The following is a 112,638-nucleotide window of genomic DNA, read 5'->3' as shown; positions in this document are numbered from 1 at the left end:
TTAGTCATGGACAACGCCTCCCACCCCTGCACGAGATTGTAAGAAGCCCTGGAAAGCTGTTTTGCACTGTCTACATCCCTCCCAAAGGGTTTCCATATCCATATATATTGTGTGCTTGCCTTCTTTTAGTAAATGATCACAAGGGCTTATTTAGGGTGGCACAATGTGGTGGATAGCACTTTGTGCTATGCAGTTTGCATGTTCTCGATGTGTCTGCATGACTTCTCTCCAGGTACCCCAGTTTCCTCCCACCATCTCAAGACATGCTCATTAGGTTAACTGGTGATTCTAAATTGGTGAGTGTGAATGGCTGTCTGTCTCTGTGTTAGTCTTGTGAGAGAATGCCAACCTGTCCATCTCTCACCTGATCTCACCCTCTAGAGGACAAGTTGTTATAGAAGATGAGAAAATGGGAATTGATGCATACAGCATCTTTTGGCCTCCAAAATGCACAAGGGCACAAAGAGTAAATATATTTTGGAGAAAGAATGTACTGTTGTTTTTTTCTCCCTGAGGCTTGGAAACTGGGGTGGTGTCCTGATGTGGACAAACAGATTACATGTGATCAAGCCATAACACTGGTGAGTTATTTTCCTCCCTCAGCACTCTGACAGGCATTTGTGGTTATCATGCCATCATCACTTAACAGGACCCTCAATGTGGCACAGCTGGAGAGGCCCAGTGCATGGATGATGTGAATTTGTGAATGAATATTTAATATTCATATATCTCACCAAGTCTATGTGACTTAAAATTGCAGTGTTCCCTGCAGTAAGAACAGGGTGTGCAAGTAACATATGAGTAAGCTGCGGCATGTGTTCTTGAGGCCATAAGAACTTATTACATCTGAAGGGACTAAAAAATACTTCAGCTTCCATCAGATCACATTAAGCTATATTACTATAAGTTATTTACAATTATGTGCAGTACTATGCAAAGGTTTTAGGCAGGTATTGGGGAAAATTCTGTAAACTAATATTGCTTTGAAACATGGGAGTGTTTTTAAAAGAGACATCTTAAAACAATATCTGGTGTGACCACTCTTCATTGCCTTCAAGGCAGCATTAATTTTTTTAGGCACACTTGCACACAGTTTTTGAAGGAACTCGGCTGTGGGTGTAGAATTCCTCAAATCCTTCTGTCTCTTTATGTAATCCCAGACGCACTCGATGATGACGAGATCAAGGCTTGGTGGGGGCCATACATCACTTCCGGGACTTTTTGTTTTTCTTTAGACTGAAGATAGCTCTTTATGTCCTTGGCTGTATGTTTGGGGTCTTGATCTTTGCCTCCCTGATGGTATTGCATGATGGATAAGCATCTGCCTCTATTTCTCAGCATTGACGACACCATTAATCCTGACCAAACAACCAAATCCTTTTGCAGAAATGTGGCCCCAAACTTACAAGGACCCTCCACCATGCTTCATTGTTGCCTGCACACACTCATTATTGTAGCGTTCTCCTGCCCTTCAGTGAGAAAAACTGCCTTCTGCTTCAGCCAAATATTTCATCAGTCCAGAATTATGTTTTCATGCATAGTCAAGTGTCCTGGCCTTGTATCCATGTCAGAGGTATGGATTTTTGGCTGCCACTCTTCCGTGAGGACCACTTCTGGCCAGACTTCTCCTGACAGTAGATGGGTGTACCTAGGTTCCACTGGTTTCTGCCAGTTCTGAGCTGATGGCACTGCTGGATGTCTTCCGGGAAATAAACTTGATGTGATTTTCATCTGCTGCGCTAAGTTTCCTTGGCCGTCCACTCCATCTATGATCCTACAAAAGCCCTGACTTTGCAAGTGTACCTATAAGAATTGATTCCACCCACTTTGTATCATTATTTATATTTTTGTAAGCATTTTTAGTTTACAACATTTTTTCCATACCTGCCTAATACCACACTGTTCTCACAAAATGAGTACTGTTGCTAATGGTGCCTTGTCATATAGCTCTGTCAGTCTGTCTTGTTTTCCTCATTCTTTATTTCTATATTTCACTAGTTAGGGTGTGTCTCTTTGGAAACAGTTACAGAACACTATTGAACACATTTGAGGCTGGGCATAGCATTTAGCTATGCCCAGCCCAATGCACTATGATCACAGTGCATTGTTATTAATTATTTCCATTTTTTATTGGCAAATAAATTATCATGCCGTTCCACCCACACTGAATGAGCAAGCATGGACACTGCTAGTCTCACAATAGTAATTATATGAAAGCCAAGATTTTCTGAACAAACTCACCAGTGTGCATACCACAAGACAAATGCACACGTTGCTCAGTCTTAATACATTACATTGCAGTTGCTATACCTCACAATGAAAAATAAAGGTTGGAAATTTTAAATTACTCTCCAAGATGGCACAATGACAGTAGCAGGCTAATATTAAAGAGTACAGTATTTGTAAATAAATAAATAAACAACCTCTAAATGAGCCTTAAAATGCTTCAGCTGGTCATGTGTCTGTGAAGTAAGGCCTAATGTGACACTTTCAGGTTTCATTTTATTTGTATTTATTTGTAATCGTGTAAGTTAATTGGAAAACATAAAATTGATTTCAACTTGTTCCTGTATGAATTGCTTCAAAATATCTTTATTTAGATATTTAAGCCATTCACAAGCCCAATTTGAAACTTGTTTTTTAACTTAATTTTAGTATTTAAATTGAATCATATTGAAAATCACCAAGCCAATATTATTACACAACAGCAACGCAGAACTGCAAATATATGTCACATAAGTTTTGTCCTAACCTACGGGAAGTGTCACCTTACTGATACGGAAGAACCATGCAAAATCATCACCTTACTGATACGGAAGAGGTATTGACCCATGCAAAATCATTTTCCTCATGTTTCAAGCATGGCATTATGCTTAAGTAAATTAGCATAGCTGCACAGCGTTTACTCTGTTTCAGAGGAGATAGGAGAGAGGAAAAGGACAGGATTCAGTTGTTTGGCGTCATCAGGTTGTTTAGCGCTCATTAGCTGTATTTGAGAGGTTGTGTTATCGTCTCTGTCAAGCAGAGCAAAGTCCCAGGGGTACATGCACTGTGGGTCGTAGCAACCCAATTCACCCAAGCTGCTACTATATCTCCATGTAACATGAAGAAAGCTTACACACACGCACACACACACACACACACACACACACCTGAGAGATCCCCATCACCATGGCCTAATAGTCTGACAACACCCTTACACAGTCTGGTTACAAGCATGCCAAATTAAATCAACTAAATGTGCAATCAGATTATACAGCCATCAAACACAGAAAAAGCTGAATAAATCCAATATCTCAGACAGTGTGGTGGTTTATAGCGGAAGCACTGGTGCAGAGTGACTGACATGGCTCTGGATTCACTGCCCTGAATGGGTCTGATAGCGTTTCTCTCAGACTAAGAAAAAGAAAAATCTAAGTCATACCAATATTTGGTGTTACTACCCTTTGCCTTCAAACCAGCATCAATTCTTATAGGTACACTACACTTGCACAAAGTCAGTGATCATAGATGCAGTGGTTGGCCAAGGAAACTTAGTGCAGCAGATGAAGAACACATCAAACTTATTTCCCTTCGAAATCAGATTTGGCTGTAACAGAAGGAAGCTTGTTCACCAAAGGGCTGTACAATAATGAATATCTGCAGGCAACAGTGAAGCATGGTGGAGGTTCCTTGCAAGTCTGCAAGCTTTATCTTTAGCATAAAGAAGAACAAGAAGTCCTGGGAGTGATGGTATGACTCCCACAGAGCCCTGATCTCAACGTCATGGAGTGTGTCTGGGATTACATGAAGAGACAGAAGGATTTGAGGAAACCTACCTTCACAGAAGATCTGTGGTTAGTTCTCCAAGATGTTTGGAACAATCTACAAGCCGAGTTCCTTCATAAACAGTGTCCAAGCGTACCTAGAGGAATTGATGCTGTCTTGAAGATAAAGGGTGTTCACACCAAATATTGATTTCATTTAGATTTCTCTTCTGTTCATTCACTGCATTTTGTTAATTGATGAAAAATAAACTATTTTTGAAAGCATTTTGAAAGCATTTTTAGTTTACAGCATTTTTTTCCGCACCTTATATCTGTGTTATCTTAGCAGTACAAGAAAACCAAATTGAAGATTTTGGAGTGACCTAGTCAAAGTCCTGACTTGAATCCTATTGAGATGCTGTGGCAGGACCTGAAAATGGTGGTTGATGCTTGAAAACCCTCCCATGTGGCTGAATTACAACAATTCTGCAAAGATGAGTGGTAAAATTCTTCCACAGCTCTGTAAAAGACTCATTGCAAGTTAACGCAAATGCTTGATTGCAGTTGTTGCTGCTAAGGGTGGCCCAACCAGTTATTGTTTAAAAACTGCAGTTTATGTTAGTGTTTAAATTTGTTTGTGTTTGATGATCTGAAACATTTAAGTATGACAAACATTCAAAAAATAAAAAATCAATCATCTCACCTTTGAGATTGGTATCCACAACACTGTATCCACAGCACTGTGTACATTGGACACAATCTCAAAGGTTCACCAGCATGATTGCATGATAACATGTGTGATTTGGTATGGTCCCCTGGGATCTCTGCCATTCATAGTTCGAAACGTTAATTGCAGCTGATAGTCACGCAGGCACTAACAAAAGCTGCCCATCCAGAGCTCATGACAGCAGATTATCAGGATACTCAGTACTACTACTTTGTACACTGCTTGTGTCACAAACATTTCAGTAGTTTTACCTGCCTGATAGATTGTAATTCTCCACCCAGTTGTTTTTCACTGCTACCTCCAAAAGGGGGTGAGTCAGTCCACCATTAGAGCTGAGGGGCACACTGACACCACCCTAGGACAGAGGTCTTAAAGCTGTGACAAAGATAACCACTTCACCAGGATTAATTTCTTCACCCCTTCATTTCACTTGCTCAAATCGACAACCATCCCAGCCATTCAATGGTATGGTGGTGTGTTCTGTTGCAACTTCTGACCCTTTCTCTTGTGGAAGCTCAGTGTAAAGGATTAACAAGGCTGCGGTATCTTCAAAATTGGTGTGATGGGCCTGATTGCCTCCACTGTTTGCTGTTGGACTTACATCATTCACCATTCAAATATCCTGTTGCAGAGCCAAACCTAAGGTTGTGGGAATGTTGTTTGACTTAAAACTATTGCCGTCATAGAACTATCATGGCAACAGTGCAGGCCTTTTCTATTTTGTTCTCGGGGCAGTCTCACTAGCGCAGCCCCCTCAACAAGGCTGAGTTACACACTAAGCAGTTCTCCAAGCTGCTTACAGGTGATAACATTAGACCCTGGGGTGATCTTCTTGTGTGGTGTCATTCTCACACTGAATGGGGTCAGGAGTACCCTCAAATCCACCCAACATCAATTTAATTGTTTTCCATATAACTACTAGCCTAGGCAACTAGCCTCACTCTAACGTTGAGGCTGTACAACACCAGCCTAAAAGCAACTGTTCAACCCATGCTTATTTCCTGGTTCTGGTAGTACACCTCAAACACAATTCAACTTCATGAACTGTGTAAGCACAGCCACAACACACAGCTAGACACAAAGTGGAGCACACTGATTTACCAGCGGAACATATACCCTGAACTGAGTTTGGGTCCTTAAAAATGACCTTAAAGACTGATGTCAAAACAATCTTAATTTAATTTAATTGCGAAAGACACTTTGTTCATAAACTCCGATTGCAATTCATGTACAGGAGATTAAAAATAAGAAAAAAAAAAAAAATACACAGCCAGACTCCTCACAATAATATACTAGGGTAGGATATAACAACTATAGTGCAAGACTCAGAAAGTGCTGCCACTGCTTTCCAGAATGGCAATTTTGCTATAAATGGTCCCTTCAATTGCTATTCTCTCACTATAATTTTACAGACACTAAAAGACCTCTGCTTATAGAGTCCACGTACTGTTTGGCCAATTTGTTAATCAACAACCGATAAAGCCCTACAAACTTGGCATAATAAGCTTGGGGCCACCACACAAAAAGACATACATCTTTTTTCACTGTTTGAGACATACAAGAAAATGAATATTAGTGATTAAAAGACACTGACACAACAGGTTGTTGTGGATAAGGATGAAGTTTGGTAATGTGATGCATTAACGTGCGTTACAGCAACATGAATACTTGTGTTTCGATAAGGGGAAATCAATTCTGACAACATTCAACAAACATCCCAAACACATTTTGACCTGTGAAAATACAACATGTGTGCTGCCAGATATAAAAACTCCTTGATTTGCCAAGAACTGAAACAGAAGCTTCAGCTGAATAGTGAAGCTGGAGTGAAGCTGAAATGTTCCTGATTTTGGAAGGGTAGTACTGGCTGTGATACTCCGTGACTCCATATGCTGCTGCATCTCTGCCCCAAATGAACTGTTCTTGTTTCTTTGACAGTAAATTTGGTTTCATCAGAGTCAAACAGAAACCCACACAGTAACAAGGTAACAAGGAGGTATCCAGTATTTGTCTGAAGTAAAATATAATATATATAAGAATATAAGTCAAGGATTTGCTTTAGGTTATGTTTTTAGCATTGTGCAACATTTAATTTTGGATGTCCATACTGTGGATGACTGGGCTCATTTCCTCCTGTTCTTCTGTTATTTTCATATAATATGGGATTGTCATACTTGGATCATTGGGAACAAACAATGAACCTATCTCAACAGAGCATGAACCAGATGAGATTTACATTCAGTTATTTTATTTTATTCAATTCAGAGAAAGAAAGCATGTACGCATTTTCTGTGTTCATTTGGGCAAAACACTGGTAAAGAAAAAACAAATATGGCCTATGCTTTCATCACATTTTAATAAAACAGATTACTGAGCTGTTCGCGCTACGTGCTTTATTTTGAATTACAAAACCTTGCTGCAAGGAAATTTGTAATTATGGTTGCTGGCAAACCTCTCGAAGAATTTGGGGAGCCAAACTAAGGCTGTTGTTTTTTATTATTCCACCAGGGAATGACGTTGACCATAATCGCCTGGGCAACTGAACACAGTTTCCTAGAGAAACTTATGCTGCCTAGTCTGGCATTGCAGCAAGTGGAGCAGCTATATCTCAAATACTGCCTCATTTCACTTCAAGCTCTTCATGCAAGCTTTCTGACTTGTACAGTTCTCACACTCCATCTGGTTACAAACATCTGGTTACATCTGGTCCTGACAAATCTGTCAACACAATGACGCTCAGTAAAAAGTTTGAAAGTGTTCCCAATTTGTCATAACTCCACAGCACCCTCGCATTTGCTTTATTTTCTCAAACTACAAGTCTCTGGGTGATTAATGTCAAAAATACTGATTTCCACCCACAATATCTCCAGATATAGACAAACAGAATTATGATTTTATTCTTTCTACTTTGGATAGTGAATCATGGCCTGACTATATGCTGTACATCTGAAAATAAGGGTGCTTTTAGGTTGTTGTATGTAAACCGAGAGCGGCTGTTGTTTCAGAACAAATGAACCAAACTGAGCCTGGTTTAAAATGGTGATCTCGGACTGCTTGCAATTACACTTCACACTTCATTTGCAGTGTGAACACATGTTAGGCATGCACCTGTATGACTAGCATCATAATGATATAACCAAGCAGGTTACATGGTGCGTCTTTGGAAAACAATCTCCCAGGAGCACAGCTACTGTTTGGTTAGAATGATATAGCCAAGCAGTTTATGTGTCTTTGGAAGAGTGCTCACCCAACAGAGGTGCCTGGAAGCAGACATCATAAATGTTGTTTTTGATGCCTAGGCAATGAATGCCACTGCCTACATCCACTGTTAATGCTCCTCTTTCAATGCCATTATTTCCTGATTTCCTACAATAATTTTTTTTCCTGCAAAGCCATAACCAAACATAAATCTGTTTAGAAGTGAAGATATGTTAGAAATTTGTCTTGACTGCATTATCTCAATTGCCCTTTCACCAGAGACCGAACCATGGTTAAATACAATATCCTAACATATTGTACCAATTACCCTCTGAATCTGAACTAAACATAAGAGTAAAAGCAACTTTTGCAGCAACATTTGCTGCCTTAGTGCAGATGCAGTGAAAATGTATTGTACCTTCTGGATGACAAATTTATGCTTCATATATATACACATATACCCTGCTTAGACCCTGCATAAATTCAAAGGAAATGGACTGTCAAAGAAAATAAAAAAGGAAGCAGAAAGTTCTTCCAGGTGATAGAGCAGTTAATCTAATAATGATTATGTGTCTTTCTTCAGGGACTTAACTACAAACAATTGGAAAATCTTTGGCGACCTAATAATGAAAAGCTCTATACCGGATGTGGAACTAGATAAAACCCCAAAACTGTGCAACAGCATCACGACTTAACATCTGTGTGACCTTTTTAGTGGAACTCTCTGACCAGACTGTGACCTCATTCCACCCTTTGCCTCAAGGACCAAATCTAACTTCCTTCTCAAGGTTTCGTGACCACCTTGATGGCCTAACTAAAGAGTTACCAAGACCATGACATTTTTATCCAGCCTGTTTTACTTATTAGGACATGTAGAGCATTGATTGAGACGCTACATCACACTGCTCTGCTTCCTCCAACACTGAAGAAACAGGTCCAGTGAACAGAAGCTGCCAGGAGATTAAAGCTGCTTCTCTAGCTCTCTGCACATCCATTTACTCAGCAGCCCAGTGAGTGAATGTAATACTGAATCCCCTTGGCAGGAGATGTAAACAAACAAACAAATTAGTAAACTGTGGGGTTTTGTTGGTTTGTTTACTCTCCCACAAAGCAGGTGTTTTTGATTAAACCACAGTCTGCTTTGAATTAATGTCTGCCTGTTAATCTTCACCACATGTTGCAGAGTCGAAGCGTATAATAAACCCCCACAATCAGCAGCTCAGAATTGTGTTCTGATTGTGAGGTTAGGATTGAAGTCATATCTTGCATTTAAGACATTTTCACATGTCTGGTCAAACAGACTGTCCTCCTGAGGGTCAGTCACAGTGATTAAGAAAAAGTATATGACACAAGCTTAAAAGTTTTATCCAGCGAGATCAGTCAAGAGGTCTGTGAAGACAGAAAAACTACTAAGCCTTTGTCGTCTTCCTCTGCTTATCTGGGTTGCGGGGACAACAGCCTCGGCAGGGCGGTCTACAGACGAGAGATGTAATCCCTTCATTGTATCCTAGGTCTGCCTCGACGCTTCCTTCTGGTTGGACATACATGGATCATCTCCAACAGCTGCCTCTTCTCCTCCAATCACAGGACTTAACACTCCACAGAAATTCAGTCCATAAAAGTTATGAACAGAACCGTGTTTTGTGTATCTGAAGAAGGCTTACGACCATGTCCCCAGAGACATCCTGTGGTGGGTGCACTGAGAGTATGGGGTGGATGGCCCCTTGCTAAGAGCCATCTAGTCCCTGTACCAAAGGACCGCAAGTTTGGTCCTTGTAGCTGGCTGTAAATTGGACCCGACCATTAAATTGGTCTCCGCCATTGCTACCCTTTGTTCTGTTCAGTTTAAGCCCAAAGCCATTTAATTCAATTCAATTAATTTCTATTTTATTTATATAGTGTCAATAACAACACAAATTGTCTCATGATGCTGAACCCAGCTCATATGGAGGGACCCATCTGCCGAAGGCCAGCTCGGTAGAAACAGAGAAAATAGAGAGAGAAGAAGAACAGGAGAAACAAGATGAAAAACTTACATATAACAAGCTGAAGGAAACATGTAGGATCTAATAATATAACACATAGCTCATGATCTCATTTGACAGTTTGAAAGTATAACAGGAATCATGGGCAGGTTGGAGAATTGTTCATCCAGGTAGGAGTGGATAACTGCAGGCCATGAAGAAAATTATTACATCTAGTTTAAAACCCATAATTACCAAACAGGCTATAGCTTTACTGTTACCACAAAGCCACATTCCCTGACCAGAGACTTCTCTGTCAGTATACTGACTGGGTTTCCTCTATTTGCCTCATCTGCAGTTTAAGAAGTAAAGATTAGTCAGCTCACCTGAGACATATGCTGTTTTATCTCAGATTCCACCTGTAGCTGGATGCAGAGGCACGTCCCTCTGCCCGGCTTGTTTTTATCTCCCAGCATGAGTCCTCGTGTGCTGAGGACTGCTCCACAGCAGTGATCGATGTCATTACTGTGGTAATAACATGCTCGCTATCTGCCTGGCTGGAAATAATAAATGAGGTGTGAACATACAGCTTAGTATTTTCTAAACCACAAAACCGTGAGAAAGATGGAGTAGAACCTGGTGTGGTGCTTACTCAAGGCACTGTGTGTGAAGATAAGTGTGAAGATGTCAAGCTACATTTTTTTCATTTTCTTACTTACAGTCACATTTAATCAAGGCATGTTTAGCTATTGGGCTAAAAATATATATAGCAGCTGGTCCAACTGCTTGCGTAGAGATAGCAGTCCTTCTCTCTTTGGAATACGCTAATTCTGTTTTTCCTCTTCCTCCATGAAGACCCCATCTATCCAGCAAATGATCCTAATAATATGCAAGTCTAAGCACATATAAATAACTCTCAGAAGACCAGACAATTGCTTGGTAGAACAGTAGAATGTGATTAAACGTGCACTGAGCTGAGTCGCGATAGACTCTAAAGATGTCCCTGTTGTGTCACAGACTTTCATCTCTGAGCTGTCTAAAGGGCCATGGGAACCAGGACCACCATAATGGAACTGCTCTGATATGATGCAGACGGACCACTTGATTTCAGACAGAATTAGGCCACTATTTATGCCTTCCACGCGGTTATCTCTGGGTAACCCCTGTTGGGATACAGCATTAATGTGGTCTACCGCAGTTAAGTGTTTTCAATCTTCACTGTTCCATGATGATGGAGCCTCCCAGGACATTTAGAAATGATACTGCAATTCGCACACATAAAAGCACTACAACTTGGAATCTCAGCTAGTTTGGAACAATTTTGTACCAAACTTTGTAATTATGATTAAAAGCAATTGATAGATGATACAGATAATACTGCTTTCCATTGATGGTCATTTATTGTGTCTACCATTAGTGAGAAATGTGTCACTCCTAGTTGTTGCAGCTCTACACTGAAATGTACATATGTTCAGTCAAGACTGAGAAATGTCTGTCAAATAAATAAATGAAAATGAGTAGGAAATGTAAGATGGGGAATGGAAATGACTGTGCAGCCTAACCCACCTCATCTAAATGATATTTTTACTGGTTTCCGCCAAGTTTCTTTAGTTTTAAATCTTGGCTGCCATTATAAGCCAGAGAGTTTAGAAGTAAGTTGCACTGCATTTCATTAAATAGGAGTAGAGAGGTTGAACATAATTAACGAGGGACATCCAGAGAAGAGAAAATACAGTGCACATTTTCATAAGTTTAAGATTTTTTTTCTGAATTTTAAGGTTTAAAAAGTTTTGAAAATGCACAAATGCATGAAACTATTTTTAAATTATATGGGAATGTTGTATGTTGCAGTTTGTGTGCTGTTTTTGTCTATTCATCATGATTGTGTCTATTTTTACAGTTTGCTGGCAGCTGTGTGTGTGTGTGCGTGTGTTGAAATTATTATTATCATTTATGGCACACTAAAATATAGAAAGAGGAGACAGCACTAGCTGCGTTTGAATATGTCCTTTTCATTTTTCAAAATTTGATATGTCTTAATATATCCAGAGAGATGGTGGTAAAATTATATTTTTTTAATTAAGAGTGGAACGGCAAACCATCATTGCAATAAATTATTTTCTGAACTGGCTCTTTGTGATGCTCACGTCAGAGGACCCTGCTGAGGACAATGCAATTTTCTGTATAGGATGGATTGAGGCATTAACAATATCACCCAGTACGCTGTTTTACTCCCGCGTCTCTGACATTAATCTTCAGCTTTATAATCTCATTCGTCCTTGCTGTTCTTGCAGTTTTATTCACAACAGAGTATCTGCCTCTGGTTCTGCTACAATGCTCTTAGTAATTTTAGTTCTTCAAAAACACCATCTGCTCCGATCAACAAAATAACTGAAGTAGAGACTCAAATAGTACACAGACAGTTTGGCTATCACCTTTTGAATGAGAAAAGATTTTTGAGTCATTTGTTTTCACAGGTGGGAAACCCCCCGAGATGGACTACAGGAAGGAGAGAATACCACTGACGGAAACTTTTGTTTTGCCACTGAATACCGCATTTGTTAGATGATGCTTTAATAAGAAATAGTAAAAATAGTTTAATAAGAAATAGTAAAGAATATGCAAATATGTAATATGCAAATAATAATAAAAAAGAAATCAACACTATGAAAAATGTAGAGCCTATTTCTGTCTGAGTGCCTGGATCTGTGCATCTGTTCTCGACAGCGTCAGTTCCCTGCATCCTCATCCTGACAAAGCAGCCGTTTCTCCAGACCTGGGTTTCCGTGATCCACATAGAACAGACGTCAAATTAGTTCACAGCTGTGACAGTTTGACTCTTCAGCTTACATCCTGCTAGATGGTCGGTGATCTACATGTGAGGAGAGAGAGCACACAGGGAGTTTTCATTGGAAGGCAAGTTGTAACAGTTTAGCGCTGGCAAAGGAAACAGTCACACCTCACTGCAGATTGAGTGGAATTAGGTGAGCAATCCAAGAAGTGTGTAGCGGAAAAGGGAGAGCGGGATAATGTCCAGCAGCTTATCAAACATGTCCTGAGAAGTGCAAAAAGTTTCTACCGTGGAGCCATGGAGTTCTACCAGAGTGAGACCAAAGTCTGACAATCTATTGCTTCAGCAACTGCTGTCTTCTCGCCCTCTGGGCCTCTATCTGTATGTGTGTGGCGTATTAAGGTGTATTAAGTATATACAACTAAAGTTACCTGTAAATAAACATCGCGTTTATTTGCAGAGCACAAATTTATTACAGAAAGTGACAAAACTCTAAAACTTGGTTTGGATACAGACGGGCACAATCGTACATACACAAATGTATGTACACAGACAATGAAACGATCTTAAGTTAAAAGGGAAAATCTTAAGTAAACGGCTGTCCTAGGATAAGAGGGAATTTTCTGGTCTGTGAAATGAAAGCAAGCTGAATCAAATGAAGCAGCCCACAAGTGCAACTTAATAAGAATGGCAACAGCAGACAATTTTAATTAAAATCGTTTTGTACAATGGCAGGTTATTTTATTGGAGGAAGTATATCTACCTTTTTCGTTAATTACTCACTCCTGATTACTTTAATTACTGAATACACACACTACATACAATGTCTGAATACATAATATGGCCTAAGCAAGTTTCACAATTTGCCTTAAAAAAAGTAATATAATATATTCCGAAAATTCGGCATAGAAACATTAGAAATGACCGTTTGCCTTTTAAAAACTGCCTACACCAGAACAGCCCTGTGAAGTGACCCTTTCTTTCTGGTAAATTGTCTAGGCTTCCTCCCCTGCATTTCATCGAGCAAAGGTTAACAGCAGTGCTCTCTGAAATACTTAGCCTAAATCCACTAAAGACCCTCACAGGCCCTTTATGGCTTAAAGGAGTGCTCAAGCACAATTTTCTCAGGGCTGTTTTGTTTTCCTTTAGGAATCCAAGAATGAACAGTGCTGGTCGTGCCATGGCACGGACGTTATCCCTGACAAGATGATTGCCCTGTCAGCTAAAGTCTGATTATGGATATTTTCACTTTGTTTTCATTCAACACCATGCATGCTAACTGGCTCAGTTGGCAGTGTGGAGGTAAGAAAGGGGCTGCTTTAATGTAATTAATCTTTTTGCTTTGGCACAGCTGTCAGGATGAGGTGCTGTGCCCATTAAAAACAACACCAGAGACAGTAATGAAAACAGTATGGAAGAGAGAAAGCAGAATGATTAGTAGAGAGCTGGTGGGCTTCTTCCTCTTGCTCCAAATACAAATTATGTGACCCACTAACGTTTAAAGAATATGCATGATTTGCATGAGGATGTGCATTTGCTGAAAATAATGGTGCCATTCCACACCGCATTTGTGTAGCTGGCATTCATTCAGATCAATCAACTCACTTACAGTATATGAGTGAATTGAAAATGCTTACAGCAAGAGGCCACACTTAAAGGAATACCGTCACACTTAGAGATACTGTATTGTTCGTCCAAAATCAACACCACTCTAAAAGGTGCGTAGTAAATTATTAAGCAGGTGCCAGCAGCAGGTTTGTTAGAGGTGCTTTCAGATGGATTTTGTGACCTTCAGCCTTAGCCACGTTGCCTGACATTATGCTATGCTAAGCTAACCAGCTGTTGGTGGTAGCTCCCTAATTACACACACAGATGTACCTATATTCTAATCTAGACTGCCCCATATACAAAGATAGAACAGATATTTCCCCTAATGTTGAGTTATATCTTTAAACAGATCATTCTGTTTCAAATATAATCCTGATTAAGATTCTCACATTTATTCCATCATGTTGTTGATGAAAAACAATATGCCGAGAAATTACTTGGATTACAAAAAAGATTTAAAGCATATAGCCCATAGTTTATGTTGAATAAGCATGATCCATCTGTGAGTTTGTGGACGTGTTTGTGCCATCCTGCCCACACATGCAGTGTTCATGTAGTGAAAAGGGAGAGATCCTGCCTGTGCCTCTGCTTAACATAACCACACAAACTTTAGAAAGCGCCTGGTGGATGCCGGGAACCATTACTTGAAACTTAGAAAGAAGTTAGACAGAGCTCACAAATAAACAAACGTCCTGCCACCGCTATACACATTCTCATAAATAGATTGTTCTTGTTTTGGCAAAACAAAGTTTCACATTCACACACATAAAAAGATAACTCACTCACAAACACACACACTTATTTACAAATACGAACACACTGGGATTTATGTTTTTGGCATTTCCCTCATCACTGTTTAAAGATCCTTGTGAACATTAATCACAGTGTGAATGATTAATCAATTAGAGAACTAAGAGGCTTGTTGTTCTCTGGTGGCTGGGATTAATGGGCTCATTTATGTGATAAGAAGGCTGTGTTTAGGGGCTTTGAAACTGTGTTGGACACTGCATGCGGACAGAATCATGGTGAAATTGCATACAGCCCACAGTACGTGAATCATCTTGTCAGAATTCAAGTAGGTAGCAATCATGATCCACTGGCTGTACCTAATAAGTAGCAGCAGGATTTTCATTCAGGTCCTCTCTGATTTCATAAGTGTAATTTAGATTTTTTTTATCCATGCCCATCCGAGCCAGCAAAGGCAATCATACGTATTCTCCACTCCTGCATCTCAGTGTTTGCTTTCAAGTGCCAGTGGTGAGAAACATGCATGGTGAAAACATTACATTGCATTGCCATTTGGCCACAACGCAACACTCCATTATTTATACTTTAAAAATCAAACATGAGGAACCAGTGCAGATATTTAAAGCACATACAGCAATAATTCCCTTCACTAGATGGGGAGTAGTTTTGTCCAGTTTTAGACTTAAACCCTAAATTTAGGGACGTTGACTGTCCTCTACCAGACAGATTTTATTGATCCACAAGGGAAATTGCTTGGTCACAGCTACTCAGTCGCACAAAAAAACACTCTTGAAAACCACTAGTAAAAATCATCAGATATAAAATATGAAATGTTTTATCTCAAATGTCAAGTAGGTGACATGATTACTTTAACATGATTTTAATATTCTAAGTATAAATGTGCATAAAACACTTGAGTAAATTAATTCAAGGTTGTTTTTTTTGTTTGTTTGTTTAGCACGTTCTGTATTCTATGATTCTAGCAGTTCTAGCAAGTGATTCAGAATATTACATCTATATTGTATGATAAAATTACTTTACCAATGTTCTAACATACAGTATGTGTCACCAGTGGATAAGGCCCATTTTAAATGAAATGTTGATATGTGGTTTGAGCAAATGTGTTACCAGAGCAACAATGCCTCACTGCTGTGGGAAAACAACTCAAAATTACTATGCAGAATGAGGCTACACTTGAATTAGCTGTGCCCTGCACGTGGCCTTTTGAGTCGCAGTGTGTCACTCACCTATTGACCTGTCACAGTTTTTGGCAGAAAACATTCACGGCCCCTATCAAAGACACAAGCTCTGCTAATGACTGACATCCGCCTCCATCAGGATAGATTCTTTTTCAGAGGCTAAGGTGTGAACAAAACAAAATTCCACTAACTCTGTTCTTCCGCTGTTTAATAGAGTAGGTATATTAGGTTTGTAATAACAACCTTAAAGACATCAGCAACAAGTCGCTCCAGTGTGTGCCCAAAAGGACGCTTTAGCTATAGATGAGGTGTTATTTCCATCATCTGAAATATGTATTTATAGGGGAATCTACTGTTTATTGTTAATCAAGTCCATTTGACTGCAGAGCCAAATATAGAAAGAAAGGAAATGAAAGCAATTGTTTTATAATGTGGCTACAAAACAATATTTGACCATTCTTGTTATCCGTTAATGGATAAAGAACGGGCCCCAGGCACATTCATGCAAAACATAAACCTTAGTTAGAGGCAGGCAGAGAGGTTGGGAAATGTGACTTTATTTTAGTAATCTATTTGGACTAAATGTCAAGCCATTTTGCCACAAATAAGGCTTAAGTGAGGAGGAACACTGCTTTGTTTATTTTCATTTAACTCATAGCATGTCTCACAAAGTTAGCCTTTTCAGAGAGCTGGAGACAGGTTACCATAAAAATAAAAGCTATATATATTAAATTGTGAATTAGATCTGTAGAAATGTTGCATATATTTGTTTTAACAGTGTGTGTTTTCAAGTTCCAGCAAAAGTGGCTTAATGTTGCAGCAAATGAAAGATAAACAGGAGAATGATCTCATCTGAATTTCTTAAAATATCTGATATGATTTGACTAATAACATAAAAGAATGTATTTGTAGCTGTATCATATTGCTAGCTCAAATGTACATGAAATGTGTGAGCATGCTTGAGAAGCCCTTTTGTGTAAACGATAAACAGACTAATGATGGTGAATGTCTGCAACGCAGATGTTGGCAATGGTGCTAACAACCCATAGTTTCAAGTGGAATAATGAGCAAGGACAACACTAAAAAAATAAATTAATAAATAAAAAATATGACATTTACCACAATAGAATGACTTTCATCTTTCAAGTCTATGCAGGGATACTTTCACATACAGTCTTATAGCCCATATTAATACATTAGTCTAAAATATCTATACAGTATTATTTATATTCATTATCAAATTCTCGTCTATACCTTGTGTTTGTGTTATCATCATATTCTACATGTATGCTTTAGTCAGATGTGTGTATCTATGACAGATGTATGTTTATCTAATTCCTCCTGCTGTTCTCTTGTCTTTTTCTGTCTCTCTATCTGGCTGGCCTTTGGCAGATGGGTCCCTCCATATGAGCTGGGTTCTGCTCAGGGTTTCTTCCTGTTAAAAGGGAGGTTTCTTTTGTTTGTTTGTTTGTTTGTTTGTTTGTTTGTTTGTTTGTTTTTTGCCACTGTTGGTAAAGGTTTTGTCTTGAGACAATTTATGTCATTATCAACGCTATATAAATAAAATTAAACTGAACTGAATTATTGGGAAAATGGTTCAAAAGCAGTAAAATGTAGTTATTCCAGGATGAAGCTGAAGTTGGACAATATGTTAAGGCTATCCTGTAGAGTCTGGTAGAACATTCCACTGCAGATAAAGAGGTTCAAATCCAGATGCCCACATTTAAGAACTCCTTTACTTTACTTTGGGATTTAGAGGTCTTTAGAGATCTTAATTTGCACCGTTGATGGATTTACAACAAGGATTGTTGTTGCCAAATAAAATGTCTTCTAAAGCTCCAACTGGTCTAATATTCTGCAACCAGCATCATCACCCAACCCCTCGTCATAGATTACATCTCCGGTTCTTCAGCAGCTCCACTGGAAGGCCCTGTGTCGCTGATTGTATTATTTTTGATACATGAGTTTTTGAGACCTATACATCCTCAGTGTGAGTCTTTTTTTGTCCAGAAAAACCTGATGAATACAATCAGATACATGCAGTGCACAGATAATCCATCAGGATTCATTTACTCATGCACCAGAGGGCCTCCACTTGTGACATACAACATGGCAGCTTGATCCACATGTGTTTTCTCATGGATATTTCTACCAAATTTGAAAAAGTTAAGGTAAAACATTCAAATTGTTACTGAAACTTCAACAGGAATAGTTACTGCATTGATACTATGTAGAACTACTTAGTATTTCATAACTTGTTTTATAGTAAACCCGTGTTGAAAGTGAGTGTATCAAAATCGATACAGCTGGTAGTGGATGTAAGGTTATTTATTGGCAAATCCGTTGATTGTCATTTTATTGCATTTCATACATCATGCACTCCATAAAGCAACACACAGTCTTTTTATTATTTTAGTAAACTAATTAAAGGTTTAAATTACATAATTAGGTATATTTAGAGTCAAAATATTACAACCTATACTGTATTTTTATAAATGCAGCCTGCTGTATCATGATGATTGATGACTTGTTGAATGTTGGGTTAGCGTTATAGAAATATAAAGATGCAATATAAATGTACTGTTTTTGGTGTGTATTTTAGATGGCACACAGAGTGCCAGAGTGCAGATGTCAAGGACCCAACAACAATATAGGACACAACAATAAAGCAGTCACCAAGAGGCAAGGTGAAAAGGAAGGAGTACCAGTGGAAAAAGAAGAGCTTGGAACCTTGACTGGACACTGGACACTACACATGTATTTCAAAGGGTTTGTGACTGATGAAATGCTACAGGAAACTGCAGAACAAACAAACCAGTACAGTGTGCAGAAAGAAGGAAAGTCATTGAACAAAGTAGTCCACTCTGCAGTTTGTGATGTGATGTCTTGAGATTGATTCCTGAAACTGCTGACACTGATTCACTTTCAGGACAACCTCAATGTGTCTGAAGATGCCAAGAAAGATAAACTTAGGAAGCTTAGGCCGTGGTTACAAAAAATATGCGAGCAATCACTTCTCCCGTGTGTACTGTGAGAAATGTGATGTCCATCTGTGCCTGAACAAGCAAAGAAATAGTTTTCAGGCCTATCACGACATTAAATGGAGGTTGTGAACTAAAAAATGAAGGAAATAACTGAAAAGTTCCTCTTCAGCCATGTCTGTTCCATTGGTGGGGTTTTCATTGCTGCGTGATGAAAAGGTTATTTTCTATGTTTCACTTTTATGTTACTGTGTTTAATGGGCTTCAACATGTTGGTTGTATATGTTTGTTCAAAAAAGAAAAAAAAGAGCAATAAGTTGCACAAAAAGTCTGGATGTATCAAAAGTGATACAAATTATGTCATATATGCAAATATATATATATATATTACTTAATAGTTAAGGTCCTTCACAAGCTCCATCTAATTATACACACCTTCCAACACTCTCAGATTCTCTTCTGCCATTAAACTTATACACCACTTGCCCGACTGGCTAGCATGAGGTTCAGAACATTGCTCGGCACGCCCTTCTGGAACACTCTTCTGCCTGACATCTGTAACATGGACTCCCTGACAACCTTCAAATCTAAACCCAAAACAAACTGCTTATTCTGTTTCAAGCACCTTTTAACCATTTGCATTAAAATAAACAAAAAACATCTTACATAGTTTGTTTCAAACCTCCAAAAGGAGGCACACAGCAGGCATCCTCAGCAGATGCCCAAATCACCTCAGCTGAACCCCTTTGAAGTGCTCTTGATATCCAAGTTCCACATTTGTTTCATGACCATAGGTGAAGGTTGGAACAAAATCTGTCTCATAAATCGAAAGCTTTGCTTTACAGCTCAGCTCCATCTTCAGCACGGAATACAGCACCTGGCTTACTGCAGCTGCTGCACCAAATCGTCCGTCCATGTCTCACTCCATTGTAGCATTACTCGTGAACAGCACTACAAGATGTTCCAGCTGGAACAACCCACTGTGTTTTGGCAGAGCACCATGGCCTCAGATGTAGAAGTGTTGTAGCGACATCCCTATACTCCCTAAGTACACCATGCAAATTTCCCCCACGTTGTCATAGGCCTTCTCCAACTCCCATTATCCTCTAAGAAACTCTGTGAGGGTAAAGAGCTGTTCCATTGTTCCACGACCAGGATGTAATCCTAATCACTCCTCTTGAATCTAAAGCTTGACTGTCAGTCAGACTTTCCTTTCCAGTATCCAGGAGTAAACTTTTCTGGCAAGGCTGAACAGTGTGATATCCTGATAGTTGAACAGTTGGATCCCTCAGGTGCCACCTTTTGGTACTGTCCCAGACTAGTAGATGAGTTAGCCAGGACAGCCCAACAACATCCAGAGCAATGTCAAATTGTTCAAGTAGTGTTTAAGCAATAATATAGGTCTTTGGTCAAGTTCACAACACTTTGTCTTGCTTACTTTAAATTCATCCCAGAAAAGTTGGATTCACTGTGAGACATCTGTTAGTCATTTATGCGTAAAAACATGTGTGCAAATGTAAAATTCAATAGTGTGATGAGGGAGCAGCTGTTATTTTTCTTCCACAGAGTATAATTAAAGTGAGAATGTATCTCTACATTGAGCATCAGTGTAGCTTTTTTTCTGTTCTGTTTTTTAGGTACTTCTCATGTGTCTTTTGGACTGCTGAGGAACATATGTGAAATGTAATGTGAGTCTTCATATATAATGGTGTGTCCTGAGGCAATACAAAGAGAGAACAAAGAGCACAAGACAAATCTCCTTCAAACAAGTTGTAGAGCTGCATCAATCAACTGTGTATTTCACAAATACATAATCCCAAGTGAGACTCAGAGCATCTGAATTAAATGTATGTTAGTTATAAAATCCCAACAAGCTCTTTTAACGTAGTGTAGTTGTAGCTATGCTTTTTTATGCAAAGCCAGAGGTAACAAGGTTCATTGTCATTTATTTAGTGGTAGGCTATATCAGGCTTGATAAGTAATATGATTACTACGGTGCACTAATAGGTTCTGTACGTCCACTGATGTTATTAAGTATTGAGATAAATCCAACACACAGTTCGTTTGGTTTTGTAACTTCTTGTTGCACAGACCATGAGTGAAATTCAATCAAACACAAAATGGCACAGACAGGGAAAATCAGCCCTGATTTGGACACAGCACAACAAGCCATCTCCATTACTGCAGCTGTTATTTTGGATGTAGGAGTCATGTCTGACCTTTCTAAGGAGGGTGGATGACAAAATCATGGTGGGCTAATGTCCTTTGTAAGCACAAGCCCTCTGAAAACAAAAACAACTAATCGTATAAAACTATTTGTTTCTTCTGATGTCCCGGACTAATGGGATTCTTTTTTTTTTTTTTTTTTTTTTTCCATCTTCTATGCTCTCGTTAATACAGAGTTCTCACTGAGGACTCAAACCACTGGACCCTGTTTGTCATCTCCATCATTATTATTAGCAGGCATAACAGAGAGCAGCAGCCTCTTGTTTTGATCTCTTTTGCAACTGGCTACAGAGTCTGCACCTTAGATTTATTGAGAGATTGAAAGAGCTTAGTGTAACTTCACACTTAGAGAAATAATTCATAATTGTTTTGTAGCAGCATATAATTATGAGGCTGGGCGTGGCCAGGAGCCAATTATGATGGGGTCGTGGATAAAAGAGCGGCCCCTCCTACGCCTCCTCCCTCTGTCTCCCGCTGGCGTAATTTCCGGGACGTCCTGTGTGGCTGCAAGTTTTGCCAGTTTTGTATTTGCGGGAGCCTTAACTATTTCTTGTGCTGTGACAAAGGGGCTGTGGGTGGATTCTGGCTCCATGTGGTCTCCTTGTCTGGTGCGTATCCTCTCTCGTTGTGCTGGATCTCTCGTTATCAGTAGTTTAATGTAGTGTGGTCACAGGTAAATGCTGGTAGCGGCTCGCTGCTCTTGCCTCGTCTCACTGGTTGCATGAACAGGTGCTGTACCATAAGGTATGTAGTTCATTCTTTCTGAGTCTAACCTGTCCTGTGGGGGGAGCGATCGGGTATTTAATTTCCTTTTTTGTTTAAGTAGGATCAAGTCCATCACCTCCATTGGCTCCCTTCCGTCTGCATGACCTCTGCTGCTTTGTCCTGCTTCAAGTTCCTGTCCGTCCGTGCAGCTGTTTCCCGGCTCGGGTTTGGCTGGCTCCGGCGTGCTGCGGTGCTTTGCTGCCGTCCGTCCTATTGCGCTGGTCGCCCACCTGTGGTTGGGTCGTTCGCCTTCGCCGCGGCTCGTAGCAGCCCGTTCTCGGCTGCCAGCGTCCGCTCTTTTTTTAGTGAGGGTTTCGTGACCCCTTTTATCTGGTTCACACTTTCGGATTTCGTTTTTCATTCAATTCCGATTGTGTTCAATTGATGCTGGCGATTTGATTTGTATTACCAGTTTTATCATTTCATCTGGTGATATTTTAACTTTGTATCTTTGCTGATTATATTTGGTGCTTTTCTTTTTGTTTCAGGGGCTGACGGCCTGTAGTGGTGTGGGTGATCGTAGGAGATTCTCCTGTCTGCTGTGCCGTTTCCAGGGATGTGGGTCGTTCACGGGTGTGCTCTTTTCACGTGTGTCTGGGGGAACTTTTACTTTGGGGACCCCTCCTTTCGCTTGCCCTAGCTACTTTTAGGCCGAAGCCCTTGATTAACTTTTGTTTTTGCATTTTCTTTTGTTTGGATCCTTTGTATTAATAAAATATTATTGTGACTAATTTCATGGGCCACGTCTCTTGCTTGCCGAGCAACGGACCTGTATTGTGTAAAACCGAAGATCTGGTAATAGTAATGTCCTTAGGGTGAGTACCTGAGGTGGCGTTGTCTGGCAACAAGTATACTGATTTCAGTGTAAAATAACTAAGTACAATTTATTAGCCCTACCGCCCCGCCACAGTTTTTTGTAACTCCAATTTTAAGAAAAGCATTTTCCTATGGTTTATACAGTATACACAATATATACACAATAGTGATGCAACGTATCGTTAGCCTAATAGCATAATAGTTATATTTGAAGGTTTTGGGAAAACAAGAAAAATCTAATTTTTGGCAAGTACATTTGTATTTTTTATTGATAATTGTAACAATAAGTTAAATGACTTGGGCACTTATGCTATAGGCTAATGATATGCTATACTAGATGATGTACAGCAGAACAAGATAAGACACTGCCATGTTTTTTTTTTTAGCTTTGCTCCTTTCAAAAGATTCAGTGTTATCCTTTTCCTTTCGGTAAGTTGGTATGATGTCCTCCTCCTTGGCTTTAGTTCCTGTTTATGTAAAAATCACTGGCTAGCTCTAAAGGCCTGCAGGCCGGAGTAGAGAGGATAGGCATGCAGGCTTAGATCCATAGTCAGACCTCAAGAGAGAAGTCTGGCTCCCCCTTTTTATCCCACAAACTTTTCCATAATGTGAAACCATCGCTCACTCTCTCAACCCTGTCGTCATTCCAAACCAAGGAGATCAGCACTGTTACCACCCAGCAAGAAACTGGCAAAAGATTACCTCAAGAGAAAGGAAGAAATGCATATCAGTATTGTCAAATGAAAACACAGGATTTGCATTCTGTAAAATCAGATTTATAGCACATTCAATTGTCAGTACAACCTGTCAGACTGGTCTGCTGTGGTCCAGATAGTGCTATGAAGTCCTGTACAAGCTGGCAGAAATCTCACAGACTATAGGATAATCAACTTCAGTCCCATAGACACTTTGTTGTATGCAAGAAAGCTCATGCAACTCTGCCATCTGGAGGTGGCAACGTTAGTGGAACGCACCGGACTTGGCAAATTTGCTTTACTTTATGGTCTTGATGCTCAGTTTATGCCATTGCATCGCAATAGCGGTAATGACGCTTGATTTCAAACACAAGTAGACAAGAGCAGGTTTTCTCATCAGGCCTACGTCCTGTGGCCAATGATTCTGTGAAGTAAAACTCCAACTATTTAGGCCATTTGCTTGTTAAGCCGCCAGCTGTAGAGATCTGCTCTACCTAGTTACAGTTGCTAAGCTGTTTGGGTTATCAGTGTCAGACATTATTAGCAGGTTTACTGCCCTGCACATTACAAGAATCAGTCTTTTTAGTAGGTGGTGGCCAATTAGAATGGAAAGCTATCAACTACCCTTTGGCTCTGATGGAGTCCAGTGGCCTTTATATAAGTCATCAGTAATATATAACAGAATGCCAGAAAAGAAGAGATTGCCAAGGGGTGGTAAGCAGAGACACAGGCAGATGACCCTGCCCCTGGTCCAATGTGCAACAGGCACAGTAATCAATAATGCTCAGTCCACAAAGCTATTAACATTGTGTTTAGTTGTATTGCTCAAGTGCATTACTTCACGTAACTCTCCACCTACATTAAGGCAACATAGGGATGTTGTCCCACTGGTTGTGATCACACGTTTGAGAAAGTGTAAATATAATGCGATTAAATTGATCTTTATTGCATTAACTTGCTACAGCTGCCTGACAGTGGTGCTGAATAAAAGTAATTTATTGAGTCTGAGGCAAAAGACACAAAGGCACACCCACCTTGAACATGCTTGTTATTATTTGCACACATTCTGCAATGTCACAGAAGATTTTAAACGTGTAGACAAGCTGCTCTTAGCATGATGATAGGAAATAAACAGTTGGATGAAGTCAGGGTCAATGTTTTTGCCTTCAAGAGGTACAAAAGAAGTGTTTCTAGAGGACATCTTTCTTAGCAGCCTTTTTTAATACATCAATATATTATACAACACAGCTACACTAGAGTACTAGTACTAGACGTACATGTATTTGGAAATGTGAATTAGTCTCAGTTTCAGTTAGATTAATTTAGTTTTAGTTAATTTCAGTTATGATAAATATAGCTAAATTAAAGATGCTAAGGCTAAGAGCTTTACTGAAAAGTAAAGGTGACATGAACTGTTTTGGTGCCTGGATTCCAGTTGTTTCTTCTAATGCAATGATCCGTTTATTTTACTTGGCTTTCAGGGGCCTGGGAGGATTCCCTTCTACATGATTTTTCTAGTTAGGCCTCAGTAGTAAAACTGTAGTAAAAGCAAAACGATTTGCCTTGTCTCCTAGAAGCTTATTTAAATTAGACAAACTTAATTTTAATTGTGTTAAAATGATAATAAAAAGATAAACTGTGTCAGTACTAGTTACAACCGCAACTGAAATGTGGCTGCCAACCTGACCACGAGACACAACTGACAGACCAGGGATAGTGGGGAATTAAACCACCAACCTTTCAGTTACTGGATGAGCACTCTACTTCCTGAGCTACTGCATCATTCTACTCAAAAATATTCATGCAAATTGTTACCTTATTTTTTTACTACAATAACGTATTCATGTACATCAGAATAAATTTTAAGTAAACGCACAAATATCTGTTGAAAATTCATGTATCATTGAATTAAGACTACTTAACTACTTTCTTTTTTTTTACTTACTTTATCTAATGTGGCAGGTTAACTGCTGCTTTATTTGATTTTTCATTTCAGAAATGAATTACTAGACAAGGTAAAATACCAAAATAAACCCACCAGCACTTACAAGCTTGACTTTGTGGATTAGAATATTTTTGTCCTCTTTTAATAATGTCACTTTTTCAGTCGTATTTGCTGGAGACTCCAGCTGGAGTGAATTGTTGTTCATCAATCAGTTTTCAACACTCTTGTCTTATTCTGTGAGAGTGGCTTCAATTTCAAGTCATAAGAATTAAAAAAAATAAAAAAAAGTATGCTTACATGCTGTACTTACATGCACATAATATCAAATGGAAATCTAATGATTTCTCCTTGTGTTGTGATATGAACCCACAACTTCTGGAATAACAATTAACTTCAGTTTAAATTCTCAAATTCTGCTGTCAGGACTGTTCCAAGATATTGAGCCAGTCACTTCTCAGCATCAAACCAGAGTTTGTGGTTTCTTGATCCTCTTTTCTCGAAGCAAAAACACAGAGAGAGAGAAAGAAGTGTGCTTGTACATCATTAACATCATTATCGGTATCCCCAATGGAGGTTTTCAGGCTCAGTGGTCAGTCTGTAGTCTACCAGAGATAGAGTGCCTGATAAGGAGGAAACTACAAGCACAAACCTTTGTCTGTGGTTTATCACAAACTGAATCAGAATATGCACTAAAAAGGACAGAGTCAGCCCCAGACATACAGTTTTTATATAGTGAATTATCTGTTATTACGCACCTGCGTCATCATGCTGCTATTTTTGCAAACTCCATGGCAACCACAGATGATAACTGTCCCGATCAGATGACTTTTTGCACAGGCTTAACAGGGTTATACAACCTGTCCATTGACTGAAAGCAACTCGATAGTGGGACAGTTTAGATACAGTTGTGCCCATACATCAATCTTTTAATGAAGTCTGTCTTTTAACATATCACACTACACGAAGAATGTTAGTCAGTCCTTGTTCTTCACCTTTACATCGTACAAACAGCATCAAATGTGGAGCTGCCATGACTTTAACCTTGAACAGAACTGTATTTGCTCAAGTACTGACACCAATATAAGCATTAAGTAAACCTAAGACATGGAAAAGTCTTTTGAAGCTGAACATGATGGATTGTTCATCACTGTTAAAGATAATACTAAGGAAAATAATACTTAAATAACACAAACCCACAAACCCACATACAGCTCCTGAACCAAGATACATAATTCTTTTCTCAGAATTTCAGACACAAAAACTCTATCTTCATGAATCAAGTTTAAAAAGGTGCAGCCTGTTTTCATGTTGCGTTCAAGTGCTCCAAGTGGGAGCTTTCTTCATTCTAGTGCATGCAAGGTTAAACATTTCTGTTTAAAATAGAGGAGACCTGACAGAGTATCTGGTGTGTGCAACCATGGCTGAAATAAGTAAAGAGATGAATTATTTACATGGCTGTTTGATAGTTTTTTACTTGAAATTCAGCATCATTGCAAATACATATTGCATATAAGCAGAGGCACAGAACTGCCTGGTGAAAGACATTTGACATTATTTAATTGACCTCTTTTTCTGAACTTCTCATATCACCTTTAGAGAAGACATCTTCTTTAGTTCATGACAGTTAAAGTTACGACAATGATTATGAAAAAGTTCGGTTGAATGTTTATAATGCTGTGACAAACACAAAAATAAATTACAGATCACAGTCCATTGTTCATCTGGAGGATATCTGGAGCCTGACTTATTAATGCACGAATTCCTTTGTGTTATGGATACAGACAATGTATGAAAAGTGCATTTCTTCAGTTACATTTGCCATTTGATAGTGCCTGTTTATGATGAAGGACCACTTGTTTTCTGAAGACTAGAACGTGACCACTGACAATCTCAGGTGACCACGACCTTACCAAAATGCTGTTTTAGCTTTTCGAGGACCATGTACGTTAAGACTGTGTGAGGGATGAGGCGCACAGCTGCAGGAACAAGACCCTGGACACAAATCATATCATTACTTCAGGAAAAGTTCTAAACACAGCAACATTATAAAACAGAACATTATAAAAAGTTAGGTTTTTGACCAAAGGGAGACACATGATGTGAAGGTGAAGATGATATCCACCTTATAGAATGCCCTTGGGCCCAGCTTTGCTGTTTCTGTTAGACAGTGAAACACACTCTGCAAGGGGACAAACACACAAGAGTCACAGCAAGTTGTGTAATTCTCCCCACAGCTCTTGGAAAAAAACACATACATGCAAAGGTGATGAGAGATACTCAGTGATTCCTCTGTAATGCAGCCCTTCAAATATGAAGGCAAAAATCCAAAATCACTCACCTTATATTCCACCTTTGAGCTCATTAATCTTGTTTTAATAACATCAAGTGGTTGGCACAAGATTATGGCGCAGCCACCCTGTGCGGAAAAAATGAAAATGAGGCTTTTTGCAGGAAACTCTTCTATGTTTGTTTTTGTTTGGTTTTTACGTAGTGACAGATATGAGTCACTTACTGCAAACACACTGGACAAGAAATGAGTAAGGGTGTTGTCAGCCAGGTAACCAGTTGCCAAAACCAACTGTTTAGATTGGTCATAACAAGACAGCTGCAGGGGTAAAACACACACTGTTGTACTGCAAAGAAGTACAGTAACATTTTCGTGGCACAATTGCAGCACAATAGATAAACGCACATGGTAAAAATACAGAAACGACTGAGCTGGTCAGGACAGCATTACAGCAGTGTCTGACTGTTTGACCTTTTTACTTCATTACAACATATCAAGAATCGATCAAGAATCATTTATTGTCACTATGCGAGGACAAAGACACATTTTGGGCAGCAGCTTCAGGCTTAAGTAGTGCAAATGTAAAAACATTAGAATAAGCACAATAAAAAAATGAAATACAAATAGGCCTATATAGATACATACATACAAGTAAGTCAGCATGGCAGGGAGGTGGGAGGCTGTGTGTCTGAGCTTAAAGCAAGAGATAAATGGGGAATTACAGAACTACATAGACAATTACATAATATGTTATTCCATAATAATGTGTACCTTGTCTGTAAATATGTAATATATATATATATATGTATACATTAGCAAATTGGAAAGACCATCTACATCTTTTAATTTTGGTAAGTCTGTAGCTTTTCTGGTGGTGAATTCAGGGGGGTAAAATAGCCAGCCTATAAACAAATTAAATGCACTCAGTCAAACCTTACTCAATTTCACTGTTTCTTTAGTTATTGGCTGTTTGACTTTGGGCAGAACAAGTCCTTACCTGTCCAACAGAGACCAATGCACCCCTGGCAGAAGCCATTGTAGCACCGGAGAACAGTTTCTTCATCCCCTCTAGAACAATTGTATCACCTTTTAGATTTGTAATCAAATGACAGATTTCTTAAATGGAACACATAGGGAACAAACTTTGGCTTTAGCCCAAAGAAGGCTATTATAATTTTATTTTATTTTTTTACCTTCCCTCCAAACACGTAATAGTCCATCAAGCACATGAGCATAGCTGGGAGAAGAAAGAAAGAGAATCTCACAATGTGGCTATTTGTATGAAAAGACTATAATTCCTTGTAATTATCAAACAGGACATGTTTCAATTTTCACATACTTTCTTCTGAGTTCTACCGGCAACTTGATGTCATTCTGCATTCTGCATAGATGAGAAATGAACTGTCAGTTAACTGTCAGCAATTTTCACAGTGATTATCCAGTTCTAAATTCAGGGAAAATTGTTCCCATCAGATTGGAATGATAATCAGGTAAGTGCCCTCACTTTGATTTGTCATACCCAAATTTAACTGTGAGTCTACTGTATGTGAAATTTCATATTACAGTAGAATTTAACGAATAAAAAAACTGTCTACATATAACAACAATTTTTTGAGCAGCTTTTGTTGATTATTTACTGTAATTCTTATAAAACAACTACAGAAAATCCAGGCTTTCCACAGCAAATGTAGCAGCAGCAATGGAAGAAAAACAATTAAAACACTAATGTGTACATTAGCAATATGGTGAATTAGTTAAATATTATAGTATATGAACATTTTTAAAAGCACACAAACAAATCTCTGTTGCCTGTAAAGCTGGAATCAAATCTTTTTTTACATCTTCTCATAAAATGATGATAAGAATGTTATTTAATCTTGATAGATAAACTGTACATTTTCACAAAACTTTATCGATCAATGGCATATAAAGGAGGTTAAAGGAGGAGTAATGTGTCTGAAAACAAAATTATTAATGATCTATCCGCTAAACGTACCGTACATTCACCAGGTCAGCTGGGGTCCCAATGAAGCCACCCGTAAACCCTGTTGAAAATAAATTAATTAATTAAACACTTTACATAACACAATAAAACAAATAAATACATTTAGGACGAAAATACAAAACACTTCCAAGTTGTGTAACACAACATACCTCCGAAGGCCCCCAGGAGGATTTTCTGGTAGAAGGGCAAGACACCTTTGTTTTTTCTATTCAGTTTGTCTCTGATGGTCTCATATATGGCAAAACGGGACAAAGAATAAGTCATCTGAGGAAAGAGAAAACAGAGTCATTATATTAGAAAGGGGTAGTATGCACAGTGAGTAACGTTTGTGATTGTGTGTGTCGTTTTGCACCTGCCGGCAGAGAGAAGCACTGAGGCCGGTGTAGAGAGCCAGGTAACCTTCTCTCCTGACCACATTCACAGTCATTCCGATCATCCCCATCCTCACTTCCTGCTGCGTTTGTAAGTGCACCTGGAAATGACCAGCAAAGAGAGTCACCCACTACCTGCGTGTCTGCAACGTGTCAGGAAGTCTCTAGCAAATTGCAGTCCAACGTGAGTCTAAATTAAGGTGAGATTCACAGTGTTTGTACTTACCCTAAATATCACTGCGAGCATTCAGTTTGTTTACACAATTAAAGAAAATCAATTCAACAACTCATCAGTAACTGCAGGAAACACATTACCAAACCAATGAACTGGGTTAAAGATGTTTCTATCATTTTATACCTTTAAAGCAGCCGTACAAGCTATAATCAAGGTAATGTAAGTATGCCATTGTCTATAGTGTTGGTAAACTGTGTAAGTATAATCACTGCCACAACAAGCTATTCCATACTTTACTATGGTCAGAAGATAATAAACATTGCAACATTTCCCACACCGCAATCCCAATGCATATGCAGCAGCAGCAGCAACAGCAGACAGATCACTGAGGCCCACCAGGGATCAGTGATTTCTCAATGAAAATATTATACTAGCAACTGTTTAAGGATCATTTATGGGGTTTATCTTTTACCTTAATCAAATCTAGTGGGTGTGTAAAGCAGGCGGCCGCGCTAGAGGAGAGTCCACCAAAATACCAGCGAGAAACAAGGTTTTCCTGCATGTTGCGCTGGCTCTTCAAAGGTTGCTGGGACGACTTCCGATGGCCTTCCGTCTATCCTTTTCTCTCACGGCTGCTGGTGATGGGTGACTGCAAGTGATATTGAAAGAAATCATTTTTGGTTCTTATCAAGAGCTGGACAACTGGAAAACCATGTGGCTGAGCTTGTGCCTTACTCCATGTTTCTGTGCCAAAGAAGGGGTGCAGCTGGTTTGAGGGAGGATGTGTACGTGACTAATATAAAAATAGTAAGTCAGCTCAACTCCTGCCAGTTTTGCGACTGTAGTATACCAGCATCTCATTTAATTAACTGGTGAAGTAAAGCTCAAAGAGTTCAACTAAATATGTATCAAGGATAGACTGCTGTTTTTCTCTCTGTGTCACACAAAGTGTCACAAGGTCAACATTCTTAACATGACATTAAAATGTACTGCTGATGAAGGATCGTTTTAGTATTTTTCATAAGGATTCTAAAGCAAAACAGCCGTCCTTGGTTGTTAGGCTTGATGTGATTTTAAATGAATGGTGCTGCAGTGGTATGAATGGGCAACATGGCACTGCAGTGTGTGCTGACACAGAAGCAGAATGAGAGGGAGGGGTCTCATGGCTCACGATGGAAACAGTAACCAAATACCCTTCTCGGAGCAAAGGCAAGACATGAGCATGCACTTTTTTTTTTTTAACTAAAGCAGTTTGACACAGCAGCCCTGTAATGAATCCTCCTTCCATGAAGGTTATGAGTATTTGTTTGTCCCGTGTCCTAGATGTGTTGATTTTATGTTCATTTTGTAGGATGTAGTTTGTGGCACTACTGAGTGAATTTATCTACAGGGAGAGAAGTGTTTCTGACATTTGACTTATCCCCACAGAATATAACGGGTTGCCAAAAATAATAGCAACCCTCGCTAGTATAATACAGTGCAATTCAACTTGTCATATACCAAAGACTGAAAAAATCAAAAAGATGAATCAACATAGGTCCACTCCTTCATCATTTGTTACTATTATTATAATCATTATTATTCTTTTCTAAATTGACCTTAACTGGCCTCTGAGGGAAGACAACTCCTTGCTGTGGGGAAACTGGATGATGAGTATTTTTGGGATACATGGCATCCTTGAAGATTCATAGTCAGCTGCGTTCACTGGCTCTTGCTTGTGATCTACACATTGACTTTATCAGCCTTCGTTCGTCCACGTCCCGTCTGGCCCTGCATTTGTACGTGCAAAGTTACCCAGCTGTCACAGTATACTTGTGTCACAGCGTGTGAAGTCATGGTATTCACTTTAGACTTAAACATCCTATTTAGTTGCTATCCTGGCATTCTGCCTGCACCCCTCTTGCTGCCAGAACATACTGAGAATTTAATAGAAATAGAAATAGAATAAACTAGGGCTATCAAAGTAAACTTAACAAAAACACTATTAAATCTTTCACGTGCAATTACCACACACCAGTAAATATGACTTCAGACCAAAACATAGCCCACTGCATATAGCAGTAACGCTGTGGAAAGCAAGCGAAATCTAAATGCAGCCAGAGTAAATAATTTTACCGTGCAGTGGGGTATAATATAATAATAATAGCGCCAAAACTGCCAGTAAAGAAAGAAAGAAAGGTCAGAAATTGATAAAGAAAATGTATTTTGGAGCAGCAAGTTCAGCTTCAAATCCTCCTCTCAAATCCTTACTCTTTTGTTCACACGCCCCCTGGTGTTCAAGTTTATGAAGCACATCCACATGCAGTAAGATGATACCAAAAGTAAACTGAAGCATGGTTAATTGAATGTGCAGTACAGATACTGAAAGATTTACTGTGTTTAAAACCTTTGTAAAATAAGCCATGTGAATCTCTTAGCACATGTGTTACTGGTGAACTGTAACCAATATATTGCATTTGACTGCCCAATACTATTATCTTGCTCAATAACAGAAGTCATCAACCACAGTTTTGGATAATGAATGAGTTATCTAAAAGTTGGTAAGAAACATAGATGTCAAACAGGAGAGTGAATCAATCTATTTATATTAAATATTGACATTGATTTCATCTCTTCTAAAACAGTAACTTGTATCTGCTCTAAACATAAACGAACAATTATGATAACACATTTGTATGTTCACATATGAACAGTGGTTCATTCAAGCATCATTTCCCAGTCACTATGACCTCTAATGGTGAGCAGCACTAAAGCAAGACATGTACTGGGATATAATACCTACTTCTTCCTTAACAGTTACAGTACTGGATTGTCAGTCTTAGTACTGCACACAGCACTCATAGACCAGATATGTCATACAGTACGTTCTTACCAGGATCAATAAAAACACGAGGGGAAATGTGGATATTTCAATTTTAATCACATTACCAACTTTGTAAGGACTCAGCCCTGCCATCATCTGAACTTAATACAGTGTCTGGGGTTCTCAACACAAATCATCTCATCAGCTTGGTAATCATGCTCCTACAGCACAAGCTTTCCTTATGTGAAAAGTTTAACATACACACTGAATTACCAACTGATGTACCTGGCACCCAGGCCAGTGTTTCTGTAGCTGGTATGCTACATAAGTATCAGACAGACATATAAACAGAGATGGACAAGTCAACAGCTGGGCGGCCGTTTATACAGGCTGTGGGCCTGGAAAGTTCAGTCTGTGTTGTACCGCCTCACCTGATGCCCTATAGGAGACAGTATTAATGTCAGAAGGCATTTCTTTGTTTCCTTTTGTCTTGGAACCCTCCTCCTTGTCATGTAAAAAAAAAAGAAAAAAAAGAAATAATATAAAGAAGGACGAAGTGCAAGAGCAGCAAAATGATGGAGAACAGGTGGGGGCATGTGGGTAGGCATCTACTCCAACACCACAGTGCCACCTGCTGCTTCCAGGGCTGCTTTAAGTTTCTCTGCCTCTTCTTTCGCTACATTGGCCCGTATTTCCTGTGGAAGAGACTCCACTAGTTTCTTCGCCTGAAGACAGAAAAAAAAAATACAGGGTTTAGTGAGACTACCAAATCTAGTTTCTCTTCTTTTAGGTAGTTAATGTAATGTGTTTATAATGCACATATATGTGAGTTTTGTTTTAGTTAGTTTAGTTTTTTAGTTTAGTCATTTGTTGCCATAGAAACAGGATGTGACATCATGACTACCAGAAAATGGGGATGCATTGCCAATATTTATTAATTACATAGACTGTTTATAAACATGTGACCTTTATCAAACACTTTATATGATGCAGCACTTGTCGTGGATGTCTGTACTGGTGCATTTCCGCATTTCTTGACATGGACACATGGCAACTGATCAGACAACATCAGAAGAACAGCATGCAAACACAGGTAGGACTTAAAGAGGTTAAAAAAAAGTTGCCAGTGACCAAAAGCTCAACACGGTACCTTTGATTAAATGGCTCTCTCATGACACCTACCTGCACCAGATTCAAGCCTTGGATGCAATTCTTGACTTCTTTTATGACTTTGACTTTTTCAGCTGCCTTTACTTCTGTCAATTTTACTGTGAAATGAGTCTTCTCCTTCTTAACAGGTGCCTCCTCCTCCTCTGCAGCCTAGTTTCACAAGGAACAGATAAAAACTAATGTCACTGTGCACACAGATCCATGTTTGCCACCATAACAACTGCATGCTACTCATGAAACAGACCTTAATTCAATGCTGATATTAATAAGACAAATGTACAAGTTGTAATGATCATATATGCATAAACATCGTGTTTATTGCATTTTATAGCGTATTTAAGACTGTAGTTTGTGGTGGTGGTGTAGCAGATCTGATATAGGGATGCACTGTCCCAAAGATTTCCTTTTTAAAGTGAATAATAAATAGTACCTGAGCAGCAGGTATAGCTGATGCAGCCATTGCCCCCATCGGCATCATTCCAACATCCTGAATGTTCAGAGTTTTCTGTGACCGACAAAAAACAAGTTTATCATTCAGCACAACAATCCAGATTAAAGTATTCGTGTTACAGACTGACTTTTCCACAAACCTTGAGGAGCTCGTTGAGGTCTGACACCTCTAACAAAGTGAGGCTGGCTATGTCATTGACAAGCTGTTGGATTTTGGGGGAGTACTGTTTAGGGGCTCCGTCTAGTGGGGGGGTGACAATGGCCTCTGATTGGGTGGCTGGACTGGTTTTCAGAAGTCTGAGGGCACACAAGGCTGGTGTCTGCAGCTGTTGCCTGGAAAATGAAAATAGATATATGACTTTGCTCAGCCACCATCAGAAGACATGATACAATACAAAAGAAGACACCCATTAGTCCATTCATGTGTGATCATTGACTTAAACTGCTAGCCATCCACAGCAGGGACCCCTCCAGCCTAGCATTAGCCATACACAAGGATGGGAGTTATTTACTGCCATCCTGGTTACACTGCTGCCACATCTGATGGGTTCAGCAGTAGGTCGGCCCACCCCACGCACTTTCACTGTGTGCCTGCGCACAAACACGTAGCTAATAGTCATTTATTAAAAAAAAAAAAAAAAAAAAAACTCACATTTGCTTTTAATGAATGAAAGCGTACAACTGCTGCATTAGTATTTTACAACCGACCTAAATACGAAAGCAACTTGATTAACGTTAGGTCAGACTGCAATGATTCCTGGGTCATGATGTTGAAGCGCCGGCTACAGCGGTCAAGCTAGCTATAAGTTACGTCTGAAGGTTCTCAGTCATCCAGGTCATGGTAATCCAAAAGGCGTTTTAAAAAAGTAAGTGGACTTGTGGAGCGTAGAGAAGACATTTCGCCACTCATCAGAGAATCTCCTTCAGTTTAAGGGACTGATGGAGAGTTTGAGTTTAAAATAGGGAACTGTGTGGGTATAACCTATCAGAAACTGGTGCAACCATTTTTCATTAACGGATAGATATTAACCTGTCATGAGGGTGGGGGACTGCTTGTCCCTGTCCTCTTTCTCTATTATGAATAGAGCCCTAACCTAACGAGCCATTAACATTCTTTAAACGTTTTTTGGGCACAAGTATTAGCTAACTTATAGTCAACAAAGTCGTAAAACACGAAATTCATTTACAACTGCAAGTAAATCACATCCTGCGTGTTTCCATGGGCCAAAGAAGCAACATGCTGTCTGCAATAAGAATAACCGGCAGCAGTCACTAGGCTGTCTGCCCTTGAGGAACCAGTCTTCCAGCCGCAGATGCATACTGGTCGCTGTTACATGACTGGTTGTTACCCGTTACGTACCGGGGTGTGCTGGCTGCAGCCCGCAGCGCGGTCCGGAGGCAGTGTCTGGTGCAGTACATGCTAACGTTAACTGGAGCCGTTTACCCGATGTCCCTCTAAAAAAAAAAACAAGCCAGGTTTGTCACAGCCAAGTCTCCTTCCCCGTACCCCTGCCTCAAAAGCACATGGCGTCCTCTCTACTTCTGACCTACCCACAAACCATTGCGCGAAACGTTAGAAAACCAACGGCGAGTCATGAGGGACAAAATTAAACCAGCGTTACATACGCGCACCGAACGAAAGAAAAAAATCTGAAAGGGCGAAACTCTTTTAGTACAGGCGCATCTAGCCCATTTTAAGGGGGTTCAGGCACCAAAACCTTTGTCCCACTACTGATGATTTTTATTTGCTTGATATCTTACACAGCAGCAAAATAATTATTTTTTCTTTTGCAAATCCAATTCAGATTTTCAAATGATCAGGTATCTTTAAGAAAGAAGATATGTGTCACAAAAAGCTGTGTTGTATGTTTCATTACCTTTGTACCCCAAAAATGATACAAATACAAAATTCAGTAACTCTTCTTGATAGCATGCTGTGATACCACACACGTGATCATAACACACATTCATTGTATGAATTGATTTCTCTGCTTGTGTGCGCCCTGTCCATATTATATTGGAACTGGGCATTGGGGAGGAGCACAGAGGGAATCCTCTTAACCAGGTAATCTGTGCATCCATCTGCTACAGTCACCTACCACATCTATTCTCCACCAATATGCCATTTCCCCGCTAGTCAACCGCAAGTGAAGGAAGGTAAGAGGAACTGGCTTGAAGAGAAAAAGACTGTGTACTCGTAGGCTAGATTCTAGATGATGACGTGGGTGACACGGCCTATCTTTCTTCCAGACCATGCTGCTGTCTCCTCAGGCAGAGAGGAACTGGGAGGATCTTTGCTTGGCCCTTGAAGATGTTTTGGAGGAGCAGTCACACAGGCAGTTGTTTGGCTTAGAGCTGGGCTCTGGAACTGGGCAGCATGTCATACGGTTTGCACAGAAGATGCCATTTGTCACATGGCAGCCATCAGACATCAAAGAAGAGTCAAGGGACAGGTTTGTGCCTTAAACACGATTTCCAATAAGAATGCCTCCTACTATGTGCATCAGACACACATTGAAGCAATGGGGTCATGTGTGACAGGAAGTGTTTATTATTTATTTTCCAGCTAATATATTGATGAATGGATGACATTTAGGCTAGCGATTTATAAGAATCTGTGTGACATTATGATTATACTGATTGTTTGCAGTATCAAGGCATATATTGCTGCAACTCATGCAAAGACTGTGCTGCCACCCGTCCACCTGGACGCAAGCGAACCATGGGAGAAATGGGCAGGTCTTTCTCGAAGCTCTTGTGATGTTATTGTTGCCGTTAATTTGCTACAGTACAGCTCCTTCAAAACAGCACAGGTAGGCTAGTTGATCTGCAGGATTACCCCATTGAGCATGTTAAACAAATTGACTTGAATAATTGAGACACTGGTTTATTTATAAGTGGCCATGAAACACAGACTTACTACATGTCATTGTCTTGCCTATGATTTCCCAAGGGGGTTTTCAGTGGAGCAGGTCAGATCCTCAAACAAAATGGTCTTTTGATAATATATGGGGTAAGTACTGATGGTCATTTCAGATTTGTTCTATGCTCAGTATGGCACCATTTAAGTGTCAAGTACAAAAAAAATAAATCCTTTTTTTTTTCTTTTTTAGGTTTATGCTGTTAATGGGACCATTACACCAAATTGCAATGAAGTCCTGGATGCAGAGCTCCGAAAAATGTGGGTGGAGATCAACAGTTTCTATATAACACCCATAATATTAATTGACTGCACTGCTGTTCTATTGTTTAAAAATCCAATCCATACAGGGATATATTTGAAAGATTGTGAAGGATTTTTAAAACAGCAAATGTAACTAATGTAATTACTATATGGCAACATATCTTTTCTGGGTCAGCTGCCAGGGGTTCTATATAAACTGTGTAATGTTCCAATCTGTTACACAGGAATCCAGAGTGGGGTCTTCCAGACATTGATGTGCTCAGACAGCTGGCCTATGGAAATGGGATACGCATGGAGCGTATAGTGAGTGATGTGCTGTGGATTAACGTACTGACAATAACCTACCACCAACCACAGTTTATTTTTTACCTGTAATGTTTCATTTTCAGATTGAGATGGAAGAATACTACAAATGCCTCATCTTCAGGAAACTTTAAAGAAGCTAAACTATGCAAGAGATTTACTAGTTACTTGTAATTATGTCATGTCAATCTTCAAAGTTTTTACTTATGTAGTTGATCCCCATTTACCAGATGGGCTGTGGACCAGCTCTAGACTGCAAAGCTGTATGATTGATCAAAAACAACAAATGAATAATAATTACATAAATAAAATTGTGAATCATTAAGTTATTTGTTGCAGTAGTTGCAGTAACACACTCTGAGCTACTCCTTCCCTCACCCCATGATGCCCATAACACACACATGCTTGTGGGGGTCACCAGTGTCATCACTTCGGTCCTGATGTGTGCCTTATAACTACCTAACAAGCTTTATTGTCGGAAGAATTTGTCTGTGACTTCACAAATGCAAGTGATTTAAGAGATGCAAAGGAACCCATTTGTGAATGCTCCATGTGAAGTGTCTGCGTCAGTGCAAGAAGAAGATCAGTTCCTCAAGCTTGCAAATGATAGGGGGCGTCATTCTGGATTTAATCTACAAGTCCGCTTGAGCCTGTGGAGGTGGTAGGTGATAAGAGGATGGAAGCAAAGCTGTGATCCCTGATGGAAAACCAGCCCCACACCCTCGACAGCACTATAACAGCACTGGGCAGTGTCTTCAGCAGCTGACTGCTTCACCAATGCTGTGTGGAGAAACGTTACCGCAGGTCCTTATTTTCTGATGCTGAGGCTGGACAACCAAGCCTGCTCCTAGTAGACCACATGTACTACTGTTACTACTATAACTACTATTGTACTTAATTTACTATTTTTGTATTTATTTAAGGGTTACATTTTCTTGTGTGAAATGTTCTTAAACTATATGCTGCTGCTGCTGCAACTTTCCCCACTAAATTAAAGGATTCTTTTAGTTTATACCTATAAAATGGGAGGTATTCTGCAAGGATTGTAAAAAAAAAAAAAAAAAAAAAAAGCTAAATTGTGGAATATCTAGATAAAAAGAAAACATTTTGGCTGTCACTGTCAGTCATAATCTGTCGACAGGACTGCCTAGTTGCAGACAAACCTGCTCATGCTCCCACTGATTTGAAACAAAAATGTGTTCTGTGCATTTAAAATCTTAACATTACACAAAAGGTCAACCTTCTGTTGCCCAGTCTACAAGAATATTGTCTGTGGAACAATTGAAGTAACATTATGGCCAATAAGATCATTTAGCCCCCTCTGATATACTGTGTTATGGAAAACTTTTCAAACCCTATTGCAGCTTATGAAACACAAAGCTGAAGTGGACAGTAAGAACCAGATATTTATTAAATATAATTTTAAAACGACTTAAAGTCAGACAGATCAGTATGATGGAATAAACAAGGTCACAAATGGCAACTGAAAGGTTACAGAAATCACTAATTGGGCGTGTGATGTGTACATGCAGCACATCATGGTCACTCTGCAAGCATTTCTACATCTCTGAATGGGTGAGTATACTTTGGAAAGAGTGCCTACCTGTTCTTGCAGTTATATTGTACAGGTGCGCATTGTATATGTAGCCAACTTTGCATGTGTTAGTTAAAAAAATGGATGAAAAATAGGGGACCTGGAAGAAAAAATTACCAAAGTCAAATGGTTTTCAGAATCTTGATGGTACTTAAGCAGTCATTTTTTTAGACTGCTTTTAATGCATATGTTTTATGGTCGAATCAGCGAATTTTAATTATTTGCTCTGACTGCATATGTAGGCAGGATTAAACAACCATCTAGCTAATTTTCTAACACTCTTCCCACAATAAACAATCCCTGCAATGTGTTGTCTTTTCAGAGACTACATCAATAGTCCAAGCAGTGCACAACAAATAAACATCAAACCAAGATGAGCCTTTGTTTTTTGGGATACGGATGATCTGAAAACTAAAACTGGAATGTTAAACTGTTAACCTGATGAAAATGTGAATTAGTGCCATTAACTCCAAGCCTTTGACTGTACTTTCAGGCTTCACTGTTATTTGCTGCCCAAACTGTTAGTTGGGTTGCAATAATTCAATTCCATTCCAGAAAATAACAGAAATTTTACATGCAAATTTTGTTTTAGAAAAATATGAGACAAAGGATGGTTGCTTCTTTTTTAAATCTCCTAAGTTATTATATTTACTTATTCATTTTCACTTGAATACCACTTACTATTTCTGCGCTTCAGTTATTCATTTGATAAGGAAATACTACATACATATCAGCTGGAAAAAAGAGGAGATGGGGAGAAGGGTCTGGGTTATCGAGCCTTCAATTGCAGCTTTACCCCCAATTCCCATATGCCAGTGGGAGAGAGCAAAGGAGAGCAACAGTTTTGCAACATTATCACAATATGTCACGTTGCCACAACATCACAGCAAGGTGGAAGGTGGGAAGTTTGTGTGTGTGTTTCCAGTGGGTATCCTCAGAGTCCAGAGGGAGAGGGGAGAGACCAGTGGAGGAGAGAAGGTGTAGTGTGTCAGATCCTGCAGCACTCAGTCTCTCAGTCGAAGGAGATGAGCTGTGCCTCTGTGCTGCCAGGCACACACTGAGGTGCTTGCTGCTGTTGCTGCTGCTGCTGCTGTTGCTGCGGTCCACCAGGGGGAGCCACCTAGCAGGAAGGGAATGCACAAGTGATAACATAAGAGGAGATTCAGATTGAAATAGATTGGAGAGGTTACAATAAAGACACCCATGATTCAAGTAAAGGGAACATCGATGTGTCTAATTTAGCACAGTATGACGGAAGGTTTTCTGTCAGCTACCACCTGCTAAATAATTCACAACTGACCTGCTGGTACATGGGCTGCTGTCCTGGCATGTAGGCCTGTTGGGGGGGCATATTGGGGTCCTGTCCTGGCAGTGCAGAAATCATGTTCTGCATGTTGTATGGCTGGTAACTCATGTAAGCCATACCGTTGGTGGGAGCTGCCTGTGTCATTGGGGGCATACTCTGTGCCTGGGAGACCACATTCTACACACAACATTCACAAGAGTTAGTGAGGACTCATATTCAAATATTTTGGTTTATGTGGAGATCACAGAATTTAAGAGGAAGTCATTTGCACCTGGTAGGTCTGTGTGGCTGTGGGCTGATAGTTGGAGTAAGGTGGACTAGTAGTTGGTGGAGCCTGGCAAGGAGGAGCAGGCTGCCCATTGGTGCCTGCAGCCTGGTACATGTATGCATTAACCATATTGGGATCTGGCAAAAGAGAGTCAAAAAATAAATAAGAGCACATGTAGATCAAAATATTTTAAGGATTCTATCAAACAACATGGTGCTGGAATACTTTGAGCTCGGAGTCAATAATCAATCCCCCCACCCCTAGCAATTCCAGTTCTTCCTTTATCCTGTTGGCCTCCTCACCTGTGGCAGCACTGGGCATTGCCTGGTACTGTGGTGGTGCAGTCTGCCCAGGTTGGTTCATGTAGATGTTGTGCATTGGTGAGCCCTCCACAGAACCAGCAGGGCTGAAGGTGCCCGGATAGCTGGGAGGAGCACCAGGCTGATATACCCCTCCCGCAACGTTGGGGGGCAAAGACTGCATCTGCACAGCATAGAAAGAAATCATTAAAAACTCACCCAAAACATTTAATTAAATTCAGCTTTGTTAGTACTACCTAATCCTAGATTTGTGCTTCTAGGGAGATGTGAAACATTTGAGTTTCATCATGTCAAGTGAATTCAGTGATAAGAACATGCTTGGGATTAGTTTATCCTGATGGTTGATGGACTGTGCAGTGTATACCTGGGCATAGGGCAGAGAGAAAGCAGGCATTTGGGCTCTCATCTGGATTGTGTGCTTCTGCTGCTCTAAACGCATCTGCCTCTCTTTCTCTTGCTCCTGGAGACGCTGAATGGCCAGTTGTCTTTGCATCTCCAGGTACTCCTGCAGTTCAAACAAACACTGGTGAGTATGTAATTAGTATTATAACAATGTCTGAATTCTCATTGGAGTGATTCATTTCATTACCTGTTTCTTCTGCCTCATGATCTCCAGTTTTTGTGCCAGCTGAATCTGCCTCTGTCTCTCTGCTTCCTCTGCAGCGCGCCGCAGCTTCTCTCTGTGTTCATCCCGAAGAGCATTGAGGGCAGCCCGAGCATCACGCACCTGAGCCAATTTGTCCTGCAGCCCCTCATAGTACACTGATGACATAAAAAAACGGTTCAGATGTTGAACACAAGAAATCAGAAATGCACTGGAAGTCACACATTTAAGCATAGCACACTCACATCGCTTCTCATCTAGCTGGTTGAGGATGTCCAACAGCTGTGGATGCATATTGTTTATGGACTGGAAGAGGGAGAGGACGGCACTGTCGTTGGTGATGCTGCGGCCGCGCATGTGGTTGCTCTTCATGCGGTTAAGGAAGGTGGTGACAGCATTCTGCAAAGCCTTCAGAAACTGCTCATGGTTTTCCTCTGACTCTCCATTCTGATACTGTGGCTGAAAGTGGGGATGACAAGGAAGCAAAGTGTAGCGAGACATGTTTATTTTACCCACTTCAGTTCGGACATTAAAAATTCTGTTTCTTATTTGCCTGAGTCTCTACATACCTCCACTATGCTGATGGGCTGGACAGGGACATGAGTTTCTACAGGCTGACTGATTGGTGGCAGTGGCTCTGCCAATGGCACAGGGGCGGGGGCTGACGGGGTGGGACTCTTGCGAGCCTCTTCCTGCTTTTTCTCCCAGTACGTTCGGTTCAGGTAACGGGCCAGCTGGAATTATGTGTAGTCATATTAGTGTTAAAAGCATAAGGTACCATTTCCGTTAACCTAGTAATGCTGACATTTAAAAACATAATTTACCTCAGGGTCTACATCTTCAGCTGATGGAGCAGAGGAGTTCTGCAACAAGTATGTGTTTCAAAACTGGTCATTATATATAATATAATTTGTTTGTGCATATCAAAACAAATTCCAATAACTTGCTGAATAACTTGAAAAATGTTTGATAGTTCAGAAAACTGCCTCACCACAGGGGAAGTGTAGAGGGTACTGACTGGGGGTGCAGATGAAGTCACAGGGGTGGGATCAGTTTTGGGATACATTGTGTAAGAGTTCTTATGTCTCTGTAAGCAAATATACAGTTATATTAGAGTTATATGCCATTTTATTTTCTAAAAACAAGATGGAATAATACTAATTTAAATTTCAGCTGTGCAACCCACCATGCGCTCCTTTTCCTCAGCCTCACTTTGGGAAAGGGCAATGGCCAGCTGCAGCTCCTCCTCTTCCTGCAGGGCAGCCTCATCTCTCTTGGGGGGCATCTGATGAGAATGATAATTCTCAATGGTAAGATAAAAGGAGCAAAAACAAGGGGAAATGAAGCAAAGATTTAAGTCTTCACTAAATAGACGAAAAAACACTTCCAAACCACATGTATTTGCAAAAACATTGCTTTGTCAATGTCATACTGCACTTCCCTGCTGACTGTTCCTAAATAATCACCTGGGACTGTTGGGACAGGGGGCTGGTCAGGTACTCGGGAGGCAGTTCAGTAGGGCCTGCAGAAGGGGCTTTGCCTTCAGCTTTCCTGAGAGGAGGAGAGAGGGAGGGGTGGCTTTTGAGGAAAAGGGATCAGGGAGGACAAACAACCTTGTAAATAAGAGGAGAGCATGCTGCTTGTGACAACAACAACACAGGACTACAAAAAGGCATCCAGAGAAATGACTTCAAGTCCATTCATCTTAATTACTTCTGTAAAGGTCCAAGGTCAGTCAGAATCATGACCACTGAGTTATCAGTGTTCACATTTGAATTGTTACAGTAATTTACAGTCACAAAAGGCATGAAACTTGTGGCATTGCTATTTGGTATCACATAGGCCTTGGCATATGAATAAGCAACTATTTTCATGGCTAATTATGTATTCTACGAAACAAATGTTACAAACACTGGATTTACATTTTGAATAACCACATTAGAGCAAAAAAAACTGCTGATTATTCATGTCAAGATAAAGATTTTTTTTTTGCCAGGCCTTGTTTCACTTGTCTACACAAGACTATTTTATAGAGTTGCAAACACAATTTAGCAATACACTTAATTCACCCAGTGATCAGCTTAGTGCTTGAAGTATATTTCTACAATGCAGAAGACATTCAGAGATTTTCTCACTAATTTCATCATCATGTCTGGGGACTCACTTGTTAAGGAGCTCAAAGCAGGGCTCGCAGACACGCACTTCCTTCTCAATGCCAAACTTCGGAATGGTGGAGTACTTGGACGAACACTTGCCGCAGAAAATCTGGCCACAAGCTCGACAATGGTGCTAGAAATCGCAGGACACAAATGAAAAATAATTTCCACAAAAGTGCTTTCAGCATATAACACCCATATACACAAGACTGCACCTGTAAGGAGGAAACAATACAATCTCCAAGTGACCTAGTTATAAGAAGGCTCCACCTACCTTTCTTGTCATTACTCCAAACTGGACTCTGCACCGGTGGCACTCCTCAGCATCGACCCAGTCTGGGGCCTGGATAAAGCAGACGTCACATGTTAAAACAGAAACAGTGATAAAGCAAAAACATTGTAGTAAAACTTAAGACTAGCCTCTCTTCATACAGTTTAGTGCCGTGACCCACTAATTTGATGGTGCACATTTACAATACAAAAGAAATAACAGAATAAGAATAAACAAGAAAAATGAAATATCTTACTCTCTCAGCTGCAAACATGGCATCGCTCTCCTTAAACTCAGGGAACACGTGACCTGTTGAGAAAACAAAAAATGAAAAAAATTCTCAGAATCCATTTTTGTCAAGAGGTTTCAACTGTACCCATTGTTTAAACAAATCTACTTAACCACACAAATTTTGATGTGTCTGTCATGACTGTAACTGTAGCTAAGATGATATAATATGTGGAGATACATAGTCTTCCTTTTAGTAGAGAGTAACATTTCAAATAAAGTAAAGCTAATGTGTACGTACCTTCCACTTTCATGATTTGATAAGTGTCTTGAACCACTTTGTATTTGGGTTCGTTGCGGAAGGCATGAGCCCAAGCCTGGATCAGATACAGAATCTTGTTTCTGACATTTGGTTCAGTCTGTTTCTGGTGATAAAAGAAACACTCCATGAAAAAATCTGTTTACACTTCTAGATCTCTGTTGTTGCATAACATTCAAATGCAAAACGGAATCAAACAACACTGTTTCTGGTAACATGTAGTACAGTGGGAAATCCCTTGCTTTAGTCTGAAAAAATGAAATAAAAAAACAAAACTCCCCACTGTCACAAGGCTATGACATCACCAGGAAGTTGAAACCAGCATGGGCTGCAGAGACCGTGTCACATGACACAAGCAGGATATAATAAAATATTGCAAGCTCATGCTGTACTGCAAGCAGACGCCACTGACAAGTTATACAGTCAAAAAAGTGGGAAGTGCTTCAAAACAAAACATGTGCTGCCCACTTAATATAAAAAAATGAAAGGGTGAAAACACTTAACTCAAATTACCAAATGGTTGCTTAGTCATTACTAAGATGGAAGATACTAGACTTGTAATGCACAGATGCACATTATTTTGGTGAATGAAATCAAACATTTGCTAGTATGAGCTTTTGAAGTATGAGTACAATGTGCAGATTTACAGCTTTAGTGTGTTCAAAATTATTAAAAACTGGATATTTATGTGGGATCACAGACATGTGATCTTAAAATATAAATGCAAAAGTATCAATGTAGTTCACTAGCAGCAATTTGAAAACAATATGGTAGCAGGCACAGAATAATAGTGTAGTGAAAAGCAGAGAAAGAGTGTAATGTTAAAAATGAATACCACCTTGAGAAGATCCTTTAGTTCCTCCATAGTTTGCTTACTCGCCACCTCATCATGCACCGTCTGGCCGCAGTTCTTTACCACGGACTCCAAAACCTGAAGATGGAGGCCATATTAGTATTGTATATACACTTTATAATTTAGACTGTGCATTTTCCACTATGCGCACATTTTACCTCAAGTGCGTACAGGGCCACATGTGGATTTTTGTCATTCAGCTTCTTCTTAATGGCCCCAATAGCATATTTAGCTCTGCCAAAACATAAATCAAGGTGGTAAATCCAAGTTATCAAAACAATGGGAATCAATAATAGAAAGAGCTTTGTTTTCAAGTTTCAGAGGGGAATACAAAAATATCACTCACTGTGTGTCTCCTTGGCGAATGAGATCACAGATTTGCAGAATGGATTCCCAGTCAGTCTCCAGGAGCAGCTGACTGGTGGCTCTATCTGCAATAAGGACAAATGATCAAAGCTCAGCATGTCTGTCTGTAAATCAGCTGCCACACAATAAGGACAACTTGGCACAAGAGATGACTAATTTCTTTCTTCCCATTAACAATCCTACAAATGTCACAGGCTTTATGAAAATAATGTTCATATGTGTTCCAATAAAATAGAAATTACACTCAATATGGATTCAGATAGAGTCTTTTTCTTAATGTGAGCATTTGTTTTCTTGATTAATGTCTCATATATATCTTCATGTGCATTCAGTTCTTGATGAAGAAATCATGCTGACCTGTGGAATCTTTCGATACCTTGTCATCAGCTATAATTAAGTTTTATTATGCTCTTGCCATATCATCAGGAGTATGAAATATAATTTTAACAACTTTTTTAATTATATTCAAAGGATGCCTCTAAAAATTAAGCCTTTTGTAGTTTCCAGTATATACATATTTTGTTAATGTGTGACATTTTATTTTGCCAAAGCAGGAAAAAGCTGCCCCAGACACCACACTTCTACTTTGAATGTCTGGTGAATTATTACAGAGCACTTTACATAATATGTATACTGTATTCTCTTGCCCATTATTTTTCTTTTTTTTTTTTATTTCCTAAGGTCTAATTCATGATGCACAATCACATTTGTTACACTGGTTTGGAGGCACTGAAATTCTCATTTCATTTCTGTGTTTTTGTAGAGGTGAGCAAAGTGACTGGAGCCAAATTCCTTGTATGTGCACACATACTTGGCTGATAAAGATGATTGTGATTATCTGACTTAGTATGACTGTGAAAGTTCTCTAGGTCATCCAGGTCATAGTATGACCTAAAAAAACAACAAACAGAAACTATTCAAGAAACTTTATAAGCCCAGCTGCCCTCGTTTCAGATTTTTATTTTTTATTTTTTCTTGGTTATCTGACTAACTGCATCTTTGGCAGTATCTTTGAGGAACTTCATTTGGCATTCCACCTGCGTAATGTGTCTTTCACAGAAACATTAACAGCAAAAACAGCAAATGCTGTACAAAAGTCTTAACAGGCTGCCTGCTGCATATTTGGCCCCAGGACCCTCCGGCAAGATAACATGGCCATTATGGTAATCTTACATTGAGGAATAAAAATCTCTAAATAGACAATTATCATTTTGCATCCAAAACAAAATTAATATTCAAAATGCATCACTTTCGTGGAAAGAACGATGATCTGTAACGTTAGCTAATCGTGTCTGTTTGTCAGCGAGCTAATCAACCTGTTGTGGTTCTAACAACTTTAGGCAACACTGACAGTCACAAGTCTTTCACAAAGGACAGCGCTGTGTTTGGCTGCCCGGTTTTCTTTGACATGTCATTAGTCATCAAAAAAAGCCAACGGCAACCTTTACTACTGGAGTGTATTGGTAGCTTACTAAGGTATAGGAAACTGGTATGAACTCGTCCGAACGCAGTCAACGACCTGGTTTAGGTTTCCAAAAAGCACCGTGATAAGACAAGTCCAAATACCAAATACAGTAAAACCGCCTGATGAGATTACATTGGAAAACTAATATGTAGGCTTGATTAATTTAATGAGAGTACCCCGGCCTCGGAACAATAGCAGGGAATTTGTTAGCCGGCTAAAACGAAGCTATCTGGCCCGAGAGCCACAGCCCCAGTGTCCCCGGTCAAAACAATACGATGGAAAACATCGCACTTTGACTGGCATTTAGCGCAGCTGTTAACATAACGAATGTGAAGTGGACTTACCAAGAAGCCTCTCAAAGGTACCGCCACCCTTCCCCATATTCGATTCAAAGCCTCAAAGTGACTGTCGTGGCGTCTAGTTAGGTCGACGGGTCCTGGTATTTCGTCACTGAAATTAGCCTGGTTAGCTTGTCGGTTAGCTTCAAGGAACAACACAGCCGTACAGCCCAGGAAGCTGCGGCTCTTCCTACTTCCACCACACAAACAACGACACAAGGGGACTTTCTCCCTCTAGCGACGAATAAATGAAATGACAAGTGCATTTTGAGATGCCACAAAAGACCATCATCAGTGTATAAAGTGGTTTTATTAGCTGGATCTTTGCCAGCTACGATATAAAGAAATAAAAATCAGAATCAGATAAGAATCAGAAAAAAATGTATTTATTCCCAAGGGACGATTAGGAGGGCAAAGAGCGACACATTAAAAGAGCAAGAGAAGAAATACACAAAGACTGGTTCGGCAAATGCAGCAGATTGTGTGCAATGGCAGGCCTGCTGCCAGTAACAGTATGAGTGTATCCAAAAAGCATTTAAAAAAAAAAAAAAACTGGACTTGTTGAGTTTAATTCAATAAGGTAATAAGAAGAAGTATTCATACAAACGTCAAGATGCACAAAAACCCTATCCCTGACCTGATGGTGGTAGATCAGGACGTTGGGTTAGGATTACAGATGCAGCTATTTATTTTTTTATTTTTATTTTTTCCAAATAAACTGTACACGAATAATGTGTAAATAAATCTCTATACATACTGTAAACCACTAACAACCATGCGTTCAACAGTAAAGTGCAGTTCTGCAATATAATGAGAACTATACAAGAACATTTTGGGGATAATAATATTACTCAACACACATTTTATAAGAGTGCATTAGTCTTCCAAGAGTGTGTTTTTACATTTTGATGAAACTTTATTTGTTAAACTCAAGTAAAAGACAAGTAAGTATGAGTTTATAAAAACACATTTTCTTTTTCTTTTCAAATTTCCACGTCAGTCCCTTTATTTTCCACACCCTGAAAGGGAGCCACACTTTACCACTTTACATGTGCATCTTACAATAGTGGTATATGTATATTATCATGGTATCAAATCTTTAGAGGACTCTTGATACATGATCTGAATTGAGACATGTATAAAAAAGCACATGTTTTGTGAGTGAGCCTTGAATGGCGATGGTCAAACTGAAGAGAACATGTGAAAACTTCTCATGTAGTTATATTCCTGCTTTTGCCTCCTGAATAATATTATTGATAAATCACTTGTATGTGTCTACGTGGGCTAATGAAACTGTATGATCTTTATTAGTGTATACCTTAAATCCATTTAAGATATTGCACTGATTGCCTACAATCTAAACAGTGCACTTGTCTCACTCCATGTTTTCTCCATTACAAGTGCCCAGTGGACTAGCACAGGCTTACAGTATTTACAGCAGTACTCTACCAATAGGCCCACTTAGATCATGTATGAGTCACTACCTGGCACTTGGAACACTGGTGGTCATTGTCACTGTGGTGTTGTAATGCGCTATAAAGTGGCATTGTGTTCTTGTTCTGTCCTCTGCTGTTACAAATAAAAAGGAGAAAACTGCTGATGTGGTAAATGTGATCACTTTTACAGCTCGCAAGAAATGCCATATACATTTACTGTGTAGTTAATCTAGTTTAAGTAAGTAAAGAATCATTCTGAAACAGGCATGTGCAGTAACTAAATTCTAAGGAAAATTAAATAATTCACAAGTTTTCACTGGAAGATCATTTCATTCAAATTTGAGGAAAACAGCATCAAAATGAAATTAGTGTCTTATGAATAAAAATGTTGCTTGAATTTCCTGTTATACTCACAAACAGTCTCATAGATCATCAGCTATGTGCTTTATTACTAGATCATACATGTTTCCTTCAGCTTGATGTATGTATCTATGACAGAAGTTTGTTTATCTTGTTTCTCCTGTTCTTCTTTTCTCTCTATCCTCTCTGTTTCTACCCGGCTGGCCTTCGGCAGATGGTTCCCTCCATATGAGCTGGGTTCTGCTCAAGGTTTTTTTTCTGTTAAAAGGGAGTTTTTTCTTGCCACTGTCACCCTCAGGCTTGCTCTGGAGGTTGCAGGCTGGTTTTTGTAAAGCATCTTGAGACGATTTGTATTGTTATTGGCGCTATATCAATAAAACTGAATTGAATTGAATTGAACATCCCACATTAAAATCCAGACCGGGGCCTTGCTTAATAATCGAATCATTAGTTGGACCACGAAGGATACTTGATGGGATTAAGGATAATTTTAGCCTTATCGGTAATGTCCTGTCTATTGCCATTCTAAAAGGTAGGTAATGTTTTGTGAAAAAGTCTGGATTTTTGTTGTGTAAAGGAACCATAATGTATTTTTGTTTGTCCTTGGTACAGAGTAGCTGGGATGAAAGATAGGACCACACACATGCATGCACACTTCGCACCAATATGGCACCAGGACAACACACATCCCATTGTTCTATTGTTTCTCTCCATTTAGCAGTAGTGTTTACAGTTCAGAGTCATTTTCTTTTTCTTTGAAGACTACTATATAGTCTATTTCCCGTAAAATATATACATTTAAAAGATCATTTAAAGCACTCTATTTGTGAATGGAAACAAATGTGAACAAACAACAATTCCCAGAGGATACAACTTTTATTGTACTTTTCTGACAGAAACAGGGGTTATTGAAGGGTGAATAATCAAAGGAATTCAATTTTCCCTAAACAGCCTCCTGAAGCTTTTCATAGAAAAAAGCAAATCAGAGTAACATTAAATATAAAATAATTACAAGGAGCAAATTCAAAAGGAGAAAACAGAGGTTTGTCATCATTTGGAGTGGATTTGCAGAATTTGAAGGTGTTTAGAACTTAGACATAACCTTTGACTTGTGTAGCAGGTGCTCTACGAGGACTACTCTCTCCACTGCTGAAGGTTGGAGAGCCTGGGATGCCAGGTGGACTTGACCCTGCATAGAGCAGCGATCCCCCGATGAGGAGCAAGGCTGCTGCGCCCCAACCGATGTACAGGGCAGGGCCAAGCTCACGCTTGTGTGGTGCCGCCACGTGTGGATCATAGAAATCCCTGATGATGGAATGGGCTGTCCAGCATACAGGCACAAGGTAAAGAAACCCTGCGATGGCAAAAAGAGCGCCGGAAATGCGAGCAATACGGGCCTTGAGGCTGTTTACACCAATACATTTAGTGCATTTGACTCCTAGGACACCCAGAGCCAGAGCTAGGCCACAGAGCAAAATGGAAAACACAGTGAGACCTCGGGCAGCCTGCATGTCACTAGGCAGAGCCAACAAGCTATCATACACCTTACACTGAATCTGACCTGTGCTCTGCACTATGCAAGTCATCCACAGGCCTTCCCATATGATTTGAGCCGTCACTATGTTGTTACCAATGAAGGCAGTGACCCGCCACAAGGGGATGGCACAGACTACTAACCCACCCACCCAGCCCACAATTGATAGGATGAGGCCCAGTAACTGCATGCCTGTGGTCGCCATAGTGAAAGGTGTTGCTTGAATCAGATGGATATATCTTGCTCTTATATCAGTTTATGCTGTACAAAGCCAACGTGTAGTCCCACAGAGAAATATGAAAGTTTCTGATTCTAGAAATGTTGTGGTCCACTTCTAGATCTTCGACCAGTGCTTGATGGGTTGATGAGGTCGGCTTGGGCAAGACAAGGACAAAGTATCCTGAAAGTAAGAAAATGCAAAAAAATAAAATAAAATAAATGATTTCAATCATATTCTCACTTCTCAAATAAACAATGAAGCATCACTACTAGACACAAAGTATGTCTCATTCTCATTATAACATCATATCTTCTTATTTGAAACAATGAGTATTACATAAGTCATGAATGAAAAGACTAATGCAACATATATTTATCATAAATGTTTGGAAACAGGCTGGAAGGCCCATGTTTAGTGGATTCCAGTGAAAACCCCAAATAATAGCTTTCTTTGACACGGCTGTGGGTGTCGAGCTACGCCTTGCTGGGTGAGTGGATTATCACAGAAAAACATGAGGAGCCTCTGAACACAAGCAGCTTTTCATGAAACACTTGTAGAGTGGGCTAGGAGGGCCCATGTCATCTATTTGTGATAGCTCTCAGTATCTACGTTAGACCAGTTCCAGGAATCAAACACACCCCTGAATAAGACCAATCAGGGGGATGCATTACACTAAACATAAAGTGTAAGTGTCAGTTTTACAGATCAAATCCCTCTATACAGAAAAAAAAAAAATTCTAGAAAATAACAGATCATATGAATCCTTGGGACCAGTATGATCATCCTCCAGTGTTACAAAATGTGTATAGTCATTAACAATGCCTAACTTTCCTTCTGACCAATTGGAATTTCCTGAAAGGCCCATTAAACTTGTAAGACTTCTGTTTCCAAGGAATAATTGCGAACACTGCAGTGGAACAAGTTCAACTGATCATATCTGAGTCGCTAGCCTTCAACATCCATTACACTGTGCAATAGAATGGAGACACAACTAAACATGTTGTAGAACAATTAGTTTAGATCCAAAATCACCAATATTAGCAAATCCCACACATTCACTATAATTAGAGAGTAGATAGATATTTTATTTATCCCATGGGAAATTCGGTGTCCAGTAGGTTCAGAACATAGAAACAGATATGAAAGATTTCTGAGATTTCTGAGAATGTACTGGACATTTACCTCAAATGTAGAGTGCTGCTCTCCTCAGAGACAATCCACAGGTTAGAGTTTGTCCACCGAGGCTCTGCTTGTGAGTTGTTGGTGCCTGGAGTTGTGAATGCCTTTAGTTGTGTTGACAGGAAGGGCACGAAGCAGGGGCTCTGTCTTAGAGGTTTGTACTGCAGCGGAGAGGGGTGATCAGCTTCACTCAGGACTGAACTGGAGATGGAGCTGCCCTCCGAGATGCCAACGCAAGTCTGTGTGGCAGTGGGCAGAGGCATGCGCTTGTGTGCACGACTGTGTCAGTGTGTGAATGTGTTTGAGTGTGTCTCCCAGTGCCTGGTGTACAGGCACAATGCCCTGCTGTTTTGCTCTGCCCTCCCTCCCCCCTCCTCATCAGCCACTATCCCAACCCTGCAGACGCATCTATCCAACTCAGCAATCTCCTTCTTCTCCCCTTATTCGACTTTGTCTCATTTGTTCATTCATGAGAGCCTTCTCTTTTCTTCTACTCTGCTTTTTTCTTTTCGGGTTGTTTATGGGTTTCATTGAAGTTTTCGAGTGTTCAGATTCAGTCCTTATGCACCCTCTTCTTCACTGTTCTGACGGAGAAAATGTGGTGCACTGCAGATTGGCAAAAGGATTATTAAATGCTGCAAAATATCTGTACCCCCCATCTGGCAGTGAGAGTAATTACAAAAACGCTGTCGTTGTGTGGTGTAGCCCTCATAGGCCTTCAGCCTGCAGTCCCTCAGTTCCTCAGTACCCTCTCTTCTTTCAGCGCCCTCCATTGAGGAATAACCTACACTAACTGTGATCTGTATTTGCTCATCACTTTCTTTTCTCAACTATGGAGCACCGAAAACGCTTCTTGGTTCTATTTCATTCTCCCTGACTGTCAGAGATAGGAATCCATAAAACTTTAACATGCATTCATAGATGATCTCTCCACCATAAGCTCTGGAGAGTTACCCGCTGCACATTGCATAGTTTAACTGCATTAATAAGAACATTCAAGTTTCAAAAGTCCTGCAAAAATAGATTTAATTTGCGAAATATTGTATATACAGTATTCATCTGAAAAGTCAATCATTTGAACAGCAGCTCTGTTTTTGCACAGGACATATTTCCATGACGTTCAGATGCTGCAAAAACTAGAACAGATGACCAGAGGAGCTGCATTTTTGCCGCCATGCAAGCGACCAGGATTGAAGAATGGATGAAGTCGATCAGTGAACTTATCTTTAAACGTGTAAATGTGGACTCCAGATTCTACACAGTAAAAGGACACTTGGCCTTCAGCATAATCCAAAAACACACCCACCTTCCTGGGTCTGTACTCTAGAGACAACAGAGTGACAGGAGATGTGTTGGCTGTGCACTGACCTCCAGCCTTCATGCTTAATGTCCAGAAGCCATTTGCGGGGCAGACAGTAAACTTGCCCTTCCTGTTTACAGACTGTCTGGCAACTCCCAGGTTCCATTCGATCTTTTCCCCAACCTCCACTTCCCAATAGTACCTCCCGCTGCTGAAGTTTTCTTTGGCCAGCACGTTTGCCACACGGTCGAACCTTTTGGGGTGTTCGGGAACCTCCTGAAGCTTGCTCGTGTGGCGCACATGTTTTCTGTCATCTGAGACTAAAAGGAAGGGGTGGGCTGTTTTAGCACTCAGGTTGATATCCACTTTGGAAGAGAGAGGAGAAAAGCAAGAATGAGTCAAATAATGACAAAAACTTATAGTTCACTTTCAGTTCAGCAGAAACAGGACTGCAGCTCACTTTAAGAAGAATTATAATGAGTAAGATCAGTCTACCCCATTCAACTACAGCTTTTAAATACAAGTTAAATATTAATGTATCAGAAATAATAATCTATGTAACAAATCAATGAAAACCTAATACTAAATCTACTGAGGTGTGTAAAGAATATGTTCACATTTATACAAGTGCATTTTAAGTGTATTTTTTTAATTGCTACGTAGGTTAAAGATCTGAATGCTTAATCTACCATCAAGTGTTTTACTATTTGTTAGAATTACAATTCTATTCCTTCCCCTTAGCAAAGAAAAATAACTATGTTCCCCAAAAATAATAATAAAAAAACATTCTGTATAAAAATAAACCTCACCTGAGTATTTCTCTATTCTCTTAAGTTCTATGAAAACAAGAGGGAAAAAAGAAACATCAGGGTCATTGAATCTATTGTAGATGGCTATTAACAAATAAATAAATAAATAAAAAAGATAAAAATTGCATTTTTCACCTGCTTTGGAGAGTCTGTAGACTTCCACCTTTATTTTGTCCAGTGTGTCTGACAACGCTCTTCTGGTGACTCCAATACAAGGGTCGGTTTCTATGGTAACCGTGGACCAGTCCTTCATCTCAGAGGGTCACATAGAGGAAATGTTCAGCACAACATAACAAAACAATACTGCTACTGACATTGTCTGAAGTTGATGCTTACCACAGCAAGCTGCTTTGTGTCATCACTTGGATCACCAATTACAGAGATGTCGCTTTGAGGATCAGACTTATTGGTCTCCTTCCTCAGCTCCTGGATCTCCTGTTCAATCTCTCTCACCAGTGTTTCCACCCTGTTCTCCTCGTCTCTCTGTTTCTCCTCAATGGCAGCAACAACCGCTTTGTGACTCTTCTCCATGGCATTCACAAGGGCAGAGAAAATCTTCTGACTCTCTCGTACCTCTCTGAGGTACGAGTTCTGATTGGACATGATTATTTAATGATACAATTTTTTTATAATCTTGAAAAGCGTTTGAATTGTTGTGTTATATTAGATGTTTATGCTCACCTTTTGAAGCTCAAGAGAATATTTCAGCCTTTTTATCTTCTGCAGCCTTTCCTGAATCATTTGCTCAGAATCTACAATCTATACAAGTGCATCACTGACATGAGCGCACAGAAATATACGAGTTTATAGTTTAGATCAAATCTGATAAAATGACTGACAAAACAATACACTACCATTTCCTCATCAGGGGGTCTCTGAGGTCGAGTCTTCCTGTAATTGTCAGAGACGTCTGCCAGAATGTGGTTGACACTGAGGTCAGGCTTGTCAATAAACACTCTTTTACAGTGGGGGCAGTATTTGGACTGGTGTCGTGTCCAGTAGCGGGAGAGACAAGACAAGCAAAAGCTGTGTCCACATGGTATCGTCACGGGGTTAGTGAAGATGTCTCTACACAGGGAACACAAAAAGTGCTTCTCAGGGAGGAGACTGATGGTAGATGCCATATTCTGAAAGAGTCAACAAAAGTATGTCAGGAACGTTTGAAGCAAAATCATCTGTGAGGTGTTGTGTTTGTTTGATGAATAAGGTAACACAATGGATAGTTAACTGGATAAGTTTCCATAAAAATTATTTGTCTTATGCAACGAACATGAAAAGCAGATTCTTATTTTTTTAGGACATAATGGTGTTATAATAAAGATATGATTTTATCACCAAAGAGCTGATACTACTATGGTATCAAATGACTGCAAGATAAATGAGGTATTACATGATGATAAATGAGGCAATCAAGAAACACCAAAACACTTAAATTTAATAGCTCAGAGGCTAAATGTCTTGAATGTTGAACTTCAGTCATACAAATGTAGATTAAAATACAATATATCATGAAAACATAGCAGTTAAAACTGTGAAGTACAAGTCAATAAAAGTAGCCTGTGATGTCTTTGATAGATGTATGGTGATACTATTTCAAATCACTGACCGCTTAAAATATAAGTATTTAAGCAGAACTGTAAAAACGAGAATGTGTATTTTCCCCTCAGTTATTCAGCATTAAAAACTAGATTTCATGTTCTTAAGCAGAATGGAATTAGTGTCATATTACAAAGTCTAATGATTCACAACGACCTGAAAATGTTACTATATTTCACTGAGCCCATCACGAACTCTTGTACTCTGTTTTATTATTCTGAAAATCATCCCAGTCACAGTCTGTTCTTTGTTATCAAGGGCAGATAGACTAACAGGGAGCGGAAGCAGATAAATATGTTGTCAAACAGGTAACAACCAAAATGTACACAACATCATCAACAAAAGGGTCGTACAACTCAACAAAAAGCAAAAAGATATCACGATAGATTTTCAGGTAATGTACAATTTTATTGTATGCACACAGGATACAATCACATGTTATGCAACAGTCTAATAACGTGTCCAGGAGGACTGACAGACGTCAGAAAGCGAATAACTTTCTGTCAAAATCAAACAGAAACTAATGTAGAAACTTAGAAGGAAAATATAGTCTTACCTGTCCCAGCTGTTCTTTTCCAGATGATACTGAATAGATTTTACGTAACAGTATGTAGAGACTACACTGACTTACTCTCGGCAGGTAAACGAAGGTATGCGTTGTCTAGGAAAGGGGCAGTACTTAGACAATGGAATGCTCAGTTGAGACTCCACCTTAAATGTTATCTGAGCTACTCTGTAACTAACCCACAGGACCAGGAAGTGCTAGAGGCTGAATAAAATGTTCAGACAACCCACACAAACACTGCAGTTACCGCAGAGATAAAATCACAACTTCACTTATTCTTGATAGATTAATGTACCGGTAGTATTTACACAGATCAGGCATAACATTATGGCCACCTTCCTAATATTGTTTATGTGCCTCCAAAACAGTTCTCATCAGTGAATGGACATGGGTGTGGTCCATTGGACGATGTCCTGTAGTGTCTGGCAACAGAATGTTGTTAGTCTTAAGCCTTTGAGTCTTATAGCACAAGGTGTTGAGGCCAGGTCAAAACCTTGTGCTGTTTTTCATGTTTTTTGAGTTGCTCCTAAACCGTTTTTGTGTGTGTGTCAGGCTGCAACCTGCTGGGGATGGCTGCTGCCAGCAAGAAGTGTCATTGCTTTGAGGTGGGGGTGCCTGGTCTGGTCTAGGTCGGTCATACATGTCTAAGTAACATCCATGTGAATGTCACGTCCAAACTTTTCCCAGCATAACAAAATGTTTGGTCAAACACACTGTTATGTACGAGGAGCAGCAAAGAAGCGATTGATGAAGATTGAGTTAAAGTTTAGTCTGGCGGGTGGGGCAACTCTATTCTCCATATGTTTTATTGCCACCTGAGCAGTTCCCCCTGCTGATCCTCCAACTGCACCACCTATGACACCATAAAGTACCATGCCCCCAGGTCCTGCAATTGATCCAACCAGCACACCCATCCCAGCTCCAACTACTAAACCTGTCCCCAGTCCTCTGATTAAAGAAGTTCTGAGCCAGTCATTGTCTAACTCAGCTCTTGTTCTGATATCTGCACCAACATTGGCAGAGTAGGCATCCTTCTTTTTGTACAGCTCTTCTGCTACATATTTCTTATCCATGTCTGACCATGTCTTCTCTACCTCTGCTGCCCTCTGTTTCCTAAGCCTTTTTTCCTCTTTCTTCACGTAGTCCTCAGCCTTCTGGAAAGTCCTACAAGAGTAGTAGCCACCTCCTAACAAGGCCACCATGTTTTCTATCTTCCGAAGAAGCTCTCTGTCTTGACTCCGATCCTTCCAGTTCTTGCTGAAAATGTGAAATTGTCCACCGTATTTTTCAGTCAGTTCTCTCAGGTGCCAGTCAGTCTTCTGCACTCTGCGTTCCAAGACTTCTCTTTCCACATTCCCTTCATAGGCCAGGAGAACCATGCAGTGTTTCAAGCATTGCCTTCCAAAGCGTTTCTTCATCAACCTGGAGGTTCTCATGTCATTCGGGGAAATTTTTTCCATGTCAAAGGCAACGAGAAATGCATGAGGGCCAGGTATGCATAAGCACTTGGACCTCCTCACCTCCATCTTCCTCTTGGCCTGAAACATATCCTTGGCATAGATGTTTGGTCCATTTATCACTGCCACTTGTCTTCCAGCTAGCTCACCAGTGTTCTTCATGCTCCCAGAAATGCTGGTGACATCATTACAAAACTCCTCCCTCCCGAGTATGGCGTTGGTAAGCATGAACTGAGAGGGTCCACTGCTACCAACCACCATGAGCCTCAATTCCCCAGCAGAGCCTGTGAAAGCATTCAGTTTGAGAAAAGAATGACACTTGAATGCAAAAACAATAAAGTGCACTTGCTTACATTTCTATTATTTTCATACATAAAGTTGTATTATCATCCCCATTCAATATCTGTGAAATCAGGCCAAAAAAGCAAGCAATAAAATAAATAGGAATAATATATTCACCACTCTTGCTAATACAAGCATATTAAAAATGCAATAATTTCTCACGTTCCTTTGTAGTAGTACGTAGGTAGTTAGAATCTTTTAATGTTACATGTTTTTGACATTATTAAAAGAGAATAGCTGTCTGTCGTGGCGCTTTCAACTGATGTGAAAATTCACACATTACAAAAATACATGCATTGGTGTGACAGGGAAAACTGGATACAAGAATTATTTTTCTTTTCATTGCTTTTGGTAGATCAGGGGATTCTTGTTGTTTTCCCCTAGTATAGATCCAATTTGGTACTATATGTCCACCGTTGTACCTTTTTAAAGTGAGTAAAGGTAAAGCACAACAGAAGTAACTTCCATTTTGTATTTACATAATTACATTTGCCCCACTTACTGTATATATTAAATCTGAAAGCTTACCTTTCTTCCTCTTGTCCATTTTGAAGTTTTACAATATAGACTGACTCCTTCACAGTGGCTTATCTTAAAGTTCTGCAGCTCTCCACTGGACTCACTCAACACACTTGCTTGCACTCTCTCTGCATCTCTGTAGACTGGGTAATTGTGTACCAGATTTAATATTAAGTGGAAAATGCCCTCAGGGTCAGAGGCTGACGCTGTACGCATTCACATTTATCGACATGTCCGATGTAATACTTTTCTAGATAATTTACTGTGTTGTCACATTTTGTGGAGGATGTGAACAGTGACGGCAGTTCGTTGTTACGAATATTGACTCTAATATAGACACATAGACTCTGACATCGATGGTGATTGGATGCAGTCCTATGAAAATTAGAAGCACTCATTTTCAGTTATGAGCTATTTATCCGCTAACAGACAGCTCCAGACTCAAAATATTCTTCCAATAAAACCAACATGAGTGAAATATGTTATAACCTAATGATTTTCTATGTCTATTAAATCCACCACTGTATAAGGTTATTTAAGTGCACCAGACTGTGCTGTTTTCTACGTTCGGGGAAATCAATAGCTCATTAAATTAGTTTGATCCTGTGTGAGTGGAGCACAAATTTATACTCCAAATGTAGACTGGTGTTTTAATGCACTGAAGATTGTTCAGCATCATTCAAAAAGCCCAAATATTCTAAATTCATTGTGTGGATGCACAATCTGCCCTGTAGTTGTAGATTTTTGTTTAGGAATAAACACCTTTTTGCAATTTGTTTTCATCTGCAATGTTTTATTCTGATATATATCCTATATCAAATGTTAAATATAAAAAAAACTTAAAGCCACTGTTTTACAGACAAATTAGGTGACAATTCAAGCCCTCCAACCTATTTTCTTTAACATATACTTATACTTACGTATACTGGTCACACATTTGAAAACACTTCTCTTTCAGTAGAATATATTTTCTGCGTCGTTTAGAAATACCGAAGACATCACGGATCCAACTCAGTCATCTTGTTTTTTTCACACATGGAATCATGTAGTGATTCCATGTGTGAAAAAAAGGGATTCTTCAAAGTGGTCACCTATTGCTTTAGGAACAGTTTTGCACACGCTTACCATTCTCTGAATCAGCTTATGAGATAGGCTTTTTTTTTTTTAGAAAAACTGTGGCGCTTCGATTTAATAATTAACCATGATTCAAAGATATACATCAAAATATCAGAATCAGGAAACTTTATTTATCCCCAAAGGGCAATTAGAAGAAGATTTAGAATACATGGCCAAAAATACACCCAAAACAAAAACAAAAAACAAACAAACAACAAAAAACTTTTAAATAATTTAAATAATCACTTACACAAAATTTATATGCAAAACTTAGCATTCACTGATCAAGCATGGCATTATGACTCCCCTTTGTCTCCTCTCTCACTCAGAGACTCATTAGAGAAGGAACATGGAAATAAATTGTTTATTTTTACCATTAATGGGCCTATAAATGTTATTGCCAACGTCTATCAATATGTAAAAGGCTCTCACTTAAATATTTTACTTACTTTAAATATCTTAAATGAGCCTGTAAAATGCTGTGTAGCCCAATCACCTCATCAGTGATGGAGCTGTGTTTACATTGTCCTCTGTCTAAAAGTTTGAAATTACTCAGAAAAATTATAAATACTCAGAAATAGTGAATATTAAACTAGTCTTACTGTTACTTAGTATTATCATTATAACATTAACATGCTAGCCATTATAACTTAGTAGGAGCCCAGGCAAAGTTACATGTCAAATTAAACTTGGCTATATTTTTATAAGCCTTTAGTCCAGATAACTAGCTAGCATAAGGCTAGCATAAGGCTAGCATGAGGCTTGGTTAACTTCAAACTTTGCTCATTTGTAAAGCATTGTTGGGCGTTTTTGAGATCAAGGTTCACATTAATGATGGTATGGCTAACTTTTTTCTATGGTGCTCACTACACACGTGACCATCTCAGAACCAATCAACACAGCGAGATATCTCAGACAGTCCATTCCTGGTTGGCCAGATCATAGGGACAGACTCTCTCTTTATAGAGAGAACTTAGTGTGCTGCTTAGTGTGGTGTAACATCGCCCTCGTGTGGACAAACTGTGAAACACAAAGAAGAAATTGCATGGAGGTCTATTTCCTGTTTGGGTGACGTCAGAGTTCCTGTTGAGAAAGTACACAAAATGTCTACGACATTTCTTTTGTACGTGTTGTTATTTATATATCTATGATGAGAGTATGATGGGCACGTGTATTGAGGTGAAGGACAACCTCGCGTTCAGACAGTTCAGTCGACGGAAAGAGAGAGAACCACTGTCACCGGGATGATCAAACACACGTTTCGAGCGGCCAGTCGTGTCCTTTCTCCCGGCGTGCGCTGCTTCTCCAGCGGAGAAGTGACTGAAGATGCGTCTGAATGGGCGGCCTCGCTCACTAAGAAGGCGTCTCTCTATGTACACGTGAGCTGGCTTATTCAGATACCGATTCAGTAGTTTTACCCAGAAACGGGGACACACCTGCAAATTTACACCCATGTCTGCAGCTTTTAATGCTAATGCGTCACGTCAGGAAAGTTTGCTCAAATCGTGTCGTGTTGCTCTTTCCCTCTCCAGTGGCCCTATTGTCTCAGGAGGTGCACCTACTGCAATTTTAACAAGTACATACCCAAAGACAATAACGACCACGTCATGACTAAGTGCCTTCAGTGGGAGACAGAGACACTGCTGCAGCTCAGTCAAGTATCCCGGTAAGATTTCTGTGCCCTTCCACATGCAATCTCCAAAGATTGTAGATAAAGATGGATGTGGAGCCAAGCCAAACCAAGCAGAGCCTCCCCTGGTGTCTGGTTGTAGTATAGGTCATAAACTAAAATACACATATTTCAAATACTGATGTATGTTCACGTGTCTGTATTTTTGGTCAGGTGTCAAGTTTTGTTTTAGTTATCTGATGCAATAGAAACAGGATGTGACCCCAGTGTGACTACCAGTTCCCATGCCAACTGCTCCATAGTTCCATAGCACCAGAGAGTGGTAAATAAATAAATAAATAGACCCCAGCATTAAGAACTTGGCACTGCATTGCTCTCTCGGACTCTACTGACCACAGTGACCCACAACTCCCAGCTAATTTCCTCACCGTGCTTTGATTTAATTTGCAGTATCAGCTCAGTATTTTTTGGTGGTGGAACTCCAAGCCTGGCTCATCCTTCAACCATCGCTGCAGTCCTTGAAACTATTTCCAGGCAGACAAATCTCTCAGACAAGGCTGAAGTCACGCTTGAGGTCAACCCTACTCCAGCAGGAATGGCAAAGTTAGAGGAATACCAACGTGCTGGGGTGAACCGTTTCTCTATTGGCGTCCAGGTGAGTATTCTCTTCAGGGAACTCTGACCAAAGAGAATTTCTTTAGGCTACAGTTCTCATATATTTTCTATCCTGCAGTCTCTGCAGGATGAAGACTTGAGAAGTCTGGGAAGAGACCACAGTTCTCATGAAGCTTTGAAAACTATTGAAGAGGCCAGAAGGCTGTGCCCTGGTAGGGTGTCAGTGGACGTCATGTTCGGACGGCCCAAACAGACTGTTGAATCCTGGCAAAATGAGTTGTCTGAGCTGTTGAAGATTTGCGATGACCATGTGTCTCTGTACCAGCTGACATTGGAGCGAGGCACTCAGCTGTTTAAACAAGTGCAATCTGGACAAGTGACTTTGCCTGCTGAAGATGTGACAGCAGAGATGTACCAGTGCGCCAGGAATACTCTTCACCAGCACGGCCTCGTGCAGTATGAGGTGTCCAATTTTTCAAGACACGTAAGTCCTCATCAGAAAGATGTGAGTTCTTTGAAGACATCAAAACAAATGACATTTAAAAAAACACAAAAGAGTGACACATTAAAGAGAGGAATGAAGGACAAATGAAAAAAAGGTTAGTTGAGGTTACAGTAAAAGTACAAATGTAGTGACATTTAGTAATTTCTGCTCTGTACAGCAGCCATCATTGTTAGTGGCCTTGTCTTCTACCTGTATTGGCTTAAAATCACTTTCACCTGCACAAGGATTGATAAATTAAAATATACAGAATGCAATCCCTTATTTTATCTGGACAGCTGCTACTGCTGCTTTAGATTTCAAATGGTTGAACATGGGGTGACTGGCTTAGTGAAGAGAAACAGGAGAAAAATGACTGTGACATGATCGGTACTCTTGTGTTATTGTTGTACCATTACACTGGGTTAGGTCTAATTCAGTTTAGGGCATATTTTGTGTGCGGTCATCAACAAGGCAGATATCTTCTCTGTTATACGCCTTATTGCCTCACAGACATCTCTGAGAAAACCAAAAATAATTATTTTCTTCTTATGTTATGTAGAATTCGGTGAGTCATCACAATCTGAACTACTGGAAGGGAACGCAATACATAGGTGTTGGCCCAGGTAATATTATCCAGATTGAAAGCAGGAAATAAATTCTGTTGGTTGTTTTGGTTGAAAGGTTTTTTTTTTTTTTTCTGTAACAGGAGCACATGGGAGGTTTGTCCCTCTGGGGGAGGGAGGTGTTGTTAGGGAGGCCCGGACCCAGACTTTGGAGCCTGACGTGTGGATCCGTGAAGTCCTGCAGCGTGGACATGGGACACGGAGGCGGATCCAACTCAGTCATCTTGCTTTGTGAGCTTTTGCACGTCTAGTGTTGTGCCTTGTGTTATGTGCCTTCTCGTGTATATTTGGTAATTACACAAGAAGGCAATTTCAAGATACTCAAACAGTTTTGAGTATGATTCACTGCAGTTTTAGTGATTTCAAGGTTGTTGAACATGTGCTTGTTCTTTTTAAACATTCTGTCACTGTGAAAGGCTTTTGTCAGGTCCATTTACTCTCTCTGCTCTCTCCTTGTTATTGTCAAGTCAAATGTTCAGTTCTGTGAAATGTTTCTTTGGCAGGTTGGAGGAGGTGTTGGTGATGGGAATGAGAATGACCAAGGGTATTAATCACAAGGTAAAGCTTACACAATAAACCCCTTTCTACCTGCAATGCATTAAGAGAAGAGATTCTTTTCAGCACCGTTCCCAGGCAACAACAACGTTCTGTTGCAAGATCATGTTCGGTATTTATTGTTTTTTTATTTTTTTATTTTATTATTTTACATGATTAAATTATTTATATATTGTTTTTATTTTAACAGCACTGGGAATTGTTTTGCCCTCAACTGGGCCTCCATGAAATTTACGGTGCATCTGTTGATGTTCAAGAGTTTCTACAGGATGGACAACTGATTCTGGATGACAGGTGACTTTTTTCCATTTTTCATGGCAAAAAAAGATGAATTGCCTGTGTAGAGCTGTACTTTAGTGTTATTCAACATCATATAGCATCTGAAACAGTCCAAGATGCTTTACAGAATCCCCAGCCTGAAACCCCCAGAGCAGAACCCAGATCATATGGGAAGCAGAACAGAATAAGGGAGAGGAGTCGAAGAGAACAGCAGGAGCAAACGGATGAAGTGCATTCAGTGTAGCTTATAAACAATATAGCAAGAGTATGACATGCTATGTGATGCACTGGACAGTAGTAGTGGATGGGGCTAGTGGACAAGCAGTAATTCACACAATTCATTGTAGAAAACCTTGTGGGGACACAGTGCCCTCATAATGTTATGGGTAGAAAAGTAAAAAATGGGAGAACAGGTGCATGAAACAATGTCAGCAGTAACAGTAGCTATGTAAGAGAGAGTTAGCAAGGGCGGTCTGTCATCTTATCACTTAATTGACCTATTGGTGCATTTTTCTCCTTACTAGGGGGCTGCGGTGCTCCTGGGAGGGTCTGGCCTTACTGGACAGCATGCTCCCGGCTCTGCTGGTGGAGCTTGAAAGACAAATTCTTCAGAGGCTACCCAAGGACCACACTGTGCTTACAAATGAACAAATAACCACCTAAACCCCTTAACAGAGCAGACAACTTCATAGAATATGTGTTTGTGGATGTTTTGTTTTGTAGCTGACAAGCATGGAAAACAATGAAATTCAATAAATGGTATCTACACTTGAGCAGAATTTGTTGTAGTCTTTCCACCGTTTATCCGAAAATTCAGGTTCATGTTGTGGCCAAATCTCTAAATGTAGGCATTTATTCATTTATTTTATTGGTTCTAAATCCATCCTCTCAAAAGCCAACAGTTTCACCATCATCACTGACAACTCCTCTGCCTCTCCCTCCTCTCACGTCAAGAGTTTGGGTGTTGTTCTTGACGGCACACTGTCTTTCAACACTCACATTACTAACATCACCTCGTCTGCATATTTCCATCATGCAATATCAACCGTCTCCATCCATCCCTCACTGGTGACAACACTGCCATCCTGGTCCACTGTCTCGTCACCTCCCGTCTGGATTATTGGTCTCCCTCTCAAGTCCCTCCGTAAACTACAACTTCTTCATGCTGTAGCTCAGATTATCGCCAGGACCCCTTGTTCCCATCACATCACCCCAGTTCTCCAGCAGCTTCACTGGCTGGGCATCGTCTATAAAATCCTCCTTCCAACGTTCAAAGCCACCCACAACCTCGCCCCACCATATCTGAAAGAATGTCTCCACGTCAACACACCCAGCCTCAGATCATCATCACCCATCAGCCTCGCCATCCCTCCTGCCCACATGGCCACCATAGGGTCCAGAGGATTCAGCCACCCTGCCCCCAGCCTCTGGAATTCCCTTCCGTCCAACACTGACACACTGACCATTTTTAAATCTCATCTCAAAACCCCCGTTTCAACAAAGCTACCGACACTGACAAAGTTTATAAACTAAATCTTTTATGTATTTTATTTTTTAATATGCTTATAAATAAAATGGATTATTATTATTATTGACACAATTTGTATTGTTAGTGATACTATATAAACAAAACTGAATTGAATTGAACACCTTATGCTGTTCTTCATTTTTTTGAGTTGTTTCTAAGACATTTGCACAAGATGGTGACATTGCTATGGGGTGGGTGTGCCTGGTCTGGTCTAGGTGGGTGGTACATGTCTGTAACATCCATATGAATGCCAGGTTTCCCCGCAGAACATTGTATTGTTATAAGATGGTCATCAATATTTATCTTCATCTCACTTGATTTTAATGTTGTTGCTGATCAGTGCATGATGTTGCAGTTCACTGTCAAATGCTGTGATTAAAAATCAAAGACAAAATTAAACATAGCCTACTCTGCACATAAAGTAATCTGAGCAGAAGAGGAACTAAGATCAGAATTACCGTTGTCCTGCCCTCTCCCTTTCTTGTTAAGAGAGTAGACATTATACAGGCTGAGTTTACTCATCACTGGGCTCTCTCCATGGTGCTGATATTATTACGTGTCTCTCCTCTCGTCCGCCTCAGCCCATATAATAAATGATACTCTGACTCTTGTTTCCTTGAAATAGTTGCCATGGTGACACGAGTACGTGTAGACTACGAGGGCTGATTAACAACCATTGTCACGCGTCGATCCGTGATGCTCGTCACATCCACGTGGGCGTTCTGAAATGTGAACAATCTCCTGCGTCTGACATCAGATATAGTCAGACCATAGATATGTATTCAGACGCAGGAGGCTGGTGTCTCTTGACGCATCCTCTCTCCTCCCACACACTTATGACCGTAGTCTAAAAATATCTACCTCTATCTCCTTGGTCAGTTTGTTCAATTGGTGAAATAAACCGATTGGTGGAACAGATGACGACAAACTTCATATAAAAATAGAAATAATCGAGTTTAATTATAGTTTACAATAAGAATAAGAATAATACAGTCACACTTAAAAATTGGCAAGATAAGAATGCACTGGTCCAGCCAGGTGCTACAGAGTATAACTCCTTACATATTCGATATTGCAGCATACTACTACAATATGTTTTTTCGAGATATGCCACAATTCATTGAATCTGACACTTCTCGGGTTTGTTGTGTTTGGTGCTTGATCCAAGCACCACTCGGAGGTCGCTGTTGAAGCTCGGGCGGCGCGCCAGAGGGTCCACAGCGGCACAGGGCACACCTAGTCCCCGCGTCGTACGCCTCTCTTTCCTACCTCTCCGGCCCATGCAAAGCGACTGGTAGGAAAGGATAGACATGATCTGATGTCTCGACGGGCTGGTCTCGTCAGGCAGTCCGCCCAGAGTGGCAAGGGCTCTGAACACGTCTTCTAGCCCGGTTCCGTTTTTAGCTGAAATTTCGAAGACTGGGACGTCTTCACCGATGATTCTCTCCACTTCTGAACGACTGATGACTCTCTGTGTACCCAAGTCCGCTTTATTGCCGCATATCACAACTGGCACTCTCGCTGAATTTTTTGATTTAAGTAATTTTGCCTTAGCAACTTGTATCTCGTTGAGCAGCTCAGAGACTTCGTTGAAAGATGCTCTGTCATCCAAACTGAAGACGAGCAGAAAAATGTCACCTGCAGACACATAGTTAATTAACAAATGGAAAGTAAGGACGATCACTACTTATTTAAACATGTGGGACGTTACAACGGATGTTCATCTTAATTCGAAATTCCAAAAAAAGAAATAGCTCAAATAAAACAAACAATTCAACAATCTCTTATTAACTATTTCTAAATATACATTATACACTTCCGACTCTGACCTGTCAGTATGGATAATCTCCGTTTTGCAGGGAAGTCCCTCTCTCTCGGCGCGTCCAGAAGATCAATCTGGTATGTCTCCCCTCTTATGTGGAACAGCTTTCTTTGGAAGTCCTCGGTTGTGGGCTCATATTGCTCTTCAAATTCTTCGCCTAGGAATCGGTGGATTATGTTGGTTTTACCTACTTTGGGCGCCCCGAGCACAACTATTCTGTGGCAGTTCTTGGGCTTGGTCAGACTCAGCTCCAGCAGATCCCCTGCGCTTTTTGGGAGTCGATCAGTCGATACATGCCGACTGCCAGAACTTGAGGGTCGACTTGCAATCACTGTCTTATCATGCTGTCTCCAACACCATTTGGCTGCTTTGATGATGCCCATGCCTGTCTTCGATATGTTTGAGACTTTCGGGTGCTGGATGAGAGCAGCGCTCTGAAGTGATGGGTGCGTAATGCGTGATTGGTGAGGCCCGGTGAGAGAGCCGAACATTTCTAGGATGCCATCAACAGGAAGGTACAGCTTCTCGGTTATGTTCATCTCAATGCTATCAGACGTCTCCAGTCACAGGGAGGCTATCAGAATCTCAGCCAAGGAGCTCAGTTGCTTCCCCATGTGTCCACCGAAAGAAATCGGAGTGTCCTCTCTTATATGCCCGCATGAGCCCAGTGCATGCGTCATTGCTCTCGTTCAGAACACTTTCCTTTTATAGAGGCACGACGTCTCTTTCCCCGTCTCACACTCTTCATCTATTTAATTTATCAGTCAGTATCTTACCCTTAGAGACTCTAGAACTATACACCAAAGTGTCAGCTGGGATCCAAACAGATTTTGATAAGAGACAAATTATCTATTTGCTCGATCCTAATTAAAGGTACATCTTCTATTTTAGCACCTTTCCTGCACGTGTAACTCATTATGGATATACTGGTAAAGTACAGCCTGCTTGTGTGGGACTCATTTTTTTCTGCATTGTTTTGCCATATGTTGTGTTTTTTCAGTATTTGATGTTTAGTATTTTCTAAACCACTTAAAATACCTCTCTGCACAAGCTAAAAAACAGCACAGTGCATCTGGGATCACATTATCGCATGCATTATTTATGAGGCTCATATGAACTGGGCTTATATACAAGCGCCTTTATTTTCTACTGTGATCACGACTTGCTCCCAGTGTTAAGAGACACAGCTCCCTCTCTGCTCTATGATTCACAGAGTCTGATTATGAGTTTTAGTGGATTTCATTTTCCATTGTACACCTACAGTATAAAGACCCACTCACATTAACTGGAGCATTGCTAAAAGGTCATATAGCAAATGTGTTACATTTATGGCGAGAGAATGTGAATGCAGTCACAGGCATTGAGAGATTTTAGAGTGTAGGTGTAGCAGGGGAACGCAGTAAAAGCCGAAGGACATCTAACTATTGAACAGCACTAAGTATTTGTTAGTTCATTGAAAGAGAGGGAACATGCAGTAAAAGTGAGGCAGATACTCCATCAAACTATCCTTTTCAAAAACCAAGGGCAGTTGCTCTGAATTGACTGCCCACATAATCTGAACAATTTCAGATCCAATGCCTCATTCCAACAAAACAACAACAACAAAAATACAAAGCAATGGAATGTATTATACAATACTTGATTATCATTATTGTAATGGTTTCACGTGATATTCCAAGGGACTTTTTGTTATGAGAGGTCTGTATTACTCATCCTTCCTGTGCCCCATACATGTTCACTGTAGTTGAGGTCAGGTTGAGGTTGCTGGAGCCTGTCCTAGCGGACATCAGGCGAGAGGTGGGTTACACCCTGGACAGGTCACGAGTCTACCACAGGGACAACAAAGAGACAAACAACCATTCACACTCACAGAATGGTCTGTTGGTGAAATAATGTAATTGTTGTGTGTGCCTGTTTAAGCAGCAGGGCTCGTCTTGTTCCCTCCTCCTCTGGTTCCATACCCTTCTGGAGGTTAACATATAGCTACGCTTAAGTGTTCATGCACATGCCACTGCAGAGCATAGGTTTTATTTCTGTACAGGACCAATGAACATCACCAGTCAGTGTAAACACCCATAGACACATGGACACAAATAGAAACTGCATGAAACCATGTGTACAATACCTCCTCATTGAGGACCAGACGCACTTCATGTCATTTTGTCCTCAAAGTCTGAGAGTGGTGTGGGACCAGAACTTCAAGTCATCCATTTTCTTCATCCAGAATATTTATATAAAAAGGAATAAATTAATCAGACTCAAGGTCACATCAAGAACAAAACAAACGGCACCAACATATCCAAGGTTTGCAAAAATGTTATGTTAAATGTTAAGCACATAAAATGCACATATATATGTATATATGTATACTACACAAAAATACCACTATTTACTGTACTCACTAAAATTGTCAGGACATATGAATGTCATGCTGAAAGGTTTATTATCAAAACGTCTAGCAGAAATGTAATATAACTGACATAAGATCTAGCCTGGTGGACAAATAACCTCTTCAACCTGTCCATTGAGCAGGACAGAGACAGCAGCCTGTCACTGAACAAGCTTTTCTGCCTGACTATGTTGTTGTGTACAGGGTGGTGGATATTGTTCATGATGGACCCGAGTATGTTCAAGGTCCTTGTCTTTGCCGTCAGCGTCAGGAACTCCAGCTCTGCCCTACCACAGAGCCTGCCTTCTGTATCAGTTTGTCCATCCATGAGGTGTCCTTCTTCTTAGTGCTGCCTCCCTAGCACACCACAACAAAAGTCTGATAGAACATGTTGAGCAGCTTCCAGCAGATGTTAAACGGCCTTAGCCTCCTAAGAAAATAGAGACAACTCTGGTCTTTCTTTGGATACTAAGTTTATGTTAGCCATCCAGTCCAGTTTGTGTTCCAGCTGTAGACCCAGGTACTTGTTGTTCTGAACCACCTCTACACACTCCTTCAGAAATCCAGTACATCTCTTTGGTTTTTGCTATATTGAGCCAAAAGTGGTTTTCTCTGCATCGTGAGACAAAGTTACTCACCAGATTCTTGTAATCGTGCTCTTGTCCATACATCCCACAACTGCATTGTCATCTGAGAACTTCTGCATATGACATCACTGTGTTATAATTGAAGTCTGAAGTGCACAGGATGAATAGGACAGGGTAGGGCACAGTCACTCATGGTGCTCCAGTGCTGCTGCTGATTGTTCTGAATGTGCAGTTCCCCAACCTGACAAACTGAGGTCACAGGAAGTGAAGTGTGAGTCCACTCCCATCTCTATTAGCTTGTCTGTCAGTCACGGGCACAAAGGTGTTGAATGCACTGAAAAAGTAAAAAACAACAACAACGTGATCCTCACAGCAGCATTCCCCCTGTCAAGTGTGAGATAGTCAGATGGACAGTGACAGACCTGGGGCCTGGTGTGATGGAGCAGCAGCCTCTCCATGGTCTTTATTATGCTGCATGTCAGCGTGACTGGTCTGTAACATCAAAGAAAGATGTTAGCCTGAGCATGTAGCATATGAGCTTCTCTCCATGCACAAGTACTTAATAAAGGACAGTTGACTTGTAGATTCTTGCAGATGTTGCTCCCTAACCCTAACCTGGCCTACATGACAGGTCCTTTTTCCATTCAATTATTTTTTACCACTGACTCCCCATATCTGAATAGTGTGGGATTTCAGTTCCACTTGTTGTGGGAGCGGCACACACAAAGAAATGTGTCTGCTGTGCTTTTGTGTCCTCCCGGAAAGTGAGAACAGAGAGTCATGCAGGTACAACAACACTCTTGTTTTATGTAGATGAGCTGTGGTGCTATGAAGGAGTGGTCAAAATAGACCATCAAGGTGTAGTGACCATATTTATTTGAGGTACACCCCTCTTGCATGGTACATTCTGTAGTGGTTCAGTGGATATTCTACAAAAACAAACAAACAAACAAACAGAAAGAAAAACATGTGCATGCAAACTGCAAATATTCTGTTTCCTTGCTTTTGAGAACAAGTGATTGAATGACAATACAATATTCCAACATTCAGAGAATACAATACCACCAGGGGGCAGTAGAGAAAAAAAATGATACAAATGTTTGTGTCCAACACCACAGAGGACATGATGACTGAGTATTCATATCCACACAACTTAAGTAACATTCTCATTCTCATTCTCTCTCTCTCTTCTGTGTGACGTCATGGTAGACTGTGTGATCTCCTCCCCCTGTTTTCCCAGACCTTGCCTGCATGTCCCCCTGCCCTGACCTGTGTCTTTGTTGGGAAACAAAGAATGCTCATGCATCTGTTTTCAGGAGAAATAAAGACAGATAGGAGGAGGAGGAGGACCAGAGGAGTAAAGTAGTTATATGAAGTAAAGCTCAGCTGACCTAATCAGTAAATCACATGTATTTACATGGTTTGCAACAAATCAGTGTACACACTGTAATCCACCTTAAAAAATTTTCAATCTTGAAATAACGTTCTATGAGCTTGTTTAATTCTTTCTGAAACTTTTCATTTCTGTGAACTTTGCACCTTTTGTAATTTCCAGGAGTGTGTCTGTTGTTTTAAGGTGGAGCTGGTTTTTCCTGTATTTCCTGCTCAGCCGACCTCAAGACTCATTGTTCTCAGTTGTGTAATCTTCATGCACTCAGCAACTCGATAAGATCCTTCCGCGCTTACGCATTTGACTGAATCTGAACACATGTAATTACATATAGGACTCAGGCCTTGCATAATGCATAAGGATGTGACTTCAGCCCATTAGTGGTAATAAATAAGTAAATAGCAGATATAGATGGGGCGATGCTGGTGAAAAGGAAAAGTGGTTGTTTGTATACTTCCTCTGGGACAACATCACCATTTAGCATAGCCCCTCTTAATCTCTGAGAAGTGTTAGTGTCTGTGGTAGAATGACATTAGCACATTTGTTACAGAGCAAAATTGCAATGTTGTTATGATATTTGTCCTAAATTGTTAACCATACTTGGTGCATCTTCTCTCATATTTAGATATTGTATTGCTTGCAGTGTTTTTGCGCAGATTTCCTGAAATGTAAGATAAAAATCAATGTTGTCATTTAGTATATGAGATGGACAATTGTCAGATTTACCTGAACTAGATGCAAGCCATGCTCCTAAAAGTGTGTCTCCTATTGTTATTGTTGTTGCTATTATTTTTGAGGAAATGTAGGCTACAGTATAATACAGGATCCAATAGCCTATATGTGCTTTAAACACCTGCTCCACTCAGCATATATGGTTTCCATCAGGCAGTTACAGGGTTAAGTCTGAGTCTGCATGCACTGAGCAGGCCTCCCTCCCTCCCTCCTCTCTCCTCTGTCCCTCACCATCCATTTTTACTGTGTGTGTGTGTTTATAGAGGGGGGGCTGAGCTATCTGCAGGCTACCAGTGGCCGCATTTGCACACACAACTTAGTTTAAAAACAAAACAGCCGATTTTACTTTCGGATTCACTCCGAGTGCATACGGTTCCCCTTGCATGAATCCTTTCTACACCGGTCTCCTCTGTGCGAAAGCTACGGGATATGGGGAGAGGCGGAGGCGTTTCTTATTCCGCCCAAAGCTTCCCCAAGTTGGGACCACACTGACACGCTATGGCATGAAGGTAAGAGATAAAGTGGGGTGGGGGGGAATGACGACGAATGAAGCTCGTCGTTGCGATTGAACGTTTTCTTGTCGCTTTGTTTGCTTGTGGGTCAAAACTTTTAAACTCGGAAACATGGCTGAGTCACGGTCACATACTTCACCTACCCGATCGTCCCGCTTGACGCAATAATGGCCCCGGCCGTCCTAGTTTGGGACAGAGAGGACGTAGCAGAAAAAGAAGTTGTATTACACTTTGATTTCATCCAGTGGTTTATTTATTTCTCATTATGCCAGACATGTAGAAGCATACGTGGCCCACCACGACGGTTAGGCTTAACTGCTAAGAAAGCGTAAAGGGATGATCTGATACTCATCACGTTTGAACAAGATTAATTGGATCTAAATGACATAGGCTACTTAAAGAATCAAGTCAAGGTCACAAATCTGTGAGTGTGTGAACCCCTATGACTGTCTTTTCTTCATAGAAATGGTATTAATGTTCTGATTATGTGCATCAATCCCAGATCCAACTCAAATATAATCTGTTCAGTGGGAGGCATTAACACTCTTTCTGTTAGTTCCTGTGAAGTTACAGCGGTAGGCCCATTCAGCATAGTCTCTAGATATTCCTCATATGGTCTCCAGGTGAGTAATGTCAGGAAGAAGGAAGGAAGCCAGCCACTGAGCAAAATGGGTCTGCACTGGTCACCACTACAGAGTCGGTAAACATCTTGACTCCCACTTACTCAATGCACTGTCCTCTTACAACATACAAAGCTCTGTCATAGTATGTCAGGCTTAGTGCAGTACTGATACACTCGTGTGTTAGGAGTTCACAGTTACAGTATATTCAGTGTATCACAACAGGGATGACACAGCTTAGAGACTAAAACAAAGGTCGATCCTCTGTGTTCATGCATCTTTGTTCTTAGTCAAGGTGAGGAGACAGTTGTCAGTTTGACTAACTTCTTCCCCGACTGCCTGTAAAAACATTCCAATGTCCAGGAAAAGGTGTCAGCTGCTCCACAGTAACAAGATTTATTATTTTTTTATTTTAGGAAAGAAGTTCTAAAACAGCGAACTATTTTTGATTCTGCTGGATTAATCTATGTGTAGTTGTGTAAAGGTTTAGGTGTTATTTGGCAGTTTTGCGGGTCTTGAAATGCTCTGAAGCCCTCCTTTTGCTGTGCTGCTGTAATCAGGTCAGAAAAACAAGGGAAGTGGAGCCCCTCCCGTTCGTGATAAGGCCCAAAGGTAAAATAGATGTATACTTCGACTGAACAGGTATCTGCAGCAATGTTTAGAGTTCAACAAATATTCTGGGGAAGCAAAAAATATTCAGTGAAATTAAAAGGCAGCTTCTATGCTGGTCACTGCTTACTGAGAAACAACGTCCTGTATATACTCACACAGATCTCTTCAAGTTCTGTCAGGGAAAACTGAGCTTAGGTGTTTTGTTTCACATCGCTTGGAGGTGCTGAGCTGTTCCTCTCTTCCTCCAAACACAGAGAAAATATATAGCAGTTGAGCTGTAGCCACTAATGCTATATTGAGGCATTAAAGGCGTACAGAAAGTGTAACAACTATGAGTATGTGATGTATTTGTTATATGCAGAAAATGTTTATTCCACAAATAGTTTACGTAAGAATACAATTCTCATGGTAAAATAATCTTTATATGTTTCCAGCAGGAACACATTCTGGGACATCTCTGAAGCTGCCAAGAGACCATAGGTTTATTGCATTTTTCTGCTCAACTGAAAGAGCCACCTTGCCTAAGGCAACACAGTAGGCTGGCCTGCTGTTAGACTTTCTTTTGCCACCAGTGAAACACGACTGCCATCATGCAGACCTCGTCGCTCCGCCGCCAGATGAAAAACATGGTCAACAACTACACAGAGGCTGAGATCAAGGTCCGAGAGGCCACCTCCAATGATCACTGGGGACCACCCAGCTCCCTCATGTCTGAAATTGCAGACCTGACCTTCAATGTAGTGGCATTCGCCGAAGTTATGGGTATGATCTGGAAGAGGCTCAACGATCACGGTAAAAACTGGCGACATGTTTACAAGGCACTCACCCTACTGGACTACCTGATCAAAACTGGATCCGAACGTGTGGCCAAGGAGTGCAGAGAGAATATATACACCATTCAGACTCTGAGGGACTTCCAGTACATAGACAGAGATGGACGTGACCAAGGTGTTAATGTCCGAGAGAAGGCAAAACAATTGGTGGCTCTGTTGAAGGATGAGGAAAAACTGAAGAAAGAGAGAAGCCAGGCACTGAAGACCAAGACACGCATGGCGGGGGTCACTAGCAGCTTAGGCTCTGGATCAATGCCTCCTCCATACCCAGGACGCCACACTACCAGTTCAGCAGGAGTCTATGGGGATGACTTCAGTAGGTGCACAGGCTCACCATCCTCTTTCCGCTGTGAGTAGTAGAGGCAGCTAATATTACTTTAGCTGCTACAAGTACACATGACATGTAACTTGCCATTTGTTGTGACTGTATAGGTGATCGACAGTTTAGACATTTATTTGGTTACAAGTTTATCATTTGAAATGGAATATTATGGATGATGAAAATGTGGTCACCTCATTTTTTCCAATCAATGACAGAAAACTAGAAATTGCCATTAATGTATTTCTTCTCTCTCCATTTTCCAATACACTAGTCCCCACTTATGTCTTCTTACAACCATATGGTCTATATTAATACATGCAGGACACACAAAGCCTTTATCAGTTTTAGTCGAGTGCTGGTTCCTTGTGTTACAACTGAAAGTCTTTCAGTTTTCTATTTTCAGATGGTTGGACATCTGCATTCCTTTCATTCTCCTTTACAGCCAAGTCAGCAAAACTGGATTTACAAAGGACAGGAGGCCCTGTTTGTGCAGGTCTAACTCTAGTATGAAACCACTAACAGATTCCAGGTTTACTGTGTGTTATTTTACTGCACAAATCTTGATATCACTGATTCATCAGCTACAGGAAATGGCTCCAACTGGAAAACACATTGTGTAAAAACCCAGCTGTTTATCATTTGTAAATGTGGTGTGACTGTTGTGTACCATACATTTTGGCATTTGTGTTGTATGTGTGGTACATGGTGTCTATTAAGGGTGTTAGACAGTAGCAGAGCTGTGGTTCCATGAACGAACCAGTTACTCTTTTATACTTTGATGCCTGTCACTTGATTAATGAAGGAAAGACAAACATACCGTAGATGCCATCCAAGTGTTTTATTACCACTACTCAAATATAGTTTTCATGCGATGGATACAGTGTTACGTCTATGCTTTGAATGAGTGCCAGTGGAAACATGTGGCATGTTACTATTTCTGAGCTTTGGGCCTGTGATTTAGTGATGCCAATTAATATGGTTTAGACACTAAATGCTGGATAATCGTAACAATATCCATTCCAGAAATCATATGGAATTTGCCTGGATGGAATAATAATCTTTAAAATTCTCTTGACATACAGTTCTTTAGAAGTGTGCTTTGGTTTAGTTTCAGGTAAAAAGGGAAGCAATTCCACGACACTGGAGCATGTGGATAGTTAGAGAAAATACTGATGAATGGCATGGGTGGGGGTCGAAGTTTTGAAGTTGCTAATTACTAGTACTCCACTACTAGCTAGTACTCCAGCACAGACAGGGGATATTGAGTGGCACCACGGTGGAAGTGATTGGTTTCTAACACTTGACCATGCCAACGTGTAACCTGCTAACTTCTTTTAGCTGTCTGACCCACAACCTAGAGCCCAGACTGATATACTGCCAGCCCACAACCACAACCCCTCCCCCAAATCTGGACCTGCAACCTACCCAGAGCATTTGGAGTAATAAGGTGGGCCCCAATCCAATCCGTCCATTCCTCTCCCCCACTACCAGCCCTGCTCTCCACACAGCTGCACCATTGTTCTCAGTGAAGGCAGAGTTAGGAAGACTGTGGCAAGTCATGCCAGCAAAGGCCCTAAACAACAGGCAATGGAAAATTAACATGCAAAAACAGTGCCAACTCTTTCCTGACCTCAAAAACCAGCCTCGAGTGTTGTTTTCATTCTTTTCCATCGTCTTCTCCCCCTCCATCTGTCAGTGTTTCTCCATCCTATTGCTCCTCATTCATCTCTTAAACCCACTCCCCTCTGCTCTTTATGTGTCCCTGCAGCCTCTTCTTCCTCTCCTCAACTTGCTCCAGACCTAGAACAAGCACGACCAACAACCAGTGGAGAAGAGGAGCTGCAGCTGCAGTTAGCCCTGGCTATGAGCCGAGAAGAAAGTGAAAAGGTGCCTCTAACTCAGACAGCACACACACTTAGGCACACACACGCTGAGCACTAACCTCTCATCCTTACAAACACATGCGCCTGACAGAAAGAGGCTTCTCAGTTGCATTGCTGCTGATATACTGTATTATTCTGTAGTAAATGGCACACATGCTTCAAATACTGTTTGTTATGTTAGTGAGGTGCTGCTACTGTTTGTGTTCGTCTTCTGGGTCACCATTTCCCAGAACAGAAAGTGATACCTTCAACTCTGTCTTTGATGTAATCAATAATGGCACTTTGACCAATCAGTGTGAGTCTGTGTGACGTGTGAGGAAGCTGTAATCCAAAGAGTGAGAAGCCAGACAGGATGTGTGCATTGATCGGCTCCCAAGCATCCACAGCCTGCCCCAGTCTCAATGGCAAGGGCAGATGTGCCCCTCTGAGACTTTTCCTCACCTACTATTAGAATACTGCATAGCAGTTGCCCATGCGGGAATCAGACAAATCAACTGTGGTGAAAAAATAAGATCCATATATTTGATCTTGGCATTACTCTTTTCTTAAGAGCAACATGTACTTTTTTGTATCAATCACTTCAGCTCAATCAAGCATGCTTATACCTTACCCTTTGATTATTCTTCCTAATCCTTCCTGCCCGACCCTAGCCACCTCCCTCAGTGGATATTGATGAACAGACCCAGCTCCAGATCGCTATGAATCTCAGCAAGGAGGAGGCCCAGAAGGTGCAAGTATGCTGGGACCAGGAATGAGTCTTCCTTTGCATCCTTTACCCCATGGCACATCTCCTGGTCCTCTCTACACTAAAACCCGTCTCACTGCCCAGTCTTTTTCCTTCTGAGAAAACAACTGCATATACTACTCACTACTCTTCATAGATTTGAACTCTGACCTCCATCACTTACTTTTAAATGACAAAAGGACATGGGACGTTTTCCAGACATTAATAAATTGTTGCTTCATGCTTTTGTCTTACTAACCTTTAGATTTTTCCTTGTGGTTGAGATGTTTGAAATACATATCTCAAACACTTGACCTGGCACTGACATTCTGGTGTGGTGTCAAGGACTGGAAAAGGACTGGCCACTTTAGTCTGATTGGGAGGCCTGTAGAATTGCATGCTATGTACTAAGAGGATGATCATGCTTTATTTCTACTTTTATGATCACAAACTGATTTCCAATCTCACTCTGGTTAACATTCTCACAGCCAGTCCAGCGAGCGCCTGTTCCAACCGTGGATATGGATGAGGATACGCAGCTACAGTTAGCCCTGAGCCTAAGCAAGGAGGAACACCAGCAAGTAGGTCTACACTGCAAATCACCTTAAACTGCTTTATATGATGAAATTGAAAGTAAAAGTAGCTGGCAAAATTGATTTTTCACAGTAATGTACTGTAAATTTATTGTAGATTTTTCACTCCAACACAGCTGATATATATTTTTTACAGTGTAGAGTAACCTTGGAGAGTGGTGGTTTGATTGAAATAACACAAGTTTTGAAGCACCTTGTTGAAAGTGAGAATTCTTTGCTTTATTTATTTAATTTAAGTTCCTTGTGTTAACTGCAGATAACCACACGACTCACATTTTTGTATGCTGGTTCAAATCGCTTTCCTGAGCAGTTTGGTCAGAACTGTACTTTGATGTGAATCACTTCTAAAAGCATATGCCAATACTTAAGCCTTCTCATGATCATTAAAACCTTATGTAAATATACAGGTACATTTATATATATATTTTTTTGTCATTATCAAAGATTTAACTAATTTCCACTCCTTCAGGTTCCTTTATTTTGCCAGTATTTAAAGTTGTGTAATTACACGTTACTTTATTGCACTATTTTTGCAGCCTTTGTTCCCCCCACTGTCTCTTTGTCTCCTCTATCCCTTGTTTTCTTCTCTCGCTCTATGCTACTCTTTTATGCTGCTGTAGCACAAAAGAACTGCTCTGTCACAGGGAAGCTCTGCTCTCCCCTCTCTTTCACCAGAGAAAATTCTGGTACAACAAACTGGCACAATCTAGAAGTTTCTTATATGTTGTCTAGGAAAAATACAATGTATCTATTGTTCCTGTGTGCTGTCGCTGAGTCATTAATATAGTATGATGTGCCAGTATGTGAATTTTGCCCAAAGACGTCCATCTGCCTGTATGTGTCGACAGGAGCAACTCAGTCGCCAAGGAGATGAGTCGCTGCTCCAAAAAGCGCTGGAGGAGAGCAAACGTGAAATGGAGCCTAAAGGCGGGGTATGAAATATTGGGGTATGAAATATCTCACTGGGGTGATGAAATAAGTAATAATCGATGATGTTTTTATTGACCAAGGGTCAAAATCAAACTATAACTATAAGGACATGTTTGATTTTCAACAAGTTAATTAAATCGAGTTTTGAAAGTATACTAATCTAATTCAGACCACTCTGTCTTGTTTATGTGATCAGACAGCCTTCATGGACTTGGTAGATGTCTTTGCCGTGCCCTCAGATCCAGCTCCGAGTGATCAGCGCTGGAATAATGTGCCACACCAGGCAGGTGCTGGTGCTGTGGGTACAGACCCCTGGGACTCCCTTGGTGAGCTTTGAGTTATTTTACCGTGACTAAAGCAGCACTGTTTAAGTAGTGAGTTGTAAAAGATTTGTAACATATTATGTTAGATTATTAGAGTTGGGAACAATCTCAAAATAGCTGCTCGTAAAATCACTTCATACTGTCATTTTTTACTAAAAGAATCATATAGTAATCTGATTGAATGAAAAGCCTACAGTTAACTTTGTGTAATTTTCACATACTAACACACACATCTGTCTTTAATTTAAAGCAGAAAGCAGTGCCAATATCCCAAGAGCAGATTCTCCCTGGATGGTACCACCACCTTCCAACAGTCCTCCTCCACCGTGGGAGCCCCCAGCCAATCCCTGGGATGCACCAACAAATGCCTCCAACCTCAACCCTGCAGGCCGAGTATGGGCTTTCCCTGCAAACACAGGTCAGCATGCACACAAAGCCACATAAATTTTTGAACAAACGTTTATAGTTTGACGGTATTATTATACGAGATTTTGGAATGTTTACAGCCTCCTCTGGAGCAGGTCCATTCTCAGCCTCATCAGAAAGACCTTCTTCGCGAACTGGAAGTCCCTCAGGTAAGCAACACGTTATTTTATTTCATCTGCCTTTGTGCATCCTCCGTGTTTACATTGTTGTCTTCCTCTTTTTTTCTGCTGGTAGATGGCGATCTCTTTGATGAAGCCATGGATGGCGGTCAGGTAAATCTCAATGGCCGGGGGGAGGGCAGTCCTGAGCTCTTTGACTTGTCCCGTCTTGGAGAAAGTCTTGCTGCCCCTAGTCCTCGTACGTGCCGGACACCTGAGGCCTTCCTGGGCCCCACTGCAGCTTCCTTGGTGAACTTTGACAGTTTGATCCCAGCTAACCCTCCACCCAAGGCCAGGAATCCATTTTTATCAGGTATCTATTGTAGTATAACTGTGGTTGGTCTCATTTTGTAATGAGATAGTTTGTAAATAGGAATTGTATTTTACTTGCCAACTGTTCTGTAAATGGTAAATGGTCTTGCTTTTATATAGCGCTTTTCTACCTACTCAAAGGAACTCAAAGCAGTCAGAGACACATCCACCCATTCGCTCACACAGGCACACACACATTCACACACCAGTGCCAGTTGCACTGGGAGCAACTGGGGGTTCAGAGTCTTGCTCAAGGACACTTAGGCATTTCAGGAACAGTTTCTGCTTGCAACTCTATTACTCAGTATTAAAATGGTATGTGTTAAAGTAAACCTAGTACTCTTCTCTAATTTCCTTTTCTCTGTAGGGCTGAGTGCTCCTTCACCCAACAACCCATTCCAAGCTGAGCAGTCAAAACTCAGTCTGAATCAAATGAGCTCCACTTCTGCAGCTCCCCATGCTTCGTCTCTTCCATACAGCGCCTCCTTGCCCCTACCCATGAACCATCAGGGTGCCAGCCTCCCTTCGTCATTTACCCATCCCACCCAGCCTGGCCTGGACCTCCCTGGGAAACTCCCTGAACCCTTGTTGCCCTTCTCTTCAGCCAGTACTGATGGATCACAAGATGCACAGATCAGTCAGAACCCTTTCTTATGAGGATCAGCTAAACTGGAGAGAATATCTTACAAAAGGGTGGAATGCCATTAGGTTATGCTCTTGAAAAACGAATCACTAACTGCAGGCCAAAGTGCTGCCCCAAGATATAAGTGAAAAACCTCTTCTTAGTTTTTATATTGTTGTATAGTACAGTAACACTTAGATATGTTCAAGCTGGATCTGCTCCCCTTGCAACACCAAAAAATGCTTTTCTTCAAGTGAATGCAGTAACAGAGTATACAAGAGATAACATTTTTATCTAGTAGTATTAGCATCATGTAAGAGTTATTAAAAGGCCACAACCTACCCTCACCTGGCTACACATACAGCATAGTTTGATAATGTTGTCAATAAACTTAGCTGTAAGTATCAGGAAAAGGTGTGATTTGACAGAAATACTGCTTCCTCTGGTTCTTGAATAGAAAGTTTTGCCAGAAATGTTATTACATCTACAGTGTTGACCAAATGGAGCTTCTATCAGATCACAGAGAAATATCAGTGTATACATTTTAGTACAGTAAAGGTAAAAGCTGAATGAAATTATAGTGAGAATTATATATGAGAAGACTGCTTAGAATTCATGATAAGCAAGTTGACTTTAGAAAACGTATAAACTTGAGTTTTATTCATTGCTTGTGAACCACTGGCTCTCATCAGTTATATGGGATCAGTTATAACACGGTTTCATTCTTCAGCTGGATTTATCATTTTGCATTTTCTCATTTCCCACAGTATAAATACAATTTATATGAAATCCTCACAATGCAGGCGCACAACCAGTAACAGTTGAAGTATTTATTATGCAGTGTACGCCCCCTGCTGGTAATAAATCAGTGTAATCACAGTGACTGACAAGCCGAGCTCTTCTTTATTTCTTACATTTTAAGAGCTGTTAACATGTGTGTACACAGAGTAGCAAAACTCCGACAGCATGAAACCATGTCCTCTGATCACATACAGGCATTCACTCTGCGTCTGTTAATAATTTAATTATTAAAAGTGTTAAAAATGTTGAAATGGTCTGTCATACAATCCATCCTTCCATATCATGCATATACATCTTTTGCATTAACAGAATTTGTGCCCATTTATACATTACGACATGACATTATTGTAGATCCTCTAAAAACAGTAAAGTCTATATTCCTAAACTGAGAATACTGATGTCGCCTGGAGAAAGGCTTGAAAACATTATTCTGAGTTTTGGAGTATCATTATATTAGAAACAAATGTATGTCACTTTACTGTGGCGGACTCCAGCCAGCCCAACACCTCTCGAAGACCCTGTCCAGAGAGGGCACTGAGCTCCAGTGTTGTAACTGGCTGAGTGGCAGATGCAACAATGTCCTCCAGCCTGAATAGTGATTTCATCTCAACAAGGCTCATAATGCAAGGTATGTCCCTGGAAAAGTTTGAAATGAAGCACAGAAATCAGAAAACACACCACGATAAAAACTGGGATCATGATACATCTTGTGCTGAACTCGCTGAGTAACACCTTGCAAATGTTTTGCTGAGAGTGATGTGGGTTTCAAAAGTGTCACCTCTTGTTGAAGAGAATAAGCACCGATGCATTGCGCAGAGGCTCAGCAGAGAGTATTGACAGCAGCTGAACACACGAGCAGGATATCTGGGCCATGTTGGCAGAATCCACCATGAACTATGAAAAAAAAGAGAAAAACAGAGTTAGTCAAATAATTCCAATGTTAAATGTAATGATCTCCCAAATAATGAAAATGGATGCAATATATATACTAATGCCTTACGATGACAGAGGAGCAGTCTTGAAAGTAACTGGGCCATATAGGACCCATGCAGCCTCCCAGCTCCCTCACTGTCACCTTCTTCTTTTTCAGTGTCAGGTCGATCAGATTTGTCCCTACCTGCAGAACAGATGGAGAAGTTACAAGTGCAACATCAAAACTGAGCCTGTAAATTTCACATGAAAAGCCCCTTCCATGACTAATTACTGTGGGGAGAGTTGAGAGCGGTGTCCCCAGTTCACCTAAACCATACACGCCGAGCTGTAAATGAAATCTGTTAAGGAAGATATCCACAGGGAGCAGTGCTGGGGCATTTAACTTAACAGCTTTAAAGACCAAACAGAAGATAGAAATGTTACTGTCATTTTTGAATTTCCCCAATGGGGATCAGTAAAGGGATGGGAATGGTCAGCAACAACACTCAGGTAAGATGTTGTCAGGTAAATAACACTCCATTATTACTGAGGGACCCAAAGTCTGCCATGAAAATATCCCCCAGACCATTACTCAACCAACAGCATTGATACAACACAGGACAGATCCACTTTCATGTTGTACGTCTAAAATGCCAAAACACAAATCAAAACACATCGGAGCAGACCCCTGAAATCTGAAGCCTCGGTTTCTTAATCTCAGCATGCAGGAATGACAGTCAGTGTAGTCTTCTGCCGCTGTATAGCCAATCAAAGTTTGAGGTGTTGTGCGTCCAGGGATACTCTTCCCCATGCCTTGGTTATGGCATGTGGTTATTTGAATTACTGTTGGTTTTCTATAAGCTATCAGACTATTTCCTCTTGTGCGTGGAAATGGCAATAGATAAGCAGCTTCTGAAATACTTTAACCAGCCTGCCTTGTCATTAGTAGTAGCTCAGGTTCTAAGAAGCTTGACAGTTTCTGCCACTAACCTAGCTGGACGGGCTAAATGAGCTAGCTAGCTAATCTACCCAGTACTGTTTAGTTGTTTTCTAGGTCTAGTTCAAACGATTCACGTGGCCGCAAAGGATATTTTGTAGACGTTTGAGCAACAATGTCTTTCCGACCCCAGTCGCTCCAAGAAGTAAACACACTTCTTTGCAGCTCATTTCTTTTTTCCGACAGAAGCATAGCGAAGCCAGTGATAGCATGTAGCCGATGTGGATGATGTAGCCTCACTTGGCACCATGACGACGGTCACGTGGTCGCGGCTGTCGTTTGAATAGGGCAAAGGAGAAATCAATCATGGCAGACTTTTTGTTTGATTGGTTAGCGTTCAACCTTTATCCTTGGCGGAAGGAAAACACTCTCACCACCCCTGACAGACCAAAAACGCCCCTCGAATTTCTGGAAGTCCATTTGCAAAGCGCTGTTGGTGCAAGGTCCACATATTTCTACTATAATAGGCATACGAGAAGCTAACTATGGAAGCAAAGTTAAAGAAAGAGTTGGGGACAACCATGCTGAAGTCGACCGGTCACTCAGGAGGTGGATGCATCAGCGAGGGCCAGAGTTATGATACTGACTCAGGAAGAGTGTTTGTGAAGATTAATCACAAGAGCAAGGTAATTATTCTTATTATTATTTATTGTATTCATTTTTGCATTATTTGTTATTTTTTAATTCTATTTGCAGTGACATTCGATTAGTTAATTTCCACTTGTGCTCATTTCAGACATCAGTTAATGGGGTTTGTCTCAGTAGCTATACACTCTGAGAGACATGAGTTTTGTGCTGATATTGTGAAATAGGGAATAGTCAATTTCTTTATTATTATTATTATTTACTTTACCGTAAACATGGACCCTTGTGCAGACAGGTGCAATTACACTTTTTCCCTCAGGCCAAATTGATGTTTGATGGGGAGATGGCCAGTTTGGAAGCCATTATAAAGACTGAAACTGTTAGAGTCCCAAAGCCTGTGAAGGTGATTGAACTCGACAAAGGAGGATGTGTATTTGTGATGGAGCATCTGGACATGAAAGGACTTAGCAAGTAAGAGTCTGTATCAATATCAATGCAGAGTGTAGCAGGGGTGTGGCTTTTTTTCTTCTGTTTTTTTTTTTTTTTTTTTTTTTTAAATAAAATCTAATCTAATAAAATCTTCAAAACCATTGAGCAGGTATTCAATGCTACTTGGAGAGCAACTGGCAGATCTGCATCTTTACAACAAGAGACAGTTGGAAAAGTTAAACAAAGAGAAGCAGACAGTGGGTAATTCACTTTAACTTTGCTGTAGTACACGGATATTCATAGAATGCACCTAAAATATTAATGTTGCCCTTACTATTGTAAATAGCATTTGTCATAGCATTTGTCTCCTAAATCATAAGTGAGTCACTTGCTAATTAATTATTTGCATTTGAACATGCAGGAAAAGGAGCTGGACAGTCAGATGTGGCTGTTGTTGAACACTTTGGCTTTGGGGTGACAACTTGCTGTGGATATCTACCACTGGTAAGAAAAAGAAAAAAATGTACATGTCTTTGTACAAAGTAAGACTATATTGCAGTTTCTAAGCTGTAATTCAGTGTGGGGTCTCCAAATCCTCTCCTCCTCTCTTTTTTTCTTACTGACACAGGAAAATGAGTGGCAGAAAGACTGGGTGACGTTTTACTCCCAGCAGAGGCTACAGCACCAGCTTAACATGGCGGAGCAATCATATGGGGACAGGGAGGCCAGAGAACTGTGGGCTAAGCTACAGGTGCACTTATCTGCATCAGAAATTTTAAAAAATATTTAAATACTCAAAATCTTTATGATTCTGTCTGTGATCTAACAGGGCATTGTGCATCTTGTGTATTTACAGCTGAAGATCCCTCAGTTTTTCACAGATGTAGAGATTGTCCCTGCTCTCCTCCATGGAGACTTGTGGGGAGGCAATGTGGCAGAGTGTGCCGAGGACCCTATCATATTTGATCCTGCTTCTTTCTACGGCCATTCAGAGTTTGAGCTGGGTATTGCTGGAATGTTTGGTGGCTTCAACAGCTCTTTTTACTCTGCTTATCATGAAAAAATCCCCAAAGCACCAGGATTTGAAAAAAGGAACCAGCTTTACCAACTCTTCCACTATTTGAATCACTGGAATCACTTTGGTGGTGGCTACAGAGGCTCTTCAATAAGGATTATGAAGGACCTACTGAAATAATTGATCTCACAACCACTTGTAGAACACTTTATAGTCTTAAACCCACACCACATATTATGTATATATTATATATCTGACCAAAACTGAAGCTAATATTGTGATGTCTGCTAAACTGTGTGAAAATACACAATTAACTTAATAAAAACAATTATTCACTGCTTCCACATTCTGAAAGAGAAAATAACTTACAATCTTGTATGTTTTAACGTATATGTTTGTGTGTGTACAAAACCTTGCCCGTTACATTAACAAATACATTAGAGTTTTTAGAATGCTGCTCCTGCGTTAATATCTGATTGTTTTTCATTGCCTGATTAGTCTGAATGATACTGCTGTGCGAAGGATGCCGGATTTTTACAAGGAATACAAATGCTTACAATAACCTGACTGGTTAATGTTATGTGGGTTGGCAAACTGCATATACTTACAATGTATAGACGTGTAGAAATAAATCCTTGTTGCCCCCTTCTTAACCAGCAATAAATTCTGACATGATCTGTGTATTTGTCTAAATGAGCTGTATTTATTATTTTTCTAGTTGATAGATAGATAGATAGATAGATAGATAGATAGATAGATAGATAGATAGATAGATAGATAGATGGATCACCTATCTCATGTTATTTTAGTATGAAATTTTAGAAAATCAAGTCATAATGCTTCTAAACATCACAAAGACTTCCCAACCCCCCTTTCTTCGATTTATTATATAAGTTTGTACTCTCAGCCTTCACAGTAATCCTAGAAAGTGTTTGATAAATGTGCAGTAAACATGGACAGAGTATAAAACAGTAACTATCAATACATTAATATGTTTATATATAGAAATAAAAAACAGAAATTGTCTTGGTATATCACGTGACGTACATGATCCATTTCGGTTACCGTACCGGGGCGGGGCTCAAGTGCTACAGCTAAACTACGCGCTGCATTTAGGAGTATTGGAGCATCCGTACAGTTGTGAGCGATATCGCCACAGGTTTGTTTAACGGAATTAATGTAATCTTGGCTGCTGTAATTAGTCATGTTAACACGCGTTAGATGAAATACTCTTTATAGCTATCCTATATACTGCACAAACTCCGTCTTGTCCAAGGCCAAGTTACTCATCAGTTATTTTGTCAAGCTTTAAAGCTAATAATCGCTAGCTAGGCACTCATTGTGGTTAGACGTCTAGCAGAATGGTATTATTGGGCACAGAGAACGGGAGCTCCGGAGGTGAAGGAGAGGAGGCGGACGTCATTGTAAAAACTTGTGTGTTGAGCGGTTTCAGTGAGGGCGACGAGATCCGTGCTCTCATCTCCAGCCTCGCCCAGGTCCACGGGGACATGATGGCAAGCGAATCTGCGACACAGAAGTTCTTAGGTGAGGCAGTCATTTACGGAGTACAGGAAACTCTTTAATAAGCGATTTTAAATCATCATCTATTCTCTTCCCCCGCAGTAATAATGAACAGGTATCAAGAGCAGCCTCATCTGTTGGACCCACATTTAGGTACGCAATGTGTAACTAAATGAAAATGCAGTCACCTACTGTACTGTATTTTATTAATTAAAGGCTGCACAAATGGTTGACTCTAAATTCTTTTCTGTTAGAATGGATGTTGACCACGATTTTAGAAATAATACGGGGTGAACAGTCGTCATCTTCACTGGTCCATTTGTGCTTCAAGTTTCTCTATATCTTGTGCAAGGTCAGTCAGGAACATTCACATTTGCTTGTTCCTTACTGTGTTGGTGTAGCATACAGAATAACGCCATACACAGCCATACACTAATTCAGTAGCACTGTTATGGACCATGTATTTGTTTTGCTCTGGTTAGGTCAGAGGCTATAAAATCTTCATGCAGCTTTTCCCTCATGAGGTGGCCGATGTCCAGCCAGTTTTAGACCTGATGTCCAAGCAGGATGCCACAGACTCTGAGGTGACACACAGTCATTCAAAGATGAAAATAATGACACAGGCTTTTCTAGCAGTTGTTGGTGAAACATTTAAATATATTTCTACCATCTACCCATTTCAGACTTGGGAAACCCGCTACATGTTGTTGTTGTGGATGTCCATGACGTGCCTCATACCCTTTGACCTTTCTCGTCTGGATGGTGATCTTGAATCAGAGGGTGGTAAAGCTACAGAATCCATCATGGACCGTATTCTAGCTATTGCCAAGGTATGTTAAGTGGATAGAGAGTGATATAATTCTGTAATGTTGTTTGAGTCAGAGAAACTGCCCTTTGTGTCTAGATTTCGAAAAAGATGTTTGTGGTGATTCAAAATGGCAATAAACCATAACAAAGCATTCTACTTTATAAAACTAAAGACAAATCATCAGAATGTCTCTGTCTCCAAACTGAAATGACAAAAAAATACCTTCGAAAGACAAACCATTAGTTCAATATCAAAGTATCTGAATTTCTTTCTTATTACTCCAAATGATATGCGATGATATTTCTTTACAGTTTTATCTTGTTGTGAGTGACAGTCCCAGGGATGCTGCATCTGTACTGGTATCAAAGTAAGTGCATGAACACCTCATACAAATCAGTTACATGTCAAGTGACACACAATTTACATGCACAATGCAGAATATGAAATGAATAAACCACAATAGATACACATTTAGCTGTTCCTAATCAGTCAGTATAATCAAAAAAATTCATGTGAATCAAAAAGCAAAAAATGTTCCGTCGAGAAATATTGGCTTAAAGTGCAGGTGACATGGAAATGAACCTTACTTTTCCTTACATTCTCTGTTATTTCTGTACTTAAGGGCAGTTATTCTATATGAAACAAAAGCACATTAGCAGTGGTGCTTAAACAAACTTGGACCCCTCAGAATGTTGACACAAAACGTCAACAGATACACATGACTCCTGAAAGTAGACAAAGAACCCAATCAAAGAAATGCAATATGAATATTATATTTTATTCAAGATCAAAATCTTTGAACTGCAAATGTTTGTCAAGCCTTCCGTTTAGTATCTAGTGGGAACACCTTGTTCAGCAGTAACAGCCACTAAATGGTTTCGGTGACTGCTGATCAGTCGTCTGCAACAGCTTGGAGAAGTTTTAGCCCATTACTCAGCACAGAACCATTATAGTTCTGAGATGTTGGTGGGTTTCCTCACACATTTGGGCTAAACTTGCCTTGCAGAAAAGTGGGCAGAGGAGAATTGTAAACAAGGACAGTGCCCTTTGGGTGGAGCGGTCCTCCCCTAACATAATGGTACTCTGCCATCCCTCTGTGGACAGGATGAGGTTCTGATGTGGAAATGCATGTCTCATTTAAATCTAACTATTCTACTTTGGTCTCATTTGTCCACCAAATGTTTTCCCAGTAGTCTTCTGGCTTGTGACTTCTGTGTGACTTCTTAGACTATTATGTGTCTTCCTTTTGTCATGATCTTTGCTGATCGGCCACTCCTGTGTAGGCGTTCTGATGATCAACAGCAGATGGCTCCTTTGTCTGTGCCATTGTTTGCTTCTACAAACATGTATTGTTAAGGCTAGAATTTGACAAATGTATTTATTGAAACAAAACGAGGCACTGGACTACACCTGAGTCTCACTAATTTGGCCTTGACTAGTAATCCTAGAGGTGCACTTGATTTTGCACATCGCTAATATGTAATATTGGCACATTTTTCTGAATAAACAAATACATAAATATGATATACCTCTGTGTTTTTCATTAGATTAGGTTCTTTTTGTCTACGTTCAGGACTTGTGGGAAAATCCACTGATGTTTTGAGTAATTTTTATGCAGAAATATTATTTTACTTACATTTGTGACTAGACATGGGTACCGTTAAGGTTTTATCCGAAACCGGTGCCAAAGGGGTACATCTGAAATGGTTACCTGTGCTTAAGGAATGGAAAACATGCAAACCTTGTCCAAAGACTATGCCTTTTTATTTTTAAGGCATGTTATGCAAGCTGAACAGAATATTAATTTCAGTAATATAAATACAACTAAGATGAAGAAATCTTAGTCTTGCACAGTTGACACACAGTGACACAGAAATCTGTGTTGCTTTTCGGTTTGTCACTAACGTGCCTCAGCACTGGTGCTGTTATCGTACCGAGTATCATTAATCCATCCCTATTTGTTACAAATTTTCTGTCTTTTTATATATACACATTTAGGCTGAAAATAAAATGATTACATCGAGAGAATATGTTACCAGCTGAATTGCTTGTAATTAATAAAATATTGGCAATAACATCCATACACACAGGATGTCAATGTACAGTGTCTGTATTTGCTTCAGATTTTGTTGTAAGACTATGTATTGTTTTTGTTGTTAGATTTTAGCCAACAGAGGGCAAGATTGCTCTGGGAATGTCTTTGCTGTTTTCAGCATTTGTTTATCCACACTACACATTGGATTGCTTTCTTGTCTTCCTTTTTGTGACCATACAGGTTTATGACACGCCCTGATGTGAAGCAGAAGCACCTCGGAGAGTTTTTAGACTGGAGTCTCGCCACTATATCCCAGACCAGTGCCCATTCAATGAGGGACATTATGGTGTTGGATGGTGCTCTGCAGTCTCTGGTAAAACTGTGGTGTTGCATTCACACCTGTCTGTGTGTGTGGAGTGTTATCTTTGTGCTGTGTTGGATTAGTATCTGCAGAGGGTAATTTACAAGATCTGACATGATTGGTATGTTTCATACAATACCCGGTGTGGTTTCAGCAGGTGTGTAATGCACCTGCTGCATGTGTGGGATCTGTTGCTTCAAGTGACTTATGGCACTTTAATCCACTCCTTTAAGCTAAACCATTTTTCACAAATCACAACGGCGCTCAGAGTACTACTTTGAATGAAATCCACTTTTCCAACCTAATTGCAAATATTTATTAATAGGGAGGGTATTTTCAAACCCCTTTGTGCAATACAGCCCTAGAGCAAGTGTATTACGTTTGTGTCGTTGGCACATAAACTTGAATAACATGTTTATTAAGCGTCCCCTTTGGAACTGTACCTGATGTGTAGATGTTGCTTTTAGCAATTCCTTCCAAAACGCTACTCCTGTCACTTAATTTCTGCGTTATCTTAATTTAATTTTGTGTTTTTATGTATGGGTTTCAGGCAAAGCTTTTCAAACATGGAAAACGAGATGACCTCCTACCGTATGGTAGGCTTACTTTTTGTGTTTTGGTCATCGGCAGTAAAATACTTTATCAATGTAGAGGTCAATTTAATAGAAAATTCCTTGCAAATCCTTAGCAAGGAGCTGTATTTGTATAATAAAATATATTGATTCTATTAATGTGATATTCATGTCTTTGTGTTGGGAATGGTTGTTTCCCAGCTGCTACAGTTCTGCAGTGTTTGGAGCAAAAAAATCTGTCAGAAAGCAGTGAGGCCATGCTGAGGAAGCTGGGTGTCAAACTAATCCAGAGGCTTGGCCTCATCTTCCTGAAGCCGCGTTTGGCTGCTTGGAGGTCAGACATTGTACCAGGCAATTGAGTAATTGGGTCTCTGTAAATATGCTGTGAAACAAAGTAAATCCTCTCTTCAGTAACCATTTCTTGTTATAAGTCTTTTAAGAGCTTAATGTTGATGTTTTTAGGTACCAGAGAGGGTGTCGCTCCCTAGCTGCAAACCTTTCTAATTCCTCATCTATTTCAACCGATGTTGCTGTGACTCCTGAAGTAGAGATACAAGAGCAAGAAGATGACTATGACATTCCTGAGGAAGTGGAGACTGTTATTGGTCAGTTTTCCCCTACACTCAAACAAATCACTTTTTAAAATATGTGATAAATTCTAATCCTCATGTAATTTTACAGAGCATCTGCTGGTGGGACTGAAAGATAAGGAAACAATTGTGCGCTGGTCTGCTGCAAAGGGGTAATAATCACTTAATGTGACACTTGGAAGATCTTAGCTGTTGATATCAGTGTCATATTTGTTGTTACATAAACTATGTAAAGCAAGTCTTGTTAAAGAGATTATCTGTTACTATAATCTATGTTGTCTAACCCTTCAGTATTGGGAGGGTGACTGGGAGGCTTCCCAAAGAGCTGGCAGATGAAGTGGTTGGATCAGTGCTGGACTGCTTCAGGTAGGTTAATGCTTAGGGAACACTGACTGTCTCAGTCACACTATGCCATTTACCATTTTCTATGTTTTTTGTTCTTTTTTTCAGGCAGCCCCATAGTCAACTAACATGTTCTTTGAGTTACATATGTTTTTTTTACTGTAGCTTCCAGGAAACAGACAATGCTTGGCATGGAGGCTGTTTGGCATTGGCAGAACTGGGACGGAGGGGACTGTTGCTGCCTTCCAGATTGCCAGATGGTATGTGAATTTACATTTGCATTAAAACAGTCATTAAAAGATAGATAGTTAGAATGGACTTTTTGTTATGTCTTTATTTAACATTTGTTATATTTACACAACACTATGATATTTTCCATTACCCACTTTATACATTAGAAATGTGTCCAAGTTTCTTTTTTTTTTTTAAAAAAAAAGTCTGAGAACAATACATAAAATCACCTATCGGCATTTGCATTTCACATGTTACATATAACCTTGTGGCAGTGCTGTTAACATTTTTTCCACTGCTAGAGTAATAAATCTTTAAGAGCTTAATCACCACAGTCAAAAGTATTTTCATGTTGATACTTGAAGTGGTGAATATTAAAGGAAATCAGTCCATATCATCAAATATTACAGCAGTCAAAATGTAGGTATCAGCAACAACGAGGCCTCCTCCTGAGAGCCCTCCCAGGTGTTTTTACTCTTTTGTTTGGTCTATGGCATTTATTTGCATCCTGGCCACTCTTGCCTCTCTTTATACCTGTTACCTTGACCCTGGAAGTTTGCTTAGTATTCTTAGGAGAGCCAGAGTCTGCGTAATCTTTTGAGGGCTCGTCTGCAGCACTGAAGTCGCATGAAGGAGCTGCAGAGCTTGCAATAGATAGCTGGCAAAGTGCCAGAGCTGCAGTCTGCCTCTGATCACAAGGTTCTTCACCCAGCTCGTTGTCAGGATCTTCTGTAGTGCTCCCAACAGAGCTGTGTATGGGACTGATGTGAGAAGCTCGAACACTGAGGTTCAGAGGCAACTCATTGTCCTTTAATTTCATAGTGCCTGAGCACCTCAGTCTGTGGTCTGTGTAGTCTCTTTTTTCGTTGTCTTGGTCCCTTGTGGAGAGGTTAAGGGGTGCCAGATTGTCTGTGCCATCCATGTTATCTTGTTCTGATTTAGTTTTGGAGTATGACTCAAAATCAGACGTGGACGAATGTTCACTACTCTCGTTTGCTCTGAAAGAGACAGGACATAACAGAAAGTTAAAGACACACCATACCACTACTGTAAATACATTCTAGTCTTGCTCAATTCTTGGGAATTAATCTTACCCTCTGTCAGCAGGCTGAGTTCCCAACTGTAGCAAGATTTCTGCAGACTCTTCGTATCTTAAGTCATTTTTGACCGCTTTCTCAGTTGTAGTTGTGTGCCCTGTTTGGGGAGCGGCCTGTGACACAGCCATGTTGTTGTGCTGCGAGGCCTCTGTGGCTCTCTGGATAATGTGTGCTTGACTGGGTCTGTCAGGAGACCCCAAAGCTGAGCAGCCCTCTTTAGGGCTCAGCCTTGTGGCCTTCTCTCCATTTTGCCCACTGTGGCTGTCCTCTTGCATGGAAGAATTTGGGTGGTTTTGACTGAGACGTGGATGCATGTATAAGTCATAATCCTTAGGGCTGAGATTTGGGCCATACAAATCCAAAGGATTATATCTGGGTCCTGCAATCGGCATGGCAAACTCATGGGGCCTATAGAGGGTGTAATGCAGACCAGGCCCTGGGTGAAGAGAATGGCAATATCTGTATGAGTAAGGAGCAAATGGTGAAGTGTGAGATGGACCGATGGGTTGTTGTACAATAGACCTCTGGGAATCCAGAAACTCTGGCTGGAAAGATGGAGAATTGGGCTCATTCACATGGTGATTGCCAGGGACGTAGTATGGCTGATACAAAGCTCGGTCAGGCAACAGATAAGGAGGATATTCTGGGACCACGAGAGGAGGAAATGGTTTTAAGGGAATGGATGACGAAAGCGTACTCCTAGACCATGGGAAGCCTGGGTGGTTGAAAGCGGGAACAGGAGCTTGTGAATCCTCTGTCTGCTGCACAGACGTCTTGAAGGCTTCTGCTCCATCACGGTTGGGTGTGACAGGGGAGAAAGCAGACGGGCGCGGCAGATCCTTGGTCTCATTGCTCTCTCTGTTCTCACTCTCCGCAACTGTGTTTGATTTCGTCACGCTGTGACTGTCTTTATTGCGTGGACTGTCACACCCAACATCTACTTCATCTGTGTCATCTCTGCTCTCGGCTGTGTTCTCCTCACCTTTCTGTTTGTCCGGACTGTCATTCTGAGCTGGTGGGAGGAAGTCTGTACAGTCCTTAGACTTGACAGGGACCCCTTTTGCTACTGCTTTCATCTGTCGGGGCGTTTGCCCATTTTTCTGTGACATCAGGGAGATGGAATTTTTGCACAAGTTGTATTTCATGTGGTTGAAGAGATGGGATTTTTCGTTGCAAGTGAAAGGACACTGGAAACACTGGTACTTGAAGGGCTTGCCTGGTGGTCGGGGAATGTAATGGGGTCTTTTTGGCTTGCGCTCCTGAGCAGTTTCCATCTTGATTGTAATGCGCTCTTTCTGAAAAAAAGAATTTAGCACATTGCATTTCAGGAAATAGTAATGGTTTTATTTCTTTAGGTGTCTCTTGGACTGAAGTTGCAAAAGTAGGGCTAAAGGATATAAGAGCAGTTGGTGTTTTGTTGCAGAATTTGTCACAGATTGTCACTGAGCTGTCTTGTCAAGTAATAAAGCAAATAAAGTTGTCTGACTGGTTCAGGTGGAGAGTGGCTGCCATTAGAATGTTCCTTGTGGAGTGTTTCTTTAGCTGCTCGGCCAGAAAAATCTCTGGCTGCACAAAACACTGCACCCTAAGGCTAATGTATTTCTGTGAGTGCTACTTCACACTGGTCTGGATACCAAACTGAGAATTAGGTCACTATAAAAACTCATCTACAGTATGCAAAAATATATCCAAACTATTGCATGGGTACAGTCATGTTCGTTTGGTTTTGGTTGAGTGGCACCAACCTACAAACATGCCTGCTTGATCTACCTGTTTCCCTGTACGTTTTGATATTGCTTCACTCTTCTGTCCTATAAAGGTAGAGAGCCATTAAGGCATTGGGCAGGCAGATAACGCACTTACTAGTACAGACCTGGAGGGCATGCAGAGACTTGCCTTTCTCTCTCAACCTTACTAAACTCTGTGCTGTCGGCGTGGGAACCACCAGCCATCTGCTTCCCATGACTACACCTGCAGGATGAATTCATCATTCGATGATCTAACCAACTCTGGTACTGGAAGTGGTTGTAATCATTTTCCATGTAATATAGGGCTGGTACAGCCAAGTAATTATCGTTGAAATAATTTATTTTAGTGAAACTGTGAAGCGGGTGGCATCTGAAATATTTGAGGTTCACTTTGCGATATGAAACATCACCTAAAGCTGTGAGTTCAGTGTTGCTGGGCGTGCATGGAGGAACCAGCTTGTCATGTGCTGTCGCAAGAAGTTGTCACTCAAGTTTCTGTAGAACTGCAGTAGCATGTGAAGCCACTCCTTTCTTAAGGACTGAAATTCATTCCATAATCCTCTTTTTAATATGTTTTCAGTGTACATATAATCCTGTTAAAACCTTCTTTTTTCCTTTCATTCTTGTACATTTATATCTTACTTGTTAGGGTGATGAGTTTTTCTTTCTTTTAATCTAGAGACCCCTTTGTATAAAGTTGTTTAGAAGCCTTGTTGTCTGTATGAGTGTTTTAAATTTGTTCAGTGAAATGTCTGAAGTGACCAGGTAAAGACGTGTGCATTAATTGCAGTCTGACAGTCTGAGCAGGGGCTGATTGAGATCTATAGGTAACAGGTGCACATTAATGCTGAGATCTAAATACAACCTATAAACTGGTGAACAGCAACATTACAAATCACTGACAGTCTTATACAATGACAGACAATCTATGAAATAAATGAATCTATAAATTAATGCTGTTGTCTCGTAAAAGAAGACAGAAAAAGAAAAACAATTACCTGCGCTAGATGAAACAAGTGCGCCTTCTCTTGAGTTTCTGGCCTGTAGAAAACTGCTCCACGATTCAGCCAGCGACAGCGTCTGTTCTGGACGCCAGCTTCAATGCAGTATGTGCTGAGAGTTAAGAGTGCGTTTGTGAATGTTGTCTGATGGTGAACGTGTATGATATTTGTTGCGTGGTGAGTTTCTCTCTATGAGGTGTTGTCTCACTAGTGGGTGGGGCTTCAGCCCAAACAGCAGGGCCCTCAGGCAACACTGATGTACCTGATATTAGTCAAGCCTCAAGCAATGATTTACATGAGGGGTGGGGGCTTTTATTCTATGTTCCTGTTTATGGCACCATCTTTCATTTTTGAGTAAATAGCCATACAGGATTCATTCTGACTGTCAGTGTACATAAAGTTTCAAGTGAAGGTCTGTAACAAGCTAGCATTAGCACTTTGATATTTGCATACTGGGGAGCAAAATTGGTGCTGCAACTCTTGGATTGTGTATTTATTATGTTGTTAACAATATTCTTTTATTCTTTCCTAAAAGAGCAATTTATATTTTACAAATTGCAACTATCATTTACCTGATGTCACATGAAAAGAACCACTTCATGAATGGCTGTTTATCATAACATGGTTGTGAACAGGCACAACAAGCCTCAGTTCAGGTTGTCTTGGAATTGTTTTGAAATTGATAATCAGCCATTGTGCTGCATACTCAGAGGCACTCAAGTTTTTCTAGTTGATAATAATTTTGAAATGTTTTGTACCGAACATTCAACAGTTTCTGATTCACTAAAGTGCTGCAGAAAGGTTGGTAAGAATGGATTTAAACATAATTTAAATCCAATATGAAACACTTACCACAGTGTGCCGGTGCACTATATGTGTAGCATAAACTGTTCATCAGAAATTGATTATTTACTATTTTAAAGAAGCAATACAGTTGGCACACACGCGTAATCATTTGGTGTGAGGCTCTCCTCATCACAAACATGACATAGTGTATATTTAACATGCGTTCTTCATATAGCTGTCATCTTTAAATGCTATAAAGCTGTAATCTCATCTCTGCCTACAGTTGTGCCACTCATCATCAAGTCCCTGACCTACGAGGAAAAGAGAGGAGCATGCAGTGTGGGCTCCAATGTGCGAGACGCTGCCTGCTATGTGTGCTGGTCTTTTGCCAGGGCTTATGAGCCCAAGGAGCTGAACCCTTTTGTCACTCAAATTGCTAGGTAACCCCCTTTTCATCCCTACCTATACAAACCTTCTCATGCATAGAGTTCTGCTACACTACATGAGGACCACATCTCTATTGGTCTACTTTATGATGTAATAATACATTGCTATTCTCCAAAGGAAAATTCTCTTCCCTTTCCTGTTTGGAAAATGCAGTCTAGGTCAGCTTCAAAATACCAGCTGTGTTTTACTTAAATGTAAAGTGAGTTGCCATATACAATATATAATATGAATAAATCTGCACCCTATACACTAATCTAATCTAAATAGGCGCACCCATTTACAGGTAATGCAGCTTAATAAATCGGGAATCGGGCTGAACATCTCTGCATAATGCTGTATAATAAATCCACTTGAGAAAAATGAAAACTCAGTGTATATTCTGAAGTCAAAAATGAAGAGCTACAATCGAGATGTGGACACTTAAAACACAACTGCAGCTCAGTTTTAATGTCTTTATTATGATTGACTTTATTAACGATTTGCATGGAAGTTGCACAGTTTGCCTTTAAGCTGTTTACTGCCTCAAACCAGTTTTTCTGTGCCTCTTACATGTCCCCACATAACCAACACACATCTGTGTTGGCTGCAGGGTTGGGCAATTTGTTTGTATTTTCATATTGTCAGAATTTCATTACTGGAGATCACAGATAGATATTCTTATCACCTCTGGGTTGGACAGGAAAATTAGTTTTCTGGAATCTATGTATGATGAACAGCATTATTTAATTTTCAGTCAGCCATCACTAAATATTTATAGAATATACTCCTAGTAAATCAGACTGTTTCTGACAGAAATTGGGTTTCGCACACAAATGTAATGAGCCATGGCATGTGAAACACTGCTGGCTGCATCCATCGGCCATTTTCCACTAATATTGTTTTAGTTAGGCTTTAGTTAGACATACAACAGAGTCACAAAAACAACTGCAAGAGCGAAAAGAGTTGTTTCTGAAACGTGTGTTGTTTTGGTCTGTACATACTTACCCTGGTGTTGCTCCAGCCTTTATGTTAAACTGGCAACATTTAGTTAAGACCTGCTACGAAGTGTTAGACTTAGAAAGATTTACGTAAAAGTGTCCAAGGTACATGTTCAAGGATGAGGCTGACATGGATTAGATTACCATTAAAGAGCGTATGTCAAGTGACTTTGACTTATGTGACTGAAATGATATATTTTCTTCTTTTCATTGTAAGTCAGTAAAGAGTTTTAGTTGGACCTGTTTTCAGGTTGTTACAAAGCCTATATGCGAGAATGCAAAATGTTCAGGATCAGAGCCTGAGACTAGCCTAAAAATTAGCAACTAATGAATCAGCAGTCTCAGTAGAGAAGTGCAACATCATCCAGTGATACATGTTGAGGCTTTGTCAACAGTAACGGTTTGCCTCATCCTTGATCTCTTTTCTTTTGGCTTGCATGTATGGGCCTGTGGCCTCTGACTGTGCAGACCAGCTCTGCAGTGTCAGTTTGAACCCCTGCAAATTATCATCAGCAGTCGCGACAACACCCTCCCTTTCCCTAGCCTACAGGATTGCCAGGTTTCGCCTGCTTCTGTCAGTTTCGGTCGGCCTTTGCCAGCAATACTAAGACAAGCTGATTCCTGCTCTATCACAGCTTGATGGCATTTTACTGAAAACTCACATTTATTAAATGGGACTAAGTGACTTGCAGGCACACACACACACAGCTGTATTTCTTCTAACGTCTAACATAAACAAATGTAATATAATTATTTGTAGCATTAGTAGACATAATTTAGAGTTAAATCAAAAATAGTTTTTCTTTTCCAGCCCTCCTGTCAGGGGTAGTAAATAAAGCCAGGATAGACAGTTGATAAATCTACGTGCCTGCAGCTTGCTGTTTTAAGGCAAGGTGTGCAACCCCTGCAACGCTTAGCACAGAAGCCTAAATTACATTTTGAATGGAGAGATGTTGAGATCAGAACACCAGTATACACAGCTTGTACTGTTTCAGGGTAATCATGGTTAGTGGTATTGTGGTTGCGTTAACGGTCTGTTCCAGGAATCTGTGCATTATATCCCACATGAGTTTTCTGGTAACATTGTTGCATCCTAATCTGACTCAGTTATTCTGGACATATTAAGATGTTCAGAAACTTACAGTAAATCAGAACAGAACAATGTAAAGAAAAGTAATACAATAAATGAAATGACATTGTCTGTGGGTATATATTATTCTGTGTATAGTGTTTGTGTGTTTTTGACCAATGTATGTAGACCCGTGGGTCTATGTTGGATGTTGTTTTTGTATTTTTATTTTCGGACGACACATGGACATTACCTAAATCTGATGCACACATCTATATGTGTCTTTGACACTGTTTAATGTATGTGCACATTGTCCACAAACATAAAAAAAGGTACGGCCGTAAAAGACACTAGCCTGAAACCTGGAAGTTATTTACACAATGCTGTCTAGGAAATAAACACTGAAATACTTAACTGTTAAACAACAAAGGGACAAAGCCGATCAGGTTTATCTTCTCCAACCCATGCTGTTTCTCTCCACAGTGCTTTGGTGATCACAGCTGTGTTTGATCGAAATGTCAACTGCCGCAGAGCTGCCTCTGTGAGTTCTCTGGTTAACATCATATTCATGCTAAACTCTACACTTGCATGACAGAAGTTAACTCTGTGTCTCTTTTTGTCCCAGGCTGCCTTCCAGGAAAATGTCGGCAGACAGGTTTGTGACTGCATTGACGACTTGAACAGAATTGCTGTGATTTGAAGCTTATTTGTTGCCAAAGATCCAGGTCATGCTCAAACTTGTCTTCTTAGTGAAAGCTTCTGAGGCAAAGACATAGCCTCCCAGCGCGGCTACAGGGCAAACGCTTGATTTACCAGTAGACTCTGTAAGACTCTCTAAGATGTTTACTTAATATATATACCACTTTCAAATAATGTGCTGCTTACTTGTGTCTCAACAGGGGACATTTCCTCATGGTATTGACATTTTAACAGCAGCAGACTACTTTGCTGTTGGAAATCTCAATAACTGCTATCTGAACATTAGGTAAGAAACAATCTGTTTAAAATGACAATTGTTATGAACCTGTTCCTTAATCATGAACTACTCATGGTCTGCTGCAAATGCTAGTAAGCACCACACTTTTCTTAACAACGTAGTGATGAAGTAGGTGGCAACAGATAGTGGAGTATGTTTATATTTTAATATTGATTTTTGTGAATGTAGCTCCTTCCTTATCATTTGCAGTTATGTATGTTGCTACTGGTAGAAAATGTCTTGACACATGTTAAAGTGACAGACTAAAACACGGTGAGCTTCATGGCTGAACTTCTTTCTGCTTGATTAGTTAGAAAAATACTTCCAGGTCAGAGGAGCACTGTGTGCTGAGGTTGTTACAGGGTGCCTTGTTATTAAAATACCCAGATGTGTGTCATTTTAAAACAAACAGCTATGTATTGCAAATCTGATGTTGGTATTAAACCCCAGTTATGGCCATTCAATCTCTACAATACCCACCTCCCAAACAAAGCTATGGTTAAATGTATGAACAGCAGAACCGTTCTCTGAAATGTGAAGCACAAAACCAGCATGGAATAACTCCTCCCAAGAATTGTCACCATTGGCAGAAATGTGTCACCACCAACAGAGCAAACATTTCAACTATGAAAATCAATCAAGATGCTTCCTTAAGGGTATGACTACTAAACTGCCCAAAGAGGAATGATTTAAAGCAGGCTACACATTTTTGTCCCCACAGTGGTTACAGAATGTTTATTCATTGTCTGTGTAGCTGACTTTTTTCTGTTTTATGTCAAAGTGTCTATGTAGCTGGTTTCCCAGAGTACACGAAATCCTTGATAGACCATTTAATAACCATGAAGATCAACCACTGGGATGGGTATGTATTTATAGTGTCCAGCTGTCAAAATATATACGGAAGTGATAGTTTGTAAGCTTAAATCATGTTTTTCTTTGTGTTTTGCAGTGTTATCCGAGAGCTTGCCACCAAAGCTCTCCACAACTTGACACCTCAAGCGCCTGATTATATGGCTACAACAGGTAAACAATGTCACCTTACCTGTTTATCAGCCAGTGTTAAGCTTTCAGTCAAAGTACATCAGAAACTGATTTAAACCTGTAATTAATGGTTATTATAAGTACATAACACATCAGTCTTGCTTTTTTGTTGCTTTAAGTTTTACCCCTTCTGTTGCCCATGGCTGTGGGTATTGACCTCCATGGTCGCCATGGAGCCATCCTAGCATGTGGAGAGATCACACATGCTCTGTACAAAGTGGGCCTTCAAACCAACAGGTAGAGTAAAAGTGCACATTTCAAGTAAGAAGAGGTGGGCCTAGTCTAGACTTGTGATGCATTTATGTATTTATTTTTTTAAATTATACTTGAACTGTGGTAATGTACTATGAAGATGTACAGTGTAAGCCGTTTTTGTAAAAGGCACAATCTTTGAAATTACAAATACCATTCGTTTGTAAAATTTGCACTCTTAGGTCAATAATCATTAGTTTTTCGGCTTAATAATTTGTCCCATAGGGCTGTGGTGGACATGATTTCTCCAGAATGTGTGGATGCTTTGAAGAACATTCACCACAGGGTAAGTGTACTATAAGGTAATAATAAAAATTAAATTTACCTCAGACTGTCTTTTTGATTTGCATTTTCTTGCATGTTTTCAGCTGCATGAAAGGAAACAATACAGGTAGGCAGAATAATCAGTTTAATCTTGTGTTTACATTAGACTGTATTTTTCATGTTAAAATGAGTCTGTTTTTTCCCCAGGGGTTTCGGTGGGCAGCTAATGAGACCAGCAGGTGTGTCTAAAAGGAGATACAAAAATAGAATGAATTGTGACCGTAAACACAATGTTTTTCCATAATACAAAATTACTAATATAGGTACTTTTTTTCCACAGTTTGCAGTCTTATAGAAAAGCTGTCACTGTCCAAAATGCCCTTTAAAAACGACCCTGTGATCGGTAAGCAAATTCTTTTCAACGGTTGATAGCTTTTTGTTGTTTTTAACGTTTAGCATCGGGGAAAAAAGTATCCATTGTGTTTCAGCTGGCTGGCAGTGGGTTATTGACGACACCATACAGACGTTTCATCTCATTTCTGGCGGAGCGAAGGATAGCGTCATGGTAAGCTAATCAGATGTGGGAGTAATTAAACAAAATGGCTGCTCTTTGCACATTTGGAAGCAGTGGAACTGAAACCACTAATTATCTTTATTTAGATAGACTATTTGTGGTTTACTGCTCATCGAGTTTTGTCCTACTGTGTTTGCAGGTTGCAGTGGTGTCAGCCTTGTCTGCCTTGTGTGAGGAGTACTACAAGGACAGTACAGGCCAGCCTGACTCAAACATGCAGGGTATGTTACATATGGTTTCCATGTTTCAAAAGTTATTCTATGTCCCATGTAAATATTTGAAGAATATCTGAACATGTGCATGGGTTGGGTTACATTTATTGTCTGTATCCACTTCTGTGCACATGTAAAGAGGTCCTGGTATCCCAGTACATCGAAGGACTGAAGAGTCAACAGATGTTCACTTGTTGTGGATCTGCTCTTGCCCTCGGCTGTCTGCCAAGATTTATGATCCACGGCAAACTGAAGCAGGTGTGTTTTAAGTGTGTGTACATTCACAAGCTATTTTATATACTGCCTCAATCTGTAGGGATGAAATTATGTATGTGTTTGTTTTTGTTAGATCTTTGAAGGTCTCCAGAAAATGTGCACTCTCAGCCAGAAAGATGGGACTTTTATTGAGGCCAGGAGAGATGCAGTCAGATCAATTGCTCAGTGAGTATTTAAATACTTTGCTATGGACTTCTCAGCCTCTGCTGTATCTCCATTTTTATATATATGTTTCATTGATTTATTAATGTCTAAAGTTGCAGGCTTATCTTGTGAAGGGTATGTTCATCTTAACTAACATGCTAAAATAAACTGTTGACTGACTATATTCGTATACCCGCAGGACCTGAATGGCATGTCCATCGATTTCACTAATAGAGTTTTGCATATGTCTTTGGAAATCTACTTTTATCTTATTGCCTCAGTTCACGTTTCTTCCCTGTTGTTCCTTCAAGAAATATGTTCTTTGTTAACCTTTTATTTTCGTCCTCCATCAGAGTGTGTGTGAACACAGGTGTTGGCACTCACGGCTCCCCAGACGCTGTTCTGTGCTCGGAGAATGTGGCTCAAGTGTATGGTACTCTGCTCAGTTGTATGAATGACTACACAACAGACAGCAGAGGGGACGTTGGGGCCTGGTGAGTTTAACCCCATCAACACACCTAAACAAACACAAAGACAAAAAGCACACGTGATTTTCATTTTCTTTAGGGGTGAGGAATGCTCTCCTACCCGAGGCCTCTGGTGTTTTCCATCCCTGTGCATAGGGACATCAGACACTGTCTCAACAGTAGCCCAGGGCCATGCTTACCTTGCTTACGACTAACCAGGAATGTCACCTGGCTTGTCACTTGTCCCTGCAACGTGGGATGGGCAGCCTCTGCTTTCTGGCGTGTTTTCCTCTTGCTCTTGCTTTTGTACAAAACTTTTCTGAAGCCTTCACCTTCACCATAACAGCATTCTTTCTGAAATCTATATCATGACGTTGCCCGTATTACAGCGTACATTTTGCGTAAAACAATTGTCAAGAAGCCAATAACCAGGACTTCCAGCGATTGCCACTGCACCTGTTCCAGGGTGTGACATTTCAATGACTGCTGTGAACAGTATTTCACATAAACAAATTACACCCTGCAGCTATGAAGCTTATTTGACTTTAAAACCGACAAATTCAGTGGCATTGGCGGTTGTAAGATATCTCCTGGTATCACCTGATGTGTGCACGATTTGTCAGTGGTAACTATAATTCACTAATAATTCACAGTTGGAAAGATTTATGTTAATTTATTAGCAAGAATGTTATGACATTGATCAGTGAGTGTGAAGTTGATTCAGACCATGTCTTTGCAACATTAAAGTCTCTTTGATTTTGACGCCCAGGGTGAGAGAGGCAGCAATGACTAGTCTGATGGACCTGACTATGCTGGTGGCCAGCAGTGCTCCAGAGATCCTTTCACCAGACCTGTGAGTAGGGATCACAAAACTAATTGTATTTGCCATGTAATGCTTCTAGCATTACTTTGACTGAACTGAGTGAACACTAGTTACATGGCAGTAGGTTTGTCTGCCTTTGAGCTTTTTCGATGGATTAATAATTTCATCTATAGAAAAATAGAATGATGCATCCTCTTGATGTCCCACTTCTCCGTGTGCAGGGTGAGGTCTATGATGTGCTGCCTGGCCCAGCAGGCAGCTGAGAAAATTGATCGCTACAGAGCCCACGCTGGCAGCATCTTCCTGCGCCTCCTTCACAGCACAGAACCTGCAGTTCCTCACATACCTCACAGAGAGGAGCTGTTGAGCATTTTACCTGTGTGAGTCGCTCCCACCCTTAAGCAGCAACATTATGAGCTGCATTAGCCATTTATCCCAGACTGTTTGATCCGGTTTTGCTGCTATATAAAATCCGTTTCCCCTGTCTTTCAGTGAGACCACAACATCCCTGAACTGGAATGCTCCATCCCAAGCTTTCCCGTATATTGCTCAGCTGCTACGATTGCCTGAGTATCAGTATCACGTCCTGCTGGGGCTCACCGTGTCTGTGGGAGGGATCACCGAGTCCACAGTAGGTAGAGAAACTGTAGTTTAGTTGTAGTTAGAGTATTGTAAAACAGTACTCTGCAGGACGAGTACACATATATACACTGATCAAGCATAACATTGTGCTGGACCTGGCCCTGGCCCTGACCCTGACCCCTTAGAAATATACCACCCACCTAGACCAGACCAGACACCCCACCCCATAGCGATGACATTCCCTGACGGCAGCAGTCATACCCAGCAGGATGCAGCCTGACACAGACACACACACACACAAAAACAGTTTGGGAACAATTCAAAAAGCACATAGAAGGTGTTGACCTGGCATCCAAATTTGCTGGACCCCAAACTGATCAAGTATCAGTGGAATGATCCACAGAGGCTCCTCCCCTCAACCCATGGACTCAAAGTCCCCCACTAACAACATTGTGTTACCAGACACCACAGGACACCCTCAGAATGCCCACGACCATTCTCTGATGAGTTGGAACTGTTTTGGAAACACAACAGAGACCTACACAATATTAGGCAGTTATTAATGTTATGGCTGATCGGTGAACATGCACACATACTTGTGGTTGAGTACAGTTGCAGTGAAGTATGAACTAACGACCCCAATTTTGATGTTGGTTACATGAACCAAATTCACAAAATGATGAGAAGATTATGTTATAATAAGATCATAATGTAGTGTAGTTAGTAATGAAATAGTGCCCTTAAGGATGTTGTTTCAGGTTTTATTGCTATTATGAAATTAAGAACTACTAAAAAGTAATAGACATTTAATGGTGTTTTGTTGAGCTCATTAGCAAGCTGGGATGTGTATTTATACAGCATTAGTCATTTTAGTTTTATATGTTCTTCCTTCAGAATCGAGCACTGAATGTTTTTTTTTTTCTTTTTTTTACATTTTCATACTATTTGGATGGTGATTAATCTTGCTACCAGTAATGAGTCAGCTCCTGTTATTGTTAAGAGGTGTTATTATTAGTCCAGCAGGGGGAGCCACGTCTCTGTGCCGTGTGTCCTCACAATAGTCTCTTAGCAGGACACCTGCCTTTCTGTGAATTCTGAAAATCACAGATAAACGTCTGAGTAACTCGTCTCCACCCTATCTCAGCGTGTGTTTCACCTGAGCCCAAAGAACCGATCCGGACTTATCTCAGCACCATATCTGTCATTATCCTCTACTTCCCTTTCTTGACTCAAAATCTCCCGCCTCCCATTAAAAACAGTCATTCAGAACAGTTTCTGCCCACACTGATTCGATGTCCTTGGGTTATTTTTAGGTTTTAGTGTTTGTGGATATAATAAAGAAAAACAGTGTTAAAGCCTTTAATAAAGGCACTGAGGCTTGTAAAGTTGAACTCTCCTGCCAATGGAACCTTTAAACATGATCCTTTAGAAACAGTCTTGGGCTCATATTGCTTTCCTCTCCTTCTCTGCTCTTCCAGTGTTTCCATGCTGTAGGTGTATAGAGATGAGAGGGCCTGATATGTTTATACAGGGTTATATCCTGGAAACTCAGCCAAGACTGCATCGATCCATGGGTCATGATTACCATTCTCACACCACAGGCACATTCACACAGGCCAGAGAGAGTCTGAGCATCCAATGACTTTCCAGGAATTGTCTTGACACAGATGGACCCTATGGCCCCTCAAAAGCCAAAAAATATATAATAAAAGCAAGAAAAATAGCTACTAACTTGTTTTATTGAGACATGAAACACTTAGTTTTCTTGAGTGTATATGTTCCATTGAAATTACCATGTAACCAACGAAACAAAGTTTTAAGTGATATTTTAGTAAATGCAGAAGAGGAAATTAGACACAAACTTTCTGTTTCTGTCTCATGTTGTGTCAGGGAATGGGACTTTATTGCAGCAGTTTGATGAAATGCTCAGTTTTGCTGTATTCCTTCAAAGGCTGCTCAGATTCACACAATATTGTGCACTTAGTTTTCTGTCTGTTTCCATTCAGGTGCATTTCTCTTCCCAATCGCTTCTTGACCACCTGAAAAGGATTCAGGCCAATAGCGATGCTCTGGCAAAGTTTGGAGACGTTATGCTGAGCGTCTTCAGAAACAATCTTCGCAATGACAGGTACATGCAAAGGCACATGGTCTCCGGTGTGCTCACTGTGCTAGATGTAAAGTCTGAGGCCCTTTCTGATGTAAACTAATAAAAGTTGTGTCAACTTTCTTTTTAAAGTCACTTTTTAAAGATCATCTTTTCATGTATTCTGCTGTGTGCTTGCTGATGTTTACTGTTCATGTTGGAAATGTTAATTTGAGTTAAATTTGTGTAAAATTTCAATACAATTAATGGTTCAAACTTTTGTGATGTACTCATATATCCTTACTTTTCTTTTCCTTTTTTAGGGTGTCTATTCCTTTTCTTAAGATGCTCAATCAAATGCTTTCCAATGGCTGCTTTGAAATCTTCACCACACAAGAGAAGTGAGTGTGTGTGTTGTAAAAGATGTGTTTAAGTAAGTGTACATCTGTGAGACCTTGACTTATCCTGTATATTTTTCCTAAGTCATCAGTTCTGTGTGGACCTTCTGGATCTTTGCAAAGAGTTCAAGAAGTCTAAAGATATTTCCAAGTTGCGTGCATGCATAGCCGTGTAAGTCTCTACCTCACTGATAAATGCATTCATCATACACAGCATTGATGTCTCTGTTAACTGTGCTGACTTGTGTTTCCCAGTTTCTGTGGGCTGATCCAGTTCCAAGGTGAGGTCAGGAAGAAGGTTTTGTCCCAGCTGCTCATGCTCCTCTGCCATTCATACCCTGTGGTAAGTACACACCTATCTTTAGCATACTTCTAAAAGCCACTAATATCCACATCCAAAAAGAAAAAACTGTAATCTGGAAAATTCTCTTAATCACAGTGAGCTTTGTTTTAACATGCTACGTTTGCCTGTTGTTTTAGTCTGCTCTTAAATGGTTGGTTACTTCAACAACTGTTTGATAAATTGAAAAAAAAAATGACCATGTCCCCAAATGGATTTAACCAGTCAATAGTGGTCCCATGACTTTTCTTCCATCAGGTTGGCATTTATAGTTTTGACAATGGGATGGATTGATATTAAATATGTTGTGGACATTTCAGTACCACTTATCTCCCACTCCTTTTGTTTAACAACACACTAAATTACTAAAATGGGTGGGACTGTTAAACATCAACATGTTATCATTCTGAGATTAGCAGTTTGTTCAAGTGAAGCTTCACAAAGTGACAAGCCTGTAGACCCTTGGCCTCATTTGTGTTTTGAACAGTTCTTTGCGGAACAACAGCACCAACAGAAAGAGATTAACTGCTCTTTTCTTGCGACTGTAGATAAGAAAAACCACAGCCAGTCAGATGTATGAGATGCTCCTGATCTACGACGATGTCATCGATCCAGAGGTGCTGGATGATGTCACGACTTCACTCAGTGACACTAATTGGTCAGTGGTGATACTGGATGTGTTTGTTAAATCATATCTGAATGTTTTTACACTGTGTAAATGTTGCCATGCTTGATGTCCTCTCCAGGGAGAGTGACCTTGCCACAGTACGGACACACAGGAATCAGCTTTGTGATTGGTTGGGAGTCCCCAGGCCACAGTTGGTTGCCAAGGTAACCATTTAACTGACATCAATTTCAGTTTAAGTCCTTCATAGGATTCATAGGAGTGTGTTTTATTACCATGTTGAGTCAAACTTACTCTCTTTAATCAGCAGGGCCCTGTCTAGGTTTCCTGATCAGTGGCAGCTGTAAAAGCAGCAGGAGATGACAAAGGTGGATAACATTCTGTAAGAATTAAAAAAACATTCCGCTGTCGTCATCACGTAGTTTGTCCATCTGTGGAAAAGTACATGAATCAGATAATAAATGTAAAAAAGAAAAGAAAAAATACTGTTGTTCACTTGTTTTGTAAGCATTACATACCTGCATGAAATGTTTCTTAGAATTTCCTGTGCGTAACAGTGTCACAGTGTAATGTTCCTTTCAAAGTGGTTTTAGTGAAGCTGTTTACTTGTAACCTGTACCTGGCACAAAACAGATAGATGAAACGTAAACTAGAGCCCGCATGCACTTCAGAGAAATCGTTGCTATTTAGCCGTTTTGGCGCACTCAGTGGAATGTCACTGAGACTCTCTGTTTCCCCTCGGGTCTCATTCAGACCTTATTTCTCTGCATCGGTGGAGGTGCCAGGGGCTGGATGAGTCTCAGGCCTGATAGTGGAACCTCCTCTGGTTGCTTGTGGAACAGAGCCTGTTGTGTCACCATTGGTCCAGACTTTCTCATTAGAGCCTGATAGTGGACGCATTGTCTCAGATGGCTTCATTGACAAAGATGCAATTGTTGCATTTTGGAATGAGGTGGTTCTGATTTCTAGTCAAAAGTCAAAAACTAGCTAATCTAGTAATCACTATATTGCATTACATTTTTTTCTGCAGTGTATAATGTGATTAATTTAACTAGATTCTTCCTTTCCCATGGAGACTAAATGTATTTTGACTTGAAAACATGGGGTGGGATAAAAACACAGGGCAACATAAGGTTAAAATGTCCAGTGTTTGACTTGCTGTGGACGTTGCTGTGGGCGCTGTCTAACAGGTTGGTAAAAATAAATCTCAACATATTTCAACTTAACACAGTTACGATTTTTAGTTGTGGTCTTGTACAAACAATTGCTCCTGTTCAGTGTCATGAATTTGGAATAAATATCAAATTATTCAAGATAGCTTCATAACAAGTCAACAAGTGGATCAGTTTGCCTTATTGTTATCTTGCCCGTTAACTTCCGAGTTAGTGTTTCTGACAAGTGGCTGAGCCTCTTACCGTGCTCATGAACAAAGCCACATGTCATGCTTGCCCTCCACGGGTGTTGATGTTTTCTTGGTCGTTCAATATTGCTGAAACCCATAATTCGACTTTAATTAATTCCCAGCCAAATGGAAATTCCTGCAGCTGCTAATGAAAGAGGTTGTGTGTTTCTCTCAGGGCGGATTGATGGTAAAGTGAGCAGCTTTGGTACAGTGCTCGGGACGGAGAGGAATGCTAATAATTCTAAAAGGCTTACAGTTCACCGGCAGTATCCATGGCAATTCTTCACACACAATGGTGGCCTTTTTTGAGCAGTGCTTAGGGGAGGAGGTTGCTCTCTCATTGAATCAGTTTGGTGTGATATTAGGAAAGAAGACCTTGTGCTTTCCACTGTTCTGGTTATGAGATTCAGTGGCATCCATCGTAGTTTGTCCAGGTGAATAATTACAGTGAATAATCACTACATATAGAATGAGTATACATACATAATAAAGACTTTTATTGCACATAGTTTTAGGTCTTATCCAGTCTTCCGTCTCAGTTCCGTGACAGTTGTTTCTCACTTTGTAAACTGTGAGCATGTGACCTCTCTTTGTTCACTGCACTGGAGTATTCATTGAAACTGCAAATGATTCTAATTATAGCTCCTCCTCGTTGCCTGCATCGTGTCACTGGGCCTGCAGGAAGACAGCGCGAGGGCTTGTTCAGTTTTTCTGAGATCCAGGGTTTGTTATCAACATGACAGAAGCATAAATAATCAAATTCAGTTTTCTGTTACCCTTTCACTGTCGATGACTCAGCCCAGGTGAACACAGAGCCTAATGTCAGACTAATTGCCCTCAGGATTGTCTTTTTTTCATTCATTTCTGTTTTTTCCTTGCATTGACTGAATGCTCAGAGGTTACTGGAAAGTAAGCGCCAACTAATATAGTGTAGCAAAATATTAGCTGCTTTCAACGTTAAGATGCATTTCTCTGATTTCATTTCTCAAGTCGCGCTATGAATGAACACCCTTAGTACCGTGTTATGTGTACCTTCACATTTCGATTGTACAATCAAAGTACTTACAGACTGTTAATAAAATCCTATAAATCCAATAATGTCACACGGCAGTTGTGTCATTGATTTGGAGTATTTCTGTCTTAGCCATATAACCACGGTCATGTAGCCACTTATCTTAAGCAGTTGGCAGTGATTTGAGGAAAAGTGAATAGACATTATTATAAGCCAGTTGTTGATGGTACCTACGCATGGTTAAACTAAGCTTTTTTTTTTTGTAGCTTTTACCATATTGCTAGAGTGAGTCAGCTCTGAGATGGAGATATTGTCTGTACAGAGCATCTATTATTCCCAGGTGTTACTCCTGCAGAGACGTCCAGTAAATGGCCTTAACACCTGGCATAGGAGAAACAACCCTACTCCTGCTGGTTAGTCGCCCTTATTAGTGGAGCTCTGGCCTTAATTGCCAGAAAATATATGTAGTAGAGGTTCTGCGGAGCAGCTGTTGCAACTACTATTAGCTCTTTTTTAGCTCTCCAGATGGACGTTAAACAGAGTTTAAGGTTGAACTGGAATAATTCTGAGTGAAAGTAACGATTTGAAAAGGGAACATCAAGACTTATTTTTTTCCCTTTGTCTACATGTTGATCTGAGACTGCTCCTTTCATGTATGTCAT

The 112,638-nt window shown here is 40.3% G+C and overlaps 14 protein-coding genes and 1 long non-coding RNA gene across 36 annotated transcripts; 6 read left to right on the top strand and 9 right to left on the bottom strand.

The window, feature by feature from the left end:
- The first annotated feature begins 21,245 nt into the window (after positions 1 to 21,245).
- Positions 21,246 to 22,683, top strand: LOC124998077. The gene is made up of 2 exons (XR_007111014.1): positions 21,246 to 21,931; positions 22,014 to 22,683. It is a non-coding gene; the product is annotated as an uncharacterized LOC124998077 (long non-coding RNA).
- A 4,171-nt stretch (positions 22,684 to 26,854) lies between these two features.
- Positions 26,855 to 31,027, bottom strand: slc25a10a (solute carrier family 25 member 10a). 5 transcript variants are annotated; one of them, XM_047572187.1, is made up of 13 exons: positions 30,982 to 31,027; positions 30,719 to 30,895; positions 30,053 to 30,172; positions 29,850 to 29,964; positions 29,692 to 29,740; positions 29,035 to 29,076; positions 28,889 to 28,932; positions 28,693 to 28,781; positions 28,341 to 28,388; positions 27,921 to 28,013; positions 27,747 to 27,824; positions 27,531 to 27,587; positions 26,855 to 27,400 (listed from the first exon to the last, which is right to left on the bottom strand). In XM_047572187.1, the coding sequence occupies exons 2-13, from the start codon at positions 30,806 to 30,808 to the stop codon at positions 27,299 to 27,301; spliced, it is 927 nt and encodes a 308-aa protein (XP_047428143.1). In that variant the 5' UTR covers positions 30,809 to 30,895; positions 30,982 to 31,027; the 3' UTR covers positions 26,855 to 27,298. The 5 variants fall into 5 exon arrangements, with proteins under 5 accessions (XP_047428143.1, XP_047428142.1, XP_047428144.1 ...); XM_047572186.1 differs by having other exon boundaries at positions 30,719 to 31,000; XM_047572188.1 differs by having other exon boundaries at positions 28,693 to 28,763; positions 30,719 to 31,000.
- Positions 31,028 to 33,145: 2,118 nt separating this feature from the next.
- mrpl12 (mitochondrial ribosomal protein L12) lies at positions 33,146 to 36,239 on the bottom strand. Its single transcript, XM_047571341.1, has 5 exons — positions 36,030 to 36,239; positions 34,810 to 35,002; positions 34,650 to 34,724; positions 34,232 to 34,369; positions 33,146 to 33,774 (listed from the first exon to the last, which is right to left on the bottom strand). Exons 1-5 carry the CDS (start codon positions 36,086 to 36,088, stop codon positions 33,658 to 33,660), a joined length of 582 nt encoding a protein of 193 aa, XP_047427297.1. The 5' UTR covers positions 36,089 to 36,239; the 3' UTR covers positions 33,146 to 33,657.
- A 448-nt stretch (positions 36,240 to 36,687) lies between these two features.
- zgc:103625 (methyltransferase-like 26 B) lies at positions 36,688 to 40,484 on the top strand. 2 transcript variants are annotated; one of them, XM_047571340.1, is made up of 7 exons: positions 36,688 to 36,826; positions 36,920 to 37,122; positions 37,320 to 37,482; positions 37,623 to 37,682; positions 37,783 to 37,850; positions 38,078 to 38,156; positions 38,243 to 40,484. In XM_047571340.1, the coding sequence occupies exons 2-7, from the start codon at positions 36,923 to 36,925 to the stop codon at positions 38,288 to 38,290; spliced, it is 618 nt and encodes a 205-aa protein (XP_047427296.1). In that variant the 5' UTR covers positions 36,688 to 36,826; positions 36,920 to 36,922; the 3' UTR covers positions 38,291 to 40,484. The 2 variants fall into 2 exon arrangements, with proteins under 2 accessions (XP_047427296.1, XP_047427295.1); XM_047571339.1 differs by having other exon boundaries at positions 38,078 to 40,484.
- hgs (hepatocyte growth factor-regulated tyrosine kinase substrate) lies at positions 39,543 to 48,429 on the bottom strand. 5 transcript variants are annotated; one of them, XM_047571337.1, is made up of 20 exons: positions 48,251 to 48,429; positions 46,422 to 46,506; positions 46,234 to 46,309; positions 46,061 to 46,153; positions 45,205 to 45,328; positions 44,932 to 44,984; positions 44,679 to 44,747; positions 44,413 to 44,537; positions 43,715 to 43,799; positions 43,435 to 43,551; positions 43,240 to 43,335; positions 43,073 to 43,111; positions 42,818 to 42,982; positions 42,494 to 42,707; positions 42,234 to 42,406; positions 42,009 to 42,149; positions 41,627 to 41,807; positions 41,328 to 41,461; positions 41,051 to 41,233; positions 39,543 to 40,870 (listed from the first exon to the last, which is right to left on the bottom strand). In XM_047571337.1, exons 1-20 carry the CDS (start codon positions 48,285 to 48,287, stop codon positions 40,763 to 40,765), a joined length of 2,298 nt encoding a protein of 765 aa, XP_047427293.1. In that variant the 5' UTR covers positions 48,288 to 48,429; the 3' UTR covers positions 39,543 to 40,762. The 5 variants fall into 5 exon arrangements, with proteins under 5 accessions (XP_047427293.1, XP_047427290.1, XP_047427294.1 ...); XM_047571334.1 differs by having other exon boundaries at positions 43,715 to 43,826; positions 48,251 to 48,428; XM_047571338.1 differs by having other exon boundaries at positions 43,435 to 43,533; positions 48,251 to 48,428.
- Positions 48,430 to 50,897: 2,468 nt separating this feature from the next.
- On the bottom strand, positions 50,898 to 53,832 carry cldnk (claudin k). The gene is made up of 2 exons (XM_047572452.1): positions 52,977 to 53,832; positions 50,898 to 51,974 (listed from the first exon to the last, which is right to left on the bottom strand). The coding sequence occupies exon 2, from the start codon at positions 51,777 to 51,779 to the stop codon at positions 51,132 to 51,134; it is 648 nt and encodes a 215-aa protein (XP_047428408.1). The 5' UTR covers positions 51,780 to 51,974; positions 52,977 to 53,832; the 3' UTR covers positions 50,898 to 51,131.
- Positions 53,833 to 53,982: 150 nt separating this feature from the next.
- Positions 53,983 to 57,486, bottom strand: btr02 (bloodthirsty-related gene family, member 2). 2 transcript variants are annotated; one of them, XM_047572451.1, is made up of 7 exons: positions 57,235 to 57,486; positions 55,937 to 56,209; positions 55,764 to 55,841; positions 55,419 to 55,673; positions 55,218 to 55,329; positions 55,083 to 55,109; positions 53,983 to 54,638 (listed from the first exon to the last, which is right to left on the bottom strand). In XM_047572451.1, the coding sequence occupies exons 2-7, from the start codon at positions 56,204 to 56,206 to the stop codon at positions 54,094 to 54,096; spliced, it is 1,287 nt and encodes a 428-aa protein (XP_047428407.1). In that variant the 5' UTR covers positions 56,207 to 56,209; positions 57,235 to 57,486; the 3' UTR covers positions 53,983 to 54,093. The 2 variants fall into 2 exon arrangements, with proteins under 2 accessions (XP_047428407.1, XP_047428406.1); XM_047572450.1 differs by having other exon boundaries at positions 55,218 to 55,335; positions 57,235 to 57,475.
- A 346-nt stretch (positions 57,487 to 57,832) lies between these two features.
- On the bottom strand, positions 57,833 to 59,589 carry LOC124997896 (GTPase IMAP family member 6). The gene is made up of 2 exons (XM_047571931.1): positions 59,571 to 59,589; positions 57,833 to 58,984 (listed from the first exon to the last, which is right to left on the bottom strand). The coding sequence occupies exons 1-2, from the start codon at positions 59,587 to 59,589 to the stop codon at positions 57,960 to 57,962; spliced, it is 1,044 nt and encodes a 347-aa protein (XP_047427887.1). The 3' UTR covers positions 57,833 to 57,959.
- A 2,132-nt stretch (positions 59,590 to 61,721) lies between these two features.
- Positions 61,722 to 65,636, top strand: rsad1 (radical S-adenosyl methionine domain containing 1). 2 transcript variants are annotated; one of them, XR_007110953.1, is made up of 9 exons: positions 61,722 to 62,056; positions 62,210 to 62,343; positions 62,758 to 62,962; positions 63,041 to 63,406; positions 63,966 to 64,029; positions 64,113 to 64,260; positions 64,533 to 64,696; positions 64,775 to 64,878; positions 65,388 to 65,404. XR_007110953.1 is itself a non-coding variant. In XM_047570949.1 (9 exons), the coding sequence occupies exons 1-9, from the start codon at positions 61,922 to 61,924 to the stop codon at positions 65,524 to 65,526; spliced, it is 1,350 nt and encodes a 449-aa protein (XP_047426905.1). In that variant the 5' UTR covers positions 61,723 to 61,921; the 3' UTR covers positions 65,527 to 65,636. The 2 variants fall into 2 exon arrangements, 1 of the variants encoding a protein (XP_047426905.1); XM_047570949.1 differs by having other exon boundaries at positions 61,723 to 62,056; positions 64,533 to 64,587; positions 65,388 to 65,636.
- A 1,690-nt stretch (positions 65,637 to 67,326) lies between these two features.
- Positions 67,327 to 68,976, bottom strand: rasd2 (RASD family member 2). The gene is made up of 2 exons (XM_047572142.1): positions 68,221 to 68,976; positions 67,327 to 68,029 (listed from the first exon to the last, which is right to left on the bottom strand). The coding sequence occupies exons 1-2, from the start codon at positions 68,750 to 68,752 to the stop codon at positions 67,509 to 67,511; spliced, it is 1,053 nt and encodes a 350-aa protein (XP_047428098.1). The 5' UTR covers positions 68,753 to 68,976; the 3' UTR covers positions 67,327 to 67,508.
- A 4,566-nt stretch (positions 68,977 to 73,542) lies between these two features.
- Positions 73,543 to 83,233, top strand: epn3a (epsin 3a). 6 transcript variants are annotated; one of them, XM_047571659.1, is made up of 11 exons: positions 73,543 to 73,820; positions 75,493 to 76,237; positions 77,979 to 78,097; positions 78,744 to 78,827; positions 79,306 to 79,398; positions 80,259 to 80,342; positions 80,537 to 80,666; positions 80,914 to 81,081; positions 81,170 to 81,238; positions 81,324 to 81,560; positions 81,927 to 83,233. In XM_047571659.1, the coding sequence occupies exons 2-11, from the start codon at positions 75,646 to 75,648 to the stop codon at positions 82,214 to 82,216; spliced, it is 1,866 nt and encodes a 621-aa protein (XP_047427615.1). In that variant the 5' UTR covers positions 73,543 to 73,820; positions 75,493 to 75,645; the 3' UTR covers positions 82,217 to 83,233. The 6 variants fall into 6 exon arrangements, with proteins under 6 accessions (XP_047427615.1, XP_047427616.1, XP_047427614.1 ...); XM_047571660.1 differs by having other exon boundaries at positions 75,490 to 76,237; positions 80,917 to 81,081; XM_047571658.1 differs by having other exon boundaries at positions 75,490 to 76,237.
- arl16 (ADP-ribosylation factor-like 16) lies at positions 83,056 to 85,119 on the bottom strand. The gene is made up of 5 exons (XM_047571666.1): positions 84,986 to 85,119; positions 84,187 to 84,242; positions 83,983 to 84,099; positions 83,761 to 83,876; positions 83,056 to 83,618 (listed from the first exon to the last, which is right to left on the bottom strand). The coding sequence occupies exons 1-5, from the start codon at positions 85,101 to 85,103 to the stop codon at positions 83,453 to 83,455; spliced, it is 573 nt and encodes a 190-aa protein (XP_047427622.1). The 5' UTR covers positions 85,104 to 85,119; the 3' UTR covers positions 83,056 to 83,452.
- Positions 85,120 to 85,376: 257 nt separating this feature from the next.
- LOC124997721 (fructosamine 3 kinase related protein) lies at positions 85,377 to 87,598 on the top strand. 2 transcript variants are annotated; one of them, XM_047571664.1, is made up of 6 exons: positions 85,377 to 85,517; positions 85,796 to 85,947; positions 86,075 to 86,166; positions 86,327 to 86,409; positions 86,534 to 86,656; positions 86,762 to 87,598. In XM_047571664.1, the coding sequence occupies exons 1-6, from the start codon at positions 85,377 to 85,379 to the stop codon at positions 87,098 to 87,100; spliced, it is 930 nt and encodes a 309-aa protein (XP_047427620.1). In that variant the 3' UTR covers positions 87,101 to 87,598. The 2 variants fall into 2 exon arrangements, with proteins under 2 accessions (XP_047427620.1, XP_047427621.1); XM_047571665.1 differs by lacking the exon at positions 85,796 to 85,947 and having other exon boundaries at positions 86,075 to 86,162.
- A 392-nt stretch (positions 87,599 to 87,990) lies between these two features.
- tbcd (tubulin folding cofactor D) lies at positions 87,991 to 112,067 on the top strand. Of its 5 annotated transcripts, XM_047571708.1 has the most exons (40): positions 87,991 to 88,079; positions 88,301 to 88,465; positions 88,544 to 88,594; positions 88,696 to 88,793; positions 88,924 to 89,025; positions 89,125 to 89,271; positions 89,561 to 89,616; positions 91,525 to 91,657; positions 92,196 to 92,241; positions 92,419 to 92,551; positions 92,680 to 92,822; positions 92,899 to 92,959; positions 93,099 to 93,173; positions 93,315 to 93,409; positions 98,296 to 98,452; positions 100,989 to 101,046; positions 101,131 to 101,160; positions 101,405 to 101,490; positions 102,263 to 102,343; positions 102,431 to 102,504; positions 102,642 to 102,759; positions 103,000 to 103,060; positions 103,143 to 103,165; positions 103,246 to 103,277; positions 103,379 to 103,441; positions 103,527 to 103,603; positions 103,752 to 103,833; positions 103,964 to 104,082; positions 104,174 to 104,265; positions 104,598 to 104,738; positions 105,481 to 105,564; positions 105,756 to 105,914; positions 106,027 to 106,165; positions 108,123 to 108,244; positions 108,523 to 108,600; positions 108,683 to 108,769; positions 108,853 to 108,940; positions 109,486 to 109,595; positions 109,684 to 109,768; positions 109,870 to 112,067. In XM_047571708.1, the coding sequence occupies exons 2-40, from the start codon at positions 88,429 to 88,431 to the stop codon at positions 109,882 to 109,884; spliced, it is 3,438 nt and encodes a 1,145-aa protein (XP_047427664.1). In that variant the 5' UTR covers positions 87,991 to 88,079; positions 88,301 to 88,428; the 3' UTR covers positions 109,885 to 112,067. The 5 variants fall into 5 exon arrangements, 4 of the variants coding, with proteins under 4 accessions (XP_047427664.1, XP_047427663.1, XP_047427662.1 ...); XM_047571707.1 differs by having other exon boundaries at positions 88,003 to 88,465; positions 109,873 to 112,067; XM_047571706.1 differs by having other exon boundaries at positions 88,003 to 88,465.
- On the bottom strand, positions 93,455 to 97,459 carry znf750 (zinc finger protein 750). The gene is made up of 3 exons (XM_047571710.1): positions 97,224 to 97,459; positions 94,475 to 95,772; positions 93,455 to 94,378 (listed from the first exon to the last, which is right to left on the bottom strand). Exons 2-3 carry the CDS (start codon positions 95,749 to 95,751, stop codon positions 93,808 to 93,810), a joined length of 1,848 nt encoding a protein of 615 aa, XP_047427666.1. The 5' UTR covers positions 95,752 to 95,772; positions 97,224 to 97,459; the 3' UTR covers positions 93,455 to 93,807.
- Positions 112,068 to 112,638: the final 571 nt, after the last annotated feature.

Source organism: Mugil cephalus, chromosome 20 (genome assembly GCF_022458985.1).
Source record: "Mugil cephalus isolate CIBA_MC_2020 chromosome 20, CIBA_Mcephalus_1.1, whole genome shotgun sequence".
In the NCBI taxonomy this organism is placed as follows: Eukaryota; Metazoa; Chordata; class Actinopteri; order Mugiliformes; family Mugilidae; genus Mugil; species Mugil cephalus.
This window is presented reverse-complemented; position numbering and strand designations above follow the sequence as displayed.

Bases quoted from the DNA above. Each gene is read 5' to 3' on its own strand.
- slc25a10a (XM_047572187.1), bottom strand. From the start codon at position 30,808: ATGCAGGAAAACCTTGTTTCTCGCTGGTATTTTGGTGGACTCTCCTCT. The intron at 30,173-30,718 runs GTAAAAGATAAA...GGTCATTTCCAG, and splicing joins ACCCACTAGATTTGATTAAG to GTGCACTTACAAACGCAGCA. The intron at 28,389-28,692 runs GTAAGGACTTGT...TCTTGCTTTAAG, and splicing joins CATTGGTCTCTGTTGGACAG to CTCAGACACACAGCCTCCCA.
- mrpl12 (XM_047571341.1), bottom strand. From the start codon at position 36,088: ATGTACTGCACCAGACACTGCCTCCGGACCGCGCTGCGGGCTGCAGCC. The intron at 34,370-34,649 runs GTACTATTTATT...TTGTGAAACTAG, and splicing joins CAGCTATACCTGCTGCTCAG to GCTGCAGAGGAGGAGGAGGC. The intron at 33,775-34,231 runs GTAGGTGTCATG...TTCTGTCTTCAG, and splicing joins AAGGCTTGAATCTGGTGCAG to GCGAAGAAACTAGTGGAGTC.
- zgc:103625 (XM_047571339.1), top strand. From the start codon at position 36,923: ATGCTGCTGTCTCCTCAGGCAGAGAGGAACTGGGAGGATCTTTGCTTG. The intron at 37,483-37,622 runs GTAGGCTAGTTG...TGATTTCCCAAG, and splicing joins GCTCCTTCAAAACAGCACAG to GGGGTTTTCAGTGGAGCAGG. The intron at 37,683-37,782 runs GTAAGTACTGAT...TTTCTTTTTTAG, and splicing joins GTCTTTTGATAATATATGGG to GTTTATGCTGTTAATGGGAC.
- hgs (XM_047571334.1), bottom strand. From the start codon at position 48,287: ATGGGGAAGGGTGGCGGTACCTTTGAGAGGCTTCTTG. The intron at 44,985-45,204 runs GTACGTACACAT...TTTTCTCAACAG, and splicing joins TCAAATCATGAAAGTGGAAG to GTCACGTGTTCCCTGAGTTT. The intron at 42,708-42,817 runs GTATGTAGAGAC...CCCCACTTTCAG, and splicing joins AGCCCATCAGCATAGTGGAG to CCACAGTATCAGAATGGAGA.
- cldnk (XM_047572452.1), bottom strand. From the start codon at position 51,779: ATGGCGACCACAGGCATGCAGTTACTGGGCCTCATCCTATCAATTGTG.
- btr02 (XM_047572450.1), bottom strand. From the start codon at position 56,206: ATGGCATCTACCATCAGTCTCCTCCCTGAGAAGCACTTTTTGTGTTCC. The intron at 55,336-55,418 runs GTAAGCATCAAC...TGACCCTCTGAG, and splicing joins ACACAAAGCAGCTTGCTGTG to ATGAAGGACTGGTCCACGGT. The intron at 54,639-55,082 runs GTGAGGTTTATT...TCTCTTCCAAAG, and splicing joins GAGAATAGAGAAATACTCAG to TGGATATCAACCTGAGTGCT.
- rsad1 (XM_047570949.1), top strand. From the start codon at position 61,922: ATGATCAAACACACGTTTCGAGCGGCCAGTCGTGTCCTTTCTCCCGGC. The intron at 63,407-63,965 runs GTAAGTCCTCAT...TATGTTATGTAG, and splicing joins TGTCCAATTTTTCAAGACAC to AATTCGGTGAGTCATCACAA. The intron at 64,261-64,532 runs GTGAGCTTTTGC...TTTCTTTGGCAG, and splicing joins CAACTCAGTCATCTTGCTTT to GTTGGAGGAGGTGTTGGTGA.
- rasd2 (XM_047572142.1), bottom strand. From the start codon at position 68,752: ATGAACATAACCGAGAAGCTGTACCTTCCTGTTGATGGCATCCTAGAA. The intron at 68,030-68,220 runs GTCAGAGTCGGA...ATGTGTCTGCAG, and splicing joins GAGATTATCCATACTGACAG to GTGACATTTTTCTGCTCGTC.
- epn3a (XM_047571659.1), top strand. From the start codon at position 75,646: ATGCAGACCTCGTCGCTCCGCCGCCAGATGAAAAACATGGTCAACAAC. The intron at 78,098-78,743 runs GTGCCTCTAACT...GCCCGACCCTAG, and splicing joins GCCGAGAAGAAAGTGAAAAG to CCACCTCCCTCAGTGGATAT. The intron at 80,343-80,536 runs GTATGAAATATT...TTATGTGATCAG, and splicing joins AAATGGAGCCTAAAGGCGGG to ACAGCCTTCATGGACTTGGT.
- arl16 (XM_047571666.1), bottom strand. From the start codon at position 85,103: ATGCTATCACTGGCTTCGCTATGCTTCTGTCGGAAAAAAGAAATGAGC. The intron at 84,100-84,186 runs GTAATTAGTCAT...TCTGTTCTGCAG, and splicing joins CGCTCTCAACTCTCCCCACA to GTAGGGACAAATCTGATCGA. The intron at 83,877-83,982 runs GTAAGGCATTAG...TTTTTTTCATAG, and splicing joins AAGACTGCTCCTCTGTCATC to TTCATGGTGGATTCTGCCAA.
- LOC124997721 (XM_047571664.1), top strand. From the start codon at position 85,377: ATGGAAGCAAAGTTAAAGAAAGAGTTGGGGACAACCATGCTGAAGTCG. The intron at 85,948-86,074 runs GTAAGAGTCTGT...ACCATTGAGCAG, and splicing joins GACATGAAAGGACTTAGCAA to GTATTCAATGCTACTTGGAG. The intron at 86,410-86,533 runs GTAAGAAAAAGA...TTACTGACACAG, and splicing joins GCTGTGGATATCTACCACTG to GAAAATGAGTGGCAGAAAGA.
- tbcd (XM_047571706.1), top strand. From the start codon at position 88,282: ATGGTATTATTGGGCACAGAGAACGGGAGCTCCGGAGGTGAAGGAGAG. The intron at 101,047-101,130 runs GTGAGTTCTCTG...TTTTTGTCCCAG, and splicing joins ACTGCCGCAGAGCTGCCTCT to GCTGCCTTCCAGGAAAATGT. The intron at 108,770-108,852 runs GTAAGTCTCTAC...TGTGTTTCCCAG, and splicing joins TTGCGTGCATGCATAGCCGT to TTTCTGTGGGCTGATCCAGT.
- znf750 (XM_047571710.1), bottom strand. From the start codon at position 95,751: ATGGAAACTGCTCAGGAGCGCAAGCCAAAAAGACCCCATTACATTCCC. The intron at 94,379-94,474 runs GTAAGATTAATT...TGTCTCTTTCAG, and splicing joins ACTCAGCCTGCTGACAGAGG to AGCAAACGAGAGTAGTGAAC.